Source organism: Amphiura filiformis, chromosome 16 (assembly GCF_039555335.1).
Source record: "Amphiura filiformis chromosome 16, Afil_fr2py, whole genome shotgun sequence".
Taxonomy (NCBI): Eukaryota; Metazoa; Echinodermata; class Ophiuroidea; order Amphilepidida; family Amphiuridae; genus Amphiura; species Amphiura filiformis.
This window is the reverse complement of record NC_092643.1, coordinates 27,554,963-27,699,141: the sequence shown is the minus strand read 5'-3', so window position 1 is coordinate 27,699,141 and position 144,179 is coordinate 27,554,963. Positions and strand designations below refer to the sequence as shown.

At 36.9% G+C, this 144,179-nt stretch overlaps 4 protein-coding genes and 1 non-coding gene across 9 annotated transcripts; 2 read left to right on the top strand and 3 right to left on the bottom strand.

Annotated features, from left to right (window-relative positions):
- Positions 1-12,771: 12,771 nt before the first annotated feature.
- LOC140135829 (uncharacterized) lies at positions 12,772-29,677 on the bottom strand. The gene is made up of 8 exons (XM_072157459.1): positions 29,612-29,677; positions 22,802-22,852; positions 21,487-22,311; positions 20,705-20,791; positions 18,562-18,798; positions 17,379-17,687; positions 16,033-16,122; positions 12,772-13,903 (listed from the first exon to the last, which is right to left on the bottom strand). Exons 3-8 carry the CDS (start codon positions 22,283-22,285, stop codon positions 13,614-13,616), a joined length of 1,812 nt encoding a protein of 603 aa, XP_072013560.1. The 5' UTR covers positions 22,286-22,311; positions 22,802-22,852; positions 29,612-29,677; the 3' UTR covers positions 12,772-13,613.
- Positions 12,908-12,980, bottom strand: Trnaa-cgc (transfer RNA alanine (anticodon CGC)). Its single transcript has one exon. It is a non-coding gene; the product is annotated as a tRNA-Ala (tRNA).
- A 13,537-nt stretch (positions 29,678-43,214) lies between the features above and the next one.
- Positions 43,215-47,832, top strand: LOC140172541 (uncharacterized). Its single transcript, XM_072195686.1, has 3 exons — positions 43,215-43,302; positions 45,781-47,588; positions 47,746-47,832. The coding sequence occupies exons 2-3, from the start codon at positions 45,783-45,785 to the stop codon at positions 47,830-47,832; spliced, it is 1,893 nt and encodes a 630-aa protein (XP_072051787.1). The 5' UTR covers positions 43,215-43,302; positions 45,781-45,782.
- A 6,653-nt stretch (positions 47,833-54,485) lies between these two features.
- On the bottom strand, positions 54,486-89,760 carry LOC140135828 (probable ATP-dependent RNA helicase DDX27). The gene is made up of 18 exons (XM_072157457.1): positions 89,650-89,760; positions 85,015-85,209; positions 83,866-84,151; positions 79,004-79,110; positions 76,813-76,918; positions 74,766-74,939; positions 70,916-71,066; positions 69,893-69,992; positions 69,368-69,509; positions 65,424-65,560; positions 64,754-64,852; positions 64,084-64,166; positions 60,290-60,384; positions 59,146-59,352; positions 58,514-58,596; positions 57,642-57,765; positions 56,029-56,116; positions 54,486-55,089 (listed from the first exon to the last, which is right to left on the bottom strand). The coding sequence occupies exons 1-18, from the start codon at positions 89,734-89,736 to the stop codon at positions 54,930-54,932; spliced, it is 2,424 nt and encodes an 807-aa protein (XP_072013558.1). The 5' UTR covers positions 89,737-89,760; the 3' UTR covers positions 54,486-54,929.
- Positions 89,761-91,766: 2,006 nt separating this feature from the next.
- LOC140135826 (AKT-interacting protein-like) lies at positions 91,767-135,779 on the top strand. 5 transcript variants are annotated; one of them, XM_072157452.1, is made up of 9 exons: positions 91,767-91,897; positions 104,026-104,135; positions 105,761-105,847; positions 117,833-118,128; positions 119,296-119,360; positions 121,653-121,753; positions 123,637-123,824; positions 126,298-126,466; positions 134,811-135,779. In XM_072157452.1, exons 2-9 carry the CDS (start codon positions 104,091-104,093, stop codon positions 134,910-134,912), a joined length of 1,053 nt encoding a protein of 350 aa, XP_072013553.1. In that variant the 5' UTR covers positions 91,767-91,897; positions 104,026-104,090; the 3' UTR covers positions 134,913-135,779. The 5 variants fall into 5 exon arrangements, with proteins under 5 accessions (XP_072013553.1, XP_072013556.1, XP_072013554.1 ...); XM_072157455.1 differs by having other exon boundaries at positions 126,298-126,470; XM_072157453.1 differs by lacking the exon at positions 134,811-135,779 and adding an exon at positions 132,235-132,500 and having other exon boundaries at positions 126,298-126,470.
- The last annotated feature ends 8,400 nt before the right edge of the window (positions 135,780-144,179 follow it).

Genomic DNA, 144,179 nt, shown 5'->3' with positions numbered 1-144,179 from the left:
AAATTAGGTCTTTTTGGGAAAAAAATGTATATCTTCAATATGAAAGGTCAAAATTTTCAATTGATCATCGGCTTTTCCTCCCAGCTACATGTATACGCTATAAGTACATATCATTGGATTTTTAAAGTTTACTTTGAGGACTGTTATATATATAAAAAAAAATTAAATATCAAAGTTTAATAATTTGTCATAAAAGTTGTATTGTATCGCGAATTTCAAAAAATGAAAATTATTTGATATCAGGACTTTCTTCGTATTCAGAATGCGGTTCGATATGTCTGATGTGCTCTAATGTCCCACAATAAATACTGTCCAAACGTTCATACCCCACCCCTTAATGGAATGTTTAATGTTAATGATATCTCATTATGAGATATACACCAGATGTAGAAATTTAAATGAGCCGAAGATATCATTTTGATTTAACACACATTCAATTTTCTGGTCATCAACTTAATGACATAATGGCAAGGTAATAATTCCAGCTTATAATTCCAGTCTATGGAAAAATATAACAAACTTAGTGTTGACTATATGGCCCTGGATAACCCAAGAGTGCCTATATACGAAGCTCGTTTCCATTGGGGTCATTGGGTTACCCTCATCGGAACTGGCTGTGAGTTCTTTGTCATTCACTACATCTGCTCCATAATTCAAATGCAGAAATGGAGATAGCTCCCCCTGGCTACGCCACTGGTTGTTCATAAATTCAGTTCAATCACCGTCTAGCAGGATGAGCATGCTGTTTAGTTTTTGAGGATGTATAATTGTGCTAAGCATTCTCAGGGTACTCTAGGATGTTTTAAAAGGGGAGGCTTATAGCCAAACGTAGTCTTACATCCACATGGCTACATATACATATAAATAAAACTAAATAATTGATTAAATTATTCCATAAAAAAAAAAAAAAAAACACAAGACAGTTTAAAATTCCTCATTAGATAATTTTAAGAATATTCTCACCATATAAATTGTATGACTCATGATGATTATTTATTGATTGCAACAATCATAGTTATAATATAGTACACGCATGTAATAATCATATTTCAGTCCCATTAACTTGGTTGTAGGGATAGCTGCAAAACCAAACCGTCAGTCAAATATCATCACCCTGACAAAACCTGGTCTATATTATGTCTACCAGTCAGTGAAACTGCTGGTTCTACCATGACATTAGCAGTCGACTGGCAATTGAATATTGAAGCAATTCCTTACATTGTCTCATTGATTAGGACATTAGAAGCAGCACATGTACTGTAGCCCATGTAAGAGTACAAACTAATGTGGTGGTACCAGTGCTCCAAAGCTTTGGGCCAATGGGGATGTTCACCACCATATTTACTAGACCTGTGCAATGAGCAAAATTTGACAGGCGATTTTCCTGAAAAAAAGATAAAATAGAAATTCTTTGAAGCCTGGTTTGTACACCACTGTTGTGTTCATTTGTTTTTTGTTTGTTTTATTTCTTCTTACTCAATCAGTTGAAAACACAATTAATCATCTGTTCTTCCACGGAGACCACAAGTATTTGGAAGTAGATTAAAGGTCACGCGTTTTAAACTCGCCACCCAAAAAGGGTGGAGATGTTACGCTTTTTGATATCAAGCTGCAGTTAATCTCATATATTTTCGTAATTACAAAAGCTAGATCAATGCATGTGGTCTCATTTGAAAGCTGTATTATTATGTCATATTCCTGCAAAGTGGCATTGTCATAGTCCATCCAGAAGTGAAGATATACCTGTTTGAACCTTGAAGTACAGGGGTGGAGGCGGAAGCGGCGCCGGCGGAAGCGGCGCCGCCTGTACAAACTATATGAGAAATTGACATTTTTAGTACTACTTTTGCAGAAACGTTGATATTTTTGTCAAATCTTTGTGCATGGCTACAAATTAGGTACCAAAAGATAGCTAACATATTCTACTTTATTGTTTTATGATTGACAAATAGTTAAATGAATGTATAGTATGGACAAACTGGGTGATAATAAAAAAAATAATAATAACATAGTGATTTTGTGACAATTATAAACTTGCAAATCGGTAGAAAAAAGTATTTTTTAAAATAATATTTCATGTCCAATGTTGATTTATTTTATTTTAAAAAGCCAAATAATGTTAACTGTTTGGCCTATATATACTTTCCAGTAATTAAGAGTGTACTATTTTTGTTTATTTGGGTCAATTAATGTCAGCATGATGCTAATGACCTTTTTGCATCCAATAAATCAGTAAATCCGTGAAAATGAAGATGAATTTGGACTTAAAGATCAGTATCCTCCAGGAACTAAGATCATCACTGGATACTACTAAAAAGTACTGCATGTAGGATCTGCACAACATTCAGGTAATCCACATCACTACAAAGCCAATCCTAAAGCCAATTGATGCTATCATACCTTAAGACTGTATCATATTTTGGCGTCAAAGCATGTCATCAACACAACCTGCATGGACTATGTGGATGTAATGTGTGCAATTGCACTCTTTTGATACTTTTTACATAATCTATGAAGTTAAAATCCTAATATTTGTGTATGTATGTTTGAAAGAATCAGCCTGTTTTCATGGAACATAGATAAATTTCATGTACTACATGTACACTGTATCTTTAAGATGCATTGCCATCGACACATTTAATTATTTGGTAAACGCAAGTTGTTTATCAGGTATGTTAATGTTTTTTAAGTCAATTATGATGACTTGTTTCAGTGATTCTTGCTACCACAAAAGCATGTTGGAATGTGTAATAGTTAGTCTGATATAAATAGATAGCTTTTTGGGGTGATAACGGGCAATTAAGACACTTACATACATGGACTCTGTGAGAAGATTAAATTTCCCGATTATAATTTTGCACCAAATTGGGATGGAAATATTTATTTTTGGTGAATCATGAACCCCATGCAATTTTATATTGTTGTAAGGGTCTAAGTGTGCTCTGCAAGAAAATAGCATTATTTTTGCTATAGGGTTACCACAGAAAATGTTATTGTAAAAAACATTGAATGACTAAAAATATAAAAAAAATCACATTTCAGTCAATGTTACCTTTTTGGCTTACACCTAGTGTCAATTCTGAGTGCATATTTGGATTCCTTGGGCAATTTCCTTTCAGAAAATGTATACTTTTACTACCATAGGGGGTATACTTCAGCAAATATGAATTTGTAAAGGTAAAATCATGTCGCGAAAGCAAAAATCACCATGTAACCCGAAAGGAGGCGACCTTAAAACGCACGACCTAAACAAAACATTACCCAACTGTTGTACAACCATAGGCGTCAATCGGGCGGGGTGGGCGGGGGGTAGCGTGTTCCCCCACCTTTTGGCAAAATGACATATTTTGTTCTTTTCATCCACTTTTTAACAAACTTGGCCCTTTGTCCCCCTCCCCCCACATTTCAAGCCGGATTGGATTGGCGCTTATGTCTACAACACATGCATACATTAAAACTCAGACTTAAGTAGTATAAAATAAAATAATATATATCTTACAGTACCAAATGTGCCTTATTAGTGCCCTGGTCTGGTCTGGGTTGTTGCAGGCATGTATGATAACTATATCGAGGGTTCAGATCCAGAAAGCCTTAGTCACTTTTTGGCCATTTTGAGATTTTGATACCAAAATAATCACCAGCAACCACAGATTCTTCCAATCTGTTCCAATTTGGTCAAACACTGAGATAAGTCTTTCTGGCCTGCACAATTCTATATTGCTATATACATTGTATTATACATACATTCCAAAGATGACACAGTTTAACCTTCATGTCACTTGAGGTTAACAATTATGTTAAATGCCAGACACAATTGACACTAATCCTTTTTTAGTATAGTTAAGTCGTGTTCACACGGTCGGACATAAGTGAGTTATTACCGGTAATAGGTGACTTATAACCGGTAATAGTGACTTAAGTCTGACCGTGTGAACACGACTTTACAGAACTATAATAGCCAACTGAGTGGTCATTGGCTTAGATTTATAAAGAGATTATAACAGAGGTTGTGCATGTGACATATCATACCGTAAATATGGTGGACTTCTCAAATGCATTCAAGAAAAACATGATTGCAATCTACCCCGACAGTTCGTCTCACACACATAACAAATGCACTACGATCAAATAGGTTGATGACAACATTTGATTGAATGGACTGCACTGTATCAGGATTATGGTGAAGGACACAGGTTCAAATCCTTTCTTTGGAGCCAATCGTTAAAAACATGCAGGGCCTCTATAACATTAACACATTCCAGTCACCATTGACAACATTGAATTCTAAAGAATACCTTAAATTCCAATATTCTTTATCATAATTAACATTTGTTATATTGAATAGGATACAACTTCCAGTTATAGGACCAAGTTGACACTTAGCCTACATTGTTAGTTATAGGTAGGTTTAGTTCGCAAAAATATTAAAACTTGGTTTTTTTCTAAATGGCATTTTTTGAGTTAAGGGTTTCTGGTTCACAACCCTCGATATATTTTAAATATTTTATATACAAGTTAAATTGCCTCAGTATGCTTAGTATTGGGAAAATGATGTGACCAGCTATGACAAAAAATATATTTTTGAGTTATAGGCCTTTAGATGACATTCCTAATTCTTAATTTCATGGTATTTGACTGTAGGACCAAGTGGACTTTCAAATCCTTGAAAGTACTTATTAAAAGATGTTTATTTTTAAATCAATAAATAACAGTTGAACTATGATAATCCCTATTCAATCCTGTGTAAGGCAGGAAACTAATTGGCCCATTACTCAGAATAGCAAAAATATCAAGGTATCATTTACAAAATTATCCATATCTTGAAAAGTATTGATGCTATTTATATAATTTTGGTATCATTGTCTAGTGCTTACATTTTTATTCAAATCATGAAACGTCAAAAATGTGGCTTGCCTGGTTTTGTCAGAGCGGGTCACATTATACTGACCAGGAGTGATGGTACATGTACTACATATATTTTGTCATGTGTTGGTGCACCTTACATTGTATTCTATATTGTCTGAGTTAAAACAAGTTTAAGTCTTTAGTTTTCACTAATAAGAAACATTCATATGGTAAAAAATAATTTACGTTGAAAATATGCAATCTCATGTATAACACAATCTGGTCCATGGAGGGCAAAGGAGGCATTTGTTAAAATTGAGCCAGTAATAATGATTACCTTATACAAACATTAGGCTATCATATTCTGAAAACACCAAATGTCTAGCATACTTGGTTCAAGTTATGAAGTTTTGTGATGTCTATTTTCTTATGTATTTTATTGTTTTTAACTCCATATTTTTCTCTTTATCTCAATTTCAAATTTGCTGCTTTAGGCCTCCATGGACCAGATTGTGTCACATATATCTTCATGAATTCGGCAGATGGCCGAATCTGGATTAGAGAATAAGGGATCAATGCTGTACATAATAGAGGGCACCATATCAATTTTTAACGGAGATCAGATGATAATAGTGTAATAAGTAATCAAAGAGGGCGGCATACAGGGTTAGCTGGTGTTGCATCGCAGTACAGTCAATGATTATAACCATTGAAAAATTTATATGTTGCCCTCTATAGGTAAATCATTGATCCCTTGCTCTCTAATTCAAAAATAATGCATACGTAACATGAATTTACCAAAAGCCAAATCTGCCGAATTCATAACGATATGTTTAACACATTTAAGAAAATCAAATTTACTTGATTGATATTAATGATAAACCATTGGCATTTAGCATAAAACTATAATGATACTGATCTGTATTTACAAATTTATTTGTCATTAAATGACATATTTTACATGTTTATTCAACATGATAATAATAGAAGAAAAAAGTAGATACATGGTACTGAATTCAGACCTCTATATAGATGAAATATATATTACACCAAGTTGTTTTAAGGTTATGGTTATATAATTAGAAATAATCCTTGTATTCAAGAAATGCAAACTTTTGAGCCAACACAACAAGCTTGTCTAAAGTATAAGTATATATATGACTTTGTATTAATCTGTGCAACAATAAATTACTGACCTGACTCAGGTGTACAGCTCTTGTAATTCCAACACCTATTTGTAGAATATATCTCAAACTTCCTGGAAAACCATGCCAAATTTTGATCCAAACCATTTATTCTTGAAACAGATCCATCAGGATCGTTCATAGCTCCATAAGGTATAAAAGGTTCTCTTTCAGATCCAATTATTCTGATGAGTAAGTACCAGAATAATTGGATCTGAAAAAGAACCTTTTATACCTTATCAAATCATTTATGTTTGGATTCTAACTTATCCACAAATAATATAGAGCTTTCCAAAATGAACGACAAATTAAACTGCTAACAGCAAGAATGTTTATGTCACACGTGGTTAAAAATAAACATTTACAGGTCACACTCACATGGTTAATGATTTCTCAGTTCAAGAATCTCCAGGAAATTCAAGTGATCACATTCAATAATATTAATGGGAGTTGCTTCTTATATGGATGGAACTCTGAGTTCCCCCAAATTCTGATTACATTAATACATTTCAGTAAAAAAAAACCCCAAATTAACAGAGTAGGACTATATACACGGGTGAGAACCGTAACACATTTTCAATTGGTTAATTACTCCGGAAATCAGTGCTCAGGGAACATCTCATCCTTAGACTATCAGGGTGATGATGATCGTAAATAAGAAAATCGCTGTTAAAAGAAATCGGATGTTACCCATTATAATTCATCATTTGCTAGTACATCCCTTTTTTAAAAGGATTTTTATTAAGAATATAATTACTTTTTGTTGTTAATTTGATGAAGATATGTATGATTGAAGTTCATTTGTAAAATTTCAGATATGATTGTTTTCAATGAGTAAATTATGACCTTAGCTCTACCTCAGGCATAACAAGCAATCATGTCTCCAATGCTATTAAAGGTGAACCTCATTGAAAATAAAGTTATATATCAATGGAAAGCTTATGATGTCAGGATACTAAAAACTATTTTTTCCGATTTTTTTGATGGCCAATAAAGCTGAAAAATTAAAAAAACGAATGAATTTTTGGTCTTTTTTAAGGCGCCCAAAAGCACCCAAATCAATCGTCTATGACCTTGGGAATGCTCGTGACGTAAGCTCAGGGTTCGCAGTCACGTGATCCTGTTCGGAAACATGTAAACAAGACTTGCTTCCTGTACTTTGCAAGCTGCCCGGCAAGTCTGATTTTCACAATAAAGCTTGAAATTAGAGGAATCTTCAAGTTGCTGGTTCCTTCTATATGTATTAGAAATAATAGAATTATTGTCAACACGTAAATTTTCCGTAATTTTTTGATAAAATCAGTCATAACTAGCTGGGTATAATTGGGTAATTGAGTTTGAATTTCGCGCTGGGATCAATTCCATGCGCAAATGCTTGCTGCTGTCGTTCATGTCATGGACTGCATAAACATGATCGAATAACAAATTAAATACTTTCATGAAAGTTCGTCTGTGTTGGTATAAATCATGATTTTGATTTAAACTTTTGATCAAACACAAGGAATTAATTCCTACCTTGGAATTTTCAGATGGTACTCCAGTCTTTCATCAGCGAGTGAGTGACTGTATCACTCGCTGATGAAAGATGGAGTACCATCTGAAAATTCCGAGGTAGGAACTAATTCCTTGTGTTTGGATCAAAAGTTTAAATCAAAATCAAAAGTAAATACTTGTTTGTGACAATCCCTATTCTTGATTCATTTTAAAATATCTGATTAAAAAAAATATCGTCTTGCAGTAATCAAAAATTTAAAAAAAAGCCACCGATTTCATCACTGAATCCAGCCCATATAAACTTGGTTTTCATATTTAGCGCATTGCGGTAGTACATTCTTTCCACATAATCACGATTGAAAGAAACAGATATTTTATTTTAAAATAAATTCAATTTGGGCTTGATAGACCATTATTTGATGGAATTCTGAAGTCTGAATAAAATTAAAATATTGTCACTTGTGTCACGATTCTTTAATGATAGTACAATCAGTATACGGTACTGAAAAGTGAGCCGTTCATGTTTTATGGATTACCGCACATGATGCGTAAATTGCTGCTCAAGAAATTGAAGGGACCCGACACTGTGGTTCCAGGGTTTATGCACAAACACAGCGACTCGCTTCGTCCTGCTTGCGTGTGTTTCAGCAGATTTGATCAACCGTTATCTTATATTTGGAACATTTACAGGAATAAATTTTGCTGATGAAGTAGCAATAAGTTGGAAATATCAGAATGTGAATATAAAATCGGTCAGTCTGCAAGTACAGTACAGTCGCGGATACTGAACACTCGGCGCCCGCCTCGGCGACCGAGTCTCGGTCAGTCACGCACTGAGTTCATCCCGTATGTATCTCGTGAGTTCGCCTATCATACATGACCCGTTGTAAAGCTAAGAAATAATTAAAAAGTCCTGTACATGTACCTTATTCCATTCCTTCATTTTCTCATTGTGATAAGTTCATCTCAACTTGGTGTGACGATCTGAACTGGTAGCACTAGCAGTTATTTTTGCAATCTATTTTCATTCCGGTTCTTCGCGAATCTTTGCTCTTCGTGCTTTGACTGTAATATTCCCTATGCATATCAGTGATATCGTGGATGGCTTGGCCTATCCCAAATCACCCCGGCCAGCACTTTTCCCATTTTTAAATCCACACACTTTATTCAGGAACTTCATTCTTGATTTGATCATGATGTTTCCTTCATGTTATTCTTATTTTATTGAAGATATTTTTCATGTAAAGTAAGTTGACAATAACTGAATTAGTGCATTGGCCCGATGCATGCCACAGTAATGCATGGACATTGTGTTTACAATCAAACCCGAAGTAACTGTGTGTCCCCGGCTGGCCACCAACGAAAAGCGCCCAATTTGAACGATTTCGCTTTTGTAATTTAGGGGGTGCCAATATCCAATCTTTGCATGGAGATTATGTCTAGCCTGGTACGTTAGGCAAATAAAAAATATTCTTTTCTGCTTCCTGACATCATAAGCTTTCCATTGATATATAACTTTATTTTCAATGAGGTTCACCTTTAATCAACCCCTCATTAAGGCAGCTGTGTACTCTAGACATTGTTTCTTTCACAAAGAGTTTTTTGATATGTTTGTACTTTGTTATGTTTTTTATAAATACAAGGAATGAAAATCCAGATTTGTAAACTCTAACTGCAATATTTTAAGGATTTTATTTCACTATTTCACTCGTGTTTGAAATTGAAAAGGAAAGAAAATCTTTGTTGTACCAGCAGGGTACACAGGCGCAACAACGCATCGCGTTATGATCGCGCAATTTGTTAACGCACAAACACGCTTACGCCAGACGTCGACGCTTATCTGCATGCGCGACGATCTTATGGAAACACCACGGAAGCACAAAAACCTAGTGGTCAAATGGCTCCGTTTTAGCTGATAAAATGTGGGTTTTTTCAAGTTCTTTTCCCGATTTAAATATCAAGTTATGAATGGATTTCGCTCAAACTTTTCAAGGGGCCGTGGATTTACCCGATGTTTATGTAATGTAAGGTAGAAAAATAAAACTGCCGCATTCTCCTGCGTAGATTCGAAAGTGCAAAATGTGACCACTTTAAACTTCAACGGCCATTATTTCAATGTTCATTTTCTCGGTAAAATGACGATTTAGGTATACGATAACTCAATAAATACAGCATCTATAGGTAAGCAAATATGATTATCGTAAAAAGCATGATCGACTCTGCAACGGTTTTCTCATTTTTTTTATAATTTGGTCTATTTCCGATTTCAGGCATCATTTTGTGCAAATAGGCGTTTGTGAATTTTAAAAAGTTCAATTTGATGCCTTATATAGTCAATATCTCAAAAAATAAGGCCAATATCAAAAAATAAAAAATAAACGTTTTTTGGAATGGAGCCTCAAGATTGAGCTAAAAACAAAATAAAATATTTTGGAAAGAGTGTTTTTGTTATGATGTAGGCCTACCTAACAAATATTGCCAAAAACTCTCTTTTTGTGATTTTCTTCATAATTGTTGTTTTTACCCCAAATCTGTATTTATATTAAGATTTATTGATGTCTTGCCTTCATAAAAATGTATACTTTTATATGTCTTATGTAAATAATTACAAAGTTATTGCACTTCTACTACATGCATGTCTGAGAGTACACAGCCTCCTTAAAACCACCATGAATCACAAATTTATACACAATTTCAGGCCAATATCATCTTCAGCTGAAGAGTGAATTTTAATGTTGCCAGAAATCATGTGTATTTACAATTTTAGGCAAGCCACTGAAAGGAGTGTTTCGTGATCCTGGCATCCTCTTTTTATGACATCTTTAATAGATATCCTCGAAAAGCCTATTCCCAGAATTTCATTTGAGTCCGATTTTGTGTTTGCGAGTTACATACATACATACATTTGAGGCATTTACATAGCGCTCCATACATAAAGAGCGCAACGCATATGACAAAAATGACAAAATAACATGGCAAAAGATGAAACCAGATTAATTAAATATAAAGAACATAAAAATTATGACCACTGTGGAACAAACTATTCATAAGCAGCAAATAAGTAAGTTTTTAGACCCTTTTTGAAACAAGACAATGTATTTGATTCCCTGATGGTAGTGGGCAGATTGTTCCAAATATGTGGTGCTGAATGAACAAAAGACCTGTTTGTAGCAGTTTTCAGCAATTTGACACTGTTGATCTCAGAAAGACGTGTTGTATCAGAGGCAGATCGGATGCCAGCTATGGCCGGACAATACAGAGAGAGCAGATCAGCCATATAAGAGGGGGCTGATCCATTAAGGCATTTGAAAATAATCATCATGATCTTAAAATGATCATCCGAAGCCAATGTAATTCTTGTAAACAAGGCGTAGCATGGTCCTGTTTTGTTCTGCGGCAAATGAGTTTGGATGCCCAGTTCTGGATTCTTTGCAACCTTTGAATGTCAGATGTATTACTACCTAGAAGGAGCCCACTTCCATAGTCAATGCGAGACAGTATAAGACTCCTAACAACAAGGTGGCATGTGTCAACATCCGAGAAGCGTCCAACACAGGATATATTACGAAGCTGGTAATTCAAACTTGAACAAAGTGAGCTGATGGAGGAGTTATGCATGATTATGTGTATTACACTCACAGAGAGATACAGAGCGTGTACAACCAGTCAAAGTCCCCATGCATTGTATGATGTGAGTTCTCACATATTCATGAGGGCCAATTGTTCGATCGTGCTGTATCTAACAATTATGCCAGCGTTGTGTGCCTTCGCGTATATGTGATAAAGCATTGCATGCTTTCACGATTACGCGATAGACCGTGAAAATACGCGGTAATTGCGTAGCAGTCTCGTCTGGCACATTTCATGGAACAATCAGCCCTCATTATCGGGTGATGCTGAGACTTTCACTGATTGCACACGGTCTGTATCTCTCTCGTCTGTGATTACACTGCTCCATAGGTCACTAATTCAAATTTGGCAATATTTTTGCTAAACAAGTTAAATCTGCAAGTAATATTTTCTACATCAACATTATGTAGCCAGAGGTTTCCAATGGTATAAAAATTTCAACTTTTTTGGAGAAAAGTAGGGGGATGAGGCTGTGGATCACGAAATGCCCTTTTAACTCATCAAGAATACATGGTTCTATGCTTAAAACCCCAAATGATACCATCTAAACCCATAAAATGCCCACATCATACTAGCAGTCACAGCAATCAAAACACAAATTGCTTGTGATCACAAGCTGGTAGCAATTTGGTATACTGCTGATAGCAATTGATGAGCAAAAGTGATGCAGCATGATGCATGAAAAGGGGTCAAATTTGCCATCACGGATGATGAATTCGAAAACTTTGGAGCCTTTTTCATCACAGTCTTGCATCACGATTGCCTAATGATTGCTATATAAAGCAACATATACTTTATTGTGCAAGACTACTAGGATTCAGTCTTTATTAGTAACTGTGATTTGCAAATTTTGCTGAGTTCACCTGGTAGCAATTTGAAACTGTGCATGTACTTCTGATCAATAAAAGGGAGAATTGCCTTTTCCGATCATGCCTATGTATGTGCAATACATCTCATCACACATGCTATGCTCATAGCTCATTGTGACTGCTTCATATGATATATACAGCCATTAAAACTGCCAAGTTTAATCCACTCGTCAACAGTCAGCCATATCATTTTCCACCCTAATGTGTCGGTGATATCAACGCATTGAGGCAGCTGTTTCGCACGTACATCTATGCGATGGCTTTAAGTGAGCGTGTGTGTACGCCAGCGCTTTGATCGAACACTACCGATTTGAACCTGCGCCCAATGAAATGCGCACAGACGTCACTGCCACATCAGGGTGGTAAACGGTATACCTCATACTGGTAACATCACATTTCTTCCAGAATTACAAAAATACAGTAGTGATTTGTGAACACAACACTTGAAATACTTTCTTGATGGCGTCATCCCACAGCAGAAAACCATGCCTTCACATGATGCAACTGTGCAATTGTGCTAAATCATACATGAGATATACTTTGTTATAGTTTGTTCAGCATATAATTGGCCAAAAAGTGTGACTCATAACATTGTGTATTGATATAGAATTAGCGCATACAGTTTGGCCCAGCACTTACGTTAGTTGTGTACTGTGTACTGTGTAATGTGCGACTAGCATGCTTATGTGAATTTTCCGAGCATAATTTGGAACTTTATTGATGCACGCAGTAACAAATACCAAATATTTTTTACCAATTATAAGCCGGACAAACTATAAATACGATGCACATTGTTCATAGAACATCAACAAGTCAATTACACAATCATATTGCATCTGTTATGTGCTGATTTATACAGACTGAAGAAGGGGAGCAAAGAAAATTTGACTGAAGTGGGATTCCAACCAGCGACCTCTGGCTTGCGAGACCAGTGCTCTACCATCTGAGCTATCCAGCCCTATGATCCCAATTACCATTATCTTTGCTCGAGTGCTGGTCAGAGTCATGTAACCCTGCTGTCGTGTGGTGGGGATCACGGCCACATTTATTTTATTATGATACAACATGTGGAGCGACACATGAACAAACAGTAGACGGGAGCAGTGAAGATACAGATTTTTAGAGACATTGGAATATGGCATTATGGGAAGTCATGAGTCTCTGCTGTGAGGTTATTGCAATGAGGTCAAACCAAAGAGTACCAACTCCACCATATTTGTGTGTCACTCAAGGAGGGCAAATAGTGCACCTTCGGATAATTTCACTTATGCGCCCTGCAAACTTTGATTGCAAGTGCACTGTTCATTGCGTTCTGTGTGTAATGCATTGTACCAAAAGTTCCCGCTAAATGCAGAATGCGCAAACCTTTGTAATGCTGAAACAGAAAGACTCGGTTCGATTTTTATTCTTTGATATTTGGGCTCTTTCTGACAAACACAGCAGGTATACTTTTTGCCCTCTATAAGTGACAATCCAAAATGGCGGATTTACCACAGCATTACACACAGGGCAATTTTGAGTTGGTACTCTTTGGGTATAATCTCTTTCAGTTATTCCTATTTTAACCTAAATATAATATTACCTATGGTATCTATACACTCAAATTCCATTGGTGTTGAAGGCCTGATTTCACCTCCAAATTACCACATTTTCCCAACGCCTCGAGCACTGCTTCCCTAGTGGCCGCCTTTCCTTTATGCTGACGCCAGAGTTGTAACACCGCCAATGCTTTGAGTTCTATGTCTGATGTATTTGCACTACGTTCTGCTTTTTCAACAGCTGCTCGTTTTAGGCCTAGCGCAAGGAATAGTTTCTGTAGTTGGTCCGTTGTCATTGGTGCAATGACATCCTGGAAGTCTTGATCGGTAATCTTGCATACATCTGTGGTGAATTTACAAACAAAAAAACAAAATCTTAAAAATGATATATGGTAAGCACTTATTATTGAAAAATTAGAAAATTTGGTTCTTATGTGCGGATAAATTTTTGCAGGAATTTTCCACAATTGGGTCAACTGGGGATGGTGCTACATTTCTGATTGGGTATGGAAGGTTTGATTGGTAATATATTTCTTGACCTATGTACATGTGGTGTCTTTGGGGGTGCTTGCATGTAGGCATTCATGTGTGATGATTGCTACATTTTGATTGGGTTTGGAAGGTTTGATTTGTAATCTATTTCTTACCTTCATATGGCCTATGTAGTGTCTTTGTGGGTGCTTGCATGTAGGTATTCATGTGTGATGATTGCTACATCTCTGATTGGGTTTAGAAGATTTGATTTGTAATCTATTTCTTACCTTCATTATGGCCTATGTAGTGTCTTTGGGGGTGCTTGCATGTAGGCATTCATGTGTGATGATTGCTACATTTTGATTGGGTTTGGAAGGTTTGATTTGTAATCTATTTCTTACCTTCATTATGGCCTATGTAGTGTCTTTGGGGGTGCTTGCATGTAGGCATTCATGTGTGATGCTTGCTTCATATCTGATTGGGTTTGAAGGTTTGATTTGTAATCTATTTCTTACCTTCATATGGACTATGTAGTGTCTTTAATTTTTGGGGGTGCTTGCATGTAGGCATTCATGTGTGATGATTGCTACATCTCTGATTGGGTTTGAAGGTTTCATTTGTAATTAATTTCTTACCTTCATATGGCCTATGTGGTGTCTTTGGGGGTGCTTGCATGTAGGCATTCATGTGTGATGATTGCTACATCTTTGATTGGGTTTGAAGGTTTGATTTGTAATCTATTTCTTACCTTCATATGGCCTATGTAGTGTCTTTGGGGGTGCTTGCATGTAGGCATTCATGTGTGATGATTGCTACATCTCTGATTGGGTTTAGAAGATTTGATTTGTAATCTATTTCTTACCTTCATTATGGCCTATGTAGTGTCTTTGGGGGTGCTTGCATGTAGGCATTCATGTGTGATGCTTGCTTCATATCTGATTGGGTTTGAAGGTTTGATTTGTAATCTATTCCTTACCTTCATATGGCCTGTGTGGTGTCTTCGGGGGTGCTTGCATGTAGGCATTCATGTGTGATGATTGCTACATTTTGATTGGGTTTGGAAGGTTTGATTTGTAATCTATTTCTTACCTTCATATGGCCTGTGTGGTGTCTTTAGGGATGCTTGCATGTAGGCATTCATGTGTGATGATTGCTACATTTTGATTGGGTTTGGAAGGTTTGATTTGTAATCTATTTCTTACCTTCATATGGCCTATGTGGTGTCTTTGGAGGTGCTTGCATGTAGGCATTCATGTGTGATGATTGCTAAATCTCTGATTGGGTTTGGAAGGTTTGATTTGTAATCTATATCTTACCTTCATATGGCCTATGTGGTGTCTTCGGTGGTGCTTGCATGTAGGCATTCATGTGTGATGATTGCTACATCTCTGATTGGGTTTGAAGGTTTGATTTGTAATCTATATCTTACCTTCATATGGCCTATGTGGTGTCTTCGGTGGTGCTTGCATGTAGGCATTCATGTGTGATGATTGCTACATCTCTGATTGGGTATGGAAGGTTTAATTTGTAATCTATTTCTTACCTTCATATGGCCTGTGTGGTGTCTTCGGGGGTGCTTGCATGTAGGCATTCATGTGTGATGATTGCTACATCTCTGATTGGGTATGGAAGGTTTAATTTGTAATCTATATCTTACCTTCATATGGCCTGTGTGGTGTCTTCGGGGGTGCTTGCATGTAGGCATTCATGTGTGATGATTGCTACATCTCTGATTGGGTATGGAAGGTTTAATTTGTAATCTATTTCTTACCTTCATATGGCCTGTGTGGTGTCTTTGGGGGTGCTTGCATGTAGGCATTCATGTGTGATGATTGCTACATCTCTGATTGGGTATGGAAGGTTTAATTTGTAATCTATTTCTTACCTTCATATGGCCTGTGTAGTGTCTTTGGGGGTGCTTGCATGTAGGCATTCATGTGTGATGATTGCTACATCTCTGATTGGGTTTGAAGGTTTCATTTGTAATTAATTTCTTACCTTCATATGGCCTATGTGGTGTCTTCGGGGGTGCTTGCATGTAGGCATTCATGTGTGATGATTGTAGTCTCAGGAAAGTGATTCTCCATTCTATGAGAGTACAAAACAGATAAACAAGGTAAATATAAAATAAGGTAAAGGTAAATATACAAGGCAAGATAGACAGTCAGGCATTTTTTTTCTTTCTTTTTAACATGTATACCCATTTTTTTGTGGGAGACTGTATTGCTTTTTACTTCATGGGCAGAGACAATATTTTACCCTTCCCAGAATCCTTTGTAACATGTGTTACAGGGTGCATCACCTCAATGGCCTCATTACAGCAAATGACATTCCAATTATATTACTTAATTGTTTTCATGTTGAGAATAGACTGGCTAAACATGGGTCGATAGTCAAGAAATAAACATATTTTGCAAGATCTGGATAAACATGACAAGTGGTCCTTGATTATTTACTTTGTTATATATAAATTAATCCATCGCTTTCCAAAAGTGATGAATCACAATCACTCAGCGATCGAGTATAAATTCAGCTTAATCATTGACCTTCTTTTAAAACATTTTGTGCCTGTGTGAAAAGGGTCCCCTTTGCAAAACAGGTTAAACAGCCTATAAGAGTGTATGTTAGTCACCCACTCACATACATTTTGGTTTTCAGAGGTGTAAGTCTTGCGGAAATTCCCGGAATTCTGGAAATGTGGCCAAAAAAAATAATCCGAAATGTAAAAAAAAAAAAAAATTTGAGGGGGTGATACCCTGCAGCCTATTCCCCGGACAAGCCCCCTTGCACTTCTGGAAATTTGGTGAGGTGCTCGCCTTTGGCTCGCATGTTTTCAGGGAGTGGATTGTTACCTCACTTACACCTCTGGGTTTTGAATGCATGCAGCCATTGTGTAAATATATGTGCAACAAACTAAACGCATGTGGAAATCATATGTGGTTATATGCATATATACAGATTGGAGAGTACTCTGAAGTAAGATGCTATAATAACTTCCCATTCATGCAGTGACCGCTGTTCCGGGCCGGTGTTCATGGTCCAACTTTATGGTTCATAAGCCGCCTTTGCTTTTTATATAATGTGAATATTTGGGATGAAATATCCAGGAAAACAGATTTTAATACAGGGTTATCATTCACATTGTACCCTATGACCTATGACCTAATTGTACCCTTTTTAGCAAAGGAAACTGAAATCTGGACCCTAATGCGGTCTACATTTTTGAGCGAATACCTTTCCCACCAATTTCTGCTAGAAAATGACAACACATGGGTTAGAGTGCATAGCTGTCCACCCCAGGCAAATCTGATGATCCAGTATGAGGCTGAGCTGCATCAACTTACCATGTATAGTCGTCTTCTCAATGTCCTTGACCATGTTATATAAATCACGATCTGCATTCTTCAGGATGCCCATGAATATGCCATAAGCTTCGTCACTTTTACGCTTCAGAATCTCCAGCAATCTATCCACCATAGCTTCTGTGCGGACCTGACTCCTGATATCAGCTACGTCCCCGTCATCCAAGGCATCCCGTGACTTGAGGATGGGAAGTATGGGCTCTGGATGAAGGAAGTTGCACATGGTCTCAGTGACTGAGTTCAGAACCTTCCTGTTAATATCTCGCTTCTGTATCTTGGTTATGTGGAGGTCTGAAAGTATAAGAAGATGAAAATATTTGTCATTAAAATGTTATGGATGTTAGATGCACAGCAGAGGCTAAAAACAATACTTTCATCTCATTTATAACTCAATAAAAGTGAATCCAAAATTGTGCCCACGGAATTACTGTGACTAGTTTACATCAATTAGTCTAGTTGTCAGTGTGTGCATACGATTGGGCCAAAAGAACTAATTGCTTGATTGGCGTAACATGAAAAAAATTAGGGTAGGTACAATGTAGGTCTTGATTTTTTAAATTAATTCTGGGGGGGTAAAAGACTACTAAATCTGACCTGTTTTCAAGACAGTGATAGAGAGGATATCATGAGATGGTTCAAATGTATTATTTTCTTTATTTTTAACCAACTAATTTCATTTTTAGAGCATTTGAATTTACATGACTTTACAAGCTCAAATTTATCTGACTTTTGACTTTTTTTTCTTCTCATCTCTCAAAATTAATAAAAAGTAATTGGGGTCGGCAGTATATTTAGGGTAGGTCGGGTAACGCCCATCATCGGTACTTTTTTCCTTGGTTGCTGCAGTACATGTGTGTAATATCATCTCATATCCAGGGGTGTGATTCAAAGCTTGTGAAATATGCTGAAAGTAGTAGAAAATCCTGAAAAACAGTGTGAAATTGGGCTAAAATACCCCAAAACGGGCTGAAAATCAATAAAATTGTGTAAATTTTGGCCACAAAAAATCCCGAAATCAGGAAAAATCCTTAAGAATCACAGCCCTTCATATTTTAAACTTGGTCAGGCAAGAACCAATGAAATTGCATATACTGAACAACAACAACAAGTGATAAATTGCATATACTGAACAACAACAACAACAACAACAACCACAATGATATACCTGCAACTATATTCCAAGGATCCTCTTCTGCTGTCTGAGGTGGAGCAGAAGCAGGGACAGATCTTCTAGCATCAGCTGATGTTGCAGCTCCTTGCATTGATGAGACACTGGCAAGTGGATCTTCTGTTGCTTGTATGGGACCAAAGGAACTGGTCGGCCAGTTTTCAGGAGTAGGGGTCTCACTGGTGTCCATTGGGGTAGACCTGTCTTCACGCTTAATGTTACGAGCACCTGGAACTTTAAGTCAAAAAAAATTAGAAGTATTATAATTATTTTATACATCTAAATAAATTTCTTACATTAAGTGTGATATACTGTAAAGATTCGCCTAATGACAAGTATTACAAATAGAGAGCTGTCTCCTCTGAAAATCCCAACAAGTATTAAGTATTACAAATAGAGAGCTCCCTCCTCTGAAAATGCCAACAAGTATTAAGTATTACAAATAGAGAGCTCCCTCATTTGAAAATCGCAACAAGTATTAAGGGTCCATGCCCTTTACGGGGATTTTACGGGAGGGCACTTTTAGTTTGTACCTAATTAATTCAGTTATGTCAAAAAGCCCATATGTGCCATTGGGCAAATCTTATTTGTATACATGTGCCTCATGTATTACCTTCAATGAAAAGATGTGATGTATCAAACCTATGCAGGCTTTGAAGTTTGTGTTGAGCAAGGTTATGAGTGCACAAACCAGCCTCATTCTACTGGGGCCACCCCGCTATGGCTGGGGGGGCAAATGGTATTAGGATGCAGGGATAATGCCACTTCAGTAAATACTGTTTAATTTGCTTTGTAAATATCTACTATATATTTGTAAAGATAAGCTCTTTCACAATTACAGATCAAAGGGCATTGTGGGTAATGCTTGTAGATAAACATTGAGAACTTGCCACAGTATTTCACTGAGGGTGAACTTCGCAATTTGTAAGAAACACTTCCTAAGTGTGTTTTTCATATTTTCGGGTCTTGATGAATCCTGAACACTTGCATAAGACAAGGAGAGTATTGAGCTAGCTAGAAACTGTTAGTGTGTAAACAGGAAAGTAAAATATCTTGTTGTAGATTATTCATCCAGTAGTTCAAAACATTATTTTGTAAATTAAATCAAATACTGGAACTAAAATTTGCAACTCACTTTGCTACGTTGCGTCCGAAAGCATCGGACTTCGTCAGGCATCTGATTGAAGATGTTGTGATGACATCAGATGTTGTGACTGAAACTGAACATTTCTTCAACCCTGAGGAAGCAGTTATTTTAGATAAGGAGAAGTGGTTTGAGCGAGGAGTCAGAGAATCCATATGGGAGAGAGTGGAGGAGCCCGCCATTAACAGAAAAGGGGGACTCCGCTTCCAGTTGTCACGCCGCATGGGACCCGGCGTTACTGAGACATTCCTCGTCGCCTGACATCACAACATCTGACGTCATCATAACATCTTCAATCAGATGCCTGATGCTTTCGGACGCAAGGTAGCAAAGTGAGTTGCAAATTTTAGTTCCAGTATTTGATTTAATTTACAAAATAAAGGAAAGTAAAATCATAGGGGAATCCCTTTCAGGCATGGTTCATCACACGCATCATCCATGGAGGAGATTGTGTTATTGATCTCTCAAAAAGACCTGGATGTTGATTCTGTGCAGCGCAGTTCCGAAATTTCCGAAACTGTGAAAGGGCTTATTAACACCACATTTGAGTGGGGCAGCCCTAGTAGAGTGAGGCCAGTTTGAGCACTCATACCTCACCTAAAAGCTCTCCTGCAGTTTTAGCTCAAGAGAGTGATGCATAACTCACCTGCAATGGCTAAAATTCAAATTATTTTTATTTAAACAGCTCCTCTAATACTTATTTAGGTCACCTGTAATTTTCACAATTCAACGCTTAACTATGCTTATTTTTCACTGGTCCCACGTTATTAAAATATGCACATGGGAAACCAATCAAGAGCTACAGTGTGTCCACTTTGAAGTACAAAGTAAGGTGCGCACATTTTGCGTAAGCGTATCGTGCAGCGTTAATTCCTTTTGACATGACGGTGTGCTGAAACTGTGTAATTTACTGCGTACTTTACTTTGTACTTCAAAGTGGACAATCTGTAGGCAAAGGACTCTTATAAAGCTCTAGACACCATACATGGAACCTACCAGGGCCATCTATCTGATCTGTAGGCGCTGCATCTGCTACAATATGTGTCCTGTCCAGTTGAATAACTTCTCCCTCTTCTACTTCAGCTGTTAAGTTATTGAAATGGAAAGAAAACAAAAACAAATCATGAACATTTAAGCAGAATATCACTATCTCAGTCATTATCATGCAGTCATTTCCAATTTTACAATAGGGTGGCTCTATTTTTCTAATTTTTACACACGTTGGTAGAGTATTCAGATATGTAATTTTATGGTTTGCTATCACACCTTGTTCCCAAACATTGTCCTATACTTTAATGCTTAAAGGACAAAAGTGTGCAGAGTCGTGCCCAGAAACTGGCTATGGATGGTGGTGGTGGTGGGGTGAGTGGCTTGGAGTGCACCTTGGTACTGACTACTGAGAGGTTATAAAAATGTCTAATATTGCATACTTTTTCAAATACCCCCAAGCCATCCATCTGAGTACTCCACTTGTGTGAAAGTTACAGGTATTGAGCAACTTAATTGCATTCATATGGCCATAGGTTACACTATCAGATTCCTATTGCGGCTGCCTGTACAGGTACACCTTGGCTAGTACTGTGTAGTACCATTGTAGTACAAGTGCAGTACCACTACTACTGGTGGGTTCCGTGCAGCAGTATTGATATTGTGTATTTACTCTTGTACCAGTCAGGTACCTTAGCGACAGTGTAAACATGCAGGTGGCCGATGAAAAAGTAAATGAAAACAATACAGAATTGCTAAATGAAAATATAACTTAAAATAAGGATACACACCAAATCGTTCAAGACGAGACACAACTTCATCAATTCCCGGCCTCTTCCTCCTGTCTTGTTGCCAGCATTCCTCTATCAGAGTCTTCAGCTGCTGTGGACATCCTGCTGGAATCTCTGGACGGTACTGATCATTACTAACTTTAAACATTACATGAGGTGACATCATTCCCTTGAATGGCCTCTCACATGTGCACAACTCCCACAAAACAATTCCTAGTGAGTACACATCTGCCTTCGGTGACAGCTTTCCCTCCATGTACACTTCTGGCGCTAACCAACTCATTGTCCCTTTGTCCGTCTGTGTTGACTGTGTTGCATTGACATCTTTTGCAATGCCAAAATCACACACTTTTAGTGTATCATCTGCAGTGATAAGAAAATTAGGCGACTTGATGTCTCTGTGAACTATCTGCAAGTTCTTCAGGTGCTGAATTCCCCTGGCTGCTTCTATTGCCCACTTTTGAAGTTGTCTTAGAGGCAAACTGCCTTTCTTCTTTAAGTAATCATATAATGATCCCTTTGCTGCAAACTCAGTTACTATAATCACATGTGTAGGACTTACAGAATGTCCGTAGTACTTGATAACGTTTCTATGATTCACGCGACTCAGAATGTTAACTTCTAGATTCAGCTGCTCTTGGATGTCAGTATCACTACGTATTAGTATCTTTTTGGCGGCAACTTCAAGCTCTTCTCCATTGGGTGATCTCCAACTTGCCCGATATACTTCTGCTGAGGCCCCAAATGCTACTCTTTCATGCAATGATAGGTCAGCTTCTCTAATTGTCATAGTCTCCATGTTTTTTATCAAGTTGATCAAGTTTTCTGAGGGAAAATGCATAACACATGTTTATGAGCATGTTTAAAAAGCAGACAAAAAAAACTAGTAGCCTAAAGCACTGACAGCTACCAAAACAGCAGTAAAGCAAATGCCATGATGTAAGCAATCTTACAAGAAGGAAGAACCATGGGGCATGCAAAGAGTCGTAGCTTGGATTTGACAAGTATCCATCATTTTTACCAAAACTGCATGTCCTTATATGATCCTGAAAACATAAACATTTTGTAATATTGAGTGATTTAGCGACACTAAATGGTAGAAACAACAAGATATTGGGTCTGTTTACACTGCCTATTTAGTTCCCAGGGGTCAGAGAAAATAAAAGTTTAAAAATGCAATTGGTCCAAAATTACATGTACAAGCCCCATCAATCCCCAGGATGGCAGGGCGTGGATAGGACTTGAATAGTGCATTTAAAAGTTGATACTAATAAATTGTAGTTCTTATACATTTACAAATTCAACCAAGTCTTACCTCAATGTAGCTTCTCTTCTTGCGATCTTGGTAGGTTCTTATAATAAGGCACTGTGAGAAGAAAAATAAAATATTTAGTCAAAAATCAAATCAAGAGTCAAAAATACTCGGGATTTATTTCATGCACAAAAAATATAGACGAATCCGACCAGCCATTAAGTTGTTATAGACTTGTGATTTAATATTCTATACAAGCACCTGGATCTTAGCTGAATGGGCTAAACGTGTTCCTTTACATAACTGTAATTCTCAAACAGTTAAATACCGTATTCACTCGATAGTTAGCACATGTGCCTACTATCGAGGGCTTTTGAAAACGTGCAAAAACAAACAAAAAATGAACAGCGCCATCCACAAAAGTGACAAAAGTGTAAAGGGTTTTGAACAAATCATCGATACACATAGCTATATACGAACAATTAAACCTACAAAGTTGTGTGTTAATTACATTAGCTCAGTTGGTAAAGCGACGGACTTTGAATCATCTTAAGAAGAGCGAACTGAGCAGGAGTTCGAGGCTCGTTATAAACTTTTCCGTTGTTTAATTTTTATTTTGGGGTTTGAGCTTTTCTTGATAAATTTAATCTTTTTTTGCTTTGTTTTTCATTTTGTTTCTTTATTGTTTCTTATTTGCTTTATTTTGTTTTGTTTTTTCTTTTCTTTTTCTTCTTTCTTTTTTGTTCTATTCATACTGGGGTCATGGGCTTTTTATTCAACAATGTAGTTGGGTATGCTCTCAATGTTAAAATGAGGTGGTCATGGTCCTCTTTGTCATTACACGCTACAGAAATTCCATATTTTTCAAAGGCTCTGATGATGGTTCCCTTCTATCAAATGACTATCATTGAAGACTGAGTTCCGCAGTCTATTTCAAAATACTGACTTTGTTTTACATCAAGAAGGACACAATAACTGCGACTTAAACGTGATATGGACATGCTTTTTAACCGCAAAGAAATCTTTTGCATTTTATAATTTTAACCTTATCCATTATACTTTTATGACTTTGTGCAATACGAAAAATAAAAAACAAAGAGCGTGTTTAGAGTGAGCCAGATTATGCGGTATTTAGCTGGACTGCCACGCAGTCTATATTTGTTTATGTTTTACTAACCATGGCAAATCTAGACTACGCAGTAGTTTAGCTAAATAACGGAAAGATTGTCTCACTATAAACACGCTCATTGTGTAACATGTAAAATCCCGCTCCGATTCAATTGTGCCTGTTACATTGTGTGTTTTATTGAATCAGGGACCTTGTATAGAGGCTCTGCATGAAATTATCGATTGGCTTCAGACAAAGGATTTGAACCGGTGTCCTTCACCGTAGTTATAGCGGAGTGCAGTCCATTCAATCAAATGTTGTCATCAACCTATTTGATCGTAGTGCAGGGTTATGTGTGTGAGACGAACTGTCACGGTAGATTGCAATCATGCTTTTATTGAATGCATTTGAGTAGTCCGCCATATTTACGGGATGATACGTCACATGCAAGGCCTCTGTATGGAGGGACTGTAAACGGCTTCCACCCATTGTACCATGCGAGTTGCTGGTTTACAAATTATCCTCAGTTGAGCAAGCATGAATAATACGTTGATCAATAGACCCTGGTACGACACAGCGCATGGCTTGTCTTGTACATTGCGAAATGAGCCTACTTGTTTGCCTATAATGACAGACTCTAGAAATGCCAACATAAATCTTCAAAGAACATCATCTTAAGAATTATTTCAGTATCGAAATCAGTAGGAATACCAAGCGTACGGTGTACACATTTCAGAAAAAATATAATTTTGTTTGTTCTAGCATTCTGTATCTCCACAAAATTATCACATTTTGTCTTCAAAATCCTACGTAAATGATTTTCCATGCTACACAGAAATTGTGTTCGACAAAGGATAGACATTTTACACAATTTTACATAACTTAAAAAAGATATTGGAATATTTTGATGTTTTAAAAAAAAAAATTTAGTAGGGGTATAGGGCAACATGAGTAAATAATAAAATTCAAACATAGCGCACTTTTCGGCGCAACTCGTGATACAATCGAAGGTCGAAAAAGATAATCTGATAACAATAGCTTGACAATAGCTATCAATAATCTGTTTCAGTCCCTGATTGAATGGCCAAAAATACGCCAACAATGACATAACAGCAAGCCAAAGACTAATTCTGATCACCAAGTGGGTTGGAGAAGTATGGAAGGACATTACAATGAAGGAACCAGACATAGACCTACTGTACATATTTCGAGGAGCATAACAAACACCAATTGGTGTCGTATGACCTTTGACATGCATGCATTCTTTTGTCGAGAGTGACATGGTCTTTCAATTCGTGCCGAGTGTCCTTGTCAGACTTGACTCTGCATCAGTGGTCATGAAAGGATTCAATTAACCTCTGCCCCAGTAATCCCAACCAATTGTCTGAAATTGCTCCTCGGAGATGTATCATACTCCTCAAATGATAGTCATATAACGACCAAAAGATAAATGACTGACTATCATTGAGGACTAAGTTCCGCAGTATAGGTGAAGCTGAGCTGAGTCCTATCAAAATCAAACAGGAAACAATTTCGTGCCTAATTTTAACACCGGGATTTTTTTCAAATGTATATCCAAGAACTATGTTTTTATTCAACATTTTTTATTCAACATTACTGAAAAAATAAAGTTTTTTATTTGACCGAGAATTTTCAAAGCAAAAACGCGTATTTCTGTGCTGAGTTCAACATGTATCGACCGACTTTTAGCACGACTATGCGTAACAATTCGCAAGGGAAATGTTACGTGTAATCCGATTATCACTGTCAGCTGGATCACGCTTTTGAGTTCTGCACCACGATCGATATGATCGCAACACAAAGTCTATGGCATTCAACGCCATTTATTGTTCTATTGTGTCCCAGCAGCTATGTCTGCCATTGAGGTGTAGCATGGGTGTAGGAATGCATGAAATTGGATGTAGGGGTGAAATTTTAAAGTTGATCCAATTATTCGCCAGCGAAGTGTTACGTGTAATCCGATTATCACTTTGTCTATTAGAACGAAATGAGCGTATTTTATTTGCCTTCAAAAAGGTGCGTGATCCAGTTACCAAGGAGTTATGTAACCACTCCACTTTTAATCCAACTGATCTCTAATTATTGTTCCTTTGGTAAAAATAAATAAATAAATAAATAAAAAGCCCACAAAAAAACCTTCAAGAATTGTCAAATTGTCAAATGTAGGCCTATATTCGTAGTTAAAAAAAGACATGTAAAACAAACATGGCAGAGAAAAAAATCTAAATAGTGAAATACTGAATAGATTTGAACTTCATCGAGTCTCGAAGTCCGGCGTTTTCCAAACTGAGCTAATGGGGTTCAGACATACATTTGCAGGTTGAATTGTTTGTATATAGACCTGTATGTTTTGAATAAATAACCCATGACCCCAGTATGAATAGAACAAAAAAGAAAGAAAGGAGAAAAAGAAAAGAAAAGAAAAAACAAAACAAAATAAAGCAAATAAAAAACAATAAAGAAACAAAATGAAAAACAAAGATTAAATTTATCAAGAAAAGCTCAAACCCCAAAATAAAAATAAAGCAACGGAAAAGTTTATAATGAGCCTCGAACTCCTGCTCAGTTCGCTATTCTTAAGATGATTCAAAGTCTGTCGCTTTACCAACTGAGCTAATGTAGTTAACACACAAATTTGTAGGTTTAATTGTTCGTATATAGCTATGTGTATCGATGATTTGCTCAAAACCCTTTACACTTTTTTCACTTTTGTGGATGACGCTGTTCATTTTTTTTTTTTCGCTTTTGCACGTTAAAAGCCCTCGATAGTAGGCACATGTGCTAACTATCGAGTGAATACGGTATATCACAATTTTGATGAACGATTTAAAAATTGTTACGGATAAAATGCAGTAAAATATATCCACAGCAAACAGCAATCGCCGCTAATTATAGTGTATTGAATTTCAAGTTAGTGTATTGGAAACAAAACCTGGGTTTTACCTGACAACAAATCAAATTTTCTTGTAATAGCAACATCATATGGAGTACTGAGTATGCGCAAATTGTAATAATGTGTAGAATAGAAACTCTGTGGTATCTCATATGATATTGATAGTCATATTGTGTAAATGGCAGTGATGAATCGTTCAAGTCCGGACTCGGACTCGAGTCCGAACACAAAAAGACTTGGCTCGGCTCGGACTCAGACACAAAGGGACTCGGACTCGAAGCTGAGATACTTTTTCTGTGTCTAAATTTCATTTCAAAGCTAAATTTGGTCAACAACATTTTTCTTGAAAATCATGTAAAAAAGTAATAAAAAAAACCATCAAAATTATAAACTAAAAAAAAAGGTCTGACCCTAATTTTGGCTAATTTTGGGTCGGACAGTGGAGGGAAAGCAAACAAAATTTTTTTTGCATTGAATGGAAACACCCGGAACAAGAAAGGAGCTCAATAAATAACTCAAATATAGTTAGGAGCAAGTCGAGGAGCTCTGGGGTGATTGCGCTCCTAAAAAATAAGGTCTGATTGGCTAATGAATTAATTGAATCACATTCACATCATCATCACATCAGTACCTCAGCTCATTCACTGATGTCAATCTATGTAGATCAGATGACACTGACGTGACCTAGTTTGTTTTTTATGCGATCAGTGGGCAATTGCAAAAAGTGTTTCCAAAATAGTGTACCAGTATATATTTTGCAGATTTCCTTTATATACAAATTAAGCGTACTGCCATGCCATCATACTTGCTCGAGAAGTCTAGCCAAGAATTTGCTCACTGATAACATTCTAGGCTAGAGACCATTGCATTCAAAATCTAGTCGGAATCGCTGAAGCATGACACCGTGTAAAGCAATGGAAGTTCAGAAGTAAACGTAAACACAGCTGATCACGACAGGCGATTGCATTTTAAAAATGTTGCTAAAATTAGGGGAGATTGGGGTTAGTTGGAGCGGGGTAAGTTGAAACATTGTATTTTTTTCTGACACAAAAAATTAATTTGGTAAAATACTGGCACCTAGTAATAGGTATTAGTAAGGGTCATCCACCAAATTTGCAACAGCACTGATGCCCCACCAGTGTTGGCTTGGGAAAGGAATATCTGTTTTTTGACTTACTGACTAATTTTTATACCCCTCAGAAAAGATGCGTTATCTCCATGTTGTTTGAAGATTCAGGGGATTATTTTTTTAGTATTATAAGCACTAGTATTAAGTCCCAGAATAATGTTCAATAAAAGTTTTATTGTATTTCTTCTTTTGTGTGATGAACTTTGAAATGTAAAAATAGGCATCGGGGTTAGTTGAAACTTTTGAGGTGGGGTTAGTTGACACGTGAAAATCGCATAGAAAAATATGGTTAAAAATTTAACTTTTTAAAAATTTGTAACATGTTTACCATTTCTTCAATATTGCTTTAATATGGTTAAAAAGCAATAATACAAGCAAAAAGTGCACACAGAAAGTACATTTTATAATATTTTAGGCTTCTCATATTTTGGTCCATGGTGACACTCGTCACCTTGTGTCCAAAGTATTGACCCGCACTCCTACATGTTTATTTATTCATTCTTTCACACTGATTGCATGTTAAAGGGTGCCTTCAAGGGCAGTATAACCCTAACAACACAATAATAATTATTTTGACATTTTTACAAGCCGTGTTTCAACTAACCTCACCCTATGTTTCAACTTACCCCAGGGTGGGGTTAGTTGAAACACTTTTTTCAAATTTTCAAATTGGATTATATGAATAATCATAAGCAGGTCCAATAAAGTTTAAGGCTGTATTTGTAGCATGTATATATATGTTTATACTGATATGGTTAGTGTTTCTTGAAAGTAATCGGTTTGCGTTAAAAAAGACGATTTTGTGAAAAAATGTTTCAACTAACCCCAATCTCCCCTACACTTCAGCGAAATTTTAGACTGTCCAAAAAAGGCAAATCTTGCTCAAAAGATACAGTTGACTCATCGAAATACGACTTTAATGATGTTTAATCCAAATTTCAACATTAGGGTAACAGAATAAATAACCTCCGGTGCAAAATAATGCACCGCTTTCCAACGGAAAAACCATAGCAAAGCCCAAAGCACTCTAGCATCGAATGCATAACTATTGTGTACAAATTCGAAGCTAAAGTTCTCGAGTAATGCAATACTATACATGTATAACAGTCCAGCGTGTATTATTTCGAACAAGGGCCAACAATGCACACGACTGACGTCATGCATACGGCATACGCGATGGCGCTATAAATGCTTAAAAAGAACCTTGCAAAAGATTATAGTACATGATGTAGATAGATTCATGGATTTGTTGATCAACATTCAACATGTAAATTTACATGATCATTCATACACTTCAAAAATCTCCAAATTCCAATCAATTATTTAGCAACAGATTCACAGACGGCCGCAGATCTGACTGAGATAGGAATTTACATATACATCCTTGTGTCACAAGGCAGTATGATAATTCAAAACATGAAAGTAATGAATGGCTTTCTAAAAGTCAAAACGGACAGCAATATTAATGAATTTCTAAATGTTCGTAAAAAAGATTATAATACACCAGAAATGTGAGAATTTATGAGTGCTAAGTGCTGTGGCTGGCTGTGCCTATTTTTTTATTTGGGGATTTCCCAGACCGAATTTCGTCATACTTGATGACCTCGTAATAAACCATAAATTAGTAAAATAGACCTTACATTGACTGTTTCATACTACATAGTTTTAACAATTCAAAATTTAATATAAAAATTTAAAACAAGAGTAAATTCCACTTCTTACCATTTCTGTCAAATCCAAAGTTCACGATTCACAGCTCCTGAAATGAACCTGAAATGCCCTTTCGACCCAGTCACGTGACGCGGTCATATGACCAATTCTCACTCTAGAGGGCGCTATGCTGGACGTCGTCTGCCCCAGGCGGCATAGGACACGCAACACGGACGTACGAGGCTGGCGAAGATACAGGGCTGACAGCCCCATTCACAATACACGGTTAGCGATTATAAATGGACAATTAACATACTTGCAGTGGGGTACTTTGCAGAACCCCAACGGTTTTAGAGTAAGATAATTTTGCTTTGACACCACATAACAAATTTAGAATTGTTTGTGAAGATTTCATGATTATGTGTTAATCCAATGGCGACGTCAACAATAGCGATATCGCATCCACCATCATCTGGTCTGCCCTGGTCTGCTGCGTCTGCTATAGCATTATGGTGAACCCTCTCTTCATTATAAATCAATAGTTGATATGTTTGGTTTAACTTAATTTATGTCATTTTTCAAGAAATGATATCTTAGAATTGCTCAAAACAAACGGATTTCGTGTGTAGGAAATTACAGTGATTAATAAAATGTAGGCCTATTGCTCTACAAACTCCAAAATGTCTTTTTTTCGTTAGGCCTATTTCTTTGTTTCCTTCCTTTTTTCCGTCCATCCATCTTTCCATCATTGGGGTATAGCATTGATTGTAGACTATATGGTTGTCCAGCCTACCACAACAATTGCACGAAGCAAAATTGTTAATCTAACACTATTTGACTCTATATTCTGAGATATTAATGTTACTGAAGTGTTGACAAAATATTTAGTAAAAAATATTTTACAATAATATTTGACAACAATGTTGTTATAATTATGTAAGTTTTCATACAAAACGTTTTTGTGACCTTTAGGGCCTATAAAAGAATAGGAACTGTTGTGCACCTTCTTACCTCTAGTAGATGACATCACTGTTAAGGCGAAAGTAAAAAAATGCAATGTGCTTCTTAATATTAATTCATTGATCTTATAGGAAATAAGCCAAGGAATCCAATAATTGCATTTACAAAGGTCTTGCGGTTCTTGAGTTAAAGCCAAAAATATATCAAAACAAACCTTTTGGCGTTTTCTTCCTCCCAAGAAAAATCATGCACATGGGATGGAAATGATACAACTTTTATCTTCAGTAGATAACATCATTTGTAATAGAGGTAACTTAAGCTAGTAGTTGACATCACTGGTAGGCCTACTAGCTCTTATTTTCAGTAGATGACATCACTTGTAACAGAACTATCCTTAGTAGATGACAATGACATTACTGGTACTAGTGCTATTTTCAGTAGGTAACATCACTGGTAGGCCTAGTAATGCCGGCAGTAGATGATTTCACTGGTAGTAATTGCTATCTTCAGTAGATGACATCGATGTAGTAATGCTATCTTCAGTAGATGACATCACTGGTAGTATTAAATGCTAAGTTACTTCTCTCTCACGCAGCGTTACCTACCATCTCCGTAACATCTCTCGCATTCGTCATTATCTAGACTTTGATACGTGTAACAATGTGGTTCGCTCACTCATTCTGTCCAGATTGGATTATGGTAACATCTTACTTTTGGGTTCGAATGTCACTGAAATTGCTCGTCTTCAAAGACTAGAGAATTGGGCAGCCAAGATTATTTTTCTTGCAGCCAAGAAAGACCATGCTTCACCATTGCTCCGCGAATTGCACTGGCTGCCTGTGAGGGAGAGAATCTACTACAAAGCCATGTTGTATGTTTACAAGTGCCTTGCTGGCTTGGGGCCAGATTATTTGGCATCCTCCTTGACATTATACATCCCTGGAAGGCAAGGACTTCGATCTGCCACTGATGCCACTCGTCTGCATGTGCCCAAACTCCACTACCGTTCATTTAAGTCTGCCGCTGATAAGGCTTTTTTTTTCTTATCTCCCAAGTTGTGGAACCAGTTACCTGTTTCAGTCCGCTCCTCCAACTCTTTGCCAGTGTTCAAAAAAGGGCTGAAAACATTTCTGTTTTCAGAAACATAATTGCTTGTTATTGGTTCTTGTGAACTTTTTGCTTATATTCTATCATGTTTTTGTTGTATATTTATCTTGCTATGTTGTTTTGAGCGCTGTGATCATTTGAAATGGCGCTATATAAAAGCCTATTGTATGTATGTATGACATCACTGGCAGTAATGCCATCTTCAGTAGATGACATCAGTGGTAGTAATGCTATCTGCAGTAGATGACACCACTGGTATAGTACTAGTGCTATCTTCAGTACCGGTAGATGATGTCACTGGTAGTAATGCTATCTTCAGTAGATGACATCACTGGTATAGTAATGCTATCTTCAGTAGATGATGTCACTGGTAGTAATGCTTTCTTCAGTAGATGACATCACTGGTAGTAATACTATCTTCAGTAGATGCCATCACTGCTAGTAATGCTATCTTCAGTAGATAACATCACTGCTAGTAATGCTATCTTCAGTAGATGACACTAGGGGAGAGCGGGGAGTGTTCGCCCTATTTTTTTCTGACCAGCCTAGCGATGCCAATTTTAAGGTTAGGGATGACCTGATTAGCCTATGTGAAAGCCCTATGTCTTAGCTATTTACGGCCACAATCTCAGAACTATAGGCATTACAATAGCAACAGGATAGAGCAAACAAAAATGTTTTGCAAAGTGGCGAACTTGCCCCATATCGGGGCAGGTTCGCCCATATGGTGGGGTAAGTTCACCCTAATCACAAAAAAAGGTTTAAACATTACATAACAATAACATATTCAATGCAAACATTTAGCAAGAGTATACAGGGCATTCATTCTCTTTTGGGGAGCCACTAAATTTGTTGCAGGGGTTAGGTCAGGGTTAAATGTAGGGGTCCAAAGTGAGCTTAAACGTATCATGTTTACAACTTCGAGGAGATTATGGATTAAGACATAAACGATGGTATGAGTAATAAAGATACCACAAAACTTAAAAAAACATGCTTTTCAGTAGTTTTACCTTGTTTAATGGGATAATTATCAATATTTTGCATAATACGCTGATGGGGCAAGTCCGCCCTCCAGTTTGGGGTAAGTCCGCCCGGGGAAGATATAGGGCGAACATGCCCCATCCTCAAAAGGGCGAACGTGCCCCTTGTGCACATTTTTGTATTTTCTTCAGGGTATGCAAAATACAAATCGAATAAGGAGTTTATAACTGCATTGAATCTTTGACAAATCCCATATGTTCCCAATACAAATTTCCATTAAAACCATATGTATTTATGTATCAATGATAATACAACATTATTAATGCAAGAAAAATTACGTTTTCATGTAATTTTTTGTTTTGGCTGCAGTTCGATGAACACGTCTCTATATGTCGCGTAGCTAATATGAGAAGTTTATAATGACCTATATCACCTAATTTTGCCATCACCAAATTCCCCGATAGCCGTAGTTCTGAGAAACAAGGGGTGGGCGAACCTGCCCCTAGGGCGAACACTCCCCGCTCTCCCCTACTGCTAGTAATGCCATCTTCAGTACATGACATCACTGGTAGTAATGCTATCTTCAGTAGATGACATCACTGGTACTAATGCTATCTTCAGTAGATGACATCACTGGTAGTAATGCTATCTTCAGTAGATGACATCACTAGTAGTAATGCTATCTTCAGTAGATGACATCACTGGTAGTAATGCTATCTTCAGTAGATGACATCACTGGTAGTAATGCTATCTTCAGTAGATGACATCACTTGTAGGCCCTATAGTAATGCTATCTTCAGTATATGACATTACTTGTAATAGTGCTATCTTCAGCTACTACTATAGATGTTACAAGATGAGGTTATTTTAAGGCGCATCAGCAGCACAAGAACATGTCTTCTACCAGAACTGTGCATGATGGTTACAAATGTGACAAAATCCCATATCTTGGGCAGCTGATGTCTAGTTGTCACTGTGGAAGCTGCTGAATCAATGTGATGCTGCATCATGGAAATCTTCAACAGAATAACAATTTGGCCATCCATCTTTGCCTTGAAGTTGTGAATTCAGCATCGAAGTGGTTACGTAATTCTCTTGGTTACCGGATCACGCTATTTTGATATGCCTTCAAGTGCCATATACTTTGTGTGGTGATTGTTTCGATCGTGGTTCATAACTCAAGCGCGTGATCCCGTTGACATAGTAACATTACGTAACTTCGATACTGAATTGCCCCTGGTTGTTTGAATGTGATATGGATCATAGGGCCTGCACTTTGGCTCGACATTTGAAAGGGGCGTGAATTCATTTTTGGATACGCCCCTATTATAATTAGGTAATACTCGACGCACACACATTCCCTATATTAATATGTATTATATGTATACATGTACCACATGTAGTCAATCTGTCTGCTTTATCTGTATTGTGCCGTTCTTAAGCAAATACGGTAGTTAAACACGATTTCATCAAACATTATAACAATAGCTCTTTTACAGTGTGCAATCATCCCGGGCAATAATTGGGCAATAATAGAGGATGTGCGTGAAATTATTGATTGGCTCCATACAAAGGAATTGAACCGGTGTCCTTCACCGTAATCATGGCACAATGCAGTGCATTCAATCCGAAACGTTGTCGTCAACCTATTTGATCGTATTTGTGCATTTGTTATGTGTGTGAGACGAGCTGTCGCGGTAGATTGCAATAGCTTGTAATCATGCTTTTGTTGAATGAATTTGAGTACTCCGCCATATTTACGGTATGATACGTCATAATCTAGGTGATTATTTGCATTGGATGTCTTGAATAGGCCTACGCTGGCGAGGTTGTGTAATAATCGGATTAATGCTATAACAGTAGGTGAATACAAGTTTTGAATATATCGCGTTGCAAAGCCCCATTCAGTGATCCCAGCGAAAGTGAAAAAAATCAAATTGTTACTTTTATAAAAATTTTAATGAAAAAATTGGCACAAAACCCAAGAAAACGGCAGTATTGACGAAGTTGAAGCCCCATTCAAATACATGTAGCTAATTTATATATACTGTCAGTAGGCCTATATAAATTACAGATTCACGTAAATGCATTATTTTTGTCTTAAATAGGCCTACACGGCTAATAGGGCTGAACCACTAGCAGAAGACACCAAGTTGATGTTTTATGACCTTTGACATTCTTTTGTGGCGAGTGACATGGTCAGTTCAATTCACGCCGAGTGTCCTTGACAGGTTTAACTCTGCTTCGGTGGTCATGAAAGAATTCAAAAGATAACCTCTGCCCCAACAATCCCAAGCAATTGTCTGAAACTGCTCTTCGGATGATGTATCATAAGAACTCAGTCGTCAGATGATGATAGTCATATAATGACCAAAAGATTATTACTGACTATATCATTGAAGACTGAGTTCCGCAGTCTTGTACAAAATCTGAATTTTGATGATTTTTACGATCGTCCGGATGAAAAAAAAAATCACTGAATGGGCCGTTAGTTCCTCCTCTCCTTACACTGGCAATATGGATCAAAGAAAAATAAAGAAAAAATAAAGAAAACAAGAAAAAAAAAAGACAAAGAAAAGAAACAATAAAAGAAAAACAAATATGAAAAGTTCGAACAATATTTGGTTTATAAAATTAATGTGACCGTGATGAGGCTCGAACTCACCACCTTCCGATTTAAAGTTCGAAGCGCTAGTGTACCAAATTCTGATGCCTTACCAAGTGAGCTGTGCTCCTGAGATACGAAATAAAAATAAAATAATACACTGTATACCTGCTTGTGTCGGTAATTGATTTGCTCAAATTCCATAATGGTACAGTGCAACAGAGCAAAAATGCCCAAAATTTAAAAGCTATATAATTTATGACCACTATACACTACACATAAAAATACTAATACAAGGGAATTTCAACGTAAGAATCCAAACAATTAAGTACCAACATGCACAGCTTTGTCCTTATATCACATTTGGGTTTTTAACAAAATGTTATCAAACCTCTACTGTGATTGGCAGCTGCACAAGGCATCTCTTTGATAGCTGATCATGGCCATCCATTCAGCAAGTGGCTACTAACTGACCTTGACAGGCTTGAATAAGCACTGTCATCTGCTACAAAACCATCACGCTCTAGGACCACACCACTCTTCGCCATACATACATTCTCCCAGCCACATTTCCCTAACATCATATGAAATTTAAAAAAATAAATGAAATTTATTTTGTCAGAGGCGCCGGCGGGGTTCGAACCCACGCTGCGCTATAATGTACCCCTATACGATATTGACATAACACCAGCGCCTTAGACCGCTCGGCTATCAGGCTTGATGGTGTCATGATGAAAATTTAAAAATATAATCGCAACTTCATTACTTCAACATACCAAGTGACAAGCAAAGACAGAAAACGTACCATATTTTGGAATTTTATTTGTTTAAAAACATTAATGTGTATTAATAGCGCTCTATTGAATACCTGAGTGGAAGAAGGGCCCAACTCCATCAAAACTGTTTTTGAGATATTAAGAAAAAACTTAATATTTGGAAAAGTTTTATAGACAGAATGTTTTCATCTTCAGGGGACCTTTAATACATGAACATACAATATTACATACATTCGAAATTATATATGTTTCCATGGCAACGGTACATGTCTTAATACGAGCTGGAGTTGGGCCCTTCTTCCACTAATATACTTGCAAGTGCCAGTTCCGTAAGCAGATGTGTTATAAATAGCTACAGAAATTAGGTAATCATCCATTAATTGCACAAGTAGAAGCATGTAATATGTTAACAAGAAAGTTTATTGTAGTGAAAAGCAGATTTCATGGATGAACAAAATTCCTCTTTAATCCAATATTTGTGGAAGAAGAGCCCAACTCCATTGGTGTTGGGCCTTTCTTCCATGAAAACCATGATTAAGTTTACGTGGAAGACTATTTAGAGAGTGAATTTTGGCTCATCTTTCACACACATGGAAGAACAGTCTGCTGGCAATAAAATGCTGGGTCTAACTCATTTTTGTAAAAAATTGGAGTTGGGCCTTTCTTCCACTCAGGTATTCAATTGTTGATAACTACGTGTTATAAATGAGGCTATACACGCACAATAGTCGGGACAATAGTATCGATTTTGATTCACACGTGCGCTACGAACTCGCCGTATACTAAAAGCATAGATTATCAATGTGGCGTGGCGTGGCCTACCATTTTTTTTTTGTAGCTTCTTTTATACACGTCGATGTTTTCATCAATTATACAATTAACCCACATTAGACCCATAATTTTATTTCAGGAAATAAAAGATTAGATTACCATAAAAACGAAACAGTAATCATTTGTTGGGTCTAATGTCATTTATACATGGAATTTTCAACGTTTTTTCTATCGCCATTCTCGCTCAATTAGAAAAATATTTTGGCGTATATAAAATTGAAATAAAATTCTCTGCCTCTTAAACGACATCAAATGTGCCACAATTGGGTATCACGAATCGTTATATATGATGTGCAGTTAATATTCATATTTTCTTTTATACAGAGGATGCTTCAGTTTTGACAGGAAAAATATTTTCTTGAAAACCCTCTCACTCGGTTATTTTAAAAAGGTAACCACGCTTCCCTAGAATATGGAATAAATTAGCATTAAAATGTTTCTTATTCAAACAGCAAGCGTTTCTAGAATGCATTATGGCGAAATGTGGTGTACTCTAGGACCTGGTCACTCCATAATGCTACAGCTACAGGGAGCACAGTACTTTGACAATGGAGTGAAAGACTATTATTATTGATTAGGCGCGGATTTTAAAAGTACAGCTCATATGCGTGTATAGCAAAAAATTGGAATAGAATGTTTGGAATCATGTAACTAAAGTACTAAATGCATTCTGAGGGCACGGTGGCTCAGTGGTTACGGCCTTGGACTCATAATCTGAGAGCTTGCTCGACGTGCGTGGGTTCGATTCCCCGTCCCACCACCGTGTTGCGCCCTTGGGCAAGGCGCTTTGCCTCGCTTGCCTCACCCCACCCAGGTGCAATGGGAAGCTGTTAGGGGTAGTCACAGTCGTTGTACTGATGGACCCTGCGCCACTTGTAGGCTGCAAACGTGGTTCCGACATATTCTAATGACGGCGGAATAAATGTAAAGCGCTTAGAGGCTGTTTACGGCATAAAGCGCTATATAAATGTCTACATTTATTTATTTATTTATTTTATTCTGCAAAATGCGCTCTGACCAATTTATAAAGCATTTCATTAGCTTTAATTTGACATATTGTTTGACATATTTGGAATTATGGTAAATCATTAAATAAAATATTTATTAATTAATCAATTATGTCAATTAATTAAAAATTTAATGCAAATATGCATATTTTCTCTGACAGAATTGTAGGATTTGACAAGAGCCATCTTTCTTGTAAGTTTGATTCTTATAACATACCGGTATCGTATTGCGTCCCGTTATAGTTGCAGAAAAAAATACGCGTGCAGGACACACATACGCACCCCCCCCCCCACACACACACCCAGAGGATCGTACCGTTTTACAATCGTATAACATTCATTGGCGCTAGTAGTAGTAAATTTCAATTTTCTTTGCTTTACCTCACTTGTTCTGCTCAAAATTAAAGGGGACATATCTAGCTGACAGTAAAAGCTTACATTTTATGGAAATTATGTTTAACTATTTGCTTAAACAGCACAAAACAGATAAAGCAGACAAATTTACTATACATAGGCCTATACATGTATGGTATCATGCCAGGGACTGTTTAAGAATATAACATTAGATTTATGATATTTACTTCGAGGACTGTTATTTATCAAAAATGTGAAAAATATCAAATTTTAATAATTTGTCATAAAATGTGTATTATATCGTGAATTTCAAACAATGAAATTTATTTGATATCAGAAAGACATTCTTCGTATTCAGAATGCAATTCGATATGTCTGATGTGCTCTCATGTCCCACACAAAATACTATCGAAACGCTCAAAACGCTCATTCCAGATCCCTTAATTTGGTTAATTTTCTTTTTCTTGTTTTCTTTCTTTATTTTTCTTTGATTTATATTGCCAGGGTAAGGAGAGGGAACTAAAGGCCCATTCAGTGATGTTTTGATTTTTTTTTCATCCCGACGATCGTAAAAATCATCAAAATTCAGATTTTGGATACTAGACTGCGGAACTCAGTCTTCAATGATAGTCAGTAATTTTTATATTTTGGACATTATTATGACTATCATTTGAGGACTGAGTTCTTATGATCCGAGGAGCAGTTTCAGACAATTGCTTAGGATTATTGGGGCAGAGGTTATCTTTTGAATATTCTTTCATGACCACTGAAGCATAGTCAAACCTGTCAAGGACACTCGGCGTGAATTGAAAGACCATGTCACTCGCCACAAAAGAATGTCAAAGGTCATAAAACACCACTTTTGTGTCTTCTGCTATCTAAAGGCCTATGGCTGATTTTGTACCTTTCGTCATTGTCATAGATGTGCTAACATAGCTTGCTAGTGCAGTGGTTCAGCCGAAAACCGTGTATCTAAGACAAAAATAATGCATTTACGTGAGTCTGTAATTTATATACCGGTACTGACAGTATATAAATTAGCTACATGTATTTGAATGGGCTTCAACTTCGTCAATACTGTCGTTTTCCTGTTTTGTTTTTTTGCCATTTGTTTTTCATCAAAAAAATTTATAAACGTAACAATTTGATTTTTTTTCACTTTCGCTGGGATCACTGAATGGGACTTTATAGCGCGGATTATTCAAAACTTGTTTTTACCTACTGCTATATAGTATTAATCCGATTATTACATAACTTTGCCAGCGTATTCAAGACATAGGTTATGTATGGATAAACTGTACATGGGTATAGAAGCCCTGCATGCTTTTATCGATTGGCTCCAAACAAAGGATTTGAACCGGTGTCCTTCACCGTAATCACGGCGCAGTAGCCTACAGTCCATTCAATCAAATGCTGTCAGTGTGCGAGACGAACGATGTATAAATCTGGAGGTCACATCATCACTTATCATGCTTATTGTAAAAAGTTTGTCCAATGCATATACTGTGTGTATTGTTCCCGGGTATTGTCAATACAGTCAAGCAAACAGGTATTATATTTTGAAAAGGCCGCTATAGTATATTCACAGGGGTGTCTTGAATGGCCAATCATATGGGACATAATCAAATTGCAGTGACTGCTGCCTTTGTTACCACATGTCAGTCATCTTGTGATTATTGGACCATGTAAACCTGCAAAAAACGAGCCAAAGTGCAGGCCCTATGTATCAACGGCGACCCCCTTCGTTCACCAGGTCACTTGTGCCTGGCCGAAGTTTCATCAGCGTTATCTCCTACATGTAGATTTCAGGTGTTAATGCCTAGATCCGGGGGGCACTTCAATATGAAATGGATATAGGTGTAGGGCTGGCACTTCCGCACTAAGGGGCATTCGGTGAGAGCAAAATGTAAAAAATATTGGGTCATTGGGTGAGAGCATGATTTTTGGCATTCGGTGAAAGCAAAATGTAAAAAATATGGGGTCATTGGGTGAGAACATGACCTTTTTTTTTAATGGAATCTTTGGGTGAGAGCCGATATAGCGCCACAGAAACCTTGAAAATCAAATTTTTAGGTCTAAATGGCTTCAAATTTCTTTGTTTTTTCAAAATAAGTAACAAAATCAGTGATAAATGAAAAATGCTGTTCAAATTGAACATGTAAGGGTCTTTGGGTGACAGTATTGCAATATGCATGCTCTGCATTGCCACACATGCTGCAGACAAATGCCCAGTATTGGAAACAGTTGTGTCAAATACCATCTTGATAATTGAACCATATCACAATTCCAAAATTCCACTTACTATACTGCTCACTCTGTGCATGTTTTATCATTTAAAAAATATTGCTACAGTGCATAATAGTTAGCATGATTGATAGGCCTATTACGGTAGCTATTATTGTAGCCATTAGGCCTACTTGACTCAGTATAAAGCTTCTTTTAGCTGATTTCTTTTGTGACAGGGATTGTCTGGGTTACCTTCATGGTTCATCATATTCGCGTTCATACCACCACAAGTAGTTAAAAACATAAGGCAGCTAATATTGTGTTGATGTTCAAAAATTTATAATTTATAATAGCTGCCTTAAGGGTCGCGAGCTGTCTGATACAGGCCCGGGGGGGGGGGGACTCAAATTTGGAAGTGACAGGTATGTGCCTGTCAATAGGCCCCCTCTTTTGAAGTCGACTATACCCGATGACCCCCTTTTTTTAAAAGCCATACCCGATGACCCCCCCTTTTTTTTAGTTGCGGCTACCCAATGACCCCTTTTTTTGGTTGAGGCTACCCAATGACCCCCTTTTTCCTAGAATAGCATCATCAAAATAGAACAAAAAAATGCCGAAACTGTCAAATTTTGCTCAATTTTTTCAAAATTATGCCGAAATTTTCAAAATTTTGCTCCATTTTTTCAAAATTTTCTACCCGATGACTTTTTTTAAAATCTTATACTCGATGACCCCCTTTTTTCAAAATATTGTACCCAATGACCCCCTTTTTTATTTTGTTTGTACCCAATGACCCCCTTTTTTAAAATAACGCTTTGTACCTGATAGGCCCCTACTTCGCGACTCCGGTAGGCACATACCCGTCACTTCCAAAGTTGAGTGCCCCCGGGGATACAGGATTTCATGTCTAAACTTTATGCCCACGGTGGACCCCATAGACGACTTCGGAATGAATTTAAATTTTGTGAAGGTTTTGACATGAGGGGCATTTGATGCACTGAAAATCTTAGTTCATCTTCTCATTTTATAACAACCTTATGTTTCAACAGTGAGGTTTCAACACAAATTTAATACTGGCAAATAATAGCTATTTCACCGGTCAATACTTGTGATGCGGATGGTCGATTAAATATAGGTTACTATCTCAGCACATCTAATTATTATGACATTTGTCCCCTTTGCACTAAATGGGTTGATTCATAAAAGTTTATGGTAGGCCTACCCGACGTTCTACAGCTTTTTATAAAAAATATCGCGGGAAAAGACCAAAATTGAAAAGAAATGGGGTTTCAACTTTCAAATTAAACTTTGGAATTTAAAGTATAAACAAACTTAGGGGCTGGCATTTTCTTCGGAAGGGGGGATCCCAAAAATACAGGGGGGGTCATAGAATATTCAGACCAAAAATGGGGGGGTTATAATTTTAAACACCCAAAATAGGGGTGGTTATAGAATTATTAAGGTCTGGTGACTCAAAATGGTCGCGCTCTGCACGCGCACTCTTTAACTTCACAATCGAAATGTGCGTACAATCTATGCCTTCTTTACACTTAGGGGGCTGGCATTTTCTTCGGAAGGGGGGGTCCCAAATATGTCGGTGACCAGAGTCAATTTTTATGACCCCCCTATCACGGGCAATTTTTTTTTTACGACCCCCCCCCTATCGCGGGTCGAAAAATTTTATGACCCCCCCTTCCAACAACACAGACTCTAGAAAAATTATTCATTGCCGGAACTAAGGCGCGGAGCGCGTCAAAACTTAAAAGTGAAGAAAGTGTGTGGAGCATGTTAAAAGTGTAAAGAAGGCGCGCGGAGCGTGTACAAATTTGGCATACTGTATGCACATTTCAATTGCGAAGTTAAAGAACACCAGCCCTTAATAATTCTATAACCCCCCTATTTTGGGTGTTAAAAATTATAACCCCCCTATTTTTGGTCTGAAAATTCTATGACCCCCTGTATTTTTGGGACCCCTTCCGAAGAAAATGCCAGCCCCTTTTAAATACGGTAAAATTTCAGCGCGCTCCGCGCACTTTCTTCACTCTGTGGTTTTGGTGCGCTCCGCGCCTTTAGTTCCAGCATTTAATAATTTGTCTTGAGTCTGTGTAGGTGGAAAGGGGGGGGGGTCATAAAATTTTTCGACCCGCGATAGGGGGTTGTAAAAATTATTGCCCGCGATAGGGGGGAGGGGGTTCATAAAAATGACTCAGGTCACTGACATATTTGGGACCCACCCCCTTCCGAAGAAAATGCCAGCCCCAGTCTTGTAATTTCACATGTATTTCAATAGGACGTTTATTTAGTGGTGTGCGCCCTTGCAATAGGCATACAGGTTGTCTTTAACAAATAATTGGGAAGGGCGCACACCACTAAATAATCGTCCCATTGAAATACACGGGAAAATACAAGAAAGTAAGTTTGTTTTTCTACCCCATGTAACAACATTTTTAATATTTTGATCGAATCAACGTCTTAAATAAAGATTAAACTTTTATTTAAATATGATTTTTTGGGACAAGTTGAGACAAGCTTAAAAGATACGAACTCCTGAACAGCGCCATCCCGAATTTCAGCCGACACTCTCGCCTCCTTACCAGTTCCGGCCATGATATTGTTCCGAGGGCCTATTGCCCATGTACATTCGATTCGGAACATTTTCTGAACAGATTTGTAATGTTGAGCTCCTATTCTATCGTTTTTATCAAAACAACCAAGAGTCACTCAAATTTGGTTCCCTTGGGACGCCGATATATTTCGCATAGGCGCTATTTTTTACCGGAACTATCAAGGGTTACACCAAATGCGGAAGGATTTAGTGTAGTGCACTCGGAAATCTGAAATTTGCTGCACAAATATTTTGATTTAGAGCTCAATAAATTTTCGACTGATTGACAAATAATTATCATCTGTACATAGGTAAGATTATTCTGAATTACAACCTTAGCAACAATAAGTCCACATATGATTAACGATAGATAAATCAATTCTGAAAAGTCGGTAAGCTTATATAATTTATAAAATATATTTATTCCAACACATCGTCTAGAATTGCGGAACTCAGTCCTCAATGATAGAAGTCATATATCTTTTGGTCGTTATATGACTATCATTTGAGGACTGAGTTGTTATAATATATTTTCCGAGGAGCAATTTAAGACAATAGCTGGGGATTTGGCCAATGGAACTCGATTATTAGTTTCCGATTGGATGTTTAAAAAAAAGGACGAGGTCGCTGTTTCATTATTCATTATTTGGTCTCTTTTCATTATCCATTATGTCAACAAAATCAATGATTTTATGAACAGCTTTCTCCAAATTTAGGTACCCCACCAGTACCAAAGTATATATTGTTGATGAAAGACCATCTCAAAACAGGTATTAATGCTTAGATCATCTTTACAGACATTTTGCAACAGATTGAGAAAAGATTTGAATTTGTTTTCATAAAAATGAAAAGAAATTAGCAATTTTTGTAATCACTAGAAACATGATGAGGTAATCCTTAAATTTCCATTATTTACTACATCCTCTACCCCTACAACTATGAAAAAGTGCTGATTATGATCAGCAGGGGATGTCAGACATTTTGAGAGTTTCAATTTTGATTATTTCCATTTCAATATTCAGATAATTGACTTTTTTATGAAAATAATGAAAGTTTTGGTCAAATTGAAAAAGTGATGCGGGAGGTCAATAGGAAACTAACAATCGAGTTCCATTAGCCAATAGTGGGGCAGAGGTTATCTATTGAATCCTTTCATGATCACTGAAGAGATGAATTGTTTTGCCTGACAATAGAGGGCAGTATGTTATTATCATTGGCCAGCGGGGCAGGCGGTAAATACCAGGCAATTTGATTGAAAAAATTGATAAAAATAAAAAAATAAAAAAAAAAGAAAAGAAAAATAAAATAAAAAAAATAAAGAAAAATTAAATAAAATAAAATGAAGGGGAGGGGAGGGGGAAGGGGAAGAGAAGAGAAGGAAAGGATTGAATTTGATGGACAATTACGAATAGTTGGGATCAACAAGAATTCTTTAGGAATTTTGCATAGCATTTTTTGCTACGCAAAAAATTTGCACTAATTCCAACACTGCTCATCAGCGTTTAATTTTGTCCTTTCTTTCAATTCTTTGAGTGTATTATCGGCTTCCAGTCAGCTCTTGATTATGTCCAGGCATTTCTTAATTGGCGTGTTGGTAAATAGTGATACTACATCGTGCCAATTAAAAATATCACCGTCATCAATGTAGATACCTGTCATTTCCTCGGCTAGGGATTTGGAATTGACCACATGGTACCCCGGGCATGGTACGTGCCAACTAGTGGAGCAAGGATTTCAGCTAGTGCTTTAAGGGAAGTCTGATAACCAATAGATCCCGTATAGTGATGACTCGTATCAGATTCTCAGGTTTGTGGATTTGGTGGTGCAATAGAGTCTGGGGGTATTTTCCGCCTCAACTGGGAATTAGAGGCAAGCATTCTAGACAATGACTCTAATGCCGCATTAAGTAGAATTATAGAGAAGCAATACAAATATGCAGAAAGGGGGCCAAACGATCAACCATGACGATGGGAGTGAGAGTGCATCCAACCTCCGCAGGAAACGCAGTGGACCAGATCACAACAAATACTTGTGATCAAGCCATCAGCCAAGATGGCGAAAGTTCAAGCTGTGAGTAATATTTCTGGGTTTGTCAAGCAAACTAAGAAATAGTATGATCTACAACCCTACTGATGCATCTGTTTACGAAAGAATCTAAATGAATTCTCAATATTTCAATTTATCATACAAAGCTATATATAATGGCGAGAATCCATGGATTCTTGCAAAATTCCACAGGGAGAATCCAAAAGGATTCTCGCACTTGGTTGCAAACTTCTAACCCTGTTTTTTTACTTCTTGGATATCATTATGTTATGCAAGTTATGTACACAATACACATCCCGAATATTATTGAACTCCCCGTTTCCTTACGGTACTACACCCCTGCTCAATGTTGTGCCTATTTTTGCATTTTTCTCAAAAATTATTGTGCATTGGTGACAAGTAAGATATGCATATTATAGGGCAAGGACTACAACTACTGCACTGGAAATTTTATTTCAGCACAGACAACAGTTGTGGAGTTACAGTCAAAATGAGGAAAACCAATATTTGATCAATAAATCAATATCTACTTGCCTTGAGGTGCTGAATTTTCAGTGCAGACTTAGTTATAGTCCTTGCCCCTATAATATATCTTGCTTGTCACCAATGCGCTATAATTTTTGAGAAAAATGCAAAAATAGGCACAAAATTGGCCAGGGTGTAGTACCCCCTTAAATCCTTGGACATGTTGATTCTAAAACAATTATTGTTTTTCTGATTAATAATCTTCTTTCTCATTTCAGCCATGAAGACTAGACGCCAATTTCGGCGTTTACGGCGCAGGACATATCAAGCAGAACATGGGTCAAATAATGTACAACGTTTTCAGCCTTACAGGTGTATGTATTGCAGAAGATTTTACTGTGATTTCACATATTATGTGAAACATGTGGTAAGACATAGAGCGAAATTACACAAAAGGTACAGTGACTGGTATAGCTGTAAACAGACCAGCCCTATACATGAATGTGCTCATACCAATGCAAAACCGTACCCATGTAAATATTGCGACAAGAGTTTCTATTTTACAAGTAAAAAGACTGCACATGAAAGGATTCACACCAAAGAAAAGCCATACCAATGTAAATATTGCGAAAAGAATTTCTCACAGGCAGGTAACAAGATTAAGCATGAAAGGATTCATACCAAAGAGAAACCATACCAATGTAAATATTGTGAAAAGGCATTCTCAAGATCCAGTAGGAAGACCAACCATGAAAGGATGCACACCAAAGAGAAACCTTATCAATGTTTATATTGTGAAAAGCGTTTCACAGTTCCAAGTCAGAAGACTGTACATGAAAGGCTTCACACAAAAGAGAAACCATACCAATGTAAATATTGTGAAAAGAGTTTCTCACAGGTAGGTCACAAGAATGCACATGAAAGGATTCACACCAAAGAGAAACCATACCAATGTAAATATTGTGAAAAGAGTTTCTCACGGGCAGGTCACAAGACTGCACATGAAAGGATTCACACCAAAGAGAAACCTTATCAATGTTTATATTGTGAAAAGCGTTTCAGAGTTCCAAGTCACAAGACTGTTCATGAAAGGCTTCACACAAAAGAGAAACCATACCAATGTAAATATTGTGAAAAGAGTTTCTCACAGGCAAGTACCAAGAGTACACATGAAAAGATTCACACCAAAGAGAAACCATACCAATGTAAATATTGTGAAAAAAGTTTCTCACAGAAAGAACACAAGACTAGACATGAAAGGATTCACACCAAAGAGAAACCATGCCAATGTAAATATTGCGAAAAAACGTTCTCAGAGGCAGGTCAGAAGACTGTACATGAAAGAATTCACACAAAAGAAAAACCATACCAATGTCAATATTGTGAAAAGAGTTTCTCAACTTCAGGTAGCAAGTTTGAGCATGAAAGGCTTCACACCAAAAAGAAACCATTCGAATGTAATTATTGCAAGAAAGGTTTTTCAAAGGCATGGAACAAGACTATACATAAAAGGATTCACACCAAAGAGAAACCATTCCAATGTAAATATTGCGAAAAGACGTTCTCAGAAGCAGGTCAGAAGACTGTACATGAAAGAATTCACACAAAAGAAAAACCATACCAATGTCAATATTGTGAAAAGAGTTTCTCAACTTCAGGTAGCAAGTCTGAACATGAAAGGGTTCACACCAAAAAGAAACCATTTGAATGTAATTATTGCAAAAAAGGTTTTTCAAAGGCATGGAACAAGACTGCTCATGAAAGGATTCACACTAGCGAAAAACCATACCAATGTCAGTATTGTGAAAAGACTTTCTCAACTTCAGGTCACAAGACTACACATGAAAGGGACCATCACACCAAAGAAAAGCCATACCAATGTAAATATTGCGAAAAGAATTTCTCACAGGCAGGTAACAAGATTAAGCATGAAAGGATTCATACCAAAGAGAAACCATACCAATATCGTGAAAAGGCATTCTCAAGATCCAGTAGGAAGACCAACCATGAAAGGATGCACACCAAAGAGAAACCTTATCAATGTTTATATTGTGAAATGTGTTTCACAGTTCCAAGTCAGAAGACTGTACATGAAAGGCTTCACACAAAAGAGAAACCATACCAATGTAAATATTGTGAAAAGAGTTTCTCACAGGTAGGTCACAAGAATGCACATGAAAGGATTCACACCAAATAGAAACCATACCATTGTAAATATTGTGAAATGACTTTCTCACATTCAGGCGACAATACTCTACATGAAGGTATTTCTGCATGAATCTCTGCAGTCATCACAATTCAAAATGACAGTTGGAAATATATCCCCATAATACTCCATTTGACCCTAAGGTCATATTGCTAAATATTTTATATTGCTTAAGAGCCAGTCTCCCTTATTATGTACATGAATAAGGAGGATAAAAAAAAAAAAAAAAAAATAGAATTGTCTCTAAGAAATAATTTTGGTACATATTAGCACCAACAACTCACATGTAAAATATGAGCGTGCACAGCGCCCTCGTTCAGCTTAAAAAAATTCTTGAAATTTCAGCCTCTCTGAGCCTTACTTGCAAATGGTAAACTTTGGAGGTGCATAACATCGTGCGCCATCATCATCCCAACCTGCATTTTACATTTTTTTAAAGTACCAAATGGTTACATTACAAAAACCAAGAAAAAAAATTGGGATCTTGATGGCGCACAAAATCAGCAAATCCAATGATTTGATGAAAAGCGCCCTCGTGCAAACTTCAAAGCATGGTAACGGGCTGCGCCATCAAGATCCCAAGTCCGAACAAGTTTGAAATTAAAGACCTCCATGGCAAGTTTCATTTTTCAGCAAAAAATTTTTGGGATTTCGTTGGCGCACCGAGTTAACAGAGGTCAAAGGTCAAAATTTCCTATTTTCACACATATTTGCATGCCTGTATTATCGTGCGCCAACGTCACCTGACTCTCCGAATAGCATTTCATCAAAGAAGAGGTAATTCTCTGCAAGAACTGAAAAAATTAGCTTGGGATCTCTTGATCTTCATATTTTTCAGATTTTTTGAAAATGGACTTAGCCTCATTTTGGAGGTCAATTTGACCTCTTTTTTCCCACTCGCTGCACAATGTGGGCTTTTTACTGCATCACAAAAAGATGCGCCAACAAGATCCCAATTTTATTTTTCATCGCCTAGCTTCTTTGGCGACCAGTAGATAAAACACAAGCAACAGCTAATTGGGATCATGTGGGCACTAATATAAAAGAGGTCAAAGGTCAAGCTTTGTGCCAAAGTGATGCATATTTGCCTATGTGCAGCACGAAAGTGGAACTTTGGCCCGCAATAAAAATGTGTGCCAACAAGATCCCATCTTACTTTTTGGATGATTGGATAAAGGGGCTTATGTATAACTGATAACAAGTAAAAAAAGTGGGATCATGTGGGCGCACTAATTCAATAGAGGTCAAAGTTCATACTTTGTGCCGAATTGGCATTATTTTGCCTATGTGCAGCACAAAAGTGGAACTTTGATCCGTAATAAAAATGTGCGCCAACAAGATCCCATCTTACTTTTTGGATGATTGGATAAAGGGGCTTATGTATAACTAATAACAAGTAAAAAAAGTGGGATCATGTGTATCATTTGTTCTCAACTATAAAACAGGAAGTAACTTTACTGATGAGCCCCTTTAGAATTGAATAACAAAAATAGGGAGCCTTCCCTTTTATCAAATGTTTACTTTTGTGAATTGCATGGCACCATTTTGGGCCGAAAAAAATTAATGTTCTACATCTACAAAATACTCAATAACGTTGCAAAAAGCAATATCTAATTGAGAGAGGAATGATGGATTTGGATGAACAAAACACATACAAAAAAGAAAGAAAATGGGTTACTTCATAATGTGGTCGGAAATAGCTGTCTTGAAACTTTCAGTGCCGGTTATCGTACCCTCCCTCCTCTGCTGTATATTCCCACCTCAAGTTTACCAACCATACTTTTGAGGACAAGGTGTTAGTGCTTGACAAAGAACACAAGTGGTTTGAGCGAGGGGTCAAGGAGGCCATATATGTCCGCCGCGAGGAACCTTCACTCAACCGAGGAGGGGGACTACGCCATAACCTGTCAAGGGCCTACGACACAGCGATCAAGCGGGTTCCTCGACGACTCTCCCGTGACGTCACTCCAACTGAGTCACGGGTCAACACTTCAGCGCCAGCCCATTAGGCCTGACGATGCGTCTCGAATGAGACGTGATACTGTAGCCAACTTCAAAAATAGTAAGTCCAGATGATCAGTTTGATATTTAATCTTTAATTTATCTATCTACCTGGATGATTCAGAATATTCACAAATATACTTGCAAAATACAAAAGTAACAAAAAACCAGTACATTTACACACACTTTGCATTTCTTAAACATGACAAAAGCAAGTAATTCAGGATGTGTGAATGGGCTAAAAGTCCAAACACAGAAGTGCCCACTCATCCTGCAAATGAGTGCATGGGCACTTCTCTATCAATGCTATCTTCAGTAGATGACATCACTGGTAGTAATGCTATCTTCAGTAGATGACATCCCTGGTGGTAATGATATCTTTAGTAGATGACATGACATCACTGGTGGTAGTAATGCTATCTTCAGTAGATGACATAACTGGTAGTAATCCTATCTTCAGTAGATGTCATCACTGGTAGTAATGCTATCTTCAGTAGATGACATCCCTGGTGGTAATGCTGTCTTCAGTAGATGACATCACTGGTAGTAATGCTATCTTCAGTAGATAACATCACTGGTGGTAATGCTATCTTCAATAGATAACATCACTGGTAGTAATGCTGTCTTCAGTAGAAGACATCACTGGTAGTAATGCTATCTTCAGTAAATATATAATTTCTTCTAAACAAAACCAAATTTACTCACTAGTTTGACGGTTTCGCTTTTCATGGTCGAAAAGCATCATCAGAATATTGATTGTTGATCACTTCTTCCGGTTGGACGATTCCTGACCACAGAGGGTGTAGAACTGTCACTCAGTAGAGGATCATATCGTGACTTAGATAGTGTGCCCCGTCGTCCCTATTCATGACGTTGGGTCCTCTTCTACTGAATCCAGATTGATTCCTTGATGCGTCTTATATTTGCATTACAGTCCTTGCTAAGGATTTTTTTTGATTTGTCCCAATCTATTACGTGGTTCTGTTGAACTGCATGGTCTGCAATAGCCGATTTTGATTGTTCAGTTTCTGACTGTTTGCGAGTTTGACGCGTGTAGTTTTGTTTTGTCTGTTGCACCCTCATAGTTTCTTTTTGGTGTTCTTTGAGTCGCGTTGCAAACTTTCTTCCGGTCTCACCAACGTAAGTGTTGTTACAATTGGTACAAGGTATCTCACGCAATCCGTGCTGTTAATGGGGTCAACCTTGTCCTTAGGGTGGACTAGAAGTTTGCGGAGGTTAGTGTTAGGCTTCATGGCTGTGGCTATGCCATGCTTTCTGAATATCCTATTGGCTTTTTTTTTTTGTTTTTCCACGTAAGGAATGACAACTAGTCCTTTAGTTTGGATGTCAGTGTCCTTTTTCTTTTTAGGTTTCTTTGCCTGTTTTTTATCCATTTTGTCTTTAACTTGCTTAAAAGTCCAATTTGGTATCCACAGCGTGCCGAGGGCCTCTTTGATTTTGTTTCCTCCAGTTTCTTATCCGCGTCCTCAGTTATGATGGAATTCATTCTATCAAAAAGAGTCCTGATCACCCCAAGTTTTTGGTGGATAGGGTGGTGCGAATTAAAATTGAGGTACTGGTCAGTGTGTGTGACCTTTCTATATACAAGTAACTGATGCTTTTCGACCATGAAAAGCGAAACCGTCAAACTAGTGAGTAAATTTGGTTTACTGTTACTAGATTCAATATCACTACTATATTACATGGTTAAGGGATCTGGAATGAGCGTTTCGACAGTATTTTTGTGGGGCATGAGAGCACATCAGACATATCGAATTGCATTCTGAATACGAGGAATGTCTTTCTGATGTCAAATAATTTTAATTTTTTGAAATTCACGATATAATACAACTTTATGACAAATTATTAAAATTTGATATTTTTCACATTTTGATATATAACAGTCCTCGAAGTAAATTTTATAAATCTAATGACATATTCTTAAAGTGTAAGTAGCTGGGACAAAAGCCGACGATCAATTGAAAATTTTGACCTTTCATACTGAAGATATGGATTTTTTTCCCAAAAAGACCTAATTTTTTTTTGTGTTTTGGGAAAAAAATCCATATCTTCAATACGAAAGGTCAAAATTTTGAATTGATCGTTGGCTTTTCATCCCACCTACATACACTTTAAGTATAAATCATCAGATTTATAAAGTTTAGTTCGAGTACTGTTAAATATCAAAAATATCAATTTTTAATCATTTGCCATCAAATGTGTATTACATTGCGAATTTCAAAAAAATCAAAATAATTTGATATCATCAGGACATTCTTCGTATTCAGAATGCAATTCGATATGTCCAAATGTCCTACAATAAATACTGTCCAAACGTTCATACCCCACCCCTTAAGGAGGCTCATTTACTTGGAACTATAATAAAGGTTACTATTACAATGATGAGGATTAGGAATGATTTGGTTAGGAGTATGAAGAGTAGGCTTACAACAAAGCTCAGGATTTAAAGTTTAGCACTTCATGATCAGAATAATGCAAACAAATTGTTGCGTTGTCCTTACCCAACCGATCTGATTTGCAAAATCATGGGTCTGCTTTTTTTTTTTTATATAGCCTATATAGAAGTCAGAAAAAAAGAAGAGAAAAATCACAATTGCTTGGCTAAAATTTCAAAATCTGAATAGAAAATACTTTATAAATATTCTTTTTTCTCTTTTACAGTGTCAAAAACATATGGACCTCTCATTAGGCCAAGAAAAAATTGTTTGCTTGCCCTCCAGTGGGATTTCTGGGGTGGGCGGGTTGGTCAGAAAAATATCATTATTTTTTTAATGACTCACTACTGTATAGGCATATACATTTGTAGGCAATGAACATTGGTTAATTGCTTTGAAATGAAATTTAGACACAGAAAAAGTAATAAAAAAACCATTAATTTTTCAAAGGGCCGACCCTGATTTTGGCCAATTTTGGGTTGGTCAGTGGAGGACAAGCAAATAATTTTTTTTTGCCTTATAGGTAATTTTAGATATAAAATGGTTGAATTGGTTTATGGAAAAAAAGAAAACAGACCTCCCAAACTATTCAAAATTTTATTGTAAGGCCAGCACAACAAGTTTGCCTAATGACGTGGTGGTCATTATTCTAAATAGTTGTCCTGAAGGTACAGATTAGTATCAAATGGATCAGTTGGAATAGTTACATAAAATAAAAACACAGAGACGTCAATGACTGTTAAGTTCAGTTTAATTTGATGGAATTATTCCTCTTGTACAATGCAAACTGGCCTCAAAAAGAATCTTAAAATTTTTCACAAGGTCATATCTTAAAATCCTGTCTATAAAAATGAACAAAAATTACACACAGGATTACTTCAATACTCTACTCTAAAAACATGTCAGTAGCCAAGCAGTTGTTCAACTGACACAACAGCAAAATGCACTTACATGGATTACTGACCAGTGTTTAGAGTAGAGTATTGAAGTAATCCCTTGTGATATTTTTGTTCATTTTTATGGAGAGGATTTTAAGATACAACCTTGTGAAAGTTTCTTTTTGAGGCCAATTTATATATATGAAAATCTAAAATTTGAAAGTATCATGATCATGTTCTTGCATTTCTCAAGCAACATTAAATCAAAATACAACGATCATCATATGGAGAGCCACAAAATCCCAAGATTAATGCCAATTTTAATTTTAATCTTAAAAGACATTTTTGTTCAAAAAGTTAGTTTTGAAATTAAAAAAAGTGTTGAATTTTGACTGATCAAATTAAAGATGTTAATCAAAATTATATTAATTGAGGCAGAAAGCTTACTTTTTGTTACATTAGGGTTATCATTTGAATACTCTCAAAAAGTTTTGATAAACTTTGTATTACTTGGCAAAAAGTTTTCCAAACCAAAAGTTTTTAAAATTACTTACTGTATTTGATGAACACTGTTTATCAATAGTTACTCTGCTCTATGCAATGCAATCCACTTGGTCAGGGTCTTAGCTAGAAATTGAGGTTTGCCTGTCATTTAAATATAAAATTGCCTGTCCTTATATGACCTTTAAAACATTTACCAGACTTCTACAGCCCAACGGGGGTTCAAAGAGTTCAAATATGTGTTGCTATGGCCTTGTTTTGCAAATGGTGTACTAAAAAGGTCAACAGCCTTTTTCAACACCTACAATTATAATGCAGCATCTGTCAAAGGCATTTATTTTGCCCGTCCCAGGAGCAAACTCCCCATCCAAACTGACGGGCAGACGGGTGGCTAGCTAAGACACTGCACTTGGTATATATTTGCCTGATTGATAGTTTCCATAACTGATATTGGGCTAAACCAGTTTCAAACAATACACCCCCTATGGAAGACATGACATTAATCTCCCACACAGGGAGTGTAGACTTCAAATGGAGTTACCCATTCAGGTAACCCCATTTGAAATTCACACTCCTGTGTGGAAGATTAAGGTCATGTCTTCCATAGGGGTGTATGGATTTCAACTGGAATAGCCCATTACTGGAATAGCCCACTAGAATTGAATACTAGAATTTTTCCTAGGTGGGGAATCTGGATATTTGCCTGTAATTTGTAGTTTTGCCCAAGAAAGTGGAATTGTCTAAGATGTTCGGTTTTGCTGGAGGGGGGGGGGGGAGGGGGTGGGGGAGGGCCAGTCCCAGCACTGGTAGATTTTCTTTGTTCTTTATTTTGACTGAACACTTCACTTTAGCACTTAGTTACCAAATTCTGCAGAAATGCTGATGATTATATGACCAATGGGTACACGTGTGTAGACTGACGGCCTCAGTCGTCAACACAGCTAATACTAGTTCAAACATGTTCACATCATTGATTAAAATACCTCGCCTTTGAACATAGAATAGTAGCTGCTTGATAACTTCTTTGCAATAGTTTATGTCAGTAGCTCGGCAGGTAAAATAATGTTGTTCATTTTTTTAAATAGATACCAGCCCACCATTTTTAGGCCTACAAAGTTTATGACCAGTCATGTTCATCCCTTAACCCCATGAGAACTACCTGCCGATTGGCCAAAAAGAAGTTTTCATTATCAATTGGATCAATCAGCAACATTGTTAGAATAATTTCACCACGCAAAAAAAATGCAGTGAATTATTAAAGCTCCATTCCGATTGGTGATTAAAGTGAAGATATGTAATTGACCAATCAGAGGCAATGTTAGATCGGCAGGTAGTGCTCAGGGGGCTAACGTTCACCATTTTTTGGTGAATACATCCAGATATTGTCATCTCCTTTTGTTCCTTGTCTGTGCGTTTCCCTTTCCCCTCGTTGGTCCCTTTCCTCTCATTGATCCCTTTCCTCTCGTTGGTCCCTTTCCCCTCATTGGTTTATTTCCTTTCATCTGTTTGTTTTCTCTCTCCTCTTCTCGTCTTCCTTTATTAGCCCTGTGTAAAATGAAAAGAAATTTTAACTTATGATAATAGTGAATAAATGACAGGAGCAACTTCAGAATACCACCATTTTCAATTTAAACTCTATTCTGTGATAACAAAATGGCAGAGGGGAAGTTATCTTACCCTTCCCAGAATCCTTTGCAACATGATATATCACCTCATTTCATCAAATAACACTCATATTACTTTGTACAGGTTGCCTTTATTTTCATTTTAATAATATACCGGCAAACATGAGTTGATAGTCAAGAAACAAACAACATATATTGCCAGATCTGGATGTGCTCTGTTCATTGAGGTACAGTTTGTCACTATCGACCCATACTATGCATCAAGGCATGTCGCTCTAGAGTTCTCTCTTATCTTTGTTTTAAATTTAGTTTCCATTTTTAAACTGTTGTTTGTTTTTAAATCTGTTTTTAAATAAATGTTTGAATATTGTATTCTGGCGCTTAAGAGGCCGCATTTGCGTGTATTAGTGCGCCTTTTAGAAATCTCATTTTATTATTATTATTATTTGTGGGACATTTCAAGTGTCGCATCCACAAAATATGTGGCAACCCTGAATACACTCTATTATGCGATGTGAATACACTCTATTCTGTGATGTGAATACACTCTATTCTGTGAAGATGTAGTATTATGCTTTACATGCTTGCCATATATGGTTCAACATAAAATCTCCCTAATTTTTATATAATTTTCTCAAAATATCAAGAACTATCTCAAGAACTACCAAACCAATAATGGCCTTGTTTACTCATTTTAATGCATTTTTCATGCTGATTCCAATTATGGTCATGCGAATGTACACATTTTTAAAGAAAATTTGTAACTGGTCATCTGTAGTTGACACCTGTGTGGAGAGTCAATCAATCAATCAATCAATCAATCAATCAATCAATCAATCAATAACAGAGTTATACTTACATGGCTCTGTACTGTCTTACTGCTGTTCTATTAGTTTGAGTCAACTCCTTATCAAATGATGACTTGCCAGCCTGCTTTTTCTTTTTACCTGAAAATATGAAATGATATAACATCACAAAAACTTTTATTCAGTTCATAGCATCTACCAGAGACTTTCGGGTCAAATTATACAACCAGGGAATCGTAATTTTAATATTACTACCAGTATACAACACCTAACATCTGAATTACAATTAGAAGTGTCTATGGGACTGTAAATGGACTATTCCAGTTGAAATCCATACACCCCCTGTGTAAGACAGGACCTTTATCTTCCAAACAGGGAGTGCGAATATTAAATGGGGTTACCTGAATGGGTGACTCTATTTAAAATCTTCACCCACCTGTGTGGGAGATTAAGGTCATGTCTTCCATAGGGGGTGTATGGATTTCAACTGGAAATGCTCTATCAACTGAACTCATGAGCCAGTTTGGTAAGTCTAATATTGTCACCCTCATAACCAAAGTGCCTAAGTCATTATTACATGTTTCTCATTTGTAATTTTGATTTTCTGAGTAATAAACCCATAATTAATCAAATTTAGAGCTGCATTCTTCATTAACTTGTGGAATACATCAAAAGAGATGAATTCCACAAGTTAATGAAGAATGCAGCTCAAATTTGATTAATTATGGGTTTATTACTCAGAAAATCAAAATTACAAATGAGAAACATGTAATAATGACTTAGGGACTTTGGTTATGAGTGTGACGAATCTATTTTATGCTTATTCAGTTCAATCCATATCCTCCAGTATCTAAATTGCAGAATTTATAAAGATATTTACTTTGATTTGGAATTCATCAACTCTTCCTATATAACTTTGTACAGGAGCCAAATATTGTTCATCGGTGATGAATCCATACTTTTCCAGTACTCTGTGCATTGGCGTAGCATCATTAGGGCATGTGCCCCCCTTCCATCGATTTGAAAAGTTAGAAAATCCCATATGAAAATTGACAAAAAAAGGTTTGTGCCCACCTCCCCCATCATGGTCAGTGCCCCCCATAGGATGTGTCACATTACGCAACTGACTACATGTATGCGGATGCAAGTTAACAGAAGCGCGCATACATGTTATGTGTATATCATTTTATTCCTGATATCAACAGCGAAATCACCAATCTTCTTGTAAGGTTGAGTGGTAATGACTAACTGACATTCCTCATGAAATAATCTTGTGAATTTAATAGACAATCTTTATGTTAAAAAACAATTTTTCACTTTAATGAGTAAGGAATTAAGCAGAGAGGGAATTATGCTCACTGTCTCATGACACTAGGCCTATAGAGGTTGTGCATGACATATATGTAAATATGGCACACTACTCAAATACATTCAACAAAAGCATGATTGCAATCTACCGCGACAGTTCGTCTCACACACATAACAAATGCACTACGATCACATAGGTTGATGATAACATTTGATTGAATGGACTGCACTGCGCAATGATTACGGTGAAGGACACCGGTTCAAATCCTTTGTTTGGAGCCAACCAAGGGGCCGCTATAGCTTTATTATAATATTAAACTGGTATAGTCAAACTAATTAATACAAAATTCACTTTTACCTGTCTTGTCCTTTGAGAGTGAACGCTTTCCAAACTTTTCTGGTGTTGACTTTCTTGCTCTTTTGGCTTCTCTATGTGCAAACATCTGTGCTTTGTCTATCTCAAATTTCACTCTTGCTTCAGCCTGAAAATGAAACACAATACAAATTCTTACAAATAAAAATTGATTGTAATAAAGTTTTAATAGCTTCACTCAATTTCAATCACGAAACTAGCAGTTTATTAATGTATCATTATATTGTTAAGACTTGCTTACACCTGCAGTTGAACAATGGACTTTGATAATCTTAGAACTACAAAGCAAATCAGAAAAGATCTTAGAAAAATATGCAGAGAGTATTAATGATGTATAACTTCATTCCTTGTAGATGCATTTATGTTGCTCATATTTTACAGATATATTTACAGATATATTTAGTGAATATTTTGTTATAAAATTGCAATCGTAACAATTTTGAGATTTCTTTCATGTGTATGAAATAGGTTAAAAACAGCATGCTACTTGTTGCTTGAGAAATCAGAAAACCAATGCACTTTGCACTGAATGTTGATGATGCTTGTCCAATGCACAAGACCCAATTATGAAATTTAGTAAAGGACCATACAGCTTGATTCTGCAAGTTGCTTAATTCCTCCATTCAGTCTTTACACTAGTCTAACTCATGAAGATTCACAAATAGGCTTGTTTAATTCATGACTATCTTACCCCATGGCATGGACACATCTCAGCGAGCATGTATGTGTTTGTCCAATTTCAACAAGTAATACACAGTTTTTAATCTATAATGAATGATATGGAAGTCCTGTTGCTAAATGATTCCAGGTATGCAATAATTTAATTACAAAAAACAAGACAAAGAGATTGTTCTTACCGTTGCCTTTTCTCTTTTCCTCTTTTCCTTCTTCAGATCCTTTCCTTTCTTCGGATTTCTGGATTGGTCAAGCCGTTGCGATTCTGTTGGGAACATATATACACACAATTGTGATGCGATCAAGCAAAATTAGTCGGAAGTCGAAAATATTGATTGTGAGATATGGTCACACAAAAGAAGTATTTTATTTACATAGTGATACATTCCGAAAGCGCTCAAGTGAGCTAACTTTCCGCTTTGAGTAATAGCTTAATTTTACTTCATCAAGTATTTTATTTTGTTTCCTATTGTTTGGAAAATCTTTAACCTGTCATATCTTTTAAACTGGTTGCTCAACTTCAATGGGGTTTTCTGCAAAATGTAGTTTTGCAAATGCTGTTTACAGTCCTATAAGAAACTGAAAATTGAATATGTCCGACTTCAGACTGATTTTGCTTGATCACACCACAGTTATCATTGGGGGGGTAGGATTTTCTCCCAAACTGAGCATTTATGCCAAATTAACCTCACAGATGGACTTATCAAGTCTTTGCCATTCTAAATATGTATACTTTTATATACTTTAGACCAACAATTTAGCAGTTATGAGGCCGTTTCCAAAGTTCCAGGGTTAAGACCATCCTCAAACTTACCTTTTTCCTGCATTCTTGCTTTATGAGACTGAAACCATGTCCTCTTAGGCCTACTCATAATCTCATCATGGTGATCTATCATATTCTGTGCTTTATGCACCTGTAACTCTGATATGCGTAACTCTCTCTCCGCTTGTTCCAGTTTCAGCACCTTGTAGACATCCTTCTCCATACTCTCAATCTTGTCTCGGTACTTTTGGATCACCCCTAGAAATTTAAGGAAAATTTGTCAAGATCAGAAAGGAGTGATTGAATTTAAAGGTGGGTAACCTGATGATTGACAGCCTCACCCCACCACTTTATCCCAACAAAATGCAGGTTTTCGTATCAGGTGAAAGCTCATATTTTTCTCATTATCACATTGAAATTAGGCGTTCCAAATCAGAAAAACTGTTGAATTACTGTTGGTATACCACGTCAAAGACTAATTCAACAGTTTTTTGATGATATCTTCGGAAATACACCGGAACTCCTAGTTTTAATATGTTAATGAGAAAAATAGAATCTCTCATTTGATATCAATTTATTACATGATCTGAGAAGCATCTCTCTTATGTATTCATATATTAGAATGATGCCCTCATTCACCAACTGTCTGGATGGATTCTTGTTGCATTGAGACTGTGCAGTCCAAATTGACCTATTGACTGACTTAGTTATTTTTAGAACTTCAGAGTGGGACCTTGTCACAACAGCGCGGTACAACGGCGGGTGCACTTGCGCCGCTAGTCATTTGTGCTATCATGCACAACCAAAGTCACATGAGAATATTTTCAAGAGTTCGACAAGTTACGAACTGTAAGTAATTCAGTTGTCACTATAGTCAGTATACCTTCCTCGAGTCAATAATTTAGATGTTTTTCATCATTTGTATCTCTAGATGAATGGATGATAAGTATATAAAAGTATATATTTTCAGAAAGGAAATGATGCAGAGAATCCAACTAGAATAACAGATTCCTGCAAAAATTATCAGTTTTTGAGAAAATCTCAAAATTTGATCTTACTTTATTTACCGACTCGACAAAGGTATACGGACTGTAAAAGCATAACACAATACATACGCAGTATAGACGATTGAAGGATTCTAGTCTATATATTCATTACAATTCAATAAGAAATACTGAGCCTATCTATGTTTTACCTTGCGGTACTACGCGACTCTTGACAGGATTCCTCGCCCTTTTCACAATCTCTTTTAACATCTTTCTTTCCTTTTCTCCTGCTAAACTTACTGACCTGAAACGAGAGGTAAAGTCATTAGACAAAAACCAGATGTGAAAATGGAGGTAAAACACAACATGATGTAGTCTTATTAGGTAGGCCATTATTTACCTGCATTCAATGTATGGTGGGTAGCCCAGAAGTCACATTGCGTCCTACTTGTTATGACTTTCCAGAGGTTCAAGGTTAAAAACCTGTCACAAAGGGTGATTATTTTGAATCCGTGAATGACTGTTGAATCCTTGTAAAACAAAGGATCACATAAACCGATGACGTGAGTTTCATGTCTCATGCCTCCTGGCACTGATTGACACAACCTGCCTACTGTACCTTTTAGCCCACCTTGGGGTTAGCTGGTGCAATTTAAAACCTATTAAGGCAGCTGTGTACTCTAGACATTGTTTCTTTCGCAAAATTGAGTTTGTTTGAAATGTTTGTACTTTGTTATGTTTTTAATAAATACAAGGAATGAAAATCCAGATTTGTAAACTCCAACTGCAATATTTTAAGGATTTTATTTCACTATTCCACTCGTGTTTGAAATTGAAAAGGAAAGAAAATCTTTGTTGTACCAGCCAGGGTACACGCGCGCAACAATGCATCGCGTTGCGTATCGCGCAATTTGTTAACGCACAAATACGCTACGCATATGCGACGCTTATCTGCATGCGCGGCGCATCTTATGGAAACACCACGGAAGCACAAAAACCTAGTGGTCAAATGGCTCCGTTTTAGCTGATAAAATGTGGGGTTTTTCAAGTTCTTTCCCCCGATTTAAATATCAAGTTATGAATGGATTTCGCACAAACTTCTCAAGGGGCCGTGGATTTACCCGATGTTTATGTAATGTAAGGTAGAAAAATAAAAACTGCCGCATTCTCCTGCGAGATTCGATGAAAGTGCAAAATGTGACCACTTTAAACTTCAACGGCCATTATTTCAATGTTCATTTTCTCGGTAAAATGACGATTTAGGTACACGATAACTCAATAAATACAGCATCTATAGGTAAGCAAATATGGTCATCGTAAAAAGCATGATCGACTCAAGAAACGGTTTTCTCATTTTTTTTATATTTTGGTCATCATTTTGTGCAAATAGGTTTTTTTGAATATTAAAAAGTTCATTTTGATGTCTTATATGGTCAATATCTCAAACATTAAGGCCAATATCAAAAAAATAAAAAAACAGTTTTTGGAATGGAACCTCAAGATTGAGCTAAAACAAAATAAAATATTTTGGAAAGAGTGTTTTTTGTTATGATGTACCTAACAAATATTGCCAAAAACTCACTTTTTGTGATTTTCTTCATAATTGTTGTTTTTACCCCAAATCTGTATTTATATTAAGATTTATTGATATCTTGCCTTCATAAAAATGTATACTTTTATATGTCTTTCGCTAATAATTACAAAGTTATTGCACTTTTACTACATGCATGTCTGAGAGTACACAGCCTCCTTAAACCCATCACAAAAAGCAATGGTATCTCTTTATATTTGCTTGACAATTAGAGAATAAGCGATAGGAATTTTTATTTTGCCTATCCTCTACCGTGTGATAGGCGACAGGCAGGTCCAATATTTTGAGTAGTGGATGCGGCACAGCCGCATCCACTACGATAAAAATATTGGACCTGCCTGTCGCCTATCATAGGTAGAGGATAGGCAAAATAAAAATTCCTATCGCTTATTCTCATTCTTAGTCAGTTAAATATTATTTTAATAACTGTAAACAATTTTTTTAAGCAAAAACTAAGTTACCGTCATAAAAACTCCCCTCATTATAAAATGAACAAAACTTGTTTACAACTTCACGTATTCTGTTGCGTGCACTGCTAGCGTGTTCGCGTATTCCACACAAGTCTACGCATCCAGCGCGATACATACGCGCACCTCTACACGCGTGTTACGCATTATCAAGACGCATGATGACGTGGGGTCGTCTACGGCCTGATAGACGGCACCCGAAATCATGCGATTGTCCAATCAGAAATGTGTCTACGAACTAGACCACTCCCACTGACTAAGAATGCTCCATACATTTCACTGTGAGATGCCAAGCTTCATCCCTATAGTGTAGTCTGTGTAACACTATGGGAAATCCTCAATATTAGTTGGATTGCCATATGGGCTAGTGTTGGTATCGACAAGGCGTTGTCGACAAAATTGTCGACAAGAGCACTTTTGCCGATTGGCGACAAGAGCTTTGCATGTATCGACAAAAAATATCAGAAATTTTGCGATCGAAATTGAAAAATTGATTGGCAGAAACTTTGCTAATTTCCTTCTTTTTTACTAGCAACCCAAAAGATCTCATGCGACAAGAAAGTTATGAATCTTTTTTATCTAAATATCAAAGGATAGTTCATAATATAGCATCCAAAATGGTCAAATCCAGCAAAATTGTGACCCATGTGGGAAATTGCTTTCCCATTTTCGTCGATGTTGATTTGGCTTCAGCCATCTTGGTTTATTTTTAGAACGGCCGTCATGTGACGTCAGGGGGGCTTGGCTGAATAACGATCGTTGATTGGCCAAATGTCAAGGTCATTCTTAGCGTGCCGTGTGCACACTTGGGATGACAAAATTTATTTTGTGTGTTTACTTGGTTGAGTATTTGTTTATTTATATGTTTTTTACATGAAAAATATGCTTTATTTTCTTAGTTCCTCTCACCCCACATGCAAATAATATTTAAGCAACTATACCAGGACTATAGCGTTGCCAGTATGTATCGTTTTCATAGTCCATGCAGCGTGTTGACTGTATAAATGTGCACTAGGTTGCCGAATTTTGAACCTTGATCGTCGCAATTTGCCACGGGGCGAATTTTTGGGACATTAATTAGGCCTGTCGACATTGGCTTTTTAATTTTTATCGACTGTCGACAATGAAAATGCTTGCCGATACCAGCACTAATATGGGCAACACAATAGTACATTGTATACCTCTGCCCACCCCATTGTCACACTTTAGCACACTTGTAGCGATCTATAGGTGTCTTAGGATTTGCTTCGTAGAGTCAATTAGGTACCTATTTTACCAAATGAAATATGCGCAGCATGTTTCTGTGCTGTACAGCAAACTAGCGATGATCAGGTACCTATTAAGCCTATTTAGGGTTAGGGATAGGATTTAGGGTTAAGGTTCATTATTGATCATAGATTATATACATATTCATTGGTAATATACTAGTAATAGTATATTATGTGTGTATGCGCTTTATTCCGTAAACAATAAGTATGATAAATAGACAGCTTTCTGGCAGGACAACTCGTAGCATTAGTGGTATAGCGTCTCGACTATGGATCCATAGGTTGCCGATTCGGACCCCGGTCGATAATTTTAAATCTAACATGTTTTGTTTCTAGTTTTGTTAAGTAAGAGAAAATATTAGTAAGTATCTCAAAAGCAATGCTAGTAAGCATTTCGTTAGGTGTGAAGAGGCATGCTTCGTAGCGCTTGTTAGGTACCTAATTGCCTATCGTGAAAGTGTGACAGGAGGCTGCTCTGCCAAGGTCCTAAATTATGTAACACTTGGGTGTGTAGTCAACAGAATGATTCAAAATAAATATGCACTAATTAGAAGACTCAAAGTTTGCTGGGTGCATGGAGAAATAATCTGAAGGTACACAATTTTCCAACCAATGACCAACTTGTAAACATGGCGGAGTCTGATTTCTCCCAGTCAATTTCTATGCAATGGTCTTACCTTCCACTTTTACCAGCCCTGGCTGTTCTGCCCACTCTGTGTACATAATGCTTGGCTGAATTGGGCATGGTGAAATTAATAACCTGCAAAAAGGAATCCATCATAACAAATTTTAACAACAGTTCAGCTTACCGTTCTGATCTATACATCAATACCATGATACAGTATTAAAGCTGTCATATTTGGAGCAATATCCACATTTCTGCATCAGTTTAAAACTTACCATATTCTCTCTAATAAACATCCACAGGCGTAACAATTTTGAAAGGGGGAGTTCATTAGAAGTGAATTTTTGATGAAAAAAACGTGGGGCTACATATTAGCGGCAAGAAATTAGATTCTGTAAATGCATTTTTATGCACGAATGTGATTTATTCAGTTAAATATATAGACATTCTACTATGTCGCAATGTATTGGATAAAAATTTAAAAGTTTGAACAGGGTTTACCAATGCAATTTTGCCAGTTTTAAGCTTACTTACCATGCTATGGCATGGAAATTTCTGCATTTCGATCTTACGTCTAGGCTTCAAACGGGACACACATGTATGCCACAGTATTCAAACTGTACACACATGTTGGGTTCTCTAATGTGCTTTCTGTTCAAGCAGGCACACAACATATGATCACCAACATACTGAATTATGTATGACACTGTCTTTATACTTACTGTTTTAACACCTTCAATATCCAGACCTCTTGAGGCCAAATCAGTAGCCACCAGAATGTCAACCTGCTCTTCTTTAAACTTTCTTAATGCTTCCAATCTCTGAAATATTAACAAATGTATTTTAAAAGAAATTTAATTTACCCATTGCCCTGCATAAAACCTATATCTATCAATTTAGGGAATATCATAATACAATGCAGTTTCAGATGCAGTTAGTGACTGACTGCATTCCATAGTTATAAATTCAATTAAATCAACACAGTGTGCCATTTTAGACACGCATATATTTCCAGACGTCTGCTGCATCCCACAACCTCAATGTTGTCATGATTGAGTGGCGGGAACGCTAGCAGTTTATTCAATTGGCTTTCCGACTATAAGACAGCTGAAATAATGCAGTTTGGAAATTAGTTGCAAGAGAGGACAACAAAGGAACATGCTAAACAATGGAAGCTATAATCAGAAATGTAAAAGTGTAACAAATGACTGTGCACAAAGTTTTCAAAAATGTTTTTGGAACATTATCACAACATTTTATACCCTTTATATAACCCGACAATAAAATGTGTATGTGTTTGCTGGGTGCTTGCATCCAATAAAATCAAACTCCGTGTCTAACAAGTAAATGATGCACCAGTCTTAAAGCAACGATAGTGTTACATAATCCTACCTGAGTTTGTGACATATCTCCATGTAATTCAGCTACATTTAGTCCAATAAGACCCAACAGTATATGCAGTCTGTGTGCTTGCTTCTTGGTCTGTACAAACACCATGCAATGGTCATGGAATGTACGACAACAGAGTGCTATGAACGAAAAAAAAAAGTATATTAGGTTAAGGGATCTGGAATGAGTGTTTTGAGCGTTTTCGACAGTATTTTTTTGTGGGACATGAGAGTACATCAGACATATCGAATTGCATTCTGAATACGAAGAATGTCTTTCTGATATCAAATAATTTTCATTTTTTTGAAATTCACAATTTAATAAAATTTTACGACAAATTATTAAAATTTGATATTTTTCACATTTTTGATATATAACAATCCTCGAAGTAAATTTTGTAAATTTAATGATATATTCTTAAAGTGTATGTAGCTGGAAGGAAAAGACGATGATCAATTGAAAATTTTAACCTTTCATATTGAAGATATGGATTTTTTCCCAAAAAGACCTAATTTTTTTTTGGTGTTTTGGGAAAAAAAATCCATATTTTCAATACTAAAGGTCAAAATTTTCAATAGATCGTTGGCTTTTCATCCCACCTACATACACTTTAAGTATGTATCATCAGATTTATAAAGTTTACTTGAGTACTGTTAATTATCAAAATATCAATTTTAATGAGATGCCATAAATGTGTATTATATTGCGAATTTCAAAAAATCAAAATTATTTGATATCAGAAGGATATTCTTTGTATTCAGAATGCAATTCGATATGTCTGATGTGCTCTAATGTCCCACAATAAATACTGTCCAAACGTTCATACCCCACCCCTTAAATACATGATCAATATTATAAAGATGCCAACTCATACTGACACCTATGATATCCCATTGTTTCTCATTTAGCTTATTGTGCTGTTCTTTTATTCACAGGTGGTCAGACAGAAGTATAACCCAGCCGTGTTTTTACTCAAATATTGAGGAAAGTAAAGATGACACTCAAAAGAAAAGTATGGGATAAAAAGAGATTCCAAGTCTTGATATAAGGGTGCCATTTCTGCTCCGTGTCCATGATTTTTCTTGGTGGGGTAGCAACACACAAAACTTTTGGTATAATTTCAGATAGGCAGTATAAATCTAATTTTTCAATGATCTGCCCTCTTGTATGTTCTTTTCTAAAACATGGGTGTGTAGAGTACATGTATTCTGAAAAAGTACTTGACAAAAATAAAAGAGATAACTTACCATATTAATTCCAATAATCGCCCAGGGTGCTTTACAAAGTCATTTTGGGTGGGCGCTTATTTTTTTACCTGGTTTACCTAATTTTTTCGTAAGGGCTGTTCATTAGACAAATTAACCTACGTTATAATAGGGTCCCGAGACAATAGCTTTTCCGATGCATTAAAGCCATATTATAAAATTTTCATACAAAATAGATGAGCATTTCTTTGCCATAAAATGTTAGTTTTTACTGTCAGATATATCCCTTTTATTTTTGAGCCGAACAACTACGGTAAAGCAAAGAAAATTCGAATTTACTACCAGTACATATGTCGCCAATACGTACCACTCCTTCGGTCATGTTATGGTACGACCCTTTGTTGTGTAGATCACCGTCCAAGACGCCGTGTATACGTACTGTGTGTTATGAACATCGATATATCGTTCGACTAATAATTCCATCGTAATAATAAAACGCCAGTTCCATCGTTTTATTCAAAATTTTGACAAAACTACAGCACCCAGAGTCTTGATTTTTGCAGGGTATATTGGTTTAATAAAGTACAATATAATCGTGTAAAAAATGAATTTTAAAAAATCAGTGAGGGCATCCTCCTCATCAAATGTTATAATATGGCTTTAAATGTATTGCAAGTTTACACAGGACTTCAAATCCTCAAGCTATTTCACTGTATCAATGTCTATCAGTCACTTCAACATTAATGGTACCCTTTAGCAAATTGAAAATACCCTGGGTGGGCACTTATTGGGGTATGGGCGCTTATTGGAACGAATACGGTATTTCAAAATTTGAAGACAAATTTCATACATACCCCATGCACCTACCAATCATGTGCAACCTTAGATTATAAGCTAACATGCCCTCTCTATTCTCTCGTATTCGTACAAACTCCTGCCTCAGATTATATGCCACATCATCTCTATTCATGACTTACCTGCTACAACAGCCTCCCTGTCACCCTCTCTATTCTCTCGTATTCGTACAAACTCCTGCCTCAGATTATATGCCACATCATCTTTATTCATGACTCACCTGCTACAACAGCCTCCCTGTCACCCTCTCTATTCTCTTGTATTCATACAAACTCCTGCCTCAGATTATATGCCACATCATCTCTATTCATGACTTACCTGCTACAACAGCCTCCCTGTCACCCTCTCTATTCTCTTGTATTCGTACAAACTCCTGTCTCAGATTATATGCCACATCATCTCTATTCATGACTTACCTGCTACAACAGCCTCCCTGTCACCCTCTCTATTCTCTCGTATTCCTGCCAACTCCTGCCTCAGATTATATGCCACATCATCTCTATTCATGACTCACCTGCTACAACAGCCTCCCTGTCACCCTCTCTATTCTCTTGTATTCATACAAACTCCTGCCTCAGATTATATGCCACATCATCTCTATTCATGACTCACCTGCTACAACAGCCTCCCTGTCACCCTCTCTATTCTCTTGTATTCGTACAAACTCCTGCCTCAGATTATATGCCACATCATCTCTATTCATGACTTACCTGCTACAACAGCCTCCCTGTCACCCTCTCTATTCTCTCGTATTCATGCAAACTCCTGCCTCAGATTATATGCCACATCATCTCAATTCGTGACTTACCTGCTACAACAGCCTCCCTGTCACCCTCTCTATTCTCTTGTATTCGTACAAACTCCTGCCTCAGATTATATGCCACATCATCTCTATTCATGACTCACCTGCTACAACAGCCTCCCTGTCACCCTCTCTATTCTCTTGTATTCAGTACAAACTCCTGCCTCAGATTATATGCCACATCATCTCTATTCATGACTTACCTGCTACAACAGCCTCCCTGTCACCCTCTCTATTCTCTTGTATTCGTACAAACTCCTGCCTCAGATTATATGCCACATCATCTCTATTCATGACTTACCTGCTACAACAGCCTCCCTGTCACCCTCTCTATTCTCTTGTATTCGTACAAACTCCTGCCTCAGATTATATGCCACATCATCTCTATTCATGACTCACCTGCTACAACAGCCCCGCTGTCACCCTCTCTATTCTCTTGTATTCGTACAAACTCCTGCCTCAGATTATATGCCACATCATCTCTATTCATAACTCACCTGCTACAACAGCCTCCCTGTCACCCTCTCTATTCTCTCGTATTCGTGCAAACTCCTGTCTCAGATTATATGCCACATCATCTCTATTCATGACTCACCTGCTACAACAGCCTCCCTGTCACCCTCTCTATTCTCTCGTATTCATGCAAACTCCTGCTTCAGATTATATGCCACATCATCTCTATTCATGACTCACCTGCTACAACAGCCTCCCTGTCACCCTCTCTATTCTCTCGTATTCATGCAAACTCCTGCCTCAGATTATATGCGACATCATCTCTATTCATGACTCACCTGCTACAACAGCCTCCCTGTCACCCTCTCTATTCTCTCGTATTCGTGCAAACTCCTGCCTCAGATTATATGCCACATCATCTCTATTCATGACTCACCTGCTACAACAGCCTCCCTGTCACCCTCTCTATTCTCTTGTATTCGTACAAACTCCTGCCTCAGATTATATGCCACATCATCTCTATTCATGACTTACCTGCTACAACAGCCTCCCTGTCACCCCTCTATTCTCTCAGATTCTGCACAAACTCCTGCCTCAGATTATATGCCACATCATCTCTATTCATGACTTACCTGCTACAACAGCCTCTCTGTCGCCCTCTCTATTCTCTCGTATTCGTACAAACTCCTGCCTCAGATTATATGCCACATCAGTGTTTTCATTTACAAAGAGCTTCACTGGATTCCTCAATGATACAGCTGCAAGATCCCTGACCTGAACATGAAGAAATAAAATAACATCAAATGATAATACTTTGAAGTACGGTAGTTAATATATGCAATAGATTCACATACTGACATTCACACACCCGCAACCTACATGGAATTGCCTCTAAACGTGGATGCAGCTTAGGACTATGCAAACACATGTCAGATTTTGAAGTGAATCAGTGTTTTTACACAGTTGCATCGCAAGTGTACGAACAAATCACCCTTCTACGCATGTGTATACACCCTGCGGAAACAGGTTAGCGTGCATGCTTCAAATCTGCCACTTCGAAATCCAACATGTTGTTACTGAGAGTAACTTGAGACAAGTTTTCTAAAGCTCAAACTTAGGGACATGTTTTTCCTGCCATGATTTTACCAATGTCTTACCTCATCCGTCATGGTGGCAGAAAACAACATAGTCTGTCTATGATAGGAACATAATCTAATAATCTCCTTCATCTGCTCAGCAAAATACTCATCCAACATCCTGCGAATAATCAATAAATACACGCAAAATGGGCTATCATGATATTCCTGTTGAAACCTATGGAAGACATGACCTCAATCGTCCACACAGGGAGTGCAAATTTCAAATAGGGTTACCTGAGTAGGTGACTCCATTTGAAATCCACACTCCCTGTGTGAGAGATTAAGTTCATGTCTGCCATAGGGGGTGTAGGGATTTCAACTGGAATAGCCCAATAAGTTCAGAAGACTTTCAAATAAAGATACTAGAGCAATATTTAAACACCAATTTGATATTACTACATTGTATAATTCAAAGATTAATCATTTGTTCAGAACCTCACATTACTTCGATATTTCTTACTGCTAAAAGTAAACATTTGTAGAATTGTTGCAACTAAAATGTTTTACCAAAACCATGATTCAAAAAACCTTTGATCATACACACACATGCATATAAAGATGCCGGATAGATGTGCGTGAGAAATAACTGCCTCAACACATTGACAGTCACTAACTAAAGTTTGTACGGCTTATAATTGGCGAAAAAAATGAGACTCATAACATTGTTTATTGATATATAATTATGCGTACACAGTTGGGCGCAGCACTTACGCTATTTGCGCGTTGGGTAATGCATGACTGGCTCGCACTTATGTGAATGTTGGGACTTTATTGACGTGCGCAGTCACAAAAACCTTAAAAAATTCGCCAATTATAAACGGTACATGCTGAGAGTAAATACTATAGCATTGTGATAAGTATTATATATTCAGGGCCTAGATTTCGATGAGAATCACAGAATCAATTCTCGTAATGATACTCGTAAGATTAGGTTGCGAGAATCAACTTCTCTCATTGTATCATACAGTAAATGCAGTTACTATGTTGCGAACCAAGACAAAATCTAGGCCCTGATATTCATCATTTTCTATAACTCCCTACCTGTCAGCTTCATCTAGAATGAGGATTTCAATATCATTGACATGAAACACAGGAGCATTGTGTAGATGATCTATGAGACGACCTGGTGTGGCAATTACTATATCTGGACTACGACGTAAAGCTGCCTCCTGAAGTTTCACATCAAGGCCACCTGGGAGAATGGAATACACATCAAATTATGTTTGGATCTATGGTGCTGATAATGAACATCACCTTTTGAATACAGAAGACCTGAGCGCAAGAAGACCGTAAGTCCATATTTAGACTATGCCATAGTCGAATTTTGAGAAATTTAGAAATAGGCCTATGTTATCAATCTCGATATTATAATGTAATAAATAGTCTATAAACAAATCTAGTTGCCCTAGATGTAGGCAGTCTAAGTGATCATTTGTGTCCTGCCTTACTTTTGTTTTTTAATATTTTTTGAAAGAGGGCTCCCTTCATGCCTACCAGTGATTTTCGAGCAGTCTGTTTTATTTTGGAGAATTTCTCACGTTATTCACGAAAAATACGACTATGGACAAACGATTGCGGTTAAGTCAGTGACGCTACGATGAGAATAAAATTGGCTCCACCCTTGACCAATCAGAAACAGCGAATAGTTTCCGTCTCGTCCATAATTGTACAGGGGTTCTTGTATTTGGCAAAAGATAATACAATTTATTTAAAGAAAAATCAACGGTGGTACAAATCGATCAAGATTATATTTAGTATTTACTGTGATAAATATCGAATAATAAACCCAAATAAATAAGAAATACCTGTATGGAAAAGTCAAATTATACAACGCCAACTATTTGTCATCCCCGTGGGAAAGTGCAGCAATATATTTACCAAAATCGATCAGCAGGAGAAAATACCACTAATTTGCATATAGCATCTATCGTGGCCTGTTTACAGGTATCACGAACCTCACTTGTGTAGTGCACAAACCCACAACTGAGTGCAAAATATTGGCATGAGACAGGACATTGTTTTTAAAGATAGGCCGGCAAGATCACATCACAACACAATGTTGACTTTTCTGTTATTTTAGGGGCTGGCTTTTTTTTTCGGAAGGGGGGGTCATAGATTTTGGAAAGAAAAATAGGGGTCATAAAATATTTGATGAGATAGTTTGTTTATTTTAATTCAAAAGACTGATTTCAATACAATTTTAGTCTGTTTAAGGGCTAAGGTGTATTGGTGGGGGGGGGCATAAAATTTTGTTGCCGAAATAGGGGGTCGCAATTTTATTGACGCGGATGTTTTGTTAATTTGGAAGAAAATGCCGCCCCTTTAATTAGCACTAGTTACTTCAGGTGCTTTTGATATTTAATGGCATGCCGAAAGACGAAAAGAGCCTCGTTTTGTGTGCCGTTTTGTCCGGGCCTTCATGCTGCCAATTGCCAAACCTAGCTAGCTACGACACGCTCAAAGAAGATGTATAGTCCCTATCACTGGCTACAAAGGCCATATCAAAATAATGTCTATCAGGTAAATAGTCATGTCCGAAATTCTAAAATAGCTACAAATATAGACGGATTTAGAGAGGCATGAACTAATTTTCCCGTTATTATGAAATATTTATCTTTAAAAAATGATTACCACAATAATTTAATAATCCGCATAATCGTTCTCCATGTGTGTGAATAATTTCTTTCCTTGAAGACAACATTGTCCCTGGCTAGAACTATCGATGTAAATGCGTTCATATTTTGCTTCCCAAGATAAAGTCAAATTGTGTGCTTGTTGTATGCTTCTTCTAGTCTGGGATTTCCCACCCGACAAAAAGACCTAGCAAACGGTGCTGCTTTGGTAGAAAATATATTTCCCATATTATATCTAGTTGGTAGCTTAGGAACCGGGGGGCTAGAATACTCTTCACCCGGCCCCCCAACAATTTCAGGTGAAATGAAAAATGTCATTAAAATCCAGGTATTTTTGGCAAAATTTTCTGACCTAAAGGGGGAACCGCCACCCAGAATGAGTCATCAACAAATTCCATTTTGTCAGCCCCCCCCCCCTGCTAAAAATCTGGATAGAATGGTGAAAACGTCTTTACCAGCCATGCAATGATGAAAGACTTCTTCATGAGCCAGTTTACAATTTTCACATTCTAGTGAGAATGCATCATGATGAATCGCAGTTTTTTTGTATCGCACCCGGCCTCATCAGCAGAATTCCCTGAAGAAGTCTCGGGTGATATTGGCCATGTCATGGTCCGTCTCTAAACAGCGGAGCTAAATAATTATGTTTATAAATTAATTTAGGTATATTTTATAGCCGGTAGAGACACACTTTTGAAGTTATTTACCCGATCAGGATTTATCCACACACGTACATTGTACATTATGTGTACACACACGACACGTGCATGAACGTATTTCTTCCACTGGTTCATCATGATCACATAAACAAACTTCGAAGTTTTACCGCAAGAGAGCCAAACACCACGGGAACAGCATACAATGAGGTCACAATTATGCAAATGAAATTGATTACTATCGGGAAAATGGTAAGGCCCCGCCTACACAAATGCTGCATCACAATTGGTTAATTGATATGAAAATGCATTACATCATGCTATTCTTAGTAGGCCAAAGATCCGACATTCTTGCCATAGGGGCCTGTGTTAAGCATTTTGACCGCAATCGAATGTCAGTAGTCCACTTGGGTATCAAGCTAACAGAGGGCGTACGGTGACTGAACAGATCAGGAAAATCTATCAATTGTGCACACAATCGGTCAATCGGAGTTTTAAATGCAAAGGTAATTCTGAATATGCACAATGGCAAGTGGACTACGGAGAAGTCTAGTCCATATTTAGCATTTTGAGATATGATCGTTTAAACTTTTTAAAATAAGATAATTTGGAAACCAAAAAAGCCATAATATTGATACTTCTCAGGTACATGGGTATAGGCAAGAAGAATCATTTTGTGTATCAACCAAGTAAATATCTGTAATATTGATCGATATTGATCAATTTGTCTTTTTTTGGACTTACGGTCTTCTTGCGCACAGATTGAAACAAAAGCTTATAACTCAAAACTGAATGCATATGTTGGAAATATTTAACCATATTGGTAATCCATGTGCAAATATGAGCAATTTGACACCTTGTTTGTTGAATTTAAAGTTGTTTTAAAATTTGACCTCAGTTGACCTTTAACCGGAAGTGACCCTCTAACTCATTAACCGGGTTCAAAATGTATGATAAATTATATATTTTCGTATTTTCATTTTTGACCCCTCTTGACCCCTCACTATGGGGAGGGGCCAAATGTCAAAAAAAATTGTCAAAATTTTTGTCTTCATCCAATAACTTCAAAATCACCTGTAACTCAATTTCGGCAAATGTGGACTTACAGTCTTTTTGCGCTCAGAAAGGAAAAAGATTGCAAATTGGAAAACAGTGGGGGTAGGGAGTTGAATTAACTCAATCCCCCAAAAGAAAATTTAGCCCACCTAAAACCAACCTCAAGAAAATATCAACACCCTAACCCCACCTCCTGAGTGTAAAATTGAACATTTTGTAAACAGAAAATTTTACCTTTATTTTGGGCAAAAATAGCGTAAACTGAAAATTGGCCTGGTATTAGTGGTAAACACAAAATTTCACCTTCATTTTGGGCTAAAATAATGTACAACTGAAAGTTTTTTTGCACTTCGTGCACAGTTACCACAGTACCACTGCACCGAAATGATGTCCACCGGAAATTTTGTTGTCTTTGCCATCTCAGACAACTAACCCTGATACGGAACTGAACATGTAAAATACCTGGACCCAAAAAATGATTTTCACAAAGACCCATATAGGAAGTTAAACTTACAGCAAAATTGAGTGACAGAGATCTCTACTCACCTACAGCAAGACAGCACTCAATACTTGTGAATTGACACAACTGTCTGGTGACATTGTAAACTTGGACACCCAACTCTCTTGTAGGTACTAGCGTGAGGACACGAGTCACTGCTGCCTCACGAGGCTTGTACAGTAATCTCTCCAGTACTGGTAGCATGAAGGCTGCTGTCTTACCTACATGGGTTATAGAAAAAGTGCTGTTGTAGACACATTATGTCGACATAACAAATATCTTAACATATAACAATAAATTTGGAGATATCAGGAGAAAAGTTAGGTTAAGTGCCAAAAAACCTCGGTCTGCAGTGCTGTATAACCCATCTGAAGGGCTGACTCATTAGTCCGAAAGACCGAAAAGGGTTAAGGGTTTAGGGCATTTTATGTTAGGAAGGATTAGGGATAGGGTTAGAGTTATCATAAGGGTAAGTGTTAGGGAGGTGGCTAGGCTAGGGTTAGGATAAGCACCAGAGGAGAACATGATCGCGGTATTCACGGCCGCAATTGCAATTTTTGTGTGCATTTTTTCAACAATTTATTTTTCTTTTTACACAAATTGAAAAAGTAGCAGTATTTCTCTGGTTCCAAAGTTGAATATACAAGTAATTTAGGGTCTAGAATTTCTTTGAAAAAAGGGTGTTTTTTTTCCTTTTTAACCTGTGCTTAGATTAGGGTTAGAGTTAGTGATCCCACTGTTCAGTATAATCAAAGTTAGGATTAGAGTCAGGTTATGTTTAAGGTTAGGATTAGGGTTAAGGGGGTACTACACCCTTCGATAAATTTGTGTATATTTTTGCATTTTTCTCAAAAACTAATAACACAGTGGTAACAAAAGCTATGTATATTATAGGGGCAAGGAATCCAATTACTACACTGGAATTTCAGTGACCCAAGACAAGCGGTTCGTTATTTATGATAAGAAATAAGGTACCGCTAGGATGTACCTCATTTCCTATCATATATACTGAACCGCTTGTCTTGAGTCACTGAAATTTCAGTGTAGTAATTGGATTCCTTGCCCAATAATAATATACATAACTTTTGTTATCAGTGTGTTATTATTTTTTGAGAAAAATGCAAAAGAGTCAAAATTTACCACAGGGTGTAGTACCCCCTTAAGACATGGAATATTGGCTTCCTAGACTCATTTCCTGTCAGATAAATGTATTAAAGGAAGGTGACCTGATATATTTGGAAAATCAAATTCTTTAAAACTATAACATAAACTGTTGTCCCTTTCAAGCATTCATGCAAAAAGATCATGTAAATTTTCATTGTAAATGCGACTAATTCTTCATGAATTACTGACATTTAATGCAGCGTAAAATTGGTAGTCTACAGTGTTTTTATAAATGATAATCATCATGATCATGTAAAAATTGATATCAAATGAAAGATCCTATTTTTCTCATTAACATACTGAAATTAGGAGTTCCAAGTCGGTGTATTTCCGAAGATATCATCAAAAACTGTTGAATTAGTCAAAAATATGGTATACCATATTTGAGACAATTCGACAGTTTTTTGATGATTTCTTCGGAAATATACAGATTTGGAATGCCTAATTTCAATATGTTAACCCTTACACCCGAAAATACCACGATGAAAAATTCTGCGCATGCATGCATCCCAGGGTCTGCGATGACGCAATCACCCCAAGTGTCAAATGCTCACGGAATTGCTGGCCGGGCAGCAATAACCCGTGTAGCTCCGGTCCTTGATCGTGTGGTTGGCATCGGGGGATCAAAGGTTCAAATCCGGGGTGCCAAGTCAAAAATTCTTCTTCTTCTTTACTTTTTCTGTGACTTCCGATAGCAAAAAACCTGGGTCAGTGTTAGGGTTAATGAGAAAAATATGAGCTTTCACCTGATACCAAAATCTGCATTTTGATAGGGTAAAGTTGGGGATGAGGCTGTCAATCAGGTCACCCACCTTTTAAAGCACACTACAGTGTTTTAGGTAAATGGCTAATAATGGACAAATATGGCTCCTGCCATCCCATTCGCCTTAATCCCTGCTTGAGTTTTCAATAAATGGGGAATGTACTCACCTGTACCAGTAGCTGCACATGCACAGATATCTTTACCCAACAAGGCTACAGGAATGGTTACAGCTTGTATAGGGGTAGGTGTGGTGAAATTCATGGTGCTCACAGCCTGAAAATATAACAAAAAATGTACAGTTCAGAATATATGAATGTGTGAATGTGCATTCAACTGTCGTCCATAACTTGTGAATGACTATGAAACAAAGTCTTTAGGCAATATATCATATACTTAATACTTTACACATTTTTGTTTTTTCTTTTAAATTTTCCATCAAACAAACAATAACTTGATGGAGGAGGTGCAACTGAAAGCTGAAGCCTGGCATAGTTTGTTCAGCTCAGCTGATAATTGGCTGGAACAAATCGCAACATGCATGCAATGGTGTGCAAGCAGTTGGGCGTAACACGTTGCGTAATAGGTGACTGCTGCACGCTTATGTGCATTTACACAAATTTATTGACTTACACAATAACAATAATAATTTTTGCCAATTATACGCTGAACAAACTATAATTGTTGCATGCCTAAAATCTGATAATTGCTTGCACTATCAATTTAGAAAACACTGAAGAGCAAAAAAAAGTGCAGTGATTTATAGTGCGCTACGCACAGGCACAACGCCTAGACGTTGATCCACAGGCCTCAGCACACTTTACAGGTTGTTGTGTTGAGAGCGTACTAGGCACCACTAGGGTTTGAACCCGCAACCTCTCGCACAAGACTCGAACGCCTTATCGATTGAGATAACTTGAAGATACAATGTGAAACAAAAGCATGTCCAGTATAGAGACCTTAATGTGCAATGGATAGTTTAAGTTTAAGACCAGGCAGATGCTTGTAGACAGTGTCTGAAATAAGCAAAAATCTTCAAGAGTCATCTATTTCATCTGCATCTATTTTCACGAGCCCGAACTCAAATTGTAAAATTCTAATGTTACACTGGTCCGCATTTTGTGACACTTTCCGACTCACAAAAGGTAATGCCATGGACTGACAAGCCCGGATAGATAGTGTATCAGTGGGCATGCAGTACATGTAACTTGCAGAGGGTTTTGGCCAGAGAACCTGCATGATTTCAAACACTACTTGCAGACCTCTTGATACAGCCACATTAATCATGCAGTAAACTACAAATTTAAAAAGTGCAAAATTTATTGCAGTTATCACAGCTAGGCTAGCTCACATCACACACTATAGGTGGCGCTATTCGTCCATAGGGAAGTGGAATGTGCATGTACGGTCCAAAAATGGCTTTACTGTGGGGCTCAATGGAGAAAATCACTAAAAATTAATTTTGACAACCAAAACCTAAGTGATGTTGACTTATGTTGGGTACTGGCATGATACTGGATTCATAAACTATCACATAGTGCAATCCATGTTCCACCAAGTCGACACTCGATTTAGCTCAAAAGCAATTTGTGTATAAATCAAGACCATCCAAAACAGCTTTCTTACAGTAAAGAATAGGAGGTCATCTGGGGTCACATACAGTAGTGTGCATTGTACATGTGCCTGCTGTCACAATTTCACACACAAAATTGTGGGCAATTTGATGACACTATTTTTGTCTGCAATTTCAAAAGTATATGCACTAGAAACATGATTGACCCCTTATTGTGTAGGTAATTTAATTCTCTTTCAAATGAAAGAACGTTCAGCTAAAAATATTGAACTTCAAAATTTTATGAACATCCCTATCACAGCACACAGGGTGTGACTTATCGGGTAATCGTGCACCCGGGGTAGAGTATGTTATTTATGGGCAGGTACCCAGGTGCTCATATCACCACAAATCAGGTCTAAGTAGAGTAGGAAAATCTAATTTGTGTGAGTAGCAATGATATTTAGTGAAAAAGTACACCTGAAAATATTTTTGTAAACAACATCAGCTTGTAAACATATTGTTTGACATGGTTTGATCTTGCAATTTTATTGACTCTGACCTCTTGTAATTGGGTTTTGTGGCTAGGACCCACCTCTTTGGTGCCCTTAAACATTTCAAGCAAGCTTTTTTCTAGGACAAGGCTTGTAAATGCATCAAATAATCATCTTTAAGCACCCCGTAACAGAAAGTCAGACCAGGGTACCTTAAGGATGTGGCGGGTACCTAAGTTCTTTGATATTTGTCCCAGGCCTACATAGTAGTCACAACAACAGGTGCGTATAGAACCGACTTTAAATAAACCTTACCTTTAACAGTGGTCGAGACAGATTCATATCCTGAAAGGAGTTGACCTCTGACACCTCTGGTGGTTCTTCAAAAAAGGTTGCTTCATCTTCCAGGTCCTCCAAGTCTCCTAACAACACAATATTATGATTCATGTTCAAACAACAGTATAGGCTTGATATAATTTATTTGCATTTAATACCTTTAACCCTAACCCAACTAGGACTCACTAAAGCTCACTGTTAAAACGCTCTGCGTGCATGGATTCCACGGGACTTGATGGCGCTTAATCAGACCAAGTCATATATACCCAGGGAATCGTTGGCGGGCCAACGTCACCTGTGTAGCTACATGCTGGGGATCTTCTGCGTGGCATGCGAGGGGTCCGAGGCTCGAATCCCGGGGGTGCCAAGTGACTTTCTTCTTCATCTTCTCTCCTTTTTCGTTCCTTCTTTCCCTTCCGATAGCACAAAAACCACGGGTAGGGTTAGGGTTAAGGCGTACTACACCCATATATTGGTTTGATTGGTCTAAAAAAATATTTTTTCATTTATAGCTAGGCGATATATGCACGGATCATGTGAAATAAAAAAATTATGAAAAAAAAACCCGTAAAAGTTTCCTTTTTCACCTATTTGTCTTAAAGTTGATTGGTTGATAAGGACGCTTATTCATCCCTTTTTAAGGGATTTTTTATTTAGCGAGAGTACGTAGTCAATCTCCATAGGGATGGGCGATACCAGCTTTTGGTACCGACTGTCGATCTAGAGCAGTCAGGGGGTGTGGGTCGAATTTGTAGAAAAAAAAAAATAAAATGAAAAAAAAAAAATGGGCGCAGAGCGCTTATGCATGACTTGAGGGGTTGTCTGAGGAGGATGTTCCCCCTCAGAAATAAAAACGTGTGCAAAATGAAGATCTAATTGAAGCGATTCGGTGGACAATTTTGGCACTATTATGCCTAGGCCTACTAGTGTAAAATTTTAGTTTTTAGAGGAGTAATTAAGCAGAAGAAGCAGAAGATACCGCCCAACCTTAACCAATTGTCTCGAGACAGCAGGAAAGCACAACAACGCAAAAGAATAGACTCGCATTGCCCTTTACGATCATGAGGACCATTTAATACACATAAGCTTATTTATAATAATTTCACAATCTCATAGAAATTAAGACTATATTGAGATAATAACAGATTTCATATCAATAAAACAAATTATATACATTGAGATGATTAATTGCAGCAAGCATTTGGAATTATTTATCATCTTCATATAAATCAATAAATACACAAATTATTGGAAAAATGTGTACAAGCCAACCATACAGGCTGGACAAACAAAAGTTGACTTCTGAATCACATTTAACCAAATTTCATCTTAAGCAAATCTTAAGCATATCTTAAACAGATACATCTTTGGATCAAACAGAGGATTGGATTGGAAAACAGCATTTTTAAACGCAATTAAATAATTAGAAATCTCCAAAAGAATAAACAATGCCAACACTAGCAAACGAACATTTTGTATTCAGCAAGATACGGCATCAATGCTTAAACCATTTACTGATATATAATCCACTGGTATTGACAACCAAGTAAATAAAGATACTCCAAATAAGCAACAAAGCAATTATAACCCTGGTATAAAAACGCAGCAGAAAGGGAGGAAAGCATGAAGGCAACCAATAGCCCACCATAAAACGCAGTAGAAAGTGGAGACAATCTACAGACGAGATTCTTCAGGTTTTGAAGAAAATCCTTAACACATCCAGGCACCACCATTAAATTCTTCAGGTTTCGAAGAAACTCCGTAACACATTCAAACACCATAAAACGCAGTAGAAAGTGGAGACAATCTACCGACGAGATTCTTCAGGTTTCGAAGAAACTCCGTAACACATTCAAATACCATAAAACGCAGGAGAAAGTGGAGACAATCTACAGACGAGATTCTTCAGGTTTTGAAGAAAATCCTTAACACATCCAGGCACCTTTTAACGCAGTAGAAAGTGGAGACAATCTACAGACGAGATTCTTCAGGTTTTGAAGAAAATCCTTAACACATCCAGGCACCATTAAACGCAGTAGAAAGTGGAGACAATCTACTGACGAGATTCTTCAGGTTTCAAGAAACTCCGTAACACATTCAAACACCATAAAACGCAGTAGAAAGTGGAGACAATCTACAGGCGAGATTCTTCAGGTTTTGAAGAAAATCCTTAACACATCCAAGCACCATAAAACGCAGTAGAAAGTGGAGACAATCTACCGACGAGATTCTTCAGGTTTTGAAGAAACTCCATAACACATTCAAACACCATAAAACGCAGTAGAAAGTGGAGACAATCTACAGACGAGATTCTTCAGGTTTTGAAGAAACTCCGTAACACATTCAAACACCATAAAACGCAGTAGAAAGTGGAGACAATCTACAGGCGAGATTCTTCAGGTTTTGAAGAAAATCCTTAACACATCCAGGCACCATTAAGCGCAGTAGAAAGTGGAGACAATCTACTGGAGATTCTTCAGGTTTGAAGAAACTCCGTAACACATTCAAACACCATAAAACGCAGTAGAAAGTGGAGACAATCTACAGACGAGATTCTTCAGGTTTTGAAGAAAATCCTTAACACATCCAAGCACCATAAAACGCAGTAGAAAGTGGAGACAATCTACCGACGAGATTCTTCAGGTTTTGAAGAAACTCCATAACACATTCAAACACCATAAAACGCAGTAGAAAGTGGAGACAATCTACAGACGAGATTCTTCAGGTTTCGAAGAAACTCCGTAAGACATTCAAACACCATAAAACGCAGTAGAAAGTGGAGACAATCTACAGACGAGATTCTTCAGGTTTTGAAGAAACTCCATACAAAGCATTCATTCCCCTTCTATAAAACGCAGTAGAAAGTGGAGACAATCTACTAATGATATTCTTCAAGATTTCAAGAAATTCCATACAAAGCCTCTATTTTTAAGCGTAAAGCAGCATATTTGGACATACCATTTTATTGGAGTATCTTTAACCATATTTAGTTACTGAATCACCCTTCCAGCTTTTGGGAGGGTGGGTGGATTTTTGGTCCATCAAGATCGAAGGAACAATTGCAAGTGCATCACTAGGAGAACTATGGACATAACAAAGGAATTAAAAATTAAGGCGGGGAGACCTGAATGGCTGCACACCACTAAAGTGACAGCTGACTGGACAGAAAAACTGAGCTTGTTGCTATAACAACATAACAACAACCCCTAAATTAAAACTGACTTGACCAGGAGACCAAAACACTTTAAGTGTACTTGAGAATGCTCAAGTGGGAATAAGAGGATAAGCCTCTACACCTAGATGCCCATGACAGCCTAATGTCCCCTGCTGCTGAGACAATCTAGTTTTTAAAAGATTTGCAACTTTAAAAAACGGAATTAGTTACATGAAATATGGCGGCGTCGTGTGTCACTTGTCTTCCGAGCTGCGAGTGCACTGATTTTATCGTTTTAAACCGTGATTTACACATGGATTTTCTCAAATGGAAGGAATAATCGTAGGCAACAGGTAAGTGACGAAATATAATGAAGTAAGGGTGTTCCATCAGTTTAATATCGAGTTGTTACCATTGTGAACATAGCCACACACATATAAATCGCGTTTCGTAAGCTTTCCTATTTTCTCATAAAATTGAGCAAAAATTCACCCTAATACTGAAAACCAAGGCATTGACTGTTCTTTAATTTCAACCTTATGAAATCTGAAACAAATGTGCTGCCTTGCGAACACAAATTTTGCATATCATTGTCAACTGGAAGGGGGAAAAATAAGTTTAATTTCATTGATAACATGAAATTGATGCATAATGTTTGTTTTCAAAGCTGTGCATAATTAATGCATTTCCAAAAAAATAATATTTTGGTACTTTTAGAGTCTGCCATAAGTGATAATATGTGTGTGTAAGTGGATTCACGGTACCAGTTCTGAAATTGTTAAAATGATCAAAATTGTGACAAGGTCCTCATGTACCTCTCTTTGGCTTGTACCATTAAAAGCATGTAAGCTACATTATTATCAATGCCACCAATAGAACGAGAAGATTTGCCCCTTCATTTTGCATACCACTTTGACCAATTTTTTTTTCTCATTTCTTCATAAAATGCAAAAAACCTGCAAAAAAATGTGATGGGTGTAGTACCCCCTTAAAAAAAACCAACAATCTAATTAAGGTGGCTGTCAACTCACAGAAATGCATTAACTTGATTTGTTACATAACTTCTTAATCATTGGTGTAAAAATAACCACATTGTAGAATATCACACAAATAAAAACAGTTTGCCTATATAGCACAAAATATGTACATGTTCAAAATTTGACATTTGTGTGTCTTTTTAATATGAAAACTCCATTCTAGCCCAGTTTTTTCTTACATTTTTTGGATATCATATTCATTTTTGAACCACTGACCAAATACAACAAAATATCACTTTTTGACTAAAAACACCATTTTAGTCCAGATTTTGTCTGAGCTATAGCATGTACAGCCACCTTAAGTTGGCTTTGCAATTCTTCTCCATGTAATATTGTGATCAAAATGAGTCAGGTAAACAAACATAAAATGAATAGGGATATTTACAAGGGAAGAGGCTTATGTATCATGCACTGGAACATGGAAACATTCAAACTAGCACACAAGATCAAATTAATGATGCATAATCATTATTCTTAATATATCAATATACGGGGGAAAGAAGAATTACGCATCGCACACTAGCACAATTAAACATGAATTTACAAATGGAAACATAACATGCAGAGGCAGATATACCAGAGTAAAAACTCCAGACATACCTACCTGTGAGGGGACCTGTACCCCAGACCTCTCGCTTGTCGATATTTACCTTTCTGTTGGTTCCTTTTGACTCTCTTCTCACTGGCAGCATTGACCTTGACCTGATCAAACTTCAAATCTTCCATCTCGTCGTCAGAGTCGCTATCCTCCTCCTCCACATCTCCATCTTTCTCATCCTCATCTTCTCCATTGTCATCCTCCTCCTCTTCGTCATCAGCATCATCATCATTCTTGGTTGTGGTAGATGCTATGGCCTCATCTTCATTGTTATTCTGTTCACTTTCTTTCCCCTTCTGTGCTTCCTGAGATTTAGCTGCTTGTTCTTGCTTCTGGAGCTGTAAAATGGGTAGATTGGTATGTATTCAGAACAGCAAACTCACTTGTGTCAAACGTCTAGTCCACAAACTATCAATAGTACTTACCGTAAAGATATGCTGAATTATAATGACGCATATTATGAGCTCCCTTTAAATAATTGGAATTTTAGGCATAAATTATATGTGTCCTCCTGTAAAAGTACCACTAGCAAATAAGGGCACGGACCCGTATTTGTTGTTGGGATTTTCACAGGAGGAAGCGCTCTATTTGTGTATGAAATTTACCCTAAGCCAAAGGAGCCCATGTGCACCATATAGGCAAATCTTTACTACATTATTTTGTATTTTGCAAAGAAAAAAATATTGGAGTACAGTTTTTTACAGTATTAAAGTATGTATTGTGATGTGACACAGTCATGTGAATGATGAGCAATTTCCCTAACACAGCATCCTTGTGAATTGACATCAACTTCTATAGTGATCACAAATAATTCAATGTAGTTTTTACTAAACTTAAATTATTGTACATAATAAAATGAATGGTGAAGAAATAAAAAAAAGGAGAGAAAGAACAAAGCAACCGACAGAAAAGAAAACTAATTGTAACTTATTTTATACAGGTTCACAAGGTTTTTGAATTAAATCAAACACTGGAACTTACATAATTTGCCTATTCCAGTTGAAATCCATATACACATGTACCTCCCATATGGAAGACATGACATTAATCTTCCACACAGGGAGTGTGAATTTCAAATTAAGTTACCTGATCAATGGGTGACTCTGCACATTTGATATCTACACCTCCTGTGTGGGAGATTAAGGTCATGTTTTCAATAAGGGTGTATGAATTTCAACTGGTATAACCCTTTGACATTTACCTTCTTCCTCTCTTTTCTGATCTTAGCAATCTTTTGCTCAAGCGTTGACGACACGTTTCCCTTTTGCATAATGGAATGCCCCAAGTCTGGCATCCAATTCTTCTCATCCCATGACTTCTCGGTAAATTCAAATCCTTTGGAGAAATCTTCACATCCTTTCTTCTTTTGTTTGTTCCATTTCTTTGGTTTCACTGCCTGTTGAGATATAAAATCAATTACATTCACATTAAAGAAAAAAGTCTCCAACTGCAGTGAGTTTACATTGAGTGAGAATACTTGCGATCATACACCTATACATTTTAGTATGGTACTAGACTGCTCCCAGTTCCATATGGTCATGCGTCGTGAACTGGTGTTCCCAATAGGGTGGTGTTGTTTCGTTTTGAAGTAAAAAATGACTTATTTGTAAGAAGTAAACAACTTCAGTCTGTTTCAATACTATCAAATTTGCATTCATTTTAAAGCCTGGAAAGTTCTCCTTCATTTGGTAACAAAATTAATATTAAAGAAGTTGCGAGTAATTAAGGGGGTACTACACCCCTGGTCAATTTTGTGCCTATTTTTCCATTCTTCTCAAAAATTATACCGCATTGGTGACAAGTAAGATATGTATATTATAGGGCAAGGACTACAACTACTGCACTGAAAATTCAGCAACTCAAGGCAAGTAGTTATTGATTTATTGATCAAATATTGGTTTTCCCTCATTTTGACTGTTACTCAACAACTGTTGTCTGTGCTGAAATAAAATTTCCAGTGCAGTAGTTGTAGTCCTTGCCCCTGTAATATAAATATCTTACTTGTCACCAATGCTTTATAATTTTTGAGAAAAATGCAAAAATAGGGACAAAATTGGGCAGGGGTGTAGTACCACCTTAAGTAAACGAAGATTGGGATACGGAATTGGGATACCGGTACAGTTTGCATGTAAAGTCTATGGGTGGGAGAAAATGTGCACCCAGTTCATCAAGAATTATCCAATGAATAAATCTTTCAAATAATATGTGACACGATCAAGGGGAATGAGTCGGATGTCGCTAATATTGATTTTAAGATATTGGCAAAGAAAGTGTTACAATTCTTTTGTTTATAAATATTGTTTTCAGCGATTGATAAATTGACGTAACTTCGCAAAGAAAAGCCGTATCAACATGGGGTTTTCAGTAAGCTCTAATTGTCCTCTTTAGAAACAAATGTTAAACTCATTTTCGACCAGGATCGACATGTGATTCATTCCCCTCGATCATGTCACTGTTGTAAAGCTAATCAGTTGTACTCTTACTTATGCTAAATTCAATTGTTTTGTGTTTTTGTTAACGAAGTACTGTAATTAATTAATTATGGCCATAGACCAACAGTATAAGTTCCAGAGACATGGATCGCGCACCATCTTACATTGAAACACTCATAACTTACAAATTATAGACCCTATCATAGCAAAATTATACATTTTCTTGAAGTAAAAATTTGATTCTTTCCAAAAATGGTATCTGTTTTCCATTTGATTCCCGCAAACATTTGTAGTTTACACAGAAGTTGATTTGCGAGAATCAAACGATTCCCGCAAATTTATTCTGCATGAATCAAGATTGATTCTCGCACTGTGAAATGAAATTCTGACCCTGAAATAGCCATCTCAATATTGCTTGACTCTCATGACAAGGATTTATCACATTGAGCACCAGGCACTATCTTCTCAGTCAAACTTATCAGAGAATATCAGTCTGAGCAACCTTGGACTATTTTAAAAAGGCCTAATAAAAGTAGGTATGACAGGGAAACCTCAGTTAACACATTGGCTAGTCAGTCAAAATGGCCTAAACCGGCAATACAAATTTACATTGAAATTTAAAAGAAGCTTTATAAGAAGGAAACCTTCCTAAATATGTTGTCTATACTTCACTTGACCCAAATATATGATTTTTTTTGGTGATGAGAGACTCAAGCACATGGAATTTCAGAGAGATTTTGATAGCAGTTCCATTAAAAAAGGTGCTATCGTCATGAGACTAAGATCTAGAAACACCCCGTAATGCTGTTTTGGGGAATTTTGCCAGCAGAATCTTTTTGATGAAAGTCAATCTTTGACAAGATGTAACTTTGCTACGGAAAGTGCTATGACAAAAAGGTTTTCAGTGTTGGCTTTCTTTACTCAAGGGCTTTAATTTGATATATAAAATGATGCAGTTTGATGGCAAATTTGAATTCACCTGGCATACCTAATAAAAGCTTTTGTTTGCCTTGGCATTTCTCTACTACAGACCCAAGAATTTCCAATCAAGTTTTTACTGTACAAAAGTTATACAGTGTACAACAACAAAATAATACTTACATGTAGGCCTACTGTACCAGTACCATGTGGCATGCCTACATGTACAGCTTTTTACGCTACAGTACGGTACCCCGGTAGTGGCGCCGGTACCCAATTTAAAAAAAAAATTATTATTTTCAATTTTTTAATATTCAGTTATTCATTCATTCATATATATTCATATCACCTTTTTACTCAGACCATTAGTTCAAGTAGTACAAATACTCACACCCACAATCAGTACGGGCGCACAGAGTTTTTACGAGACATACTTACTTGTCCCGCAATAACGGGAATTCCTTAAATACCAACCGGACTTTGCTGTCCTGCAATATCGGGTAATCCTGTCATAACGAGACATTATGTTTTTAACATGCTCTTCGGGCCAAACGATTGAGTATCGCATGTCGTGAATAGCGCCATCGTGTTCAGCGTGAAAAGAACCCATAGGTTGACCATGGTAGGGGGCCATGCGTTTTGAGTTGGGCCAGTAAATAGGTGGAGATGTTACATGCGCGCGACATTTTAGGGTTCATTTTTTTAATTTTCTCAGTTAATATGCAGCCTATGTAGTTAAATTTGGTGTCAAATTAAAGCTTGTGATGAGACCAATACAGTAAACCTTAAAAAAGTTGTAAAAAGTTATTAACATTTGAATAATTTGCATCTAATTAGCATAATATGCGGGGTGGAGGAGGATCAGGAGGAGGAGGATCAGGAGGAGCAAATTTAATAAAAGTGACCCCCAGGGGTCATATGATGCAAGAGGTCCATTTCGTTTTTCACATTTTTACAATACACTTTAAACTGCATACTATAACACCGTACAATCATATTCCAGGTAATTTAATTTGCTTTGAGAAGCAATTTTGTATATTATATTTTCCGTTCGGGTTACACATTGAAGTCAATGGGAAAATATGCCTTGAAAAATCATTTTAATTTTATTGAACCCTATGATGTTATATATGTACATGTATTTAAAGCTCTGACTGAGAGGAATTCAAATATGGAACTTTTAAATATGTGGGGTGAAGCTAACTTTTTTTTTAATTTGTCAAATTTTATATTTTTTCCCTAAAATATTTGGTATTTTCAGTTTCATAACTCCTTAGTGTTACACCCTGTGTCATTTTAAAGTGCATTTTTGGATTCCTTGGTTCATTTGTAGCCAGAAAATGTATACTTTTATATATGTTAGGTATAATATGTGAAAGATATTCATATCTAAACGAAAAAACGTGCAATTTTCATCTCGCGAAAACATGTAACGCATTACCGGCCCAACTCAAAACGCATGGCCAGTGGGGTAATACGGCAAAATGGGATGTTACTGATATTTTGCTATTTCTTGTTTTCCATTGAAATATCTATAGACAATTCGAACAATGCAATAATTACGTATTTACCAACGTAATCTAAACAATTTTTTATTTGACTTATTTCAAACAAAATATATTTTATTTGTTCCAAGAAAGAATTTCCAACAACTGAGGAGTCAAATTTTACTACAGTTAATTTCCCGACTCCCTAACAAAATTTATAAGTCATTTTTTTAACCACATATCCACTGCATACATTTTCAAAATATCGTGCTCACATTCGTGGAATTATTTATCGATAAGCTGTTAAAAAAAATAGCATAATTTGCTGAAAACTGAATCAATTCCCATCGGGTTTTCTTTCAGTGGGCGCCATGATGCTTATTAATATTCTGACGTAAAAAGGTCATAGGTTGCGTATTTGCATAATTCGGAAAACTCCGGAAACTCTGCTGCTAAATTTCATTCATAAATCCAAAGTCCGATTATTGTGGTGACGTCGCTTTTCACATTCTCGAGCGCCGTGCGTGGCTCAAATAATCATGGCACAAAATGAACAAATCTCACGTCTCTCACGCCAAGCAATTCCAAAAAGTTGACAGCCCTGTTTTACATGCATCAAATTATGGGCCAGAATTTAGAAAAAAAATAATAAAAAAATAAATAAATTACAGACCTACCGAATCGAACAGTTTTGGAGTTGAAAGGGCAACAATTTTTTTCCTTGGCCTAAATGTAGATGTAGATGAGAACTGTGTCTAGCACTTGACTTATGCACACATATCCATCATCATGATCATGCACATGCATGCATGCATACGTAAAAGCTTTCATGAAATGTGAATACACAGCAGTTCACAATTCACATGCACGCATGTCACACGTGTTAATGTTTAGACTCAACTTTAGGGAACAAATCATAGACTTTTCTGTCGATGATTTGAACTCTTGACCACATATCCTAAAAGTACCCAGATACAGATATTTGAAAATCTAATTTACTTCTTCATCGCTGCTTGTGTCTTCAGATTCTACATCAATTTCTTCGTCTTCTTCGATCGTTCCGATGAATCCTGTGGGCAGCGCCATCTTGAAATACTATCCAATCCAGGACGCATGATGGCGCACTGTAAGATTTTGGACGGGGGTCACACTCCAACAAGAAATTTGCCATAGAATGAAACGATCAAATCAGTCGATAGCAGGGGCAGGCATTTTCTTCGGAAGGGGGGGGGGTGGTCCCAAATATACTTGGGGGAGGGTCATAGAATTTTTAAGGGGGGGGGGTTTAATTTGTTTAACCACCCAAAATAGGGGAGGTTATAGAATTATTAAGGGCTGGTGACTCAAAATGTTTGCGCAATGCGCGCGCATCATTAACTTCACAATCAAAATATGCGTACAATCTATAGCTATATAATGCACAATTTTTACACTCTCCGCACACCTTCTTTACACTTACGATAAAAAAATTAACGCGCTCTGTGCACTTTTTTTTTTACTTCCCAGCAATGGATAATTTGTCTTGAGTCTGTGTATGTGGAAGGGGGGGGGTCATAAAAATTTTCGACCCAAGATGGTGGGGTGGGGTGGCAAAAATGTTTGCCCGCAATAGGGGGGTAAAAATTGACTCGGTCACCGACATATTTGGGACCCCCATCCGAAGAAAATGCCAGCCCATTTATTAGGGGGGGTAAAGTGATCTTTGGGAGAAAAGACTCAAGAGCACTGTTAAAAGAAATTTGGGACCTTTGTAGGGATTTGTTGAATGACAACGATGACCAACATGGGCCTGGGTATGGGCCACCTACCTGGATTGAAGTCCCCCACCTGGATCCCGGTTCCGAACTGGGTGTTGATTTTTTTGACATATGCGATGCATGGGGGAGATAGAGTTGGAAAAAAATTCTTGAAGTAGTGAATCCAGTACCTTCTAGCAACACATAAATTTGGTACAAATGCACGTGAAGCGCGCAAAAATTTTGCCATTTGAAGCTAAGCTATTGAAATATGATGCAAAGGTGGAATAAATTTGCGCAAAGCGCACAAAAATTTGCACTTTTGGCCCTAAAATGGCCAAATATGAGGTTAATTTGGAAACCCACATACAGCTGTGAGCATTGGGGTGGGGGATGATTGTATGGACCAGCCCCTGGCAAAATATTGGGGGATTTATCCTATCCCGCATGAGTGGCCCCCTCCCCGCAATCGATTGCAAAATTTAGAAAACCCATAGGAAAATTGCCAAAATGGCTTGTGCCTTTAATCAGACCCGGTGCCTCCAATCATGGTTGGTGCCCCCCGTGTGATGACCCAGCTACACCACTGTCCCCTGGGATCTACACCTAGGCCGCCGGGTCTGGGAAAAAATTTCAGTTTAATAGTGTTAGTTCCGTCAAGTTTAGAGAGATTAGCCCCCCACCCCTGCACCACTAAGTTCCCCCTATAGACTGAGTTGAAAACTTGTTTTCCCACCCCTCTTGAAATCAATAAGATGTGGGTGTGGGTGGTAAATGACTGGTCTCCATATTGGTCTACCAAATTCCAAAAATTGCTTGCCCCAATGTACACTCTAGAGGCATAAAAAGTTGCCCCAAGGCAAAAATGCCAAAATAATGTGCCCCTCCTATCAACAGTAGGCCCCCCCCCCCTACCAAAAAAATCTCCCCCCTTTCGACATGCCAAAACTTTGCCCCCCCCTTGCATATAACCCCTATTTAACCCTGAAATTGTCTAGTCATGTGAAGTAAGCATATTTGAACGAAACGGTGCCCAAAATATCGGTGCCAAAAATCGCTTGCCCTCCCTCTGGGAAATCACCGCCACTGCCAAAATATTTTTGGCCTGCCAAAAAATCTTTGCCCTCCCCCTATTATAAAAGGATGGTGCAATAATTATGCGTCCCCCTGGGGTGGTGAATTCTCAAAATGGTTTGCCCAAATTGCTTGTCCCTCGTGCCAAAAAAATCGCTGCCCTGCTCCCCCCCCCCTCCCTTCAGTGCCAAAAACTTGCCCGGCGGGCCCCAGTACCCAAACTATTATAAGAGTGGCACCCCTTTTTAAATGTCCAATATTGCATCAATGCGCATGTGCAATTCAATCAGGCGACGCGCTCCGGCATTTGTTGTTTCGCAGTTTTCCGTCTTCGTTGTTTACTGAATTAGTCGTGATCGGAAGTGCATGTTTTTCTTCATAAGTAATGGAAGAGGATCACTGAGGTAGCTTTGCATTTTCTCTGCATCATGTAAAAGGTACGGTGTTACTGATTTGTCTGTGAAAAAAGTGAAAATGATGATATTTAATTATGTTTTTGGATAAATATGTTGCGACTGCTTTTCAGAACCCGCAGAATTTTGCAACCCAACTCAAGGGGCAAGGGGCGTTGCATAAGCTTACTCACTACATGTAGTTCTAGTTCTAGTTCTAGTTGAATACGACTCAACACCCCTAGTGGGGAAAGACGAATCGGGTATGGTGTGCGCTTGTTCTTCCTTAAGTGGTGAAGTGATCTTTGAGCTGGTTCTTAAATGCTTTGGGTTCTTGGATATTGATTATTTCTTGTGGTAGATTGTTCCAGTCTATGATAGGGACAGGCATAAAAATTTCAAATTAATTCTATTAACATGAATTGTTGTTTATTGGAAGAGAGAACTTCTCAGAAACAATTTGACACCAAAACCAATCTTCTACTGTATTGCTAAGTGAAGTTATGACTGAAATTACTGTCGGAACATTGGGCCATTTTCTCTGATAAGACTTACCATAGGAGTGTGCATGGGGGGGACTTGATAATTTTTGTGCCCCCCTGTCAATTTTTTGTTTTCTCTGTAATTTAATCTAATTTTTGTTGAATATTATGTATGTTATCATTTTCAACACATCTGTGAAATTTTGTATGAAAATTCAAATTTTAAGGTGGTAAAAAAGTGATTTTTGTGCTAATTTTGGTCAAATTTTGCCATTTTTCGGCCATTTTGGGCCCATTTTAGGCAAAAACAATGATTTTTCCCAAGCGATAACAAAAAAGTGCTTTCTCCCAGCAAATAAGTAAACTGGAATTGTTATGTGAAAAGGATGAAAGTTTTTGTCAAACCATGTTTCCCTTTTGTCAGAAGATGAATTTTGGGTCAAAATAGAATTTTTTCCCAAAAATGCCCCTTTTTGACCCCTTTTTTGACCAAAACAGTGATTTTCACCAAGGCATATCTCACAGATAAAAATATTCAAAAGTGAAGTCATTGTTGCATTCTGCTTCATAAAGCATTGAATCTGTTGTCAATGCAAACTAGAGCATCTGAAACAGATTAATTTTGGTTTTATTCATCATTTTCTCCAAAAATGGTGTTTTCAGTGGCACAAAATGGCACAGATTTACATAGGGCTTTATTATCAAGTAAAATAAATAGCGCCCTCACTCAGATGTGCCTGTCCCTATCTATGACGGTTCTTGGAATAAATGAATACTTGAAGCAATCTTTTGATGGTTGAAGTTCGATGAATGATTGTGAATGAGATCTCCTGGTGGAGCGCTGTGCAGGCGCAGTAGCGTTCGCAGACTGGTATGGAAAGGTAACCCTGTATCGATTTCTGGAATATGGCTAGACAGGTGATGTTTCTCCTTCTGGCTAGTGTTCCCCACTGGAGTTGTTGGATCATGGTGGTAACACTGCTGTATCTGTCGTAGTCATTTTTTACAAAGCGGGCCGCTCTCCTTTGAACTGCCTCCACCTGATGTATGAGTTCTGTAGTATACGGGTCCCAGACCGCTGAGCAATATTCAAGTGATGGCCTAAACTAGCGAAGCGGTATGCCAGATCTTTGATATCTTGTGTGCATGAACATAAATTTCTCTTAATGAACCCCAATGATCGGTTTCCTTTTGCAGTCATATGGTCTATGTGTTTATTCCATTTAAGGTCATTTGACAATTCTACCCCGAGGTATGTGTGTGAGTTCGTCTCCTGCAGGGTAGTGTTATAATGAGTATGTATGTGTTTTGGGGTTGCGTGAGTTTGTAACTTTCATAATAAAACACTTTTCTTGATTAAATTTCATTTGCCAAGTATGCTCCCACACTGTGAGTCGGTCAAGGTCAGTCTGTAGAAGGTCGGCGTCACGGTCACCAGAAATGGTTCTGTAGATTACGCAATCGTCTGCGAATAATCGTACAGTGGAGGTTATATCGTCAGGAAGGTCATTGATATACATCAAAAATAAGAGTGGACCGAGTACAGTGCCTTGCGGAACGCCAGATTTGACACTGACCCAGTCCGAACATTCACCTCCGATAACTACCCTTTGCTCTCGGAGCATTAGGAAGTTGGATATCCAGTTGTAGGTCGGTCCTCGTATGCCGTAATGGTCAAGCTTCAGCATAAGCCGTTTGTGTGGCACCACATCAAAAGCCTTGCTGAAGTCCATAATCACACCGTCGGTCTGTCCTTTCTTGTCAAGGGTCTTCGTAAGGTCATGGGTCGTAAGAATTAATTGAGACTCGCACGAACGATTGCGGCGAAAGCCATGCTGTTTGTCAGTCAGTATATCAAATTTGTTTAGATGGAGCATGATATTCAAATGAAGTACATGCTCCATCACCTTGCAGCATATAGACGTGAGTGAAACTGGTCTATAGTTGGAAGGCTTGGTGCGGTCTCCTTCTTGAAGATTGGAGATAATGTTTATGCATCTCCAATCATTCGACAGATTGCCTGATTCAAGAGAAAGCCTGAAGATGGTAGTCAAGGCTGGAGCGAGTTCTTTAGCTCCCATCTTCAGGATGCGTGCCGGCACGCCGTCTGGTCCTGTCGCTTTTCCGGGGTCAAGTTCGGTCAGTAATTTTTCCACCCCCCTCTACAGTAATGTTAACATCTGGCATTTGGTGGTAATGTTGTTTGTCAATGTTGGGTATGTTTCTTGAAAAATGAATATAGTGTTGACATACATTTTATAATGTAGGACTGAAATAGTAGTATTCTGCACCAACCTTGGAGGCTTTCATGGGAGTGTGAACTGTGAAGTTTAAGCAGGATTCCAATAATGATCATTAAATGTTGTAATGTTGATGACTCGAAATGAAATGTCGATGAGTCCTCAGTTTGACATCATGGCATGGGATTCATGGCTAACCAAAGATGTTATATAATGAGATGAGACACTTCGTACAATTAATGTGCAAACGGCCTGTACCAATGTGCAAGGCTCCCGCTAGCCTTCAAAAACTCTGCGTCCGATCGGACGCACAACTGTAAAACCTGGTCGGGAAATGTGCGTCCCACAAAATTTGTGTGCGTCCATACATGTATGTTAATGTGTTGGGCAACAGGGAATACAATTTTACAAAGCCCCCGATTACCGGTATTCAGGGGCGTCGCTAGACCAATATGATTCTGGCCTGGGGAAGTCCCGATTGATTTGTTTACAAGCTGAACACGTGCCGCTATAAACGTGCAGTTAATGTTTATTTAATTATTTATCACAACCTGACAATATTCAATTTTTAATATTTTAAGTTTATTTTCTCATAAATAATCTTGGTTTCCTTTATTAGTATTATTGTTAGGCCCTTCACAATTAATTCTTAGTTTCCTGTTTCATGGTTGAAAACCAGGGATGAGGCGACTTTTAATTATTAATTATCTTTTATTTTCTTTATTTTAAAAAATAAGTGGTCGCAACCTACATCAAGCCATTTTGACAAGGAGCATGCATTTAATTATTTTACTACTATGTTTGATTTTATACATAAGTAATGGTAGGCCTACAATTAGGTTCTATATTTATTCATCATTATAGATGATTGATATGATCAAAGTCAGAAAGTAGCAAATGGTAGTCATTAAAAGTTATTTTTAAAGAGAAAATCCAAATAATTAAATATTTTGCAATTCTCTACTTTGGACGCGGGCGGGAAACAGGAAACTAAGAATCAATTGTAATTGGCCTTACGTTGAATAAAAGCAATTTTTAAAGACAAAATTCAAATGATGACCCTTTTTCGTATTATTTGTGGCAGCGCACTAGTTTTAGCTTTGTAGCATCAACAGCACGTTAATTTAAAAAAAGAAATGCGGAAGTAAAATTACGAACTAAAATTTGTTCCAGATTGACAGACTTTGCTCATGTTTTTGCACCTGTTTTTGACCACCTTTCGAACCAAAACTGACACAGAAATGAGAAAAATTACCATAGCGAATGGAGATGGAATGTCACAGCGAAAATGCACTTTTATTTTTTTTAACAATCAACATTTGATGAGGTGTAGACCGGGTATGTGTGTATCGTCATAATCGTGAATTTCAGATGGACGCCTTTAAAAATCTGTCTGGACGCAAGTTTTTGCAACCTCGTCAGCAAACTTGCGTCATTACGGACGCACATTTTTAAAACCCTAGCGGGAACCCTGATCTCAGGAGATACATCACACACAGTTGAGTTTATTTTTGATGTCATATGTGGTGTACCCAAAACCATGTAATTTGTTTTACTTGCATTTACCGATAGTTTGTTCGACTTGAACCAATTACTAATTTCTTTCAATTCATTATTAATTAATTGATATTTACTTTCAATATAGGCCTATCTTTATGTGAGTACAGAATAGTAGTGTAATCTGCGAATAATATAAAGTCTAATACATCTGATATAATATCGTTTACATAGAGAATGAATAATATGGGACCCAGTATAGACAGTCACATGGTTTTGCCGACAGCAGTCAAATTTTGCCGACAAAATTGTGTATTGGGGGGTGTCACACACCCCATACCCCCCTCTAGCGACGGCCCTGCCGGTATTGCATCGCATTACATAGCAGTTTAATGCAAATATTTGACAGATTCCTGATGAGATTTTAAAGATCTGAATACGTAAATATTAGGCAAAAAAAAAAAAAAATTGTTTGTTTGTCCATAGAGGCTTATGAAACAGTAGGTCGGATTTTTTTAAAACAGATATTGCACTTGAAACTGACAATTTGAAGACTGGTAAATAAGTCAAAACACACAGCACTTCACTGGTTTAACTCTTGAGATGGTTCGGCATGTTATACTGTTCATTTTCTTTACATTTTCTTTCTTTAAATTTGTATTCTAACCACTGTTTTATACGATGTCCCATCGATGCAAAAAAAAAAAAAAAGACACAGTCCGGACCAGGGTACACGGTCGGTCGGACATGGACAAACAAATAATTTTTTTGGGGGGGCCTTATTGTCAATAACAAATTACGTGATTGCAAACTTGCTGACAATGTACGATAGTTTAGAAAGTTGTATTTTTGCTCAAGTGTTTGAGCAAAAGCTTATCACTAAAAAAAAAGACAGTCCGGACCAGGGTACACGGTCGGTTGGACATGGACAAACAAATAATTTTTTGGGGGGGCCTTATTGTCAATAACAAATTACGTGATTGCAAACTTGCTGACAATGTACGATAGTTTAGAAAGTTGTATTTTTGCTCAAGTGTTTGAGCAAAAGCTTATCACATCTCGCTGCCGTAACTTCCGTAAGAATTTTCATTCATTGACTGGTGACCCGGATTAGAAATGTTGCAAAATCAGAGTGGTTAAAGGTCAATAACTCGTTTACTGAATGGTCCATTGGTTATGAATATTAATTAAGCTTTATTAGGAGTGATCAGTCAACGTAATTTTCGTGATTTTTATAATGATGAAGTAATTGGTAAGCTTTTTATATAATCACTAATTTTTGGGCTGAATCAACTTGCGTCCAACTGGACGCAACGGGTTGATGAAATTTGTTGAACATTGCGTCCATGCCTATGTGAAGACAGTGTAAGAGTCACATTTGCCTAGTCTCGGGCCAGACTGTATGAACAACAAGTGTCAGGACCACATAATTAACTGATTGTGTAGGAGACTAGCACGAGAGTCACATTTTCTGTGCCGGTAAATTAAAAATGGCGGTAAATTACCGGTAAAAAATGGTAAATTAAGTAAAATAAGTAAATTATAAATGCTAGTGTCTGACCGATCAGGTCCCTATCTGAATCGGCCGCTTGGCCGATCAATTCCCTCTTTGATCTGCCGATTCGATCACCGATTACCAATTCCCCAATTGTAAACAATGGCTGCCATCGCCATGAGTAAATTTCACCTGTACAGTATGTTGAAAGGGTACTTGTACGCAAAGTATTACCATAATTATGTATGCTCTGAGCACAAAAATACACTCCCCTGCTCATTTACAATACTTAATTTGACCATGATTATTCTAAGTTCAATTTACCTTTTCCCCCTGATATCTGAGTTCGTCAAATCATTTGATCGCCCCATTTTAATATTGTGTTTACGTTCAAGTCAGTATTGAGTTTTGCACACGGTCCGTAGCTCTCTCCAATCTGACACGCATGTGTGTAACCCGGAAGTGTTGAGTTTTGCACACGGCCCGTAGCTCTCTCCAATCTGACACGCATGTGTGTAACCTGGAAGTAAGAACTACAATTGTTCATATTCATCTGCTGGCCATACGGCGTACGTACATGTGCATGCGGGGAATTGGCTGCATTTTTTTGCTCGCAATTGACACTGGTTTCTGTCTTCTTATTGTCATTAGCGTTCGAGGTACCGGTACTCTTTGTCCTCTGCTTTGTAAAGTCATTAATCTTCCTCTGTCTCTCATTATTTGTCTCCTTCAGTTTTACTTCCTCATTTATCACCTCAGATTTATTCAAAGTAGTACTTCTGTGCTTCTCTCCAAAGCTTGGTGAGTTTTCCTCTGACTGAGGTTTTTCTATTATCTTCCCTCCTCTCACTGTATTTCTCCTCTCTTGTCTTGTTAGTCTTACTTTGATGTCTTCTTTTTCAGCTTCACTTCCTCGTAGGTCACCCCTGCTGTAGTATGGGTACTACCATCCTTTACCATCTTCTCACTGGTTTCCTTCTCACTTAACTTACTAAACTTACTTGAGCTTAACAACTTCTTCCTCAACTTCACTTCCTCATCGTTCATCCCGGCTGTATTTACAGTGGTACTTGGAATGATTTCATCTTCAATTTCACTCCCTTCTCTGTCTCCTCAACTGTATTAGAATTGTCAAATCTATGTCTACCGCTCAATGAATCTATTTCCCTCTTCTCACCGTTTTCTTTCTCAGTCTCAATTGTCTTACTGAACTTACTTGACTTACTTATGGAGGATTTAATCATCTGCGGCTTCGCTTCCTCCTCCCTCTTCTTATCTTCACCAGAAGCGGTATTTCTATTCCTGTCCCCCGGTCCTGTCCCTACTTCTCAAATAGTCTTCCTCCCTCACCGAGGATTTTCTATCCTCATCCCTCTTCATCTTGGATCCCTTCTCATTTGTTCTGCTCAACTTACTTGTCTCACAAGTTTATCTTGCTTGTGTGGCCAGAGAACTCTGGTTCCATTTCATTTTCTATCCTCTCGTCTACCTCATCTGGCAATACCTCAAATTTATTTGAAGTGGTACATGCAATCATTACTCTACTACTTGAAGTATCTTCAGAACTCACCGAGGATATACTAGTTACCTCATCACTTACATGTAATATAACATCATTGTTTGAGTTCCCACTTACATGTAACTTACAAATCTTACTCATGGAGTAACGGTAGTCAGTCTTCTTCATCCTCACTCCTCCATCTATCTTCTCGTCTTTGCTCGAAATGTTACTTTTAGACTCATCACTACTGCTTGCAGAATCTTCATCCCTCTTTTTCTGCTTCTCACTTAACTTACTTATGTATTTACTTACATGCCTCTCACTTAACTTACTTGTGGAGTATCTATTTACATCATCAATCTCCTTTTCTGTGCTACATCTGATTACTGGCGAAATTTTCGCAGCTTTTTCTGTGCTCCTGGCACTATTAATATGTTACAAGAGTCCACTTGGGTAAACTTACTGCTACTTTCATTCAGTTTATACTTCTGAGTTTCACTGTTATTGGAATTCTTTTTCCTTTCAGTGGCTATATCAACATGAATACGGTGCAATTTTGTAGCTCCAGGGGTGTAACAAGTGGTGCTTTCAACATACGGTGCGGTGTGCAAATCATGTTTGTTGTGCGGGTCCCTGCAGCTACTTCCTTTATCTTTTTTAACGAAAGGATTGAGAATTGGATGGTTGAAACGTCTCATCTTTCTGTATCTGAATAATCTTCCCTCTCCGTATCACTAATCCCTCTTCACCTACTTCAGTTCTTCTCTGTAAATCTTCTCTCAAACTCTTGTTATGTTGACGTTCTTTGGGTGAGAAGTCAGGGGTTACATATATGTTGCTCCATTGATCTGTTTCTTTTAGCTTTTTAGCATTCGTTTTAAACATGTTCCTTTTTGCCAATCGCTCTCTACTGCCCTCCTTAAATCTGATATAGGAGAGTGATATTTAGCTCTCCTTAGTTGACCATTCTCTCCTTACATTCTAATGTAAATTGTCAAAACAGCTCTCCTTGAAGACTCCAGTAGAGATATTTAATGCTCTCCTGCAAATTCCAAAAGATAGTCCCTGAATTAAGTACCTAATTTGCATAATTTATGCATATCAAGCAAAATAACCTTGTGCACAGATTATCTGTACAAGTTACAGTGATGAAACTTGGCGGAGAGTAGCACAGCCAGAGGTTCTTGACCTGATTTGCTTTTCAGCACAAAATTTGCATAATTGTGAGGTCATTTGGGGTCATCCGGGGTCAAATCGCCATATATTGTTGCAGGTTCATGAAATTTAGTGGGAATGACTACTGTAGGAAGAAAAAAATGTCAAGGTCATTTTGGGGTCATCCAAGGTTATCCAAGGTCAAATTGCCATAGATTGTCGCAGGATCATGAAATTTTGTGGGGACGACCACTGAAACAAGGTCAATTTGGGGTCATTCGGGGTCATCTGGGGTCAAATCACCATAGACTGCTGCAGGTTCATGAAATTTGGTGGGAACAGCCACCTTAGTGAAGCAAATAATGTGAAGGTCATTTTGGGGTCAAGTCAAATTGCACCACTTAAAATAATGGGCGTCAAGGTAGAGGCATTGCGGCCGATGCTTGCGACGAGAACCGCGCAGGTCTAGAACAGCGAAATTCTAGTTTATCTTAATTTTTACACTTTAAACTTAAATTACTTAGAGAATAAACGATAGGAATTTTTTATCGTAGTGGATGCGCCGGCATCCACTACTCAAAATATTGGACCTGCCTGTCGTCTATCACACGGTAGAGGATAGGCGAAATAAAAATTCCTATCGTTTATTCTCATTCTTAGTCAGTTAAATATTATTTTAATAACTGTAAACAATTTTTAAAGCAAAAACTAAGTTACCGTCATAAAATGAACGAACCTTGTTTACAACTTCACGTATTCTGTTGCGCGTACTGCTAGCGCGTTCGCGTATTCCGCACTAGTAGACGCATAATGCGCGATACATACGCGCACCTCTACACATGTGTTACGCATTATCAAGACGCATGATGACGTGGGGTCGTCTCACGGCCTGATAGATGGCACCGAAATCCCGGGGGCACTTCAATATGAAATGAATATAGGTGTAGGGCAAAATATGGGGTCATTGGGTGAGAACATGACCTTTTTTTTAATGGAATCTTTGGCTGAGAGCCGAAACAGAGCCAAAAAAAACCCTCGAAAATCGAATTTCTAGTTCTAAATGGCTTCAAATTTCATTGTTTTTTCAAAATAAGTATCAAAATCAGTGAAAAATGAAAGTTGCTGTTTAAATTGAACTTGTAAGGGTCTTTGGGTGACAGATCAAATAGAAAAATAGGGGTCTTCGGGTGACAGAGCATGTGTTCAGTAAAAAATTTGGGGTCTTTGGGTGACAGTGATGGTGAAAAGGGGGTCTTAACAGCCCTACATACGCGTCACCTCCAAAGTTGAAGTGCCCCCGGCCGAAATCATGCGACCACTCCCACTGACTAAGAATACTGATTACAGAAATTACAAAGTGAGATGTACCTTATTTGATCATATGAACAAAAATTAAGTCTATTTTGGGGCTCAGCCATCCCGGCTCAACATCGCCAAATTCAGCGACTTGCCAGAGCTGCTTGCCCAATCCCCTGATTGAGCACTCGTTCCCAACTGAAATTACATCCAATCTGATGGATCCTGCCAAGTACAATGGAGTATCAGTATTCATTGTAAGGTTTGTAAACGTAACCTGAAAATAATTCAGTCCCAGAACACAAGTTATAAATCGGTCCCATTTCGATACTTGTAATTTTTGGGTAACTTTTTTCTTAATTTTTCAAAATCACACAAATGATTGCAGAACTTCCCTCTAGGTCGGGGGACTCTCCAAATCGGCGAAATATTTAAAAAAAAATGTAATTTTGTATTTTTTTAGACTGATTTTGATACCAGAATATATTTTTCAAATTTTGTAAAATTATGTATTCACATTTTGCCGAGTTAGCCCGAGTAAGTTATATTATACAGAACACTTGAATCCAGCATTTCATAAATGATCAGTGATTCTATCATGCATCTTGCATTTCATGCAGACCACCGTTTCCTTTTAAAACCCGACTATGAACAGATAATATTTGTGTGATTGAATTTTCATATTCAGACAACATGTAGGCCTAAATAATACATATTGAGTCTGTGATTTTGCCACTAAATTGCCAGTTGATTTTTTTTTAAATGCAGAATAGTAATTTATGAATCAAACATTTCAATTTGTGAATGCTTTGTTTGGGTATGGAAATAAAAAAAACAATTATGAAAATTTCTGCTGCAAAACTGATTTTTTTTTCATCATCCTATTTAACTAGAGCTCTCTATTTTTACAAGTTTAGACTGGAATGAGTTTAAACGGAAGCAATGTGGGCTCCTAGCCTGAAGTGTCTGTGACATGAAGAGTTGAAAAGTGCATGCAGATACTACTAGGGGGGAAGTCGTTCATTGAGATCAAAGTAGGGTGACTTTTTAATTGGCCAACTGTTCCTGTGTTTTGACTGACTTCATGCAATCATATCTGTAGGCTATGTACTACTAACTGGATAAGAGGAAATATTTTTGTGATCAATTTTTTTGTGCTTTGCCAGTTTATACCGGATTCATTTGTTTTTAAATCCACAATTTAAAGTTCTTTAATTTTAGTACTCTTACGTTAAACAGACATATAGATGTTCTATAGTGTATCCTTGGACTATGGATCTTGCAGGCTTGTAGAAGGTGCTTTAATGTTGCTATAATTGATAAAGTCATATTCCATTAGCTATATAATAAACTGTCATTACATTGTTGACACTGACTCAGCTCTGTCCAGTCAACTTATGAACCAGATAGAGACAGTACCGTAGTACTAGTATTAGGGAAAATTGGCAGAGTTAGAGGCTAGACAAAAATAATTTTGAAAATGACATTTATTAAAATTCTAAAATTAGGACATAGTTTTTGTAAGGTCTGAGATCTACTGGTATGCTTGTACATTGCCACCAGACAAGACAAAAATTAATGACTCGATCAAAACTGATCATGAACATTTTGTACAGCTCCAGTTGTGCCTAACAGGATAGAAACTTGCAGATGTACTGTGGTACATTGATCCCTGAGATATAGATCAGATCAATAGCAAATATGTGCAAATCTATATATGCATGCACACGTACATACAAATTGAAACGAAAAACAGTTGGTGTTTGCTGTGTACAACACAGATAAGAATCCTGTCATAACCATTTGATGTAGAAAGCTATGCTAGGATTTGTATGCAACTGGCATTTGTAACCCAAGGCATGATAAATATGTATGTAAATGAGGAGCTGTGTGTTATATATCTGTGGTTATATGATGCGCCAAGATCTAAGCCAATTTCTTCCTCTCCGGGCTTCCTCTCTAGACTGCTGCTTTTTTTGCATTGATTTACAGTGTGTGTGTATTGATGTGATTTATTCATTTTATATTGCCTCATGCTGTTACTTATAACTCCAAGCAGAATATGCATGGGTATGCTTTTTGCTTGGATTCTGCAATACAGCTTGGGAAATCCCCTAATTACAATGTAGCTCAAAATGTTTGCCTACAGAGTTGAAAGCTTTTCCTGGCATCTCGTTTACCAACCTACATGTAGGTATTTAGAACAAGTTTGTTCAATTTTGCTAATGACTAAGGATACATGTAGATATTGGTAGATGGTATACATAATTTAGTCTTACAGTTACGGTAACTGATGTATTGGTACTATTATATCTGGTGAGACAGAAAACTATATACAAAGAGAATCTTTAATAATTAGCCTCATCTTCAGTCCCACTGATCCTATCAAATGTAAGCACACTGTTTAAGCTTGTGTATATGAAGAACAAGAATAGACTGAGGTATGTCATCATGGTTTGTCATGATACGTATTTATAATAAGATATTTTTCCCGTTATATTTTTCAGATGATGGTTACTTCAAACATTTGTTTAGCTCTCCTATATTGTTATACCAATAGCTCACATCGCACATGACGAGGCTTACTAATATGACTTCAGAAGTGGGCAAGGATAAGGTGAGTCGGCAATCTTTACATTTACCACTTTTATGACAAGAGCCAATATGTGACATGATCTGGTCCATGGGGGCCAAAGGAGGCATTTTTGACAATTGTTCTGTAATTATTACATTATACATATAATAGGCTATCATTTACTGAAAACACCAAAGGTCTAGCATACTTGTTTCTAAAGTTATGAAGTTTTTTGATGCCTATTTTCTTACAAATTTTATTGTTTTTTTACTCCATATTTTTACCTTTATCTCAGTTTCAAATTTGCTGCCTTTGGCCCCATAGACCAGATTGTGTCACATATTATCATTTCAATGAACTTGGTATATAAATTTTTCATCACATTTATAAAATCCACCTAAGATTTGAAATAGGGCAAAATGTTAATTGTTATAGCCCTATTATCTCACAGTTTGCAATTTGAATGGTAAGAATATACCAATAAACAATTTAAGGGGGTACTACACCCCTAGCCAATTTTTTGCTTATTTTTGTGTTTTTCTCAAAAATTATGGCGCATTGGTGACAAGTAAGATATATGTATATTATAGGGGCAAGGATTACAACTACTGCACTGAAAATTCAGCAACTCAAGGCAAGTAGTTATTGGTTTATTGATCAAATATTGGTTTCCCTCATATTTGACTGTAACTCCACAACTTGTCTGTGCTGAAATAAAATTTCTAGTGTAGCAGTTGTAGTCCTTGCCCCTATAATATACATATCTTACTTGTCACCAATGCTCTATAATTTTTGAGAAAAATGCAAAAATAGGCACAAAATTGGGCAGGGGTGTAGTACCCCCTTAAGCAATGCACATCATGTCTCAAACTTTGTTCATCTTACTGAATATTGCATGAAAATTACATACACAGGGAAAAATGAAATACTTTATAATGCAACATCAATCATCAAATCAATACAAAAATAGAGCTAGGAGAGCTGGACACAAAAACTCAAATTCTTATTATCAGCGTCTGGTGAGATACGGGATTGCTGAAAACCATGCATTTTAAGCCTGTGAAGATATATACAAAACAATGTCCAAATGTTTGGAAATTTTATAAACTAAATTGTGCCTTATTGCTGCTTCAAATCTTCATACACTGGCATATATGATACACTAGCATATAATATGAAATGATATTGAACACTAAATTTTATATAGTTGTATTCAATATATTTCCAATTACCTTTCTAAATTGGCATTTCAATAATTAATTAATCTGCCAACTTGCTAGATATTGTAGCATATATATTTATTGAAGAACAAGCTAAATATTAGATGTAATAATAATAATAATAACTAGAGCGGTTCTCGGCTTTCGCAGTTCTCGGCATTCGCGGTTCTCGGTAGTGTGGGTTGGTCCGTATGTGTCGTTTCTGTTCAGAACCTTGTGTGACCCTCCCCCACCCCACCCCCCAAGAAAAAAATCATCCGCCACCACTGGCTATAACAAGGGCCTTGTAAATGCAACTTGTGAGAGAGAGAGCCTCCCATGACGTTTGCGTTTTCAGTCTTTCAGTTCCCTAATACGTACAAAGTTTACGCATTATAATAATAATAAAAAAATTAAAAAAACACAATATATTAAATACATTAGTTGATAACCAACTGTTTGTTTCAGATACCAAGCCATTTTTCTTCAGATTTTCATTGGTCTGATGAGGAACTGGTATTTGAGGATAAGCCAGATGTCTTTGCAAACATAAATGTATGATATCAACTATTAGATGTTTTCAGTGTAAACACATCACAAAAAGTAATTCAAAATCTATGCATCAAATTTAAAAACTGAAATAGCAAAAAAAAAAGCCCAATTTCTGCCAATTTTGATACCTCATTTGTCAGGATAGCTCATCAAAATTTGTAGCCATGGTGACCCCTTGAATGAAAAAAGATGCATTTTCAAGAGTTGTGCACTAAAAAGCTACTTAAATTAGTGTACCATTACATTTTGTACATATGACTGCTCATGATGACCCATGGTCAGTGTGGTGGTCACTGACAACCAGGCAACATTTTCAGTGGGTTTAGGTTAGGCCTGGCATTTTCGGTAATTTTGTACCCGGGTACCCGCCGCATTTTTTTTTTTTAATTTCGGGTACCCGGGGAGGGTATTTCCTACCCGGGTAATGTAATCATAATGAAAATGCCAGCCTTAGTTTAGGTTCAACTTTTGAATCAGCATTTTTTTTCATTCAAAGGATCATCAAATTTTGGGCTATTCAGACATATGAGGTATCAACATTTGCAGAACAAAACTGGGTTTTTGCTATTTCAGTTTTAAAATTTGATGCATAGATTTTGAGTTATTATCTCGTAATGAAGGGTGTAACTACTTTATGTGATGTGTGTATTATATAAATGGAGATGTGAAATAGACTAACAATATGTTGTAGCCTTTGTGGAACACTTGAAACAGCACTACTTCTGCGCAACAACTGTCAAATCATTTCTGTGTTTAGCCTTTTATTTACAGATACCAGTGACAGAAGTTGAACTAAGCTCAAATTGCCAACACACAATGCTTTGAAAATTATTAGATATTGTAAATTTCTGCACATTTTAATGAACTGTTTAGTCAATGTTTGATCAATGTAACCTAAGCATCATATCCATCACAATATCACTTAACTGTGCACTCTTTTCCCACTTAACTCAATAATTTGTCCTCTCCCATTTCCAATTAAAACCCTGCGCATCAACGGCAGTGTCACTCGTCTCCATGGGCTAGCCGTTATTTTTAGCACTTCTGCTGTTTACAGTCGGTCATTGCGAAGTATCAGGTGAAAATTGCTTGGTTGAATGATAGGCTACTAGGCTAGTAGAAGGTCTGTCTGTTGGGAGTGTTATATTGTGGTGATGACAAATATATATACTACATCGTAAAGAGATATTAGATTGAAGCAAAACATATTCAGCATTTGTTTCATTTATAACTTTCCATATGTTATCAAAACAGGGAAAATCTGTTCCAACTGACCAGAAGGGAACCAAAGGATAGCTATTCAAAAGGATACAATTACAACAGTATCACACTAACAATTGATAACATTTAAAACAGGGAAAATGTGACACAACATTCAATGGGAGAATAACACAATTTATACTTTTTTATATTATATTCCCTCATTGGATGTTGTGTGTCACATTTGCCATATTGTCAATACCTATTTTTGTACATTTATTGTGGGTGATGTAAAAATAAATTGAAATTAAATTTCTGCATCTAGCTTTTAAATGAGAAAGTATATACTTTTGGTTTTAAATATTAAATCCTGTCTATTTTGAATATCTTTCAGGTGCATATAATATTCACATGTTATTTCTCTACTGTGTAGGTGCCACTGTCGGGATTCTGCACTTTCTTGTTGACATTGTAATGACTGTATCAAAATCTGTCATTGCAAAAGTACAACATCACAGCATTTCAGCTATAGATTCTTATTAACTGCCTATGATATATAATCAGTTCAATCATATTCATATTATTGAAATTATTGAAATATGTTATGATGGTGCCAGCCAAAGACAGTTTCCATGTATACACATGTAGTATATATATGACCAGTTCACCCATTTGTTCGTAATTTTGTTTTAATTAATTAGTACATCTACCTAAACTGTGATTTATAATAAAAATATAAATTTATGTCTTTTAGTTCTTGAGTTGATGCCATGTCAAGTTTGCACCTGTAATGCCATCAAGAGGTTGTATTAAATATCGTTTTAGGAGGGAAATTCATAGACTTCATCAAATTTAGTTTTAAATAGGCAAGACCTCACTCTCTGCAAAATAATATATATAGTCATTTAATATATAAGTATATTATCTTGCTTTAGGCCATCTTAATTTTATAATAATTTGTCTCAAAGCCCACATGCACACATTGCACATTGGTGAAATCACCTGCTTTTTGCATGTTATTCCAGCTGAATTGAGTAAATTTCATTTTTTTACGCTGCTATTTTTGTCAAAATCCACCACACAAAATCTCACATCAGACATCATGTAAAAATTGTCATAATAAAATTCTTCATCTTGAACACAAAGAAACTATGCATTCGTATACCCCGTAACACCGGCACATTCTTGTCAAAAAGCTTGTCCCATAGTTTGATAAAAAAAATGAAAGTAAAAAAAACGCACATTAAAGCCTTAAAATGTATGATTTCCGTCAAATTTTAATTTTGTTATTCTTTATTCAAAATGTTGAAATAATATTATTAATAACTGCCGGGAAGGGTTGCTGTCCATTTTAAGTTGAAATAACAAGGTAAAGTGAAAGAAACCCCACTGGTTATTTTGGCCATTTAACATGCAGTTCTAAGGGAGGACATATTATCATAATTTTTTAAATTATGATAATATGTCGAACTTTGCTCTGTTGACCTACAAAGACAACAAATTTGGTGGATTCCATTTCTAGGTGGAAGTTGGGACATGTGTAAAGATTACAAATATGCACAAAAATCAGGTTTGAAAAAAAAATTAACCAATTTCATATTATAAGATCGTACATTATGGCTTTAAGGGTGGTCTGAACCCTGGAATTATGGAAACTTTCGGGCCTCATAACTGCTAAATTATTAGTCTAAAGAATATAAAAGTATACATTTTAGAATGGAAATGACTTGATGAATTCCTCTGTGAGGTCCAATTTGGCCTATTTTTGCATTTTTCTCAAAAATTATAGCGCATTGGTGACAAGTAAGATACGTATATTATAGGGGCAAGGACTACAACTACTGCATTGGAAATTTTTATTTCAGCACAGACAACAGTTGTGGAGTTGCAGTCAAAAATGAGGGAAAACCAATATTTGATCAATAAATCAATAACTACTTGCCTTGAGTTGCTGAATTTTCAGTGCAGTAGTTGTAGTCTTTGCCCCTATAATATACATATCTTACCTGTCCCCAATGCGCTATAATTTTTGAGGAAAATGCAAAAATAGGCACAAAATTGGCCAGGGGTGTAGTACCCCCTTAAGTTTTCAACTTGGGAAGGGCTTTGAGACTAAGCTATTCAATTGAGATAGCCTTATCATGCTTATTATACTTTGAAACTGGTCACAACAATTTAACCGAGAGTAAAACATCAAATATGTGTGTGATGTTGTGAATGTGTAAAAAAATATAAATGCGGCTTTAAAACTATTCATACTATCATTTCATTAAAATCAATCACACAGACTTATTATTAATTATTTGCTTTATAATCCATGGCAGAGTGCAATATTAACTTGTTAGCTCTCCGCGATCTGTCAACAGTCAGCCAGCCAACCACCATTATTGGCTCATATGTTGCCATGGAAATAGATTAATCTTTGTAATAGGGAAGCTACTTGCCAACATCAGTGCTAACAGTTGTCTATCAATGGTTGGCATGGATGTAGTTTAGGGCTCATATTGAAATACCCTACCACGTTTTCACACAGAAAGAAGGCAGGATTCCCCTCGCTAAGCGCGCGCCTCAGGAAAGCTCGGTCATAAAACGGATGGATTATATGCATCAGTGATACACCCTGCCCAGGATTTTATCAAAAGAAGGCTAGCACAGGAAAGCTGCAGGATGGCGCACACCTTCCTGTCAGCCCTCGAATTAACCCACGGCACCCACCCCCATTGCCGTAATGCCCTCAAAATATGTCCTTTACCGACGGCAGTCACTTGCCGTGCCCCTAAATGAAGTTGCCGTGAGTGCCCTAGCCGGCCGGCCCTGCCCCTTCATTAGGGTGCATCAAACGCCCCTCATGTCAACCATATTTTTTGTACCTAGTGTCAAACTGTGCCATTTAACTAGAAAATCATCCCTCCAAATTTAAATTCAATCGGAGGTCGGAAGGGGTCCACCGTGAGCTTAAAGTTCGGACAGAGGCAACCAGTAAAGTTCGGCCGGCAGCTATTGAATTATATATATCAGTTATACATACATATTAATAGCTGCTTTTAGTGAATTTTTTTATAGTACCTCATATCTCAGACAATACTCAATAAAATGCAAATCTATTTGAACTAAGCAAAAAGGCAGCTATTTTCAGACATATTTGAAGTCATAATAATAGCTGCCATGTGCATGTTTCTCTATTTTCATGGAAAATGTGTCCATCGCATGCCGAGAGCTTAAAGTTTGCATGATAGGTGCCTTTTACTTAATGACAAATCAATCAGGCAGCTATTTAGTTTTCATTACTTTATACTGAACATTACTGTGGCTGCCATATGAATAACAATGTAATAAATGTACTTATCTATGTTGCTTATCAGTCCATATGATATTGGTAAATTAGGTAACATCATTCAGTTTACGCTCTCTCAGATTAGGTGTCCGTTTTCTATCTTGCTCCACCACTTGCAAGACATTTTGATAATGTTCCTAACTCTGGGCACAGTGGGCAGCAGCTAGGAAATCTGCACTGAGTTTCACGCCACGTTCTGCTGCATCATTTACCATATTGAGCTACATTGACGGCTCTAACATTGCTAAGCGATTGCAGATAAACTGAGGACTCGGGCCAAGTGTCAACATTGTCTGCTAGGAATTTGTCATTGATCTGCAGGATGTTCATAGTGAACCTTGCCTGCAAAATCAGCTAGGACGACTGTTGACTAAGTGATATTCTCAGGGTCAGGGAACTTTGACTTTCCAAAGCCTGCGCCAAGCTTAATATATGGCTTTAGTGCTGCTGCATCAGCTTTAAGTTCAAGTAGCCTTCTCGCTAAAGCTTGTCTCTATTGTACTGGTACCTTACCACTGAAGAGAGCAAGCGGTGCCATCTCTTCGGTGAGATGCATGTACCACAGATGTCTGCTCAGGGCTTTGTGGGTTTGCATGCACTTGTTGCAACACCGAAATTGATATCGGCATACTACAGGAGGCGCTTGTACAACTGAAGATCATTCCATGGCGGGTCAGAAGCAATACTGCATGTTATCCAGCAGGAACTTTAGATTATTGTTTCACATATCTTTGGTAGCTGGTGCTTAGTTGTCACAGTGCCTTGCAGAAGCTGTTCAATGTGATTCTGCATTAGAGATTTTGACACTATACAGCAGTTTGGACATACATGACTGCTTGAATGTAATTGATTGGCACGAGTCCTTAGCTTTACTGCTATCGCTTAGCAATGTTAGAGCCGTCAATGTGGTAAATGATGCAGCAGAAAGTGTCCTTAAACTCATACAGATTTCCTAGCTACTGCCCAGAGTGAGGAACATAATCAAATGTCTTGCAAGTGGTGGAGCAAGATAGAAAGCAGACACCTAATCTGAGAAAGCATATCATATGGACTGATAAATATTAAGCAATTTATTACATTGTTATTCATATGGCAGCCACAGTGATTGATGTGCAGTATAAAGTAATGAAAACTAAATAGCTGCCTGATTGATTTGTCATTTAGTTAAAGGCACCTATCATACATAAACTTTAAGCTTGTAGCGCATGATGGATCCATTTTCCATGCAGAAACAGCTGTAAATAGAGAAATATGCACATGGCAGCTATTATTATGACTTCAAATATATCTGAAAATAGCTGCCTTTTTGCTTAGTTCAAATGGATTTGCATTTGATCGAGTATTGGCTGAGATATGAAGTACTTTAAAAATTTTCACTAAAGGCAGCTATTAATGTGTGTGCATTTAACTGTATATAATACAATAGCTGCCGGCCGGACTTTCATTGGTTGCCTCTGTCCGAACTTTGAGCTCACGGTGGACCCCCTTCCTGACCTCCGATTGAATTTAAATTTGGAGGGGATGATTTTCTAGTTAAGTGGCACAGTTTGACACTAGGTACAAAAAATATGGTTGACATGAGGGGCGTTTGATGCACCCTACCCTTCATTATAAAATCGAAAACAAGTACTGGTTAAATCCCCGCAAAATTGTGGAAAATTAAATCGAAAATCTTGAACACGATCGCTATTTTGAGCATCGTAACCCAGCTATCAATCACAGTATACACAATAGTTTGTTGTGAATTAATATTCATTACCCCTACGTAAGCTTACATATTCAGCCAATCACATCGGCTTTTATACATTATCTGGTTGCTATTCATTTACTCGATTGGTCAGAGAAATACCTTCAACGTACTATCGACCAATCAGAAACGCTGTTAGTAACTAAAGCTTCCTCGACCTCGTGAACAAAATCTGAGCGCTGGGCAAATCAATTGTTCTCTCGATTATCAAACATTGACTTCCCATTGCAAACCGATGGCGATACCCTTCCGTATCATCTTATCATGTACATGTGAGCCCATCTCTAGATATGTTTTGCACGAAATAGTTTTTATCCCGGCGAATTTGATCAATATTATTACCAAAGTCACAGCTGTTTCATGGCTGTTTCGAGTCAGTTTTGCAGCTCAGAACTAGGGATCACAAAATTAAACTGTTGATTTTTGATTGCTTTTTGGGCGAGAAATGCTCCGCATTTCTCGCCCTTTGCGCTGGGTTTTGACATACATATTGGTCACAGCGTTGCAGAAAATATTCGTGCTGATATACTCGGGCGAGGCGGGAGTGTTCATGAAAATTTGTAATTATTACTTCATTTTGATATCTAATCAGTGCTATAAAGTCATTTTAGGCAGCAATGTGTTTGTATTAAAAGAAATAATAAAACATGTTGTTGTAGAACTAGAATTACTTTTATGCAAATCTGAAAGTTGCAACAGATTATTTTCATTTCTTTGTTTGTCAAGCATGATTGCCAGTTTTTACGTAACATTGGGCAAAAGGTACCACTAGGCGTAAACAGATTAATTTACAGCGCCTACTGATAGTCGGTCACCGAATCAACTATTCACACACCGGATTTATTTGTCAACCTCACTGAGTCAATTAATTTATGTCAACATGTCCAGATAAGAGCTGGCTATCTAATTCGGAGATCGTCTTTGTTTACTAAAGAGATTACTGGGTACTAGCATTGGTTTGAATTACTTTGCGGAACTTTTTACGGTGAAAATATATTCGATTTGTAAGAAAACGAGAGTATGTCATTGTTTGGCCGTTTCAACGAATGAAAACAGTGAGAATTTCAAAAGTTATGGTTTGAAGAAAATATGACATTAAAAGTTATATGCCAGGCCTATAATTGTTTCCACAGCATATCAACGAATAAAATCTATGGTTATAATCATGCTCATACATTTGCAGACCTCCTGGAGACCAGCACAGCATGAGATGCGAGTGTATTGATATTACATGATTAAAACATAGACCCTATTTCAGGGTCTATGATTAAAACCTTTATGGACGTAAAAGTCAAAGTAACAATATCCTATATCCTGTATCATTTTATGGATAAAAATGACTCAAAATGTCATTAATGAAATAATTGATTTAAAAACATCAGTTTTGTTTTTTCAACGGGAAAAATTCGATGCAATTTCAGGGCCTATCTATGATATGGGCATAATTTATACATGTAGGCCTATTGAACAATATACCCCCATTTGACATGTATTAAAAATAGGTAGGTAAACAAATAAATTATTGTATTAGTCTATCAATTATAAATAAAATGACTTAAGGTTACACAAAGAGACGTATAAAAAACGTATAAAAGACGTATAAAGTTGTTCTCTAAAACAGAGTTTTCTCAGTAATCAAATATCGCAGCGAGTGAAATGTTGGTGCATTGGATGTAGCTTAACATTTTTGTGTGTGTTATATACAAATTATTAGAATAAATTTGAAAATCCTTCGTTTAAAGCATTTTTACCCACCATGTTCACAAGATCAAAAACACGTTCCATGAGGTTTTTTTTCAAATGTGCGCTCCGTATAAATCCACACCGAAGCGATTGTTTTCTTCTTTTTCAGTATTGTATTACAAATCGATCAAAGAAATAATGTTGCCATGGGGAAGAACCAAATACAGTACCGATTAAATTTTAAAAGCCCGTTTTTGGGGAAAATTTTGGAGAATTTGCTTGAGAAAAAGCTGGTTTGTGAAATTATCGATATCTTGATTACTGAGGCGTTAATTTAGACATCTGAATACCTACATTATTTCTCAACATTCTGCCAATTGCTATTCCATTTGATTTTCACTCCAAATTGAAGCTAGTTTTGCAAAAAAACGAGGTTTTCCTCCATCAGTTCGTTCAAAATTTCAGCGCCGACATGCGTGTTTATTCTAAGAGCCATAATGCGGACGCGATTGTAATCATCATGTAATTGCATCCAATTATAGTTATATCATCCGCTTTGAGAACAGTCAATTGCGTAAGATGATCTATGGCCGAGTGGATAGAGCGTTGGACTGGGAATCTAATATGTACTATTTTTGTGGGTTCGAGTCTCCGTGTGGCTGAATTTTCTTTCTTTTTTTCTCTTTTCTCAATTTTACTTCCTTTCTTTCCTCTTTTCTTTCTCCCTTTCTTTTTTCATTTCTTTTTCGTTCATTTTCTTTCTCTCTCTTTCTTTCTCTTTTTCACTATTTCTTTATTCTTTCTTGCTCCTTTCTTTTTATTTTTATTTGATTGATTCGCTGAGTGCAGTGAATCGTGATTGATTGTTTTTCACTTTATATAATTCAGAAATGTGTAGGCCTGCTAAGTCTGTCTTGTTGATTTTCATCCCAAATTCGATTTACAAATAATTGCTTTTTGATATTGTTGTTGTTGCCTACCCGGTTGCCTACCATTTCATTGTATAAATCAGGGGAATAGCAGCATTGATTTCATCAAAGATATCAAGGCTATAAATTCAAAATCGACACATTTTCCAGGGCGTAGCTTGACGAAGTGCCCCAAATCAATTTTAAAATTTATAAAATCTTAAAATCCCCCGCATCCGAGCTCCGGCACACGAGCTAAGCCAAGTTTCATAGCCTTTTCATGTCTTGACCGTGGATCGATATTCTATTGTATATAAGTAGCCCTACGTCCCGGGACGCTTGTTCATTTTCTGCGTGGCTGTTTCTGTTATGAACTTACGCCCCTCTGAAATCAAGCGCATGAAAAACTCTCGGCTAACCTTAAGTGAATCCACCTTTTCTTATTTGATCATGTTGATTATTAAATAATTATTATGGCATTCAACAAAATGATTGAAGAGAAAACCACTATGCAGACTATAGAATTCATAGCTTCGCCGGAGTATTTGACTAACAACCAACACATTCAAAAAAGTTTAAAAGTTAAGATTGGAGCATGGAAATAAGAGACATTCTTACTTCCATGATTGGAGTGAGCAGTCTTTATAATTTTATAATGTGCTATAGTAAGTATACATTGCGGATTAATATAAAATTAATGTCATGTATAGGCAAGTGGCAGTTTTAGCCAATTAGCTACAAACTGCAGTGTATTTCTTAATATTAATAATGTGCTAAGGGTAGCCTAAAAGGCAGAAAAGCACAAAAAGACAGAACAATTTGGAGTAATGAATTAAAGAGTTGACATGAAGTTATAGGAGTTAATGTTTGGTTTGCTTTTTCTGTGTGCATGTTCTCATCATTGATGGTTTGGTGGACTGTCATGAAACATGATGGATCCTAAAAAGCGTGATCCTGAAAATGCCTTCCACCCAAACTAATTACAAGACCTCTTCTGCATTGAAGCTGGCTTTCTCTTTTAAAGTGAATTTTATTGAGATCGCATGCAAACATTGAACATCTCATTTACATAATAATGAACCCATGTCTGTGAGCCCATTTTAATGGCCATTATCTTATTTACATAATGGTTTTGGATTCAATGTTTAATTGGCATAGTCCTCTAAATATTTTACCGTAAAGTCCTATGGTGGAGGGCCTTTTGTTGTGTAGTCCTACAAAGGTGGGGTGACTGCTGGTACATGTTTTACCGTACAGTCCTATGTGTTTATTTTGTTGTCCTAAATTTGATTGCTCTCCTTGGTCTCTTCGTCATTTAGATAACTTTCAACACCAACCTTCCTAGTTTAATTCTTTCAATCAAAATTTCACTCCTCTGCTAATGATTACAAGTGAAAATCGAAGTAATACTGCAATATCAATATGGAACTACACCTTTATCTTGACAATTAATTTGCTCGCCCTATTCCTTTTAAAGGAATTTTTATTATTATAAAGCAGGTTTTTTAAGCAATCAGGTTAGTTTTAGTGTAAAGTTGAGAGTCAAATTTTACTTTGGTGTCAAATAATTCAGCTGACGGTAATGCATCTATTCGCTTTTGAAAAATTGCCTTGGTGCCCTTCTCAAATTTTCAACAGTTGCCTTTGCCCAACAGTTGCCTTGCCTTTTCAGTGAAAATCCACGGCAATTATCAACTTGCCCTAAAAAAGTTGCCGTGCCCCTTCAGATCCTTAATTCGAGGGCTGCTTCCTGTGTAAGGGAATTTCAATATGAGCCCTTACATAATTTCGCCACATAAAGAATATATGTAAAAAAGAGACAAGAATTATTCCCGGGGAATTATTGCTTATGCTTAGTACAGATCACATTAGATTCTGTAAACTTTTTTTTTAATTGTATGCAGAAACACCTTATATTACAAGTAGCTGGCACACTTCATAAGCTTGCTTTTCAATTTCCCTTTATTTTGTGCATGCATCATTATGGAGCTATGTCAAAAACTTGATTCTTATTTGAATCATATGGCACTTCATCAAATGTGATAACAATTTTATCTGAACATGCTAAATGATGTATCATGATTGTCAATTAACACGATATGTGTAAAAACGTGTAGCACATTCAAACCTATTTCAATGGCTGTCATACATAATGTACATGTACCACAATTGTGATTTTTCACATCGATACACAACACTTGTCTGAACTCACTTAATTAAAAGATAATTAAAAGAATAAGGAATGTGTATTTTATTTGAGATGTAATTTTAAAGCATTAAAATTTTACATAATTAATATAAAACTGTTCTTTCACTTGGTCAATTTACAGAAATCTAAAATTTCACTATGGCGACAAGTTTTTTGCTTTGATGAGATGGGTCACAAATACATTTTTGTACTTGATGTTGTTAAAATATCTTCTTTCAAATGGTCTGACAAATGAGCGAAATTGTACAATGTATGCAGCATTTTATATTTCCCTATCAATCATACAATACGGTACTTAATTTATTTTATTAACAACCAAGCATACACCCATGAATGACTAAACAATGATCAAATGTACTGAGAATGTCAGGTTGTGACAAATCAAACTAAGAGTGCTTGCATCTGTTGGGTGGTCAATTATATATGATTAAATATAAACTGAGTCAGCCCATTAAATTCATTATGACTTTATTTATTGATTTTGTAGAAAATATTACATTTGTGGCTAGGCTACTGTTGAGGACTGAGATATGGATCTGTGCTGATCGTACATATTCATATTCTCATTTTTAATGAGGCATTAATTGGAAATTGCAAGAAAAAATACAATACAATTTTTTATTGCGATATTGCAACAAAAAGGGACAGCTATAAAAAATAGTGGCAGATCTAAATTAAGATATTTTGTACTTGCATTTATAATCAAGTTTTGTCTTTCATAACTGCATTTTTACAGAATTTTGTATGAAACTCAATTATACTTAGAATATGTACCCTGCAACAACATTAATCATAATTAGTAAATTGTAACATTTTTTTTTTGTAACCCCTATTTGCAATGCAAACAATAATAGAACAAGCCAATAATTCAGGAAATATTGTGTATAATTTTATTTCCAACCTGCAGGGAGATGATGAAAACAAAGGAAACACTACACAAAACAACAATCACCAGCCGTCCCCACAGCAATCGCCACGGCGACAACCAGAACAGCTGATTCTTCGTAGAAGCTTCAGGAAGAAGAAACTTCCTCCAGTACCCAAGCAGGATGCAGCATCTTCACCTCCTCCAGGCTCTCCTCCGATGTTTGAGAGGGCCGGAATCTCTTCCCCAGGGGAGAGGACGCCGAGTGTGGCTAACAGTCCAAATGGTGTGGGGGCGTACGGGCAGCTGTTCTTAGAATACGCATTAATGGCAGAATAGTAAGTGGATTCAACCCTATTATAGGTACATTTATAAACAGTCAAGATGCTTTTTTATAAACCTTGGCAGCAGTGTTGGATATAAGGAAGGCCTTCTGGCCCAAACCCATGAAAATTATAACAGGCTGAGCCAGCTGAAATGTTATATATGCTTTGGGCCTTCAGGGCCTGTGAAATATTTTACTAAAGTTAGCAAGATGACCCAATGCCGACTTTAACATAATCCTAAATTCTAGTGTGCATATTGACCGAATGTTGATTGTATGAATCTTAGTCCCAGTCTTATTTTTTAAAGTGTCACATACATGTGGACCAGTTTAACACTAAAGTCTTTAAATTGGTAAACATGTATTATGTATCTTTTTACAATCAGGCCAGTAAAATTAATGAGGGCCTGAATGGCAGGTAAAAATGATGGCTTATTCTAACACTGCCTATCACCCTATGAGTGGTTTGGTTGGAGGTCCCTTCACACACAGTTGATTCTTAAAAGGATAGAGTATGACATTTAATTTTAAGGACAAACCCTATAGACGAATCCAAATTCACGCATTCCTATACCTTAATGGCTGCCAAAGTTGGGTCCCCGTCGGCTTAGTCTCACATAAAATGTGAAATAATGCGGCCTTGGAGGGTATTTTAAACTGCATTCTATCACTCGTGTTACACGTAGACAAAAGAATGATGACAGTTTACAACACAAAAAATCTAACATCGATTTTTAAGCGGCTTTAATCCACCCAATTGGGCAGTCACACTACACCATTGTGGTGCATGCGGGGACCCGTCATGGCCGACCAAATCCTGACCATGACTTGGCTCGTTGGATTCGTCTATAAGGTAACCATGGCATTGAGCATCTGAATACTTTACAGATACTGAAAAGTTGTGCTTTTAACTGCAAGCTTAAAACTGTAAATTATAGAATAAATATTTTGTTGTTTTTGTTGCAAACAACACCAGTTATTTGAGTGGTCTTGGTCAGTAACTGAAACTCACTTTTTAAAAATGAACCAATGGTAAAAAGTTTCTTCAGATGTTTAGATTTGTAAATGTTCAAGACTACCAGTTATTAGTTGAGCAATATATCGGTGAATGTTGACTGTTGAAGACCAGATCATTTTATTTTGTGTTTGAACCAATCTTTGATTTGTTTATTTCTCACAGTAATCAACTACAAAAGCAGAGGTTACCTGGTGTTTATGTGATTCCCTCTGCTGCATCTCCACTACGTAAGTAATTGAGGATATTAACCCTGTAGATGGGGCCTGGAAAAAACACAATTTTTTGGTACAATTTTTATTTTATTTTTTATTTTCGTGGAATTGGAGAGTCCCTTCAAGACCTACAGTGAAGTGCTGCAATCATTTGTGGTTGATTTAAAAAACATTTGGAAAAAATCACCAAAAAGTTTGTATCCAAATGGGCAAACTCTCCAGGGACTCTCTAAATGCACAAAAAATAAAAAAATAAAAAATGAAAGTCCAAAAGCTTAGATTGCAACCCAATTACATTTTTGTAATAATCTGTGTAACCAATCAAAATAGAGTTTTTAGATCTCTTAGCAATTTTAAGCACAATTCCCTTCATCCCTACTGACTATTCTCACTATGTCTCTGATTGGCCCAATACATAATATAGCTAGATTTGTAACCAATCAAAACAATTCTTAGAGGCAGTTAATTTGGCTGGTAGTGCCTGTGGGGCTAAACTGTCAGTTCATACATACTCGCTATATAACAGCATGCGTGATTGGTCGATAGGCGGGCATAAACAACGTTTATGCCCGGCGTTCGTCATAAACAAGCGCGAGAACTGATGGACGCTTCGCGAGTAGGATATTACGCGTCTATGTTCATGAGCTATTTACGCAAAGCGAGTGATGTACGCGATTTCAAGCGCAAGCGCCCAAGCACGATGGACTGAGCAAGTAAACGTTTTCTTACAATTAGCGATGGAGAAACTGTTAAAAATGATAAGGAACTGGTAGTTTTAGTTTAAAATGATGGTATTTTTAGTTTTGGAGGAAAATAACAGCAAGCAGAATGTTACGTATGATGAGCGGGGTTCATTCATATATTTTCATGACTAAGCGTTGTTTTATGCCCTCGGGCTAAAGCCCTCGGGCATAAACAATCGTTGAGTCATGAAAATATATGAATGAACCCTAATTTATCTTGCCTGTCTGCAAATTCTATTGTTGATACATGTATGGGACATTTAGTGTGGAAACACATAAGGATGTTAAAGAACTAGAGTTTCAACTTTGCTAGTTGTCAGTACAAGTCAGATCTTTTGCTCTTTTATTACCCTCTTGTGGCATGTGTTTCTGAAGAATTTTGACCATGTCACTATGACAAGGATTTTTGGTCCCTGATCGGGCTCAACTTTGTGATGGGTTCCAGGGCACAAGCATAACTTTTTTTTTTTTTTTTCAAAACTGGTCCACCATCATATCAACTAATGCAGAAATATATTTTATAATAGTTTGCCTTATAACCACTTGATCATTCAAGTTTTGTTTATCTGTCCCCACATGTGCCTGGGATTTTGCCTACAAATGAAAGCTCAAAAAATTAATTTACAACTAGTAAAGCCGTGATCAAGAACTTGATGGATGCTTTTGCAACTCTCAATTACGCCAGGACCAAGTACTTAATTCAAACCCAAATATGGCTATAGATATATGTGTATATTATGAATTTAGGCGTAACTTCAATTTCACTGCCCACCCAACGATTTTCTAAATAATCTATGAACCAGGATTCAACATTACAAATGAAATTACCATTAATTTGGTAGAACTTTGGCTCTAAGTGCAAAGCACTTACTAACATAACCATATGTACGCTTGCCAATATATGTGCTGAGTTTGCCAATATGTGCTGAGTTAACCATGAAAAAGGATACGAGTCACAACAGGTTTTGCAAATTATTATGTAACAAACATTTTGCATTTAAATGAGCCAATACATTCACAGTGAGTGTTGTGTTGAATGAGGTGGGGCACATAATGTGACATAAATCGATCAGCCACTGGAGACACTGGTTTACTTGTTACATGAGATGACACATGAGTTGACACAGTCATCTAATCAGGGTATTGGTAGTGGTGCTAACACACTTGGGTGATATCAGGAATGAAATATTAAAAAGTTAGGTATATTATATTAGTTTAAAAAAAAGACATGCACTTTTTGATGCACATCCTCTGACATAAGTTGAAGGAAACATCCCCACCTTTTATATTTCAGAACAAGATTAATACTAGTACGGTATTGGTTTAAAGGAAAATTGTCTGCTTTCATCACATGTTTTCGTTGTTGTGCAACGTTAGCAATGACCCGAAAACCCACTTTCCCACATAGCGTAAGGCGCTATTGTACATGTTCATGGTGGTATAGAGAGTCCTGGTTCTCTGGTTTTAATTTTATTCCTCAAAGTTACATTCTATTTTTTTGACTTTCTATTTATTTAACTTTACAATTAAGAGACACATCCTTTTTTCCTTCTTGTTCCAACAGATTGGTTTGGTGTGTTATTCATCAGACAAGGCCTTTACCAAGAAGGTGTCTTCAAATTTGATGTACATATTCCTGACAACTACCCTGATGGGGACTGTCCTGTAAGTAGAAAGGGAACCACCCATTAGTCTTGAAGGATCATTAGTCCGAAAGGGGTTAAAGTTAGGGTTTAGGGTAAAGCCATGATTTCTCCGCGATACGGAAAAACAGAAAAATTCACGGAATTCGGGGTTTGCTCACGGAAATTTGAAAATGCCACAAAATAGTGAAAAACTGTGTAAAATGTCTAACTTTCGTGTTGATTTGCAAAATAAAACAATGAAAAGTGATTATTTAGCAGTAATCAACCATTAAACAAACCATTCTAGCATTAATTCTAGGCAAGATTCTGGCCATCACTACAGTAAAAGGTAAGACAAAATACACTTTTAAAACATGTTTGTTTTAACTTCTCAGTGCTTTATAGTGGAAAACGGAAAATCACGGAAATCGTCCAATTTGTAACACAGATTTTAAATTTTGTAACACGGAGAAATCATGGCTTTAGTTTAGGGCATTTAAGATGAGGCTTAGGGATAGGTTTAAGGTTAACATTAGGATTGGGGACAGGGCTAGGGTCAGAGTGAGTATTAGAGTCAGGGTTATGTTTAGGGTTAGGATTAGGGCTTAGGTTAGGGTAAGAGTAAAGTTTTAGGTTAGGGTAAGGATTAGAATTTATACTAAATTATTGGGTTTTCGGACTAATGACACTCGGACTATGGACCTGTAACCAGTAGATTAAGTGTATTCTTCCATCGTGGCATGCCTGAATTTTATAGCATAATATTGAGGTTATAATGAATCCAATGATAGACAAATGTCACAGAATGACTAAGCATGTTTTTTGTTTTTGTTTTTTTCCTTTCAATTATTTTTACACCAAGTTGTGGGAAATCTTTAAAGTAGAAGCTACTCTGAGATATTAATGTTAGGGTAATGCTTAGGATTAGGGAGCATAACATTATGGAGATTACAAATAGTTAGTTTTTGGATTAGGGGTACGTGGGATTTCATCCACGATTGGAAAGTTACTCCAAAGTTGCAATTCACAAAATTGTTGCAAACTATATTGGCAGTAGCTGAAACTTCAAATTGGTAAATATTACTACTATTGATCTGACCTTCAAGGGTAATTTTAGCATATTTTATAATTCTATCAAAACACACTTATATTTACATCCGTATAATAAGACTTCCTTTCACCTAGAGCATAATTTAGTATATGAATGAGTGTGTAATGAGTGACCCATGACTTTGTTTTGATGGCTTATTTGATGTCACAGGAAATATTTTCATAGCGGTTTTTGAACCTGCTTCCTTTCAGAAATAGACACAGCTTGGGATTTTAGAAAATATGTATTTGAACATAGTGTGTATATATATAGGAAAAGATGTTAATCTTTCAAAATACTCACGGTTGTTACATAGAAAGTGTTATTTTTTTATTATGTATAGTATACCTTTATGTCTGCAAATGCAAGTTTTGCTCGGAGAGTTTACAAAAAATAAAAGCCTCCTTGCACTACCTCTTGTACTGTTAGAAACATACACAGCTGCTGGGAGTTTAATTAAAACTCAGTACATGTATTTGAACTGTGCATAATTAAAATTTGGTAATTTGAGAATTTAGTCAAATTGACCTTTTTGGTAAATCCCATAAGCTTTTGCGAGTACACTTGAGATGTCATCTTTTGACGTCACGCTGATCTGTGCTGATACGCACATCAGTTATCGAACATCTTGCCTGCGCACTGCAAGTCGGCGTGACGCTCAAATGACGACATCACAGGTGTACCCGCAAAGGCTTCTGGGATTTACCGATAAGGTCAGTTGGAAACTTGATCTGAAAATGCGCTGTATCAAGTGGTATTATGGGTTGGTCAGTGGGAAAAAAAGTTGAATATTTTAATTTTAATACTGATTGTATTTATTGGTTTTATTTCAGAGATTAGTATTTCATCCTCCTGTTTTCCATCCTATTGTTGATTTTGAGACGGGAGAATTAGACGTGCAACGAGCCTTCAAGCAATGGCGGAGAAACGTCAACCACATATGGCAAGTGCTTCTCTACGCCAGGAGAATATTCTATAAAATTGACACCAAAGCACCTCTTAATCCTGAAGCAGCTGTACTGTAAGTTTATATTCATGGCATTATGTATGCAAATGGGATTAGGCTAAAAAATAATGCTCTATCTCAAAGCCCATGGCAGTTTCAAAAACGAATGTGGAGTGAGGTTTTTTTTTAAAGATTTTTATTTTTTTTTTAAACAAAATTTTGAATTAAGGTGTCATTTTCGAGAGTTCAAAAGTACATAGCATAAAATTGTGGTTGATTAACACAATTGAAGTACAAATATCGATTGTTTTATACTTAAACAATGCAAGTATCGAATCAAGTAACTTTTCTTACAAATTTGTCTCAGAATTTCATGATTTTACGACAAAATAATTTTTAAAAAATTTGTCGTTTCACCTGACATGGACGTGCTAAGAAAAACGAACGCACGTGTGGGCTTTGAGATATAACAATTTTTTTAGCCTTATGCAAAGCTAAAAAAATTTAAATTATACATCACAAAAGGAACTCCCTTTATTAAAGTCCCAACTTTTTTTGAAGGCTGCAAAATAAATCCAAACATCACATATTTAATACAGAATGATTTAATATGTACATTTTAATGCTGATCATGGTGGATGATTGATTAAAAAGAGATTTTGATCTCAAAGTTGAAATATTTGGATTTCCTGCCAGAGTGTCAAACAGAGGGGGAAGTTATTTATTTGATGTGATTATTTTCAGCTTTCGATCATAGAGCTGCAAATAAAGCCTATGTGTACTTTTCGTTATATCAGGTACAAATGTCCTTCAGTGGAGGCCTGAGTGGGCCGAATTCCAATTAAATGTTGTTTGTTTGATGCTGGTAGAAAGGTGAATTTGTGAAGCAGAGAGGAAGTAGTTCACAAAAATTCATGAATTTTGGATATGAATAATTTGTGTAGAATATATATTTTGTGGTGTGCGGGTGCAACATTATGAATTTTTGGTTTGTTGTGGCTCTAAAATTAGTATTTTGATCAACAATTCTGGACTATAATTGAAGACCGAATTAAAAAGATTAGTTTGCGTCTGAAGTCAGGGCAAAGGCACGGTGTGTTTGGTTGCTTAACTGCGCAGGATGGCATTTGTGGTCTGGTTGACAGGACATCTTAGGCAAACTAGTCTTTTAATTATAAATATTTGCACTTTAAACCCTTATCAACAATTGTGGACTAAGTATAAGCACCTTAAACCCTTTTTTAAGTATTTACAACACAACATATTCAAATCAAATTTATTTCATCCAATCACCATGAAAACAAATACAATTGCCGATGCATACAGTGTGCAAGTGACATCATAGGCGTCACTTAGCTATGTCGTTTGGCAGAAGATGCATTTTGAAGGTATTTCGTCTTCTGCAGTTTCATTTTGATTAACTGTTGTTGCCTGTTTCCTGTAAAAGGTTTTGAATCACTGGCACTGCTGCATCGGCATAAAAGCAAATTTCCATTTGAATGGCCTTGTCAAACTATATTCAATTGTCCTTTTAATAAAAACCTATTATGAAACGGTAGGTTTTAATACTGAAGCACTCACATCGTAACCTTGGCATTTGTATGTGTGATGTGATAAAAACAATTAGTAATTTGATGTCATGAAATTTCACTTTGAAAGTTAAAAAAAATGTATCTGATAATATCTTTGTTCAGATTTAAATATCTTTGGTCTGAACTGACATCTGTTTTGACTTATTCTATTGTTTTTTTGTTTTGGATGGCTGCTGAAATTACCACACTTATATAGCAGGATTTATCACTAATTGAACCTTTGGCTATGTTACAAGAGACCCACTTTGATTGATACATGTGGTTAATTATTGCTTTTCTGTCTTTATTAATGATAATATTACTTTCATAGCCAAGGGGAACTGAGTCATATTTATAGTCTAGTCTGACACTGACACTCTGTTTGGGTAGATGCTATATTTAGAAGATTGATAAAAAATCAGTTTATATAAACATGAATGATTGTTCTTGGAGAATATCAATTACAAAGTTAATAATTTAAAATATTTGCAAGATTCAGATTATTTTGAGACCGTCATACATGTGCTAGACTTTTGGCATAGCGATGGGTGGAGTGTAGTAATTACCCGGTACTGTTCAAGTAGCTGAAGTAATAAAGATTATGTTTTCATACAGTATTACTTCTAAGGAACAAGAGAGTAGTGTGTACAATACATCACAGCCATCTAAACAAACTGATGAAAATTTGTGAGTGGCAGCTGTACGACATGCTCCTTCATGTATCTCATATGTAGGACCTTTTTATACAATTTGTAGTTCAGTGGCGTTGTCGGAGTCCTCCTATTGGGGGGAGGCACCGATCATGATTTGAGGCACCCAGCCTGATTGGGGGTACAAGCTATTGTTAGGAAATTTCTTATGGGAGTTTCTAAATTTTCAATTCGATATGGGGGGGGGGACATGCCTCCCCATGCCCCTAGACGCTATGCCACTGATGAAGCTCTAACACTTGTTGTGTGTTGTTTACCATTTTGTAGATATGAAGAAGACAATGTATTGTTTAAAGCCAAAGTGGCCGACACAATAGCAACATGTAAAAGCCAGTTGTACGACTCGCCGCATTCAGACGACCCTCATGCAATCAGGTTTAGCAAATGGGAAGAAGAGAAGCATAGCAAGGCTCTGAAAACCATTGTCACACCCAAGGTCGGTAAGCAACTATTAATTTTTACTAACATCTGCAATTAACAAATTTGCATGATACAAGTAATGAAACTTGCTAATTTTGAGTTACCTACTATCATGGTACTGCTGTCTACTATCTGTATGGTATATCTGGCCATTTGGGATTGCTACATATGTTAACATAGGACTATTCAGGTAGAAATACATACACCTCCTAAATGTAAGGCATAATTGTAATCTCCCACACAGGGGGTGTCGATTTCAAATGAAGTCACATATTCAGTTAAAACTCCATTTGAAATTCACACTCGGTCCATATGCACAAAACAAATAAGACCAGGTCTAACTTTAGCTATGGAGATTAGTCCTATGGAGAAGGAACTTTGTGATGTTTACATGTACCTTATTCTATATTATTGTAGATCCTGTTAAGGGCAAATACATGTAGCTTAATATTAGATGGCTGAAGAACTTTTTGACTTTGCTAGAAATAAAGGAGGGAAAAAAAGAGTGAAAGAATCCCTCTCTATTTCTAACCTCCATGGTTATACCCGGGTGGGGGGGGGGGGCACTTCAATTTAAAATGGATATAGGTGTAGGGCTGGCGCTTTCGCACTAAGGGGCATTCGGTGAGAGCACCATGTAAAAATATGGGGTCATTGGGTGAGAGCATGATTTTTGGCATTCGGTGAGAGCAAAATGTAAAAAATATGGGGTCATTGGGTGAGAACATGACCTTTTTCTTTAAATGGAATCTTTGGGTGAGAACCAAAACAGCGCCACACAAAAACCTCGAAAATCAAATTTCTAGTTCTAAATGGCTTCAAATTTCTTTATTTTTTCAAAATTAGTAACAAAATCAGTGATAAATGAAAGTTGCTGTTCAAATTGAACTTGTAAGGGTCTTAGGGTGACAGATCAAATGGAAAAATAGGGGGTCTTCGGGTGACAGAGCGCGGAGTGAGCATGTGCTCGTAAAAAATATGGGGTCTTTGGGTGACAGCAATGCTGAAAAAGGGGGTCTTAACAGCCCTACATACGCGTCACCTCCAAAGTTGAGTGCCCCGGGTTATACCAGGTCTAACATTGTTTTGTGCATACGGACACAGGGTATTGTTTAGATTAACGTCATGTCTTCCATAAAGGGGTGTATGGATTTCAACTGGAATAACCCAGTTAAATTTGGGGTTATATCAATACAATTCTCGCGATTCCAAATACAGCGCGCCACCAACGACGGCAGTGAAAATTGGCATTTCCCGTGTCTGGGGTCGACACCCTTTTTCATCAACCATAGCTGACCATTGTGAGTATTAGGCCTACTCTAAAAACACAATGTTTTTTAGTACTTTTTGAAATTTTTTGAGATTTTCTGTGTTGAAGTGAAATATTGCAGTTTGATATTCACAGATGTCCTTTTCTAAATCCATAAACTTGATGTTGATACTAGGTGTTTCCTTTTGTTATACATTTTCTAAAACCGCCCTTTTTTGTTTTTAAACTTTACGATGCTTTTCAGCCCGACACGCGCCGAGCCTAGTCAATGCGGGCAGTAGGCCTAGGCCTGTCCTTTTTTTCAATGGAAAACGCATAGGTTTTATTTTGGTTATTAGAATAAATTGTTTTAATTCTTTCTGAATTTATTGTTTGCTCAATACGATAATAATATAACACCAACATCCATACTATAGGTGTTGCGTTTTTGTAATCGGCCTACTTTTTCTAAAAATGTTTTTTTTGCACGAAGGCGCTTATAGCGGCCCGCCGCGCGGGATAGGCCTACCGCAAAGAAATTCAAGTAAATTTTAAAAAGATTCTTAATATCTCGATTACTTATAAACATGCATCACATTGGTTTGCCGTTTTTTTTTATTATTGTAATTGTTTGATTTGTCCTTATTTTATTTTTAGCCTAAATTTGTATTTTTAATTGTATTACTATCAAACATTAAAAAGATTACGATCACAATATAAACACTTTGTAGGCATAGCCTACCGCATAAAAATAACATTTATTTTTTGTTAATATTTCAATTTTAGACTTTAATGCATAAGTTCAACAATACCTCATAGAGTTCTATATAGCATTATAATAAAGATGAAGAAAGTTTCAAACTGCATGCAAAAGACATGAATTTTAAAAGATCATTATTTTACGGCATAGGCCTATCAAGAAAATATGCATGAAAAACTCCATAACTTTAGAACCAAGTATGCTAGACCTTTGGTGTTTTCAGTTTAAAATGATAGCCTATTGTACGTGTAATGTATAATAACTAGGCCTACTCCCAATTAAATAGCACACGTTGGTTGGAATGAGTTTCTTTTTAGTCATATAATATCGGTCGGCACAACATTGAAAAATCAAAAGCTGTTTCGACTAAATATTCAATTGGACAATTTTAAACACCTAGGCCTAGGCCTATACATGTTTTTAAAAAGAAAAAGAAAATGGGAAAGCTTAAAATCTTTCCCATTGTCTTTTTCTTTCTCATGAAATTATAAGTCAACACTGTGAAAAGAACTGAACTGTAGTGTAGCCCAACCTTTACGGCATTGTGGACTTTGGCCAAATTGGAAAGGTTTAAATTCGGAGGGTCAACATTTCTTGCATATTAAATAATGGATCAGGCCCATGGATCAAGGACTCAACCTACAAAGTAAAGAGGTCAAATCTGGGGATGGACTTTATTGGAGGGGTGTACGCATTGTTTAGGCCTGCTGCATTTGAGACTGAAGGGCGAACCGGGACCCCCCCCCCCCCCACACACACACACCGATTTACGGTGAAGAATATACTGTACAATAAGGGACAAAACAAGATAACTTAACAACGTAGCTTAACAATGTAGTTTGGAGGCCATTATAGGCCTAAATGAAAATGAAAGCGTGCCGATTCATACAGAAGGGTAGGCCTATTCGAGCCCCGCACCAAATTTATTGAGGGGCTGAGCCCCAGCCCCGGTTCATAAGCCTATGTAATTTTGTTGACTGAATTGCACCACGAGAGTTTATTTTAAAAATTAACAGGTTTATTTGTTTAGTGCAAGTAGGCCTATATATTTTCTCCCGACATTGGGGCCAAAGTGTTAATTGTTTATGGCTATATAGAAGGAAATGGCTTCTAAATTTACCACCTTTCGTGATCATACAGTAGGCCTACATCATGCTACAAAGAGCGTTTCAAAACGTCTTCAAAATGCTTTAAAACAATTAATTCATATCTATTCAAGTTTGTAAAAAGGTTATAAATGTAAAACATCTATAGGCCTAGGTTAGGAAAAAAAAAATAATAAAAAAAAAATAAGACAAGCGTTCAAAACATTTATGAAAACCAAAAGCTTTCATCTTAATCATGTATCACGCATGGTATAATTATGGGAAAAGTTATCCAAACAAGAAATAAAAAAGGCGGCACGAATTTGCGTTTTAGATTAAATTTCCTGTTTGAAATTGTCTTGCATCAGAAGCATTTGCTATTATAGGCCTACCCAAACTCGAAAATTGACCGTTTGACATCGGGTTTATAGGCCTAGATGGTCGATCAGAGACATCAACATTTTTGACATCGAGTTTTAACCATAGATGGTTGAATAGGAATAGAGTACATTTGAAATTCGAAAACGTTTTAATCGTATTTAAAAAAAATGCTTTACGCTGTCCATGCTGTTAAAATATGTACCGGTATTGAATATTTCGTTATTCTAAATATTGAGAATTAGGCCTCTTTTACTTAAAACAAACAAGGTTTAAAAATTGGGTTTTTTAAAGGATATATTCATGAGGGTCTAAGTAGGCCTATCCCCAATCACTGATTTTTCAGTGTTTTCTTTTCTTGTAAACGAGAGCCTAAAGTATTTTCCCAAGCGCCTCGGATCGGGTTCGGAAAATTTGAAAACAAGGGTTTAATTGATGCCCATTATTTTGTGTGGGAATAGGCCTAACACTCTGAACATTCACAGAGGTAGGCCTAAACCATGACTGTCGAAATTAACTTTAAAAAGGAGGCAGAAAAAAAAACATTAAAAAAAATATATGCTTTACGCTGTCCATGCTGTTAAATTATGTATTGAATATTTCGTTATTCTAAATATTGAGAATTAGGCCTACTTTACTTAAAATAAACAAAGTTTAAAAATTGGTTTTTTAAGGATATGCATGAGGGTCTAAGTAGGCCTATCCCCAATCATATTTTTTTAATCAAGTCTATTATAGGCCTACTTACCATGCTTACAACAAAGCTTAAAGACCTGAAAGTGTTTTCTTTTCTTGTAAACGAAAGTATTTTCCCCAACACCTCGGAAAGTTCGGAAAAGTTTGAAAATAAGGGTTTAATTGATTCCCATTATCTTGTGTGGGAATAGGCCTAACACTCTGAACATTCACAGAGGTAGGCCTACCGGTAGGCCTAAACCATGACTGTCGAAATTAACTTTTAAAAGGAGGCAGAAATGGAAAAAAAAAATCGTCGGAGGGTTGAATTAACAGCTGATCATCATCAACGTAAATAAACAAATTTGAATAATCGATAGCAACACTCGTTACGTTTCCAGGGTCGATGGTTCATCGTCGACGCGTCATGGATGTCGACTTTTACCCATGATGCTCTGCGCGAAGTTGATCAGCCAGGCGTGATCGTAGGTGGCGCACTGTATTTGGAATCGCGTCAATTATCTTGAGACTATCTGACCCTTTGGGATTGCTACACAGTCTGGTTTTGCAAAAGGATGAAGATGAGTCTTTGTATCATATTCATTACTAGGATCACAAATAGTCCAGTTTATCACAAGACAGTTGTTTTTTAGCCTCAATGATCCGATTTCTCTAAGCTTGGCTAGTGGTCAGGCTTCCTAAGCCAATGTGGATCCATTTGATTGATTTCTCTTTCTAGGTGATGTATGATGTGAAATTGTAAGCACTGGTATATAGGACTAATTGGACTTCAACCTTGTGGCTTAGGAAGTCTGAACACTAGCCATGCTTGGAGAAACCAGCCCAATATGTTTATACAATCTTAAAATGACCTATAAATGAGTCAGCAACAAAAACTCATACTCCACAACAAGTGGAGGTCAACTTGTGGTCATTGATACAATGATACAATGATAATTGGGATCATGCTACTGGAAAGTATTGTGGCTTGAGTCACTTCAAAATTCAAGAAAAGGAATGTGCTATGCTTATAACCCTAACTCTATAAAATAAACATAAGCATGTATGCATCCCATTTGAGGCGATGAAAAGCAATCACCCAAACTCATTTATAGCACGCTTTTGCTGGCCGGGGCATCAAAGCACATGTGGCTACTGGTCGCCGATGGAGTGCTTGGCGCGCGAGGGGTCGAAACCCGGAAGAAAACTTCCACTTCTTTGTTTGTCTTCTCTCCTTTTTTGTTCCTTCTTTCCTTACTGATAGACAAAAAAACCTTTTAGTTGGTTAGACAATAATATGAATCAAATTCTGCACTCACCAACGATTTATAGTAACATTGCGACCCATTCGCCGGATCTTCATCAGACTCACTGCGCAGAGACTTGGCTGATGGTTTGGTCACATGAGTCGCAACGTTACTAAAAATCGTTGGCAAGTCCAGAATTTGATTCATATTATTGTCTATTTTATATTACTGGATGACTCAAAACATTCACAACCTTTTAATTAGTTGTTTCATTATACTTACACTATTGCAAATTTGTTATAATTTATCACTAGTACTGCACTGACAATGTACATATATTCAAAACAATTAACCAATTTCTGTGTGTTGAACAATATACCTTATTTATAGATGAACCCGAGTACAGTTTTGTAAAGGGAAGTATTGTATGTCCAATCATGCATCTAATCTTGTCCAATTGTCAGTGCTTGTGAGTTCACCAGTTGTGAATATTCAGCTAACCAATCACTTTTGTAATAATACTTTTCTCCATCTCCTTGGCTATTATACAGTGTATGTGAGTGTGATGTTTGAATTATAATCACAAGATGAAAAGTGAGTTGGGACCAAAATTCTAAACTGTGTGATTATACTTCAACCAGAACACAAATGTGACACGATCAAGGGAAATGAGTCGGATGTCGCTAATATTTATTTTGAGATATTGGCAAGGAAAGTGTTAAAATTCTTTTGTTATACATTGTTTTCAGCGAATGATAAATTGATGTAACATTGCAAAGAAAAGTTGTATCAACATGGGGTTTTCAGTTTCAGAAAGCTCTAAATGTCCTATTTAGAAACATATGTAAAACTCATTTTCGACCAGGGTCGACATGTGACTCATTCCCCTTGATCATGTCACAAATGTTTCATTTTTGTGTCCTATTGTCAAAATTTACCACTTATAAATCTGCGAGTCTTAAGGCTGAGTAAAAAACAAACATGTTTATAGTGTCCCCTCCCGCTTCATTTTGTGAAGATTCTTATTTTTTTTTTTTCTAAAACTTTTTAATGAAGAAGTTCTATAGCCTTACAAATGTATAAGAAACATTTTAGGGAAGTTTTGTGATCAGTAGAAGAGCCTAACGTACTTGAAAAAAACAGGCCGCCTCATTTTTTCCAGGTATTGTAGTGTATACGAAAGTGGACCAAACAGGGGTTTTCCACCATTTAAAAAAGGCCCCTCCTGATGTTACAATTAGAACTGTGGTAAATTTCTGGTTTACATGTCTATCAATTTGTCATTGTGAATGTAATCAAGAAATGCTTTCAAATGGTTAAAATTATGTTTTTCAAGAATATTTGGTCTCTCACTACCTCTCACTTGCACTGTCCAAATATTGTCTAGTGGTTGCAAGTCAGCAGCATATAGACTATTCAACAACTCCTCCTATACCTTTGTACAGGAGCCAACCGTTGTTAATTCGTGATGAATCCACACTTTTACTATAGCGTATACGCGAACACGAGCGAGACTACGCGTTACGCGAGAGCGCGTAAAATTTGTCATGCCTGGAACATTTGTGCGTATGCAAGCTTACAAGTTGAATTCAGTATTTTCAGATAGCGGCTAAATTTTGCCGTTTTATTCTGTAGTTTAATAGTTTTATTGATGATATTCACAGAGAAATCATCGAAGTTTTTGTAAGGCTCAGTGACAATGATTAACTGACATTTCCCCATGAAATAATCGTGAATTATACGATCTTTAGCTTCTTTTTGTTGTTGAAAGGATTCAATCATGTTTCGTTGTTCATCACCGTTTAACAACTTCGCGTCAAGCTCGTCTGCGTGGTTTACTTAGCTCGGGCAGCTAAAGCTGCCCTCGCGAAGTAAACCACGCAGACGACGCGGCCGCATCGCTGTTAAACGGTGATGAACAACGGTGAAACATGATTGAATCCCTAAATAAACAGACGGTGTACCAACTGGCAAAGTCTTTCACGAACAAGAGTGCATATACAATGTAACGTCATGTGTGATTTGTTAGACACATGCAGGCAATACAATGGTCAGTCCTCATTAAAGCCACAATCTACGATCTTATAATATGAAATTGGTTAATTTTTTTCAAACCTGATTTTTTGGCATATTTGTAATGTTTACACATGTCCTTACTTGCACCTAAATGGAATTGGCCAAAATTGTTGTGTTTGTTTGTAGGTCAACAGAGCAAAGTTCGGCATAATGTGATAATTCAAAGAATTATGACATTATGTCCTCCTATAGAAATGCGTGTTTAATGGCCAACATACCAGCAGGGTGTCTTTCACTTTACCTTGTTATTTCAGCTCAAAATGACAGAAACCCTTCCCGATAATTATTACTAGCATTATTTCAGGATTTTGAGTATATAATAACAAATTTAAAATTGGAAGGAAATCATACATTAAGGCTTTTTAAATATATGGGTGAATTCTTATTCCATACAAATCACAGGGACTTTGCCAGTTGGGCACTATCTGTACCTCTGTACTAGCTGTCTGTTGGCTAATGCTTTTTCAGTGGGTAAATTTAAAATACTTCAAGGCACTTGTCATAATTGCATAGTATGTTAAGAATGCCAGCCCATCACACATGCATCACATTGACAGTGTCATTATATTATGAATAGTGACTGACAAGTCACTAGTATAAGTATTTGGTCTTCAAGGCATAGGTTACAAACAATATTGATGTTTGCTTTTGTCTTACATCAGTGCTGCTTATTCACAATTTTAGCAGGAAGCTACCCTTTTATGGAAAATAAAGATTTTTCAGAGAAGGGCTATAATGCACTGCTGTAGTATATACTATCATCACATTCACGCCACTTGTAATATTTTGTTCACAAGTGTTTAATGTTAAGTGTTTTCTTTTTCTTATCTTGGTTTTACTTTGAAACCGAATCATAATTTGTCTCCCAATTTTTTTCCATCTATTTACAGAAATCGAAAGAAGATAGCGAAGGTGCAAAAAACGCGCAGACATCAGGACTGTCGTGGGTGAAACCTGGAACAATGGAAGTTTTCAGCAAAGAAACACACTGAAACACTGAAATATATATTATAAATGTAGACTTGTGATGTCATGCAAAAACTGTGATGTGACGGACTGAGATAATCAGGGCTGGGCCCGAAGTTGTTTTAAATGCTTGCCAATCAGGGAGCTAGATTTGATATTTAAATGTTTTACAAGAAGATTTCATCATGTACATGCTGCTGGAATTCAGGCTGGCATTAATTACGGGCCGACCTAAGGAGGCTGGCATTAATTATGGTACAGCCTGAGGATGATTTCATGAAATAATTAGTGATGAATCGGTGCAGATTTACGGTATGAAATGTGGATAAATGGTTTGTATAGAGGTAGTCATTGTGACGTCAATGCCGCCATCTTGTGGGTACATAGTGCCTTGTTGCTAAGATCACCGCGTTGAGGCTTGACTGAAGAGGTGCGTCACATGCTGCAACTTCCACATAATCGGGGGTGTAATGTCTAACGCATGACATGCAGAACGGCAATACCCACAAGATGGCGGATCCCGCGGAAAAGGCTGACAGCCTCTATTGTGGTTGATTTATTTGTGAAGTCATGGAGGCTAGGGCACATATTTGTACAGTGCATTATTGATCAAGGGGTTCAATTTTGTCATATTTTGTAAGAATCACATTTAATATGCACAAGTGTGTGGAATATACATAGTTGATTCCTGCAAATATATTTTGTATAAAAATTTAAAAAAATAATGATGAAATGTGATTCACATAATTTGACCAAATTTGAACCTGTGTAATAATATGTTAATGGTTGCATGGAAGAAGGTTGTAAGAGCTTCTGTTATTATTTTTATTATGCACATATCGAGGGGTCAGTGACACAAAGTTTCTCCATTTTGGCCATTCTGAGAAAATTGAGTTTAAGGGGGTACTACACCCCTGTGGTAAATTTGTGACTATTTTTGCATTTTTCTCAAAAAATAATAATACAGTGGTAACAAAAGTTATGTATATTATAGGGGTAAGGAATCCAATTACTACACTGAAATGTCAGTGACTCAAGACAAGCGGTTCAATATATATGATAGGAAATGAGGTACATCCTAGCGGTACCTTATTTCTTATCATAAATAATGAACCACTTGTCTTGGGTCACTGAAATCCCAGTGTAGTAATTGGATTCCTTGCCCCTATAATATACATAACTTTTGTTACCATTGTGTTATTAGTTTTGAGAAAAATGCAAAAATAGACACAAATTTATCGAGGGGTGTAGTACCCCCTTAAAGATAATGCTCTACATTGACTTACGTAGTTAAGCCTATGTTTCACTAGCCATTGATTTCAATGGTGTGCTGAATGAAAAATTTGATATCAAAATCTCATTTTCGCAAAAAATGGAGTTACGTCTTTGTGTCACTGACTCCTCGATATGACTTTCTTGCATTCAGCCAATGGTTTAATTTTGATCACATGCTTTGCTCACAAGGTTTATAAAGGTCACTTTGTTACGACTAAACTCTTGTATGTGGAAAGTCTGGCAACTTTACAGTTATCTGTTTAGGACCAATCAGACTTGCTCTTCCCTTAGCAACATATACCTCGAGTTGCCATATTGAATCCCTTTTTGTGCATTTGTTTGCACGGAGAACCTCGTTTTACAAACAAGATGGCAGATCTGTGCAAAGGGTCAATGGGCTAGTTCAGTTGAAATCCATACATTCCTTTTATACATGTCCTTAATCTTCAACCAATTTGAATTTCAAATGGGATTATCTGAATGGGTGACTCCATGTGAAATGTACACACTCCTGTGTGTGAGATTAAGGTCATGTCTTCCATAGGGTGTGTATGAATTTCAAATGCAATACACTGTAGCGCAATTATGGATTGAAAGAAGGATTGCCTCATTTGTATGAAATATAAATTATCAATAACAAAACAAACATGTACAGTCAAACCTCCCTTATCTGGACCAGGGATAAAAGTTTTCTGTATTTTTACAGAATTTAGGTTTTTTTGTAGTCCAGATTTACGCAATTTCTTTTATTTTCAGCCCATTTTGGGGCTTTTTAGCCCGAATTTATACGCTTTATTCCCAATTTTCCCAACTTTTATACGGATCTCTCTGTTATCTGAACATGTGATAGAAAAACGTGTTTTTAATGCTTTGGGACCTTAATTTCATGCTCTGAAGCATTTAGAAGGCATACAGCACTCATATACCACATTTTAGTGTTATTACTGCGGCTTAAAAGTAGACCTTTAAAGGGCTTAAGGGGGTACTACACCCCTCGATAAATTTGTGTCTATTTTTGCATTTTTCTCAAAAACTAATAACACAGTGGTAACAAAAGTTATATGATAGGGGCAAGGAATCCAATTACTACACTGGAATTTTAGTGACCCAAGACAAGCGGTTCGTTATTTATGATAAAAATAAGGTACCGCTAGGATGTACCTCATTTCCTATCATATTATACTGAACCGCTTGTCTTGAGTCACTGAAATTTCAGTGTAGTAATTGGATTCCTTACCCCAATAATATACCTAACTTTTGTTACCACAGTGTTATTATTTTTTGAGAAAAATGTAAAAATAGTCACAAATTTACCACAGGGGTGTAGTACCCCCTTAATTTCAATGTTTTTTCCCAAAACAGGTGGACCTTCTTGTTTGACATTTTTGTCAAAAAAGTGCTGATTTCCAATATTGTTTCTTCTGCTTGGCATTTGGGGGGGGGGGGGTGCAATGCTACAGCTTTGATTACCCCCATTTTGAGTCAGATTTTGCTGTTTCAATGAGACATTCAATACAGAATTACATTAAAATTCACTTATCTGAATTTAGCTCCCATTATGGCCAGATAAGAGAGGTTTGAAATAGAATTATGAAATATTTATATAATGCTTTTGATATTTGATGCCCTCTCCCTTAAAATGGAATTTACTATATTGTGTGTCTTCTGAACACCTTGCTTGAAGTACTATTTTGAGGAAAAAATTAAAATATATTCAGTGTAATAACAACTGCATAGGTTGAAGACAACCAAATTTATTTGATGTACATAAAGATTGATAATGTATGATATTGAAAAATTTGATATCAAAATATTTTGTGATCATATTTGATGGTATGCATGATTATGTGAATACTGAATTTTGTGTGAGTACATGTAGGTGCACCAATCCATACACTTTTTGATTGAGAAAACTTTATGCAACTCAAAAAACCTATTGAAATCAGGAGATTCTTGGTATGATTCCCAATTTTGATTCCCTTCTTTTCTCCACTAATATCATGTTATAATGAGATACTGTTGAAATCGAGAGAAACTGTCTAAGATGCAATTTTCGTGGATGTTTAATTTGATGCAGTTTCACATTATTTTAGATGCATTTTGTTGGAATTAAACAAATTTGATGGCAAAATGCAGGAAAGCACTTTCAAAATAATGTGATACATGCATATTCCTGATGTAAACTCTGACTGTCTTACACCGACATGTGGTGTATGAATATAAACAGCCTGAGGAAACTGCTTGTGTAGTTCAAAATATATTCAAAATTATATTCACTCCACCCTGGTGTAAAATGGGGAGATGTTAGGGGGTAGTCATTCTGGCGCTATTGTTGACTGCCAAATGATGTGTTGTATCCTAGTGGCAGCTGCAAAATAAATGTAAAGCACTTCAATATCCATTTTAATTATGGATTTAAGGCATTATGTAATGCCTACATTTATATATTATTTTATTATAACATTCACTGCAATGTTTATGTAGCAGCTGTATAACAGTGCCCTGGAATCATACAGTAAATTTTGTTCAACTAAAGTAAATTTATTAATTCTTCCAAGGATGGGGCGATTGGTGATCGGGTAGAAGTGAGGTCTCTTCCTCTTCTACGCGCTGAATACCAATGGTCAATCGTCTTGTTATCATAACGGGTTGATCAGCCAATCAGCATGACTGTTTATCACTTCTGTGTTCATGCTTGACAAATATCGCACACCACGGAAGAATTAAACAATTTACTTCAGTAATAGGTGTAGCTCGTAATATCATGGATTGATATTGAATGGTGTACACACTCATGACTGTAGCACCTCCCAAGTGCACTTTGCATATTGTGACTTTGCATTTATTGCAGTGTGTTTTACCCAAAATCCAACATTTCTCACTTGTTACTACAGTCAGTCTACTCTGAAGAACAAAGTACAGACGCGGACACACACATTGTGCCGACTTTGAAGGCACGCGTACCTGCAGCAAATATGCAGCACTACGCACTGTTATCGCGTTGTATACGCACGCATTGTCACTTTGTACTTCAGAGTGGACAAACTGTAGTGGAGCAAAGTTTTGGCATATAGTCCCCTCACTATAACATATCTATTTGTTACACTTTTGTGAGATTTTGAGATGCTAGTATCATGTTGGCTTGTGTTCTACAGGCATTCTCTTGCACTGACATTGACAAGCACATTGTCGTACACTCTGTTTATACTACTTAATGTATTAGCAGTTCTCAATACATCAAAATTTTTACCTGCAATTGCTTTGCTGATAATTTATTTACCAATCATGTAATTGGATGCAATTATGCAGAACTAAGATTTGTGTCTAAACACATGCATGTACACTTTGCTTTATATAGGTGTTCTAACAAAGATGTCAGTTAAATATCAAGTAGGCCTACATGTAAATTCTGCCTTTGTTTTTCTTGTTAGTTTTGTTATATGCGGTTATCTTGTATTTGTGTTTGCATCATTAGTTTTGATTGTTGTATTTTGTTTTCCCTGTAAACTGTTTTGAAATTTGATTTAACATTGGAAGTACCTACACCAAGATACAGCTAAAAACTGTAGATTGATTTTCTGTATCATGTTTGAAGAAGAAACTAATTGTGATTTGTGCAGATAAAATTAATATGGACTGATCTTTTAGGCCAACATCTTCATTGTACTATTCTAGTTGAAATCCATACACCCCTATGGAAGCCATGACCATAATAATCTCCCATGGGGTATGGATTTCAAATGGGAGTCGCCCATTCAGGTAACCCCATTTGAAATTATTACTCCTTGTCTTTCATAGGAGGTGTGGATTTCAACTAGAATAGCCCATTTCAATGGCTCAGCGGCAGAAAGATGTATGTCCATTAGCTCATGTGTGTATTTAATGCCTGTGTTATGCATGACTTCATTTTGTACATGCTTTCCTATATCACAGGGCATCCAAATCCCTATAGAACAAATTGTTTGCCTGTCCTCACACTCTCCATGGAAGACAGGGTGGTTTAAAAAAAATTATTTTTAAAGGTCATAGCCAAAACATGCATAGGCCTGATTAGCTTTAAATTAAAAAAAACTTAATAGGAGGGATGAATTTGGGATATTTCTCTACTGTATTACTTCATTCATGTTTTTAAACCATTTTGAAATGCGAAGAAACTGTTTAAAAAACTTTTCAGGATATATCAACAACTTTGAAAGAGAAAAAGCTTTTTCTGGAATTTCAGAAATGAGGGTTGATATTCTTTTATAGCGTAAAAACTTGTCTTCCAATTATCAGGATATGGGTTGGTTGGGAGAGGACAAGGAAACAATTTGTTTTTACCCTAAATAACATACATCTATTTCAGCTAAATGAACTGTGAATGGTCTAACAATTATGAATTTCTAACTACTAACTTTTGCTGTGTTAATTCCTTTCCCCTATTGGGCCATTCCAGTTGAAATCCATTCACCTCCTATGGAAGACATGGCCTTAATCTTTCAAACAGGGGGTGTGAATTCAAATATGGTTACCTGAATGGGTATCTGCATTTGAAATTTCACTCCCTGTGTGGAAGATTAAGGTCATGTCTTCCACCGGGGGTGTATGGATTTCAACTGGAATAGTCCATTCACTCACCACACTGTGCCTTTTGTATAAAAGCAGTTGGTGATGAATGAGTGTGAATCAAGCTGTAAATTATTGTGAAAAGTTTAGATTATTTATTTAAGATAATTTATGTTATAGAAAAAAATACTTGGTTATCAAATAATGTATGTTTCTGTTTAAGAATTTGTATATTAAGATATATTATGTGCGAGTCAAATTGTCAAGAAAAACAAAATGTTTGTTTTGCTCAAAAGGGACTGATTAACTGAGTGCAAGTTATAAACCACACATCAATTGAACTATGTATTAAAATTAGAAAGAGGACAGCACTGCATGACAGCTAGTAGGTCCAGTATTGGCCATGTTACACATGGTTACCCAGTTTGCACTAGGCACAGACCCTAATTTTTTGACGCTATACCAGTGTGACATAAGATATAACCTCACTCTACAAATTTTGCATTTAATACCTAAAAGGTCTGTTTGAAAGTAACAAATTCAAAATGATTCAGCTCTTAATTAAGCTTCTGTGATTACTTGCCAGTTGGGTATAATTATGTTATTCACATATATACACACTAGTATGGTACAGGTGGCTACATCTGGAACAAGTGTGCACATCACAATAGTGATCACCTTTAGCCAGAGGCAAATTTGATTGTGATGCAGGTGTGGATGTCATGTGCTATTAATCACAGTTGTTGTATTGCCCGTATCACTATAAGAGTAGATCCAGATTAAAACAAGAGTATCCACATCTACATACACATTAAGCCCTTTTAAAACTAAAGGCTATAACTCTATTTTACATGTAGAAAAGTTTTGGCATGTTTCAAATAATGTGTATTTTGTGTACTTTAGATACAACAATGTATATGATTAAGCATGATGAAATAATGGTAGGGCTTCTTGCACTCTTTTCAACTAACTTTTGTGACTGTTTGGTGTTTCCAACCTACAAATTTAATAGAGGCCGTCAGCGTGACGTCATATGCCGCCATCTTGTGGGTACACACTGTGATGGTCGTTCGATCTCCATGCGTGAGCAGCAAAATCACCACGTTGAGCTGCGTGGCAAGCTGCGGCCTGCGCGTAGTGTCCGAAGCATGAACACACAGATCATTTGTACCCACAAGATGGCAAAAGGCTGACGGCCTCTATTGGTTTGTATACATTCACTGCTGTTAAGTTTTAAATGTTGAGTGATCCATATTGGATTAATAGTTTATACAACCTGAACATCCATGGGTTTTTGTTGTTACTTTATAGTGATTTTGATCTATTAGTTATTATCATTATATTGATAATTACTTGTCTTTTTATACTACAAATAATCCTAACCAATACCAGCATTGGGCTATTCAAGGTGAAACCATACACTTCGTATGGAAGACCTGATCTTAATATAATTTCCCACACAGGGTGTGTAGATTTCAAATGGAGTCACCCATTCAGGTAACCCAATTCACACTCCCTGTGTGGAAGATTAAGGTCATGTCTTCCATATGGGATGTATGGATTTCAACTGGAATAACCCATTTGAAGTGCAGTACAATATGAACCCATGAGCTATTTTAATTTGTTACAAAGAGGGCTATTTCATGATTGAGCCAATCAGAGATATGTATGGTAAGAATAGTCAATAGAAGGGGATAAAGCTTAAAATTGAGAAGAAATTTTGATTGGTTATTTGGATGATTAGAAAGGCAGTAGTGCCCACAGGGTTCATCAGTGTTAGAAATGACATGCAAATATGTCAAAATTGAATTTTGTGGTAAATTGAAATTAAAAAGGTTGCTGTGTGTGAAATTAATTTACAAAAATATCATGATTATCAGTGGTAATAACATGTCACAAGTAAATCTTAAAATCATTGATGATTTTTAATCCATTTACAATATATAAATTTGTACAAGAACTTGCAATTGTTTCTCATAGACACAACTTGTTAGATTAATACTGTATACGAGGGGGTATCCAAAAGTTTTTGACATCACCCAGAAGGAAAAGAGCTATATTGATGAAATTTGTCAGTGTAATCACTGGTCCTTATGTACATTATGGTCCAAAAATGGTCTCATAAGTATGTTTACTTTCTTTACAGGTGGCGTTAGATGGGCAGTAGGCGCATAACCTGTAAGATGGTGAAAATTGAGGCACGCAGATTGATTAAGTTCCTGCATTTGGAGGGTTAGGCCTACAATGCTCAGAAAATCTATGATGAAATAAAAGCTATCTGCGGTGATGATTGCCCATCATATGGCACTGTTGCTTTTTGAAAAAGGAATTTCCAAACTGGCCGCATGTCCCTTACAGATGAGCCAAGAAGTGGACGTCAATCATTTACGGATGATGCGGCCACAGTGAAGAAACTCAAAAAAGTGGACGATCTTATAATGAAAAGGTTATGCGCCTATTGCCCATCATAGCGCCACCTGTAAAAAATTAAACATACTTATGAGACCATTTTTGGACCATAATGTACATAAGGACCAGTGATTACACTGACAAAATTTCATCAATATAGCTCTTTTCCTTATGGGTGATGTCAAAAACTTTTGGATACCCCCTCGTACATACACATTTTTGTGCTACATTGAAAGTTTTATGTAGAAATTAACAAATTTGCAAAATTAAAAATGCAAGAATGCGAAAAATTAGGCTATCCAATTGAAATCCATACACCGTGTATGAAAGACATGATCTTAATCTTCCACACAGGGAGTGTGAATACAAATGGGATTATATTACCTGAATTAGCCACTTGCGGTTCATCATTATGCACTATATGCGGGAGAGCCTCGAACTGGCAGCATACATGAAAGGAAGAATTACGTAACCTTACACAGAATGTTATATGACTGGTTCAATTCCCATTCATGTATGCTGCCAGTTCGAGGCTCTCCCGCACATAGTGCATAATGGCAGAACTGCAAGTGGCTTAATAGGCGCATTACATTTGGAATGTACACTCCTGGTGTGGGAGCTTAAGGGCATGTCTTCAATAGGGTGTATCTGTATGGATTTCAAATAGACTAACCCATTACTGCTTTAACAATACCATAAGACATAATTTCTGGCAAGTTAACAAATTTAATGAAGTGATAGTTATTTATTGCCACTGCACATGAAAATCCGTCTCTATACTCTACAACCTTGCTGCTTGTAATTGCACTAACATTCCATGCATGAAGTCTTGTACAATACTTTGATGGCTTAGTGGCACAAAGATGTATGTCCATAACTGCTGTTGAAAAGGGGATACCGTGTCAGTCTAAAACACCATCAATCCGAACCCCCATCAGTCCAAAAACCTTTTAGGGTTAACCCTAACCCTTACCCTAACAGATTTTCGGACTGACGGGGAGACCCTGTGTAAGATTGCCTATGACAGGTATGAATTCACACAATATATATTGAAATCACTGGGA

Excerpts from the sequence above, each read along its gene's own strand:
- LOC140172541 (XM_072195686.1), top strand. The coding sequence starts at position 45,783 with ATGAAGACTAGACGCCAATTTCGGCGTTTACGGCGCAGGACATATCAA. Across the intron at positions 47,589-47,745 it reads CAGTTCCAAGTCAGAAGACT|GCGACAATACTCTACATGAA; the intron begins GTACATGAAAGG and ends TCTCACATTCAG.
- LOC140135826 (XM_072157452.1), top strand. The coding sequence starts at position 104,091 with ATGACGAGGCTTACTAATATGACTTCAGAAGTGGGCAAGGATAAG. Across the intron at positions 105,848-117,832 it reads ATGTCTTTGCAAACATAAAT|GGAGATGATGAAAACAAAGG; the intron begins GTATGATATCAA and ends TCCAACCTGCAG. Across the intron at positions 123,825-126,297 it reads AATCCTGAAGCAGCTGTACT|ATATGAAGAAGACAATGTAT; the intron begins GTAAGTTTATAT and ends ACCATTTTGTAG.
- LOC140135828 (XM_072157457.1), bottom strand. The coding sequence starts at position 89,736 with ATGGCGCTGCCCACAGGATTCATCGGAACGATCGAAGAAGACGAAGAA. Across the intron at positions 85,210-89,649 it reads ACACAAGCAGCGATGAAGAA|GCAGTGAAACCAAAGAAATG; the intron begins GTAAATTAGATT and ends ATATCTCAACAG. Across the intron at positions 56,117-57,641 it reads ACTCTCAAAGGACAAGACAG|GTAAAAAGAAAAAGCAGGCT; the intron begins GTAAAAGTGAAT and ends TCATATTTTCAG.
- LOC140135829 (XM_072157459.1), bottom strand. The coding sequence starts at position 22,285 with ATGGAGACTATGACAATTAGAGAAGCTGACCTATCATTGCATGAAAGA. Across the intron at positions 20,792-21,486 it reads GTCTCGTCTTGAACGATTTG|CTGAAGTAGAAGAGGGAGAA; the intron begins GTGTGTATCCTT and ends ATAACTTAACAG. Across the intron at positions 17,688-18,561 it reads TCCTTGGAATATAGTTGCAG|ACCTCCACATAACCAAGATA; the intron begins GTATATCATTGT and ends TTATACTTTCAG.